Here is a 126,948-nt window from a genome sequence, read left to right on the forward strand (position 1 = left end):
CTCTTTATTTTCAGACATGTGCACAAACTTCGAGAGCTGCACGGCCTGGAGATCCTGCACTCCTGTGTGAAGCTCATCTCGTAGATCAGTAACACTGTGTTCGCTGACGCGTTATTGTTCTCTTTTCCTCATATTATTCTCGTATTCATCTGTGTTTTGTTGCTGGCTCAGATATTTGGGCACAAAATAATCCTTGTTAAAGTAAAACATTCACAATTTTAATAAACAAGATGAATTTTGTTGTTGAACAAAGCCAATTAGTATGAGCAATTAAAGATTTATTTCTTGTGAATATGATCCTGGTTCTGATTACTTCATCTACACAAATAGGGTCATTCCCATTAGCAATGTTCTTGGCTGTCCCTGTTTTTCAACCCCCCTCGATTTATAAAGGTAATCATCATGAATAAAAACAGCTGGTAGTATAAATACAGTCAGTTTTACCTGTCCTCTCCTACCCATCAGTTTGATATTTAAACGTAAAAACATTTGACATCATGTAGATAATTCAGGTGTTTGTCCTGAATAACGTTTTTATGAAGCAAATATATCAGAAACACATATAGTGCTTAAACAATACAACCCAGTTTGAAAAGTTCACTTTTATGCAGTACTATATAAGTAATGATTTGCCAACATTAAGATTCTGATGTTATTTGAAATAAGAATGAATTAAAGCAAAGTATCAAAAGCTAGTATTCATATGTCTTGAAGGTCTTTTTCTCATTGACTGTTGAGGTGTGTGCCGGATACAAATCAAGCAGTAAAATCCACTGTGTATCTATGAGAGTCATACAATACTGAATAAGATTTGAAAAAAAGAATACGCACCACGGTGTTATTTAAGCTCTTTTTCAAGGATGAAGGACAGAACAAGTTGTTGTTGAGAGTGTAATGGGTTTTCATATCAATTATGAAACAGATGATTCATAAAAAAGCACGTGAGGTACGTGTTTTAATAATAATCCAAAAGACATATAATTTAGATTAGATTATTTGTAGTATTACAGTCTTTTTGTATTTACAGTTCTGGCACCTTTGGACCTGATGACCACATGCGACCGTAAAAAAGGAAGGGGCTACTGAGAAATCCAATCCAAGTAATAATGAAGTTTAGAGGACAATCTCTCTGCAAGTGATGACCCTGCCTGTGTATATGTGCAGGCAGCTGATACTTTGTCCTCGAGGGCATGAGGCACTAATAAGAGCACATTCTCACTGGGGTTTAAGTAATTGCATACAAGACTGAACAGAAATGAGGAGGCTTTACAAGTTCACACTTGGACTATTCCTGCTCACAGGTATGTGCTAATATTTGCATTCATTTTTGTGTTGCTTTCATTGTTCTTAAGTTTATTGTTGCAACTTTTAAAAAAAAAAATAGGATAGATTGTGGTCATTTGTTGATTAGTTATTCATACATTTTTAAAAAAGAAATTTGATATTTTTTTTTTCAGTTCTCAGTTGTAAGATAGACACCTGACAAATGTTACTTATTTTTTCTTTTCTCTCTGTACGGAGGACATTTTTCTGGTGGATTGATTTCTTTTCACAGAAAAATCACAGCAGCGAGCCATTTCAAAAAAGAAGGAAAAAGCATTTTACCTGTGGTTTGAACTTAAATTGCTTCACACGTAGTCTCACATGCGTAAACATGTCGACATTATTTCAGATTATTTTTGCTGTTATTTAATATTGCACCATAATCAGGTGTTATCGCCATCCTCATTTACATGTCTAACGTGATGAGAGTATAATTGGCTACGGAAATTGATTTAATCAGAAAACTGCCAATTAGTGTGCCATAATTTATGGTAGAATCTTCTAACTCATAGGTTTAATATCAATCACATCAAAGTGTGTCAATATCTTTACTTCTTTTTCTGATTTTATGTGCTACAGCAGGTTGAAATTATTGAAGGGATCATGTTAAGTTAAGTTAAGTTAAACCATCAGATTTTTCTTGAATTCAAAAAGCTGTCAAATAAATTTCCTTTTGTATATTCATATGCAAACTCCCAGCCCTTGAATGAAATGTTTTTAATATTTATGAAGGTACATCCCTATATTTTAAATTGCTTCCTGCATCTCTTGGAGCATTGCCTCCAGTAACATTCTCCATGTGAAAGTACTTGAAATGCCTCATACTTAGAAATTGTGAGGACTATGGAAGCTCAGTGCTCTCATGAGTGCTTATTAATTGTGTTTAGCAGAATCCCGCATTTAGAAAGGTATATGCTATGACAAATCGTTGACAGAGCAATGGTTACTGAATTTGTAGAGTTAAATCTATGAAATCATCTCTGAAATAATTCCCCAATGGAAAAATCTAGAAGCGTACGACGGTCATGAAAAGGAGTTATTAAGTGTCTGCCAGCAAACTGTGCTTGCATTATCTGATAATTCTCATTTTGTAATATTTTCTTCAAAGGCATCCTCCAGTCATTGAAAAGCGTTGGAAATGCAGCAGAGTTAGTAGTTTCATAATGTTTATAGATCTACTGATATGGTTGTTGGCCTGATTTTTTAGTTTCATCCTTGTGTTGCAGATGTATATCAGCGCGGACATTAAAATGTATGTCAGAATTGACATTATTCTCGTATCAATGCAAGCACCCTTTTTTTCTGCCTGATAGTTGTAGGAGGTACTTCCTTTGGGGGAGAATTATGACTGATTTTTTTTTTTTGCTTTGTAGTGGGGGCAAAAAAAGAAGATTTCCAAGGTAACTTGCCAGAACAAACAGAAGGCACAACTGTCACAAAAGATCTGCTTTGGAAAAAGGAATACCCGATTGGTCTCAGCACAGAGGCAATATCTACAGAGAATACATATCAACACACTACAGTAGTATTCACTGCCAAGTTTCCAAGGACGATCTTGTTTGACACCAGACCAACACAAACTTATGAGAGAATACAAATCTCAAAAGCACCAGTTATAACCGCTTTACAGAGCACAGAACAGTTTGTCACCAAAAATGTACAAAACTCCCTCACATCAACAAAAGCTAACCCATCAGCTGTTATGGTTGGCACTAAATCAGAAATCCCGTTTAAGCCTAAATATGAAAATATAGTTTTGTCCTATACACGAGCTGAACTGGAATCTGTGATGAATGACACCTCTGAGTCACAAGCCCATTTCCCTGCAGATGCAGTGAAAGCCCCTCCTTGGCTTCATGCTCTGCACGATAACAGGCATCAGAGAAACACCGAATCTGTTACTCTCACATCTGCTGATGGTGGGCTGGGAGTTCCAATCCTATCTGCATCTCGTCCTCGTGTAACGGATAACCTGGCTGTGCTGCGTATTGACAATGGTGACAAACAATCTCAAAGCAAAGGTATAACAAACCTGGGAAGAAATGCATATCTGTTTGGTACAATGCAATCCATCTTGAAAAGTGATCCGCCTGAAGATTCATTGAGAGGAAACACGATGACACACACGATGTGTGTGACCTGTCTGGAAGATAGAGGAGCAGCACCCACTGAAAAATCTGCAGCCCTGCCTGCACTGTCACCTCATGGCTCTTTAGACTCTGTTGCCACAGAGGGGCTCGCTTTAGATCTCAATCAGCTCACAACCTCATTACAGAGTTTAGATCACCAGTCAGCAGGAGAACACAGCAAAACACTGAGCAAAGAGATCAGTGATAGAAACGCTACCAAGAATTCTTATTTCACTGAGAGAGGTACACTACTTCACAATCAGACATTTCCCCTTTTGTCCATCAGTAAAACTATGAATCATAGCATTTCAAATAATTCCCAATCCGAATCTTCTTTCTCAGATACAGAAATGAAAGTGTTAGACACACAATCCAGGCACACCTATGCTCGTGAAACTTTCACTGAGAGACTAAACTCAACAACCACGGCACTTTATCTCTCATCAAAGTCACTTTATACTGGTGGGATTCCAGTAAAAAATGGAGAACAAGAGGTGTTTGGCAAAAAAGTGAGCCTTGGGGTCCCTCAGTCAAATCCTATGCATTTCACCAAGAGCAACGTAATTACTTCCAACAGTCCTATACTTTTTGCTGAAGCTCCCCACGGCAGTCACAAAAGTGCTCTCTCAAAAGGTGATATTCACAGCTCGGCATCACACCCAACTGCAAACATGAGTTTTATTGAGGATCATAGTGCAATAGCACCCTTCAGCCTTAGCAGGCCAACAGCTTCAGCAGTAAAAGATCTTGAGTCTCAATTTCTAACACTAAGAGCTGATTCTTTCATGTCTGTATTAAGGAGCCAAGTGAGACTAAGCTCTCCGAGCAGAGAACCAATATTGACTTTGTTACCAAAGGATTCTGCAATCAAGCTTGCATCTGTAACCAGTACGAGACACTTGAAAGATAAGCATGATTTTCAGACATTTAGCACTGAACACAGCACTGATAAAATGTCTTTTCGTGATACCCCAAAGCCAGTGGATAAACCCTTGATGAAAGAACAACAAACTTCAACCTTTGTCACCAGAAAAGTTGTGCCTGTGAAGTTCTTTCCCTCTGAATCAAGGCATGTTTTAGGTGATGACGTGACTGTGTTACCACTAACAACACTATCAAGCTCTGGCAAACCAACTGAGACTCAATCAAAAATCATTCAGGGGAGAACCTTTGATGCCAGCAATAACAGCCACGTGACAAAAACACATAATTCCTTCTCTAAATATAATGGTGATTTAATCACAGAGTCACAAAACATTGACAAGCTGAAACTGGGAGATAAAAATGAACAGGTATTGACTGTAGTTGCAGAAAATGAGAAGAAAGAGATAATGAAAATTGAGGTCCAGCAGAGCAAAGAAAATAAAGGGGAGATACTAAAATGGCACGATGAAGAGCAGAACATGGAGGTTGAAATGCTGGAAAACAAACGAGAGGAATTGTTAAGATTAGATGAGACGGGACGTGGAAAAGTGGAGAAAATAATTAACTTTGAAGCCGAGATAAATCAAAACACTGACAGGGAAGCAGAAAACATCACGAAGACAAACAGAGAAGAGCGTGTAACTTCGATACATAACAAAGATCCAAGACAAGGGAAAGGAGATGCTGAAAGAGAAGGCGTGACTAAAATAAATGCAGAGAATTCTAACCAAGATGTTGTTGTAAGCTACAGAGAGACTTTGGAAGAAGGAGAAACGGCTGAAAGCAAGACGCCATCAAGCAGGGATGACATGAAACATAACAAGGATATAGGGAAAGATGATATGACAAATGTTCCACTTGAACCCACAACTAATTCAAAACAACCGAACAGAGACAAAGGGCATGCTGTTACAAAAATGTCTTGCTGCCACAGTTTGATTAAAGAACTGGAAGCCCGTCTGCAGAAGGACATTAATCTGGGTGAAAAGGCTCCACAAATTACAACAAAGTCATTTTCCTATAACGGGACAAGCAATCGGCCAACACTGCACTCAAGTCTGAGATCTCCAAAACCGAAACGATCACAAACTACATCTCTTCCAAAAGGGATTAAACTGCATCTTTCTACCCACAGGGCTGTGCTTCCAAAGCATGAAGCTGCACCACCACTTAGTACAGCAAGTTCTCACAACAAGGAGATTATGTTGTCTGCAATACCCAAACTCTCTCACACTTCTGATGTCATCACTTCTACAAAATTTAGAGATCTATTCAAGACAACTCTTCCCATACACAGACGTGTAACTAAATCAGCTCGCCCTGTTCTACCCAGCCCCAGTAATATGCTGTCACTCACTGCTGGATTTCGTGGAGCTCAGCCCCACTTTACAGCAAATAGTTCTCTCAATGTATCAATTATTTACAGCATCACAGATCATAGGCATAAATTTAACACTCCAGTTTTGGGGTCCAATTCAGTTCTACATACAGTGAATGAGAAGGAGCAAGCAGAATACATTATACCATCAATGATCCCTGCTCCACACCAGCAGATGTATAATGAGTCATCTACAAAGACACACAGAGTCGCAGCCTCATCATCTGAGGCTCACATCTCCATAGGCCAGTTGCAGCCTCGCCAAGGGCAGCCTGCCACTCCGAGAAGTCAGTACTCCTCATGTTCTGATATGACTTCAGGCCAGCCATGCTTATTTAAGCTGTCAGAATGGACAGACTCTGCTTCAGACTCTTTGCATGCTCATGCTGATGATAACAAGCAGCGATTTGTGCAGACACTAACGCCATCAATGAGCCCTCAAGTGAAAAACGATCAATTTCCGCTGAGCATGCCACTGATGTTAAATCCAAGAACGTTTAAAGGTGACAGTTTACCTGTGACCTATGGCTTACCCCGGCTTATTGGATCAGCCTCAGGGGAAAAAACCCTGGGGGCGAAGTTTGAAGCAGAATATGCAAATAGTGGAAGGGGCGAGGCCTTGTTAGCGACTGCTGATGAGAGAAATCAAAGTGGAGAGAATGACAGTGTGCAAATGATGGTGACGTCAAAAGTAAAACATTCAGATGCCGTCACAAAGCTACAGGCAGAGAAAACAAACAAAAAGCACAACTCCCTTCTTAAATTACTAGTAACTGCTAAAAACACTAATGAATTCAACTCCATGTCTTTAATCCAGACTGAAAATGAGAATACCTTGAATGACCCCTCTAATGCAGACAGCAAAGATGAAGCAAGCAGTACAGTTACGCCTCTGATGCTAGATCTTCTGTCCCAGTTAGAGGGTAATACACACAAGATCGAGAAGGCTATAAATGAGGATGTTGAGCATTATACGAACGATGTTTCAACACCTTTGATTGACACAAATAATCAAATTGGAATTTCTGCATTTGTCAAGTCAGATAGTCCGCCTAGAATTCCCAAAACACAGGCAAATGGTGTGACTAAAAACACAACTTTTGTTGTGAAGCATCATGTTGTCAAAACTAAAAAGCAAGATAATTCTCCACCACAGCAGACTGTGAGTGATGATGCTCTCTCAGTATTACATATTAACATCAGTGGTGACTCGAATGTCCACACTGAATTCACACAGCAAATTGCTGACCAAAAAACTAATGTTCCCTCTAAATTTCAGACAATGCCAACTAAGATCAATGATTTTGTCTCCCTGGCACCAACTGCAAATACAGGCAGTCCTTATGTGTCCAGAAAAGATCATAAATTGACCACTACAGAGAGTTTGCCAGTGACTGAAAAGCCATTTCAGGTTGTGGTTCAGCATATGTTGCAGTCATATAGTCATACTGAGTCTTTGACACTGAGAGAACCTCTCATAATCCCCACTACTGGCAAACTCTCCCCTGCAGTGAAAAGGAAAAACCCAGCAGAAACTCAGAGGGTAGAGCTGCCTGAGCCCGGGATTTTTGTACAGGCTACTGAAGGAAGCCAGCACGCCCTGCTTGCTATGAGAGCAATTCCACGTCTTGTTAATGAACCAGAGATGGGCGTCACAGCAGGTTTTCTGAAGACAGGCCACAGAATTGGAGGGGATGATAAAGAACCAGTTGAAAGAACTGAAAAAATGAACCACTCATCATTTGAAGATACCACGTTGACTCTGCCAACAAAGAACAATGCGAGACCTCCTCTGCTTGAGAACATTTCTGGAGCACACACACGGAATATAATAGGACAACACCAGGAGCATACATTACTTGAGAAGACCTCAATAGGTCAAGCAATCATTGGAGCTGTGACTGATTCCTTACCACCTGCAGGGATTTCAGCTACAAAAATGAATAATAAAACCAAGTGTAGAACATTTACCTGTACAAAGTCAGTTGAGACTACTGAAAAAACACTGCGAGCAGATGTGATTGATCTTACACAGGAAATGTATAAAACCCATTCTGGAACCATAGGAAGAGATCATTTCATAGCAGAAAACACTCCTGGCATAAGAGCAGAGAACGGCCACCCTAGCTCTGACTGTCCTGAGCTTGGAAAGGGTACACCCCGGGCTGCCAACCTCAAAGTTGTGCTGTCACCAGTTCCCAGTAAATCTGAGCGTGATCATGCCAGTGTTGATGAGACTATGACAAGAAAGGCCAAAAATATGTCTGATAAAACAGCTAATTGGGTGAGACATCGGACACCTCAGTGGGCTGAGTTGGTGAAGAAAACAACACAAAGACGCTTTCACAGAGAGACCTCTGGAGCTCTAGAGGCTGTTACAACAGAGGTCACTCTGTCTGAACTTAAAGCAGCTCCTGTGCAGACCATTTTAACGTCCACAGAGGAGGCACTGCTTACTGGAAAAAACACCAAAACACAATTAGACAGAGGAGCAGGCAAAGGGATATCTGAAGCACAAAATGCCAGCAGGTCAATGCGTGTCCAGGCTAAAGAGGAGACTGCAGGTCCAGAGTCTGGGAGCAGGCTATTACTGTCAGAGCCAGAGTTGCCAAGGCTGAACCTAAGAAGAACATCCCCTCATCTGTATCTCTCTGGGTAATGTTATTATTTCTTCTAGCATGTATCTATCAATAGTCTGCTCACAAATAATGACCTTATAGTTAATTTTTGTGTTGTTGAGTCGATACTCCACAATCAACCTTCCTCTACATTTCTATCTGCATGTTACCAGCAAATATTTCCTAATGGTGCTATTAGCACATTCCTAAATCAAATATATGGTAGTGTGCTGCCTAGAAACATTGCAGAGTTGGGTTATGGATTTTAATGCCTGATTTCCACACAGCTCTTTGTGCGTAACCAGTGGTCTTCTTACTCCTACTGCAACCTCAGACGTGTTTAACTGTACTCTTTCCATTTTTTCCAGACTGGAATTTACCTTGATTACCAGAACATATAAGACAACATTCCCTTGTGGAAGTTTATCAGTGTTATGGTCATAATGAGCTTGGTAAACAAAGGGAATCAATTTTAATTGCTGTCATGAATCATTTTAAGAAGTGAATGTGTTAAAGACATAAAGCATGTGCATTGATTTCAGATGTTCTCACGCTGCCCCTGACAAAACAGTGATTGATGGCCAGAATATGGAAATATTCAAGTCCAACATGTTTTAGGGAATTATTTCAGCAAAGCTGACATAATGTACTGAAAAAGCTGGCAGCGTATCTTTCTTCTCAACATATTTCTAAGTTCTAGTTGACAGGACCACGATGACCAGGGCTCTCAAGTTTTCAAGTTTGCTTGGAGTGAGATTCGGGCGGGGCAGGGGCCGGGCCGTGTGCACGGGGGGTTTCTTTCGTTTTTTTTTGGTGGGGGGGGGTGGTGGTCCCTTGCAGTATCCCATCGCCATAAACTAGCTACTTAAAGAACAAAGAAATTGTTTTATTTATACCAAAATCACAAATCTTCACTTTTACACTAAATTCTGCTATATTTTAAAATAAATTGTTTTAGGTATGCAAAGTCTTAACAAACAAAAAAACAGACAAATTAAATTAAGAAAAACAAACATAACCCCAAATGGGCCCCTTGAGCAGTCCCTCTGTGTGTGTGTTTGTTTATGAGTGTTGTTGTAAGTGTTTGTGGCAGATTTTGATGCTTGATGACTGATATTGGGGGCTCCCATTTAAAGCACTGTGGTTCAATGTCAGCCATTTCCCCAGTCATGATGGATGACAGTTCCATTCAGAGCCAACGTGTTCCTGGTCTTAGTTTTATTGAGCCCCACCATGGAAAAAACCCTCTCTGCATCAGCATTTCAGTGTGGCAGAACTAATACCAGTTTGGCAATTGTAGATAGCCTTATTGGGAATCTGCTCATACCAGTCACCTTTGAAAAAAATTAACCACGGAAGCCTAATTACACTCCTACATATTTTTCATTTTTCATTAAGTTGCTCATGTCAAAGGGTGTGTGCTGAATATTTAGGTCTACTACTCCAACGAACAATTTAATCGGCAGGTATTGGTCTTTTACAAGGAGTAGGAAAACTATAGTAACTAATAAAAGATTCAAATAAATGAAGATATGACCTGCTGATGATCCTGACGGTTCTCTTCCACCTCCAGCTCGTCTACAACTTCTGTACGCATTCAGAGCATAATAGGCTGTGCATTCATGGGACGCGTGCTTGCAGCTGAAAGCTATTTCACACCCGGCAACAAGAAATTCTGTTTTCTGATTGGCTGAGAAATTCTATTTTGTGATTTGCCGATGGGTTGCTAAATCAAGACAGCTGTACCAGAGCTATAGTTCTGAGCTGTACGAGCGCACAGTAACCTGCCATTGACTCGTTTATAGTATCGGCCATTAGAATTTCTGTGCGACGAAGTTGATCATTTCTCAGCGTGAGAAATGGCATGTGTGGCGTGTGAGCGTGTGAACTTGTTGAAATGCGTGTGTCTCACGCTCATTGCGTGAGACTTGAGAGCCCTGACGATGACTATGTCATTTCAATATTTTATTGAGTCTTTGCTCACTTTCTTTTATCTGCTGGCATCCATCTCTCAAGGGCAAACACAAAAATGTACTCAATAAGTTGGCAATGTCTGCAGCGAAAGAACTGACGCTCTACAGGATTTTTACAACAACCAGTCATGAAATAATGCAGAATCCATGCTGTGAGATTGTTCCTGTACTTTACATCAAAGAGTTTCATTGTCTGTCATTTGGTACCTCTTCAGACTTTCGCTAACTAAAACTATGAGATTGAATCAGTGTTTTTTACTCCATCTTCCTCCTAAAGTTTACAAGGGAGAGCTAGTTATTTGCTTGCTTGAACTAATTTCAACCCAGTCGCATCACTAAATGTATAATATGGAAGCTACACGACAAGTTTTATTCTGAGGACGAATACAGTTTCAACACATTATTCCTTTCTTCTTTTTTGTGTCTTATCATTGTAGGCCTGTTTATGTGGCAGCGTTTCTCTGTGTTAGATGAGTACATTCCTCTGTATCAAGGGCAAATGACATCTAGGGTTTAAAGTTCCCATGGCATGGTATAGTAGCGGCGCTTTAAATGGGCTTTCGGAGGCTTCAGGATGTTATACCCCCAGCCGTTCTCAAAATTCACCCGAAAAACGCAGATTTGGCCTCTTAGAAGAAAGCAGCATTTCAGCGCTCTCTCCAGTGCCCTGTTTTCCTAATGAGAAGCAAGGAGGAGCGCGAGGGGTGTGTCATGGCTGAATGGGGGCGTGTCTAATTCTCTGTTTTGGCTCCGCGCATGTTAGCTGCCTGCTAGTAGGAAAAAAAATAGAAATGGCAGGTGAGCAAACCATCGTACCTTTCGCCTTCAACCCGGAATCGGACCCTGAAGCCGAGGCGCAGGCAGTTCAGCAACAAACTGCAGATCAGCAGCGCCTTCAGCAAAACGTCTCAGAATGGTGAGTTTGAAATGTTGTCTGGAAACGTTTATGGTTGGGTCGGTCCGAACCACTGAGGTGCGCAGATACTAGCAGTGGCTTAGCCTACGGTAGCCTAATTAGAGCAGAAATTGTAGTCACTACATCAGGACTACCTAAAATATTATTTTTGCTTACAAAACGTATAAGTTCCCAACTTATTTTGCAATGTGGGCACGTATTTGCAGTGCTAACATTAGTGAGTATGGCTGCTGGCATCTCCAGTCTCTACACCAAGTAACTTTCTCAATGTCGCCTTGCATTGTACAACAGTAACACTGCCAAAGTATTTCCCATAGTACACATTGCCAACATGCAAATGATTCTCCACCCAGTGTTGACATAAGGGGAGCGATTTATAACCAAGTTTTCTAGACAAAAAGGTTTACATGCTATAATATACAAAAAAAAAAAAAAAACATACCTCATCATATCCTGACCAGGTGCTGGATCCAAAGGGTAACTACACGAAGTGAAACTTATGCTACATATTTCTGTGTACACCTTTTTTAGTATCCTATCTTCACTGGGAACAGCCAGCTGTGCGTTGCCCATGTAGTTATACAGTAACCTATGGCATGCAAAAAACATGATAGTATTCTGACCAGCATGTAATTATTCTCATGCTCACCTGTTAACTCATTTACTTGCCACTAAAGATGTTTCATTGTTATATTTGCCGGCATTACCTGAAAACAGAATATCATTACACTGCCTTTTTTTTTTTAATAATAGGTGTCAATGTGGAATTTGCGAGATAATGCCCACAGAAAGGGAGAATAGATGCTGCATGGAGATCCCTCAGGTAACACTGTAAACATTTGGATCTACCTGTTTGGCAGTTTACGCCTGAGAAGAACCCATCGGTAAGCGTTGTAAAATAATTACTCATAGCCACATACATAGAGTTTACAGTACACCCACCCAACAGAGCCTGATAATTCAACTATGCAGACAGTATGAAGAGTGTTTGTAGATTTATTTACAAGACATTATTAAAACACAATCAAGAATAATCCATAGGAATATGTAAATATGTACAACATAGCAATAACAGAAGAACAACAACATTCTCTGCAAGTGTCATTTTTTTCTATCTGTTCTTCCAGGCGCTTCAGGTATTTGGCCTACAGGCAGTTCGTGGCGTGGTGCTGGGGCTTTTTGGGTCGCCGGATCAGAGTGGTCATTCCTGCCTGTGTGGTCCTGCGTATCCGTGCCGAGTACCCCGATGATGAAGGACACTGCACCGGGTTTAGACTGCCTCGCATGTGAAAAATTAGGTCCATCAGGACATCCACATACCCTTTCACACAGAACATTCATACACACTGTACACGCACAACATTTGTATATTTCAGTTAGTCATTTGTACATTTCAATGTTTATTTATATATTTATATTTGTTCTATATATATATTTATGTTTGTTTAGATTTCTATTTCTCACATTTTTTGTATTCCTATTTGTTGGAATTAACCTCAGTAAATTTGATAAAGGCAAAAGTAGTAGACTTGAATTCTTGAACTTTTGAGGTCTTACCAAAGGTTGGCTTAGTCTTTTGACGTTTGACTGTGCATTCTCCCTTCTTGAATTTGGGAAAGGAGATTTTGAAGAGAGGTACACCGTCTGCTGTCTGGGCCTGTGGTCGGTTTGCATTTTCATTAAAGTGGATCGCCGCCAAGTACAGTCTGAAAGTACAAGAAACAATGTGTAAACAGTGTTTCCCACAGAATTTTCATTTGTCATGGTGGTGGGGGTTAGCTGGTAGAGACACATGCATCATCATGGGAAAGCATATGAAAAGCTCTTTTCCAAAATGCTATAGAAGCTGTTCTCATTACTTTTTTTTTTAAAATCTGATTTCAAGCATCAGGAAAGTGATATCAGCTGAGATTTACATAACATGTTGAAACATTTAAATGCTGCTTTTAATGGTAGTAACAAATAAAACAATATTTTTGAAAGTAGGTATAAAACATTTTGGAAAAAGCTTTTCATATATTGTGAAGTTTCATAGGAACTGTGATCTGAAAACCCCCTAAAAGTATACATTTTTTGGTAAATCAAATATAAATTACATTCACAAGACAATCTTTTCAGGGGACCTGGTCTAGGTGTTTTGTGCCTTATAGTGCTGGAGAAACTCGGCTTAATTATGACCTTTCAGACAACAAAAACTTTCAACAACTACAAGGTAAAACATCTCACCTGCAAAGCATTCCACTATAGAGAAAGACAACATTCTTCGGTGTGGCTGCAGTCCTATTGACAATGGGGTCAGTCTGGCTTGCAGCATCCCTGGTCCGGGATGTCTGGACGTGAGCACTTGATGTGCTGGCCAGTGAAGAGTGAACCTGATGCAGACAGAGAGCACACATCTCATGGTTCGAAAGCCGAGCGTTACACTCGTGATAAACTGACGAGTCACGACAGATTTGAAGTAAAACTGTGTTCGAATTGACAGATACGTAATGGTGTATGTTCGAGGGAAGTCAGCAAACGTTTGCTAAACATCCTTCACCCAGCCACAACACCCGATCGCATATCACACACGAAAGACGCAGAAACGACTCGACGTTTAAAAAAAAAAAAAAAAAGTCACCAAACCGTAACAAATGCTTTCAAAATATAAAGTCACCAATCTAAAGAAAGGCTTACAAAATATGAATTGTTATCGTCGGGCGTCATTTTCCGTGTAACAGACGTATCTAGCCGCAGAACATAACTAGACTTGCTTACCGAAGTATTCATGCTTTATGTAGTCCCCTACACGTAAGATAGGCCTACTTGGTCAAAAGACAAATGTCTTGTTTTACAACCAATTTTCCAAATCTAACCAGTTTAACAGAGTATTGGTTTTGTAGCGCAGTGTAGGTTTCATGGATAAATACCTCCACAGCTAATGTTGGCTAGTTAGCTGTCACCCATAAAGTGCTAGCGGCTAGCAAATAATTATGACTTACTTGATCGGTGTGGGTAGCTGATGGACCGGCAAGGCTTGGCACTGATCCAGGCTTCAACTTCAGGTGTAGGGTTGTGAAAACATTCCTCTGAAATGTGTCGCGCAAACACTGACGCTCTTTGGAACATGCATGGGCACCCGTCCCTCTAAATGAAATGAGCCATTCCGTTTTCAAAGGGTCAGAGGATGGAAGCGGAAACATATTCTTCTCTTCATCTTCACATCCTGGCACAGTACATTTCGCATGGTAAAGTCGTTTGGAAGCCATTGCTGTATAGTAACTGTCTCGGTCTACTCCACATGAGTTGGGCGGGTAAGATACAGGTAGTTTACCAGCAGTGGGTGGAGACAGAGGGCGTGGCGGAGAGAGGGGGTGGGAAATTTTGATGAGCTCTATCCTGGCATGACGTCATGCCAGGAGCCTTGAGTCAACGAGACAATTCGAGGCGCTCTGTTCAAAACACGGAGGAAATGCTGTACTGCTCTGTGAATACATTTCGCAATTTCTACTCACTGGGGTGACTTAAGGAGGCTAGAGAAACTCATTTTAAGGCTCAAAAACCTCTGAAAGTGAAATTTTCATGCCATGGGACCTTTAAGAAAGTTCCTGGTTGATTTACTGACTAAATACAAAAAGTCTGCATGTTACCAAGGAAAACAAAGCTGGTTAATAAGGTAATATTACATATCATGCTAACATATTAGCATTTAGCAAATGCACCACTGTCCATATTGAGCTGACTACAGAGCTGCTAGCAGCCAGTGGCACCTTTTTTTCAGTTAACATGATGCTGTTTGGCAGCTTCCTGAATTGTTAGCAGGCTTAACAGAAAAAACAAAACAAAAACAAAGGCCTACATGCTAAGGCTTACCACAAGAGCAAAGCATTCATTGTTACAAATTACATATCCCATGCAATCTTCATCAGATTGATTTCCATGTAGCAGTAAATGAAGAAATTGCTGTCAAGAAGGTAAGAATCTATAATATTGTAGAGTTATGAGATACATGATGTAGATCAACACTCATTCCCTTTGCAAATTACAAATATATCGATTTGTTGCCAGTGTAACTGAGGTTTCAGATGACCTGTGTGGCAGCGGGAACTACACGGCAGAAATGAGTCTGAACCTTGGAGGGGTTGTAGAGCCTGGTGATGCTGTGCCAGCCCCTGGAAGCCTCAGAGTTGTTATTAACCTGAAGACAAACAACAGTCAGATAAACCTTGGTGTCACTTCCTGTTGCTTGTCCCCCAACACTCAGCCTGACCTCACCAACTCCACCTGCTGCCTTTTCTCCAGGTAATTAGGATAGTCTGAAATATGCAAGAGTTATTTTTGTTAACTGGGGTAAAGTGTGCAGTATTTTTATCTCAAGGTGAAAGACTTCAATCATGCAATTACAGGGTTACATAGTGGGAAAAGCATCTTTCATTGTAGGCTGTTTTAAATTTCATGTAATGACTTTAGAAAACATTGTGTTAATAAGAATAGAATGGAAACACATGCACAAAACAACACATTTCTAACTTCTGTGATGACCCCTAATGGAATGTTCTCAGTCTGTCACAGCTTACAAAGGTGTTTACAAAAGAAACACCTCCAGTAAAATTCATATCAGTAAAGAGAGTTGCAGTTGCACTTGCTGAATATTCTTGGTAAACATGAGAACGTTATCTCTCTGTGCCAACGTCACCCAGACAGATGGAAATTCATTGCTTTTCTGCAAACTTGGACAGGTATCTGCATAAGTGCACAGTCAGTGACACCAGTGACTCAAAATTTAAGTAAGTGTATCTTCTTTGGGTGGAATGTATATTGAACAACCACGAAAGAATTAAAGCCAAGAGCATCTTAATAAAATGATTTATCTCTTAAAGATGCTGAGTAAACTAACTAAAACATAATTTAACATCAGCATCACTAATTGTACTGATGTTAAAGCATCATAAGGTGTAAACTGATCTTCACCTAGCATGATTTGTTTGCTCTTGAGATTTCATCTTGTGAAAGACTAAAAGATTGTTATTGTTTATAATCACTTGCTGCATACATATTTATTCTATAATATAGGTTTGGCTTTTGGCAACAACAGAGTTTTCATCAGCAGGGTCTTCCAAGTTTAACTTTTCTTTCAAGAGAAATGTCTTTAAGCTCATACAATGCATTTGTGGTTGTTCCTCAGGCTAGCAGCAGAGCCAGCGGGGATCACATTGCTGCCCAGTGCCTTGTCAACCACTGCCAGTTTCACCATCAGTCTCTTCCAAATGATTAATTACTCAGTAGTGTACCTACACTGCGATCTCACTGTCTGCCCGAGGAACCGTTCTGACTGTGAAAGGGTAAGATTGCAGCAGGTTCAGTGTAGTGTAATGAATGCCTGAGAATGAAAGAGTGAGCCACTGAAAGTAATTCACATGTAGTGACTTGGGGTATGACGCTGTAAAAACACAGAGACAGGCGAGGAGTGAGCAGGCTCTTGTGAATAGAATGAGGTGGAAGGCAAGAGGAGAGGCTGGGGTGAATAATGCATAAAGTAAGAGGTAAAGGACAAATTGCAAGGATATATCAGTTAACTGAATTAAAAATGACAAAAGATGGTCTCAGAAGTATAAAATATCAGGCCGGGCTAAAGAAACTGCTATAGCTATAAAAGGTGAGGTAAGACTGACAGTCAAAAGACAGCCCACAACATCTGTCATAATATTAGAATATTTGCAGGTTACAGACAATCTTTGAAAAAGTAACAGAATAACAACTTTTATCAGCAGCAAAGGATGCCGATGCTCTGATACCAGCTTCTAAATCTTGGCGTTGTTTGCAATCATTTGACAGGTGTGTGTAAGAGGGATTTGAAGAAGAGGATAGACTCTTAAGACTTATTCAGATGTCTATTTTTGAAGAGTACTTCAAAGGTTCTCACAACAGTTATGTATTTCATAACGCTAAGTTCTCAACCATGTCGGTTTATTCAGTGCTTTGGCTAGTCATCCAACTTCTTCTCTGTGCTGACTTCTCACATATGAGTGCTTGCCCATGGTGTCACATTTTACACAGAGTACCCTTTTAGGACATTTTTTCAACTCGCACAATAATCGGTGCCGTGATCTCTCGGCAGGCCCCCAACTACAGGCGCTCCATTTCAGCTTCGGAGCACCTGTAGTTGGTGTCCTGCCAAGATACCACGGCACCGATCCTCCCGAGCAGGTCATCAAACTGGGTCCTGGTGAGCCTGAAATACCGCTGGAAGCGGCCATCATCCAGACGCAAATCCTGGAGAAGGCGGTGAAATTCTCCGAGCTGAGTGCACCTCCGCATGATGTCACTGACCCAGACACGACTCCATTTCAGCTGCGGAGCGCCTGTCCATCTGTCTCCACATCACTGTCGTCCAGAATCTCATCGCTGATAGGCTGTCGTGACGCGAATATTTCGCCAAAGTAGGATTTTCTGAACTTGCGCGAATTCGCGTCTTGTCACTCGCACCGCCTCAAAACCGTCAATCGCACCGCCGGCTCAAATTCGCGTCTATTCGAGTCTTTGCATTGACTTTGTATGTAATCATGTCGCGCGAAAGATTCCGGTCTGAACGCACCGTTATAGGACTTATTGGACTTAGTCGAGTGTGATATATGTCAAGTTAACTATTGGTTAAAAAGTGCTATGATATTTTCTAAACTAAACCTAAACCTAACCAAGGAATTTTAGTCTCTAAAACTAACCAAGCAAAGACTGAAAATGAAAAAAGGAAGAAGAAACAAAAACAAAAAAAGACAAAAGTCAACAGTAACAGTTCCTTAAAGGACATTATTATTAACAGTCTCCTGTGTTAAAATTCCACGTTTCAATCCTCCCCCATGGCTCCAACCTCCAAATGTGAACTTTGTCAGTGTTTAATATCCTTACCAAGCAGATCACCAGACATAATGAATAACAATGACAACATCCTCTTTTTGAGGGAATTAACTATTGCCACCAAAACCATTTAATCAAATCCACGGATGTCTTAAAGATATGCAAAAAAATGTCCTTTGGCAAACATCCACTCATTCATTTTCTACACCAGCTTAATGCAGTTCATAGTTACAGGTGGGGTTGGAGCCTATCCCAGCTGCCATTTGCTAGAGATGTGGTGCACACTGGACAAGTCGCAAGTCCCACACAGAGACAAATGAGACAAACAACCGTGCACTCTCACACTCTCTCTTCGGGTCAATTTAGAATCACGATTTAACCGAACATGTTTTTTTTCGGCTGGTGGAAGAATCCCGGGGTACCTGGTGAGAATCCCTGCATGCAAAGCTCACACAGAATGACTGCTGATGACCTAATTCGAACCAGGAACCTTCACTCTGTGAGGCAACAGTGAACCACCACTACTCCATCATGCAGCCCAAAAAAACCCCCAAAACTAAATAGAAAAAATAAAATGAATAACCGAAAAAGTTCATGATTTGATTAAAAATACACCATGTCATAATATTAATGGAAAACAATGAAAGGATTCTTACTGCATTGGCTTGTGTGCAAAGGCTGCTGGCAATTTGTTACACCGAGTGGGCTCAAAATTATGCTAAAGGGCTAACCAATGTGTAACAATGTGATGCCAAGTGCTCCTGACCCAGTGTCACTGTGGGATGAGTGTTTATTTGAAATGTGCAGAACTGTCAGTTTCAATTCATTACAGAGTGTTTGCACTTGCTCACTTATGTTTAAAATGCACAGCTCACACAAGGCTAGGATGTGTGAATTTTAACAATTGCCATTGTAATACAAAAATGTGTTTGTGCAGATCTATTAATTCATTCATTTTTCCTTTGTTGCATGAAATTGTGTGTTTTTCCTTAGTGGTTAGTGTCAGTCTACATTTTAAATTCATACACTTTGCATATGAATTAGCTTATGAGCAATACACGGAATCCCCCCTCTGTTTGATCAGCTTCATATCAAAATGTGTCACTTAGATTAAAAGAAATTTTGCCTTCAGGCTAAACTCTTATTTCCAGCTCTGTATTTGAAGAGGTTTCTACAACTGCCCTTTTATCCACATAAAAAATACCACAAAGGAAAACAGGTTTTTAGAAATTTTCATGGTGTATTTCAATCACTAGTATATTTCTGTGCTTTGTTCCTACTATCTTTGATGATAAGCACAAAAACCATCCTCCCTCAAGAAGTTAATTACCTGTTAGCTACTTTATCATTTTTCATACTGGTTTTTTTTTTTCCTTGTTTTTTTTTACAGCAGTGCCTTCAGCAGAGGAGCACTTTTCCTTCAGAGGGTTCAGACGCTATTGTCACCAATCTTAGAAATCGCATATCCTTTGGGCCTATGTTGAAACAAGAGAAGAATTCTACCTTCCCCGAGGAGATAGGTAATTATTAACTGGGCCTTAAAACAAAAACAATCAATCTGAGATAACAGACCACGAAAAGGAGATACTCCAGTCCAGGAAATGAAAGATGACTGTGCTGTTTATCAGTAGAGGGTGAAGAAAGGAGCCATGTTATCATGTGTCACCCTGGTGTGCAAATTCATATATGTAGCTCTTTATGCGTTTATCATAGAAAGCTATTCTATACCATGAAGAACAGCCTGACTTCATTTCAACCCAATGAAGTCAGGCTGAAGTGTATTTTCTTTCCAACATTCCACCAAAAATCATTGTGACAGCCTCATCGTGCTATTGTTCTGTTTGATTTTCAGATCAATCAGAGTTGGACCTGGTTCTGGTTATTGTCAGCCTGCTGGTCGGCTTGTCTCTTGTTACTGTGATGCTGCTGTTGGTGTGGCTAGCCTACCGTCACCGGGCAATCCGGCTGCTACCCTCAGCAGCTCCACCACAAGCCTGCTGTGGCTGTCTTCACCCAGGAGGTGACTTGATTTTACCGTGACCAAGGAGGACCTGCTGCCAATTACACTGATCAAGTCTCCACCAAAATAGCTGCAGACAATTATATTAGTCAACAGACAGTGGAGCAGTCAATCATATTAACCACAGAGCAGAAGCGACCGGTCTTATCAGCCGGTATAGGGCAGAATAGACAATGAGGAGCAATTCAATTCAAACCTCCTCTCATAGGCGACACAGCTGTTGCAGTCAAATTTCACACTTAACCATAAATAGTCTGTTACCATTTACTGAAAATAAACATTATACCCTTATAGAAAAGCTGCTCTGATCTCTTCATTTAACCTTAGTGGCAAGAAATCAATACACTTTGTATACCACTTTGAGACAGATAACTCATTAATTATAGTTTGATATCATGTGTGCATTAGTGGCTTGACACCATCATTAAGCTCCTGTGATAAATCTTTTAGGGAAAATGTCATGTGGATCGCATTCATCTTCACAAGAGAACATACAACACCTATGCAAAGTCTGTTATTGCATCAATATGTAATAAGATATCGCATTGCAAGTCATATAGATGTTCAGTGATTTTGTATCATTTAATAATGTAACAAATAAATTTGATCTCTACAGCAGTATCTATAGATACAATGTTGTTTTACTCATTTTAATATGTCTCTTAAGAGGAGTTCTTGATCAATAATACATGTCCAGGGTCTAATTCTAAATTTTAACAATCAACTTGTATCAAAAGAAGCTGTTTTTTTTCAAGCATTTATCTCTCATAGAATATTCCTTCATCCATTTTTAAGGGCATTAGGGAAGAAACATTTATCGATTACAACTAAATCAGCACATACGTTTCTTACTTCACTAAACACTCTCCCATTAAAGGTTGAAGACAGAAGCTCACCTAAGATCTTTTGTGGAAGCAGTGGTGAAACTGTGAAAAGAAGAGTTGGATGAACTCCACAAACAAGGGTTCAGCTCGAGATATTTTGAAGGTGACAAGGAACAGCCAAAATACAATTTTGAAATTCTAACACTAACACTCACTTCACGCAGTGACTGGGTGAGTCACAAAGAGTTGAGAGTATGTGAGCTATTAAACTCTTCTGATTTATTCCCATCATCTTTACAACCAAGCGCAATACTATGAAAGGCTTAAAGAAGAGAATGTAAAAATGTGCACCTTTACCTCGCTTATCTATCCCACTGGCTTATCTTCCCACGTTTAAGTGTGGCTATATAGAACCTCTACACATTGTAGCCTTCTTATTTGAAGAAAACAAAACATTTTCAAACACAACCCAACTCATCAAATTGGACATATTTTGAGCTGAATGGAACTTATCAGGAACTTGACCCATGTCTTATGTTTCACACCTATATGTAGCATATAACGTCAACTCGAGAACATGTTTCCCAGCTCTGTAATCAATTAATTTGGCATGGGCTCTTATAGAAACTTGTCAGCGTGTTCAGGGTATGGTTTACATTATCAATAATAAGAGAGAATTTTTTTTTTTATACTGGGTTTATATATCTTTTTTTAAGCATTGTTCCAGTAAAAAGACTATAAGATTGATAAGATGTCTTAACTCAAATTTGACCCAATGCAAAAGGAGGGTTAGTCAGTACTGATGTAATATTAACCAAGGGAATGAGGGACCCTTGAAGCATACTCTCCCAGAAATATCTTGTAAACTAATCATACACAAGGGAGAAGAGCAGCAGTTAATGCAACAGTAAATTAAAGGAGTTAGGTTGCAATACGACTTACATGCAACACACTTGTTGACACTAGCATGCCGGTAGAAGTAGCTTAACCCTCATAGGGTCCTCGTCTTTTTGTTACACAGGGAGTTCTGTTGGGTCTGGTGGACCCATTGCATTTTGGGGCTTTTAATTCAACATAATCAAACCTTTTTTTGTTAAAATACTCTGCAGATGTTTACTCCATTGCAAGTATTATAAACAACACATATGTTAATTTTTTTTCCCTTTCCCTTTGTTAAATTAAATTGATGAATAAAAATGCCACTCGTTTTTGTTAATTTCTTATTACAATGTAACAAAATAAGGAAATGCATCATAAAACAGTTATAACTGGAAAATAATCAACAAATGTACAAATGAAGCAAGTGTTATTTATTTGAATTTCATTAGATATTCAACCCAGTCAGGTCAGTTTACACAACATCTGTCTGAACAACACATTAGCCCCATTGAACATGGCTATTTTCATACCAGACTATACCACACATGAGTGGCAGAGTTTCACTGTGTGTGTATTGCATATGTACTTCTTGCACTGGGTGCATGTATATTGTGTTTTTCTGTTCTTTTTGGGTCCACACACTTCACAGCGCTTCTTTTTGTTGTTGTCGGCCATCTAGAATAATGAAAAGATAAGGATCTTTACTAACACTTCTCTCTCTCAGAAACATGATTTTTTTATACTGCAACAGCATCAAACACTTACCTCAGGCTCTGCAGATGGTGGTTTTGTAATTTGGGAGGATGTGGCACCATCATCTTCCCCCTGAATCCTCCTCACAATGGCTGCAGAGATTGGGGTTCTTGGAAGATGTCGTCTTCTCTCAATCTGAGGTCTCACCAACATTTTCCCCAATTCCTCAAGAAAGAGACGCCTCTTCTGCAGCTTTCCCCCATTACACTCTGGGCTCAGTGACATCCAAATGACGAAGGTGTTGTACAAGGAGATATCCAACATATCAAAGAATATCACCAGAGGCCATCGTAGGGTCTTCTGTTTGCAGCTGTAAGCAGTCACCAGCTTATCGAGGTTGTCCACCCCTCCTTTTGTGGCATTATGGTCCATGATCATTTCGGGTGATCCTCACATTCTACTTCTTCTGCATCACCATCAACACCCTCTGTCTCTTCAACTATCAACTATAAGGCAGCCTGAACAGAGAGTCGCTTTGCCATCTTGATCAGTTGTGGTATGGAACCACGCTGACAGAGCTATTTATAGTGTCAGGTCCCCAAAATTGGTTCCCGCAAGACAAGGGTGCAAGGGTGAAATGTGTGGGAATCTGGGTTCAGACAGTGTTGGGTGCTCTAATTTTGCAACAAAGTTGGTAAATTACCAACATACACACACACACCGGCCCAGAGAGGAGTAAGGGAAAATATGAGTGCACAGGACCTATGATTTCCACACTTTCACATGCCCCGGGTCCAGTGGAACCGAAGACCCTGTATGTAATATAAATGTGAAGGGGGGGTATACAGGGGGGGGTCATTGAAATTTTTTTCTGATTTGTGTTCCTCACAGAAAATGAGCCAAGGCCAATGAATCTTAGTTTGAAAAAATTATTATTTGTATCATTTTTATTAAGCTAAAAACTGAAAATGGGTCCCACAGACCCGAAGACCCTATGAGGGTTAAGGCAATGTTAGGATACTGATTCATATTTCAAATAATTTTTACAGAAATTAAATCAAATTCCCAACTGCAGTTAAGGTTTATCCAAAAATACTTTGTGCCATTCATGGTGGCAACACAAAAGAGATAATGTTCTATGTTAAAATAGGTCTCATGTTAAACAGTGCATTTGAATCAGTGCACAAAGATTAACATCTTATCATGTTATGAAATGTTCCTGAAAGGTTAAATCCTAGACTGTGCCTCCAGTGACTCTGATTCACCGTGCCGTTGCTCTGTCTCACATACATCTCACATCTATAATTCTGTGTCAAAACAAGAAAGAAAATATCTTCACACTATAAGGACTTGAGTAAAAAATGTTAAACGCTCTGGAGAGATACACAAGAGCCAATTACTGTTGCAGCCTGAATCACATTTCTTACATATTATACATATGTTTTAAATATTTAATTTCATTTTATGTTTGCAACTGTCTATGCTCAGAAAATACGGATCAGAGAGATTCGAGTTAGGCTATTAGAGCATGAGGGGCAATGGAAAAAGCCTTTAGCTCTAACCAGTCAGCTTACCTAGTGTGGTGAGGCCTGCTAATGCAATTGCCTGACCTGCAAGATGTGGCTTCCATCAATGAAGACAGACTTCTCCCCTCAGGTAGCCGATCAGAAATCTGATCACGACTGCCTGGTTTTCACTGGAACATCAATCCATGAGTCTGTCCTAAATAATAACATGAGTTAGTGAAGTATGAAACTACGGCTGTCAGTGAATGATAAATTCACCCAAACACCCAAGTTGATTTGGGTGTTTGGGGCATCACTATTTTGCAAAAAATTGGTTCTGAAATTAAGAGCATTTATAAAAACAAAAACAAAACTAAACATTTGCAGGGCAGATGTGGTGTACACCTAAGATGGTAAGGAGTTAATGTAGCTGTGTGATATTGTGGGAAAAAACAGTGCTGTAAGTCAAAGAGATCCGTCTCAATTTAATGGTGATGCTCTTTCATGTTTCAGAGATTGGTTATTTTGCTCATGCTCCCTCTTATTTCAGCTAAAACTCTCTGACAGCCCACCATAATGATCCGCAATGTGCTGACAAAGTAATTAATATGTAATCATGCAAAGCCTCATAATAATGTGTTTAAACTCTTTTTGCATTTTGGGTTTCACAAGGCTAATGACAGCACAGACCTATATAGGCCATAGACATAAACTCATCCCATGGCAATGCATTTTTTACCCTACCGCAGCCCTGCTGCAAGAACCAGCAGATTTAAAGGAAGCAGCGAGGGGAAATCCTATTGAAGTTGACTTATTAATCAGAATTTCTAACAGCGTCTGAGGAATGAAAGCCCGAACAAAGAGCCAGCTCACAGCATAGGAGACGAGGAAAAGAAATGAGTGCAGCATCCTGACCTGTAGCTGCACTCTCATGAGAAATACATCATGAACAGAAATCCTGATGAATCCCATTTAAATTTCCAGAATATGAAAGCTGGACAAAGACAAGGAGAGATGGAGAGTTGCCTGGTGTGAGTTGCACACAATCAGAGTTTGTGATGGAGATTTGCATCCTATTCTCAGCAGGAACCATAATGAATCCAAATGGTCTATGTGTTAGAAAAGAGAAAACCAGAGGGAGAAGGCCCAAATGTCTTTATGACTGCCAAAGCTAGCTGTGACCCCCAGGAAGAATTCACAAACATGTTTGTGTATAAATGTGTGTGTGTGTGAATGTGAGCTTGTCAATCTTTAACATTGCGACACCTTTTCACATTGTGAAATTCAGCTGTAAATAGGCCTGAATGGTGTTTGAATATAGCTGTGCAATAGAACAGAAGTTTGGAATAAAAGTGAACGTAAGAGAGGAGATCTTAGTTTTCTCATTTTCTAGGAAAAGGTCCCTTGTAACTTAATCCAATCGTAAAAAAAACAGGCAATTTAAGCTTTTCTCTCAAGAAACAGCTTTCTTTAATGATGCAGGGAGATTAAATCTGTGGTGTCAGATGTATGATGCCGACACAGTGAGAACTAAAGAGGGTTCACACATCAGTCCCCATAGGACAAGCCATTCAAAGTCAGCTCACAGCAAAGCTGCATTTGAATTTAATCTTTATTAATCATTAATGAATTACAGCCTGTTTCATGACAGAACAAGACAATAATTAATTTGAACTGAAAACAGCCAAATTGAACCAGGAGGCAGTAAAGATAATACAAATAAAATGATGGCTTTTTTCTTGCAATAAGCCTGGATACACGAGTTCAAATACTCCTAATCGTATTAATTTAGCTGTGTCTCACGAAGCAGGTAAAACCAGCTACGCTTACTGGAGGTTTTTAGCATATTGAAGACTTCCATGATTGTGGATATTTCATGTTCACAATAATGAATGCCTAGATTTCTTAGAGGCACAACATAACCGTATGAATATGATTTACTTGCTGTAAGATTATTGCCAGAGTGAAAACACAATTGCTCTTTAACCTGACATTGCGTGATGACAGCAAAGTAATTCTAATATGTTTAGACAGTGTTTTGTAAAGCTTTGACAGCTCCGCGTATCCCAGATAAAACAGATAGTATTCAGGTCAGTGTCAAATCTTTGCAGAGAATACATCATGTCAGAAAAGACCTGTTCTAAACAAAGCTGTTTAGCAATAATTTCAAGGACACAGTTTGGCAGATTGGGAAATCTACTTCTCGATCTACTCTTGCTGGACAAATTTGACAAGAAGAGAGAAAACACTTGCATGTCTTTGTGAAGAATTTAGTTAAAGTTATGTAAGTAAAAGCATAACCTGTAAAACAGACTTTGACAGCAGTTTACTCATATTTAAGTGTGGCATTGGTCTTACTAACTATAATCTGTATTGCTGCTATAGGAATAAATTTGATTTACTACAGTCTATATATGAAGTTATATATGCATAATTTAGTGCAGCTGTGTAGGAGCATACAGGAGACTACACACACACACACACACACACACACACACACACACACACACACACACACAGTTTCAGACGTCTAGCTCCAGCTGGTGTTAGCTAAATGGTCATGAACTCAACTTCAAATTGCCCACCACTGTGCGCTTCCACCGACGCTTTTGGGGGTTAACTACCTTGTTAAACTGCAGTTTGAAGGAAGTGGATGGTTCATTAGGTAGTTAACCTACTGTATATACAGAACAGATCACAATCTTATCAACTATCATAACTGATTCCAATGCAGGTTCTGCTGAATCTATCTGTTGCTTTGGAATTTGAGTCCACTTTAGCATTGGAGGGGAATTAAGAGTCAGTCAGTATGGAAGACTGAAACTTAGATCAACAGTCGTGACAACTAAAAACTGGTTGTGCGACATTGCAGTGCAAACAAGTTTCACCCTCAGCCCCTCCCACAGACCAAGGATAAAGCCTCGTCTTTATGTGACCCAATAACTAGCTGCCACTCATTCTGATTTGTGTTCTAAACTTTTTCTTTTCCTGCATGAGACACAAGGTCTTTTGGTGCCACTGACTGATATTGATCTGGAGGATAAACCCTGTTTATGTGGAGAATTGGAGAGTGAGTGTGACTCGAGGGTTTGTTTGAGTAAGGATCTTTGTACTCATGGATTGCCGAGCTGGATCCCCTGAGCAGTTCAGGGATTTCAAGAAGGATGAATTTGAGGCTGATTGGATTAAGGTAGCAGAATGCAGATTTGGTCAGGTGTACCAAGTCAAGATTAAGCTCTGGCGGGAACAATATGCCTTAAAAAGCTTTGACACAACCTTGTGTGCTGATAACTTTTACAGGTAAGTGTTTGATTATGATATGTATGATATGAATGATATGAATTTTGTCAGATAGAAGCAGAACTCTTGCAGGTTCTTAGCATGCTGTCACAAAGTTCTTTGATTTAATCCAGAGAGATCTCTGGTTTCTTCAGCCTCTGCACAAGTTTGCTGCAGGAAATAAAATTTCTTTTGGTCAAACTTCAAATAAGTAATGTCCCTTCACTGACCATTTTTTTTTTTCCATCACAGAAAAATAACAGACGAGTTGTCCAACATAGCCAAACTGAAATTCAAGTACATTATGTCCATCTACGGACTGTGCAGCGAAGCACAGGCTGTAGTAATGGAGTACATGAGTAATGGATCCCTGAACAATCTTCTTGCCAGTCACACTCTGATGTGGCCAAAGAAGTTTCAGATGATTCATGAGGTCTCAATGGGCATGAATTTCCTTCACAGCATGAAACCTCCACTGCTCCATCTTAACCTCAAGACATCCAATATCCTACTAGATGATCATCTTCATGTTAAGGTAACTGAAACCAAAATCTTTGTAGTATTTAAGCTCCTTAGAGACTTACAATACATACGAGACATACGATAATCCTGTACTATTCAATAATTGCAATTTATTGTCAAAAGATTTCAGACTTTGGTTTAATCCATTGGGAGGAGGGCATGAGCAAGAAAGTGTTTGTGGAGCGTCTGACAGCAAGAGGGAACATAAGCTACATTCCTCCGGAGACCTTCACTCAGAGCCCTGATTCTCCAGGAACTACCTTTGATGTTTACAGGTGACTTGCAGAGGGGACTCTTGAAAGTACACCATTAGAATAATTGCATTTCATTTCTTGATTCAGTGCACAACCCATAATTTGGTCAGTGTGACCTTGTTATTCGCTGCATATTTCTGATCCTCAACTTGTCACAAGGGCATATTTTATATATTTCATTATGATCCAACGCTCCTTTTATCCATTTTATATTCTGTGTTTTATTTGATGTCAAAAAGTAACACAACAAACTCTTCTCAATGTCTATTTTGTAAGAGGAGGAATGTCACAAAGAGTACTGAAACTCTATGAAACATGTAAAAAAAAAAAAAAAATAGCATAAGAACTGAAGTGCCTCTTTTTGTTTTGATCTCAGCTTTGGCATCGTGATGTGGGAGATCATGACTCAGCAGAAACCGTATGCAGGTAGGAATTAATACATTTAAAATGCATCACTGTCAGGTTTGGTTGGGTTGGGTAGGACACTCAAAGGTGTAAAAAGAAAAATTATTTATTTCACAAAAAAACAGGGATTAACAAAAAGCGCGGCTGAGCCGGATGACAAAAAACTTAACTGTGGAAAAACAAAACATTACTATGGCTAAGAAAAAACAAAGAACTTGACTTGACATGAAATACTTAACTTCATGGCATGAGGGATATTGACGGGTAGGATCTGGCAAAAACAATGAGGAAACCTGGAAACTAAATACTGACTGAGTGATAGGTGAGTGAGTGCAGCTGAGGGGGAAAACAGGTGAAGTGAATGAGGTGATGGCAAAGCAACAGAAACTATGGGGAAAACATGGCTAAACTAAGTACCGGACCTGGACTAGAAAACTAAGGCATGAGGGAAAACTAAAACATGGCAAAACTAAAAACTAAACATGAGCTTGAAAACTAAAGACATGACAGAAAACTAAAGGATCTAAGAACTAAACAGGAACAAAAAACATGGCAAAAACCCCATGGACATGACAATCACATCTCCATCTCAAACAGATTTATATGTGTTGCTTCAGCCAGGAGTCATGTAACACTCAACATGATAATTTAAACAGCAGAGGCATACGGGCGTTTTTCATCAGGGTTTCTTGAACAGACTTTCAATGTTTCTTTTCATGAAATGCCGGTTGAAGGAGAAATTTTACAAATCTATTCTTTTTAGAGCTCTTAATGTTTTTACTCTGGCATTGTGGATTCAAAGACATGGAAAATAATCAAAGTAACCTAAGGTTTTCTCATTTTTATGAATCAGAGCATAAGATACATGGCAAAAAAAGACCAAACCTATAAGTAGTTTAATAATGGGCATACAGTATTTAATTGTAATATAATGAAAGCAACATGGATGTGTGTGCACACATATCACCCTGTTGATCTGTTTCTTAAAATAAACTCTATAGAGAGTAAGGGAATTTTTTTCTACCCTTTTTGTTGCAGCAGAAATTAAACTTGGCAAGTGCAATTTTCTATACTGTAGCCAGGGCCAATCTTGGCGCTTTAAGGTTGCTGTCATCATAATTTGCATTTGGTCAATCAGACATGTCTTAATTTGTATCCATTCCTCTTGATAACCTTGCCATCTGCCAGAGATCTTCAGTTTCTTTCTTTCAAGTCTTAAGCTCGCCACTCATCTGCACACTTGTTTCCACTTACCTGAGCAGCCTTAGTAGAATTTAGACCTCTAGTTTCCTCCTTGTCAGCTCCTCTTTTTTTAAAAAGCAAATCCTTTTTTCAAAGGATAAAGCACAAGATTAATCACGAGATAGGGTCTCCATGTATCAGCTGGCAGGACAAAACCAAAGCCAAAGTTAGAGGCTTTCAAAAAAATGGGTTTCACCTTCTTTGTTAGCTGAGTGCTCCAAAAGGAGGGTGTTTATGTGTTATTTGCTGCTATTTATGTGTCACATGACACCTTCAAATTAAAGTGCTTTAAACTGGATGCATTGAAACATGATGATCAAGAAGTGAATTTAGTTCTGACACTGTCCCACAATGGCGTTTAAGTAACAGTCCCTCATAGTTTTGATCAAATTAAATGTGGGAAATGATTTTCCTGATATCGTGTCAGGAATGAAAGCCGATCAATTTTTCGAAAAACAGTCAATTTTCTGTGTCAAACAAACTGGTCAGACAAAACATATTTCTACTGCATCAACTTGCAAGCAGGTTTCCATGGCAACATCGCCAAAAGGCAACCGTTTGCAGTACTGTAACTGCCAACTGTAAAGTCCCAACAGGTTTGCATATATTATGTATTCCCTCAGCTAAGAATCTCTATCTGTTTTGTTGATGAGTTGTTTGTTTATTCAACAGTGAGACAATAAGGTTGATTTTTGATTTAGGTTGAAAATTCATGGTAGATCAAATTTTCAAGAGATTTAATGGTAAAAAGATGTCAACAAATCATGATTGAAAAATCAACATTTAATTAATATTATCCCAGTATCCTGCACACTATGCCTTTAGAAGATGTATTAATCAATATTGACATATTGTCAATATAGGACAAAAGTCAGACTTTTATTTATTGCCAATTACAGGCACTTACAGGCACTTTTAATTTGTTGTTAATGTCAGGCATCAACATAGATTCAATTCTTCTGCCTGACATTTAAATGTTGTTTTGATATGACGTTGTCTGTTATATTGACCACATAGGGTGGTGCTCTAGCCAAAAGTACCACCAATATGACACTGAAAAGTCAGACTCTGATCTCACTTCACAGTACACCTCGGGTCCCACAAGGTCCTTCTTGCCTTCCTGGAGTAAGTTAAAAGCTTTCAATGAAATCCATCCATCCATCCATTTTCTATACCAACCTTACCTTACTCCAATTAAGGGTCGCGGGGGTCCAGAGCACACCCTGGACAGGTCGGCCGTCCATCAGAGGGCCACACAGAGACAAACAAAACACACAACCATGCACACTCACACTCACTCCTAAGGACAATTTAGAGTAATTTTAGCAACTGACTTTTAACAACAACTACAACACAAAATAATCAATACAGTTCTGTGAAATATATTGTTTCCAACCTTTTCTTGTAAGCTCACTGAACTAAAAATCTTTGTGGTTAAGATTCGAACAGACACAAAGTACTTAATGAATCACAATTGCTGTTGAAGTGCTTGACACTTGGAATTGCAATTTACTGAACAATGACAAGTGAAAGAAAAGTACCATAATACAGGGGTAGACAGCTATTTTTTATGAGACGATAAAGCTGTGTATTGATGTTTTACCAGAGCACACATTTCCCTGCTTCTTGTGCTTCATATTTTCTCCTTATAACCTCCCTGTTATCACAAAACAATCTGGCCACATGTGCCCAAACACACAACAACACTAACACACACAGCTATCTCGACCTGCAACCAATGTAGTAGCATTTCCTAAACTAAACACACCGTCTTTAGTTGCAAAGACTTCCACAAAGAGAGGGATAAGATCAGAGTCAAAATTGGCTGGTTTTATCCATGAAAGAGAGAGCTATGAGCTGTTTGAAAGGCAACCGCTTAGGTTTTCTTATCAGTTCTCATGGTCTGAGTTCCTACCGCTCGCATTAGTTTTCTCAGTACTATATTACTCCTTTAATCCCAGACTTTGTCGGGTGACTCACTCTTTTTGCACAATTTAAACTACAAAATGTTGGTCTCCTCAATATATAAAGCCTAAGCAAGGAGATGGTCAACTTCACTTAATTCATTGAGGCAAACACATCCCAGTTGTATAATGATGCAGATGTGACTCTAAATTAACATGCTATATGTTTTGTGTTGAACCGATTTAAAACAACAAGGAATGAGAAATTCAACCTGTTTGTTGCTGACAAGATCATTTGTCCTCATAAACCAAATCAATGCGTTGGTGCCCGACAAATGTTTTAAAACTGAGCTAATACAAGAAAAAAAAACGCGTTCTGCCTAGCTGTGGTGGCTGCTCTTCGTTTACTCTGACAACTGTTTTTTTTTTTGGATGTAGGTTGCAGTGTGACAACAGTGCTCCTGCAGGTGTCACAAGCTAAGAGACCTTGTTTGGAGATGATTGCCGATCAGAGGCCCCATGAGTGTGATCAGATGATCAGCATCATGAAACAATGCTGGGACCAGAACCCCTTGATGAGGCCACAGTTCTCAGGTACAGTGGTCACATGAAAAACTGCCTCAGAAGAGTTGAATGCAGGCTGCTATTTTTCTTTCTTTTTCTTCTTTTTTTATTCATTAGAATGGTTAAATTATCATATTGCAGGTCTGCTGTTAAGATGTAGCCAAAAACAACAGTACAGCACTTTATCCTGTTTTGACCCACTTTCTCTTAAATAGACAAAACTACATCCATATTGCCACATTTTGCCCTGCATGCAAAAATCAAGTCTTTTGAAAATACATTCTAGTGCAGAGGTGGAGAGGAAATTCATACATTTAAGTGAGATTTAATCTTTTACATAATATTTTACAAGCCCTTACAATACAGTGCAAGGAGTTATGTTAGTGAATACAAATGGAGTCCTTTTTATTTATAAAAAGCAGTAAAACATTTGTTTTTAATAGATGTACTCTAAACAGTTCTTACCTGCTGTTTTGTTTTCAGATACTGTGAGGAAAACAGAAACTCTGAATGATGTCTTGAAAATCCCAGGACCAAGCCACTGTCACAAAAATGGGGACATGGGGCAGAAATCATATCCATGGCTCGTCTCTCCAGAACATAAAGTTAGCTCTACTTGATACTCTGCTTGTGCGGTGCAGTGCTGTATCCAGTCTTTAAGGGTAGCTTTAAAGACGGGAAAAGGCGATACAGTTCAAGCTAGTGCCTCATTGGTGATATTCTAGGTACAGGTAAAGTGTTGTTTAAGAGTAAAATGTTGGCAAGATGTTTGAGTGAGATTTATTCTCATCAACCCACACACAAGTTTGCGCTGGAGGGCTGCCAGTGCTGTGGGGATCTAAGGTCTGACCTTACTGGTTTCGCCTTGAACTTTGGTCTGTTAAGCCTCAAGTGAGCCTTTTCTTTCTTTGTTTCTTTGTTTCTTTGTTTGTTTCTTTCTAAAAGTGTTATTAATAGCTGTTTAAGTATGAATTGGTCAACAATTAGAATTAAGAGCCCTTGATGTTCCATGCTCACACACTGATTGATGATCAAATTTGTCCCCTCTGTCTTTTCTATTATAGATCACTTTGCCTGAGACGCCTGATCTTCCTTCAGGTAAACACAAGAATTGAGCAAGAGGGAATCATATGTCATGGGGTGTTTATTGAGTTTAAACAGCTAAAAAAAAGGGTTAAAATTGTCATTAAAGAAGCTGGATGAGTTTACCTTCCATGTGTAATTTCTAGACTTTACTTAGTTGTAAACTAAACTTTTGCTTTTACTCGCTTAGGCATAAAAACTAATTTCTTAGATCAAGTCAAATCAAATCAAATTTTTTCCATCTGCATGAAAACAGTGATTGTTGTTTTCAAGCATATCACGTGTTATACCATCAGACCAAAGGCAGAAAAAAACTATGGAGCAGAGAGAATAATAAACATATAGAATACTTTTTTACTGGAATGTCGACTTAAGCCTTGAATACATAGATCATAACACATTCTGTTTGTCCCTATATTGTCTCATAATATAAAAGTCTGGATGTATAGTCCGTTCATTTCACACCCACACCTCACTTCATACATCTGCAAATATTTTACACAATAAAATTGGCACTACCAACATTAACAAAGCCAAATTCATTACAATACATTTCCAGCATGCATACTCTGATCAGCATTTCTGTTTTTATTTCACAGATGGCCGACACAAGAACGATGGCATTCTGTCTCTCCTATTCAAAAAGGACTTTAGTAGTTTCAGGCATTCTGTAAGAAGAGAACATGCATGCACAGAGTTTTCAGGCCAAAAGAGCCTCCTTCACTACACAGTAGCCAGCCGTGATTCAGAAAGTGTCAAGCATGTCCTCAGTCTGGGTGCTGAGGTCAACTGTACAACTGCCAGAGGTCATACTCCTCTTATTATTGCTGTTCTTCAAAGGTCTGTATGACAATATTGTAAAAAGAATATATAGCCTATATTTTACAAGTGACACAGAAAAGTTGTTGTTCGAGTTGAGACCCAGAATATAAGCCCGATCAAACTCACATTTGTATATGAAAACTACAAGGGGATTTTTTCTGTTCTCCCCGGTTTTGTATTTTTCTTGCTTACTCCAAGAGAGCGAATAATTGTATTGTGAAAAGGATTTAACTCTTGGTTTAAAGTCTAATGGTTCCTGGATGAAACTTCTATTCAACAGATTTCATGACATCGTCTCTTTGTTGCTGGAACATGGAGCAGATGCAAACCAAGGAGATGAAGACCAGTGGACACCGATTCATTTTGCCGCTCAGAATGATGATGACAAGAGTGCTCGTCTCCTTTTAGACAAAGGAGCTGTGGCAGATGCCCAGGAAAAAGACGGTTGGATGCCACTCCACCTAGCGTGCCAGAATGGCCATGAAACAGTGGTGCGCCTTCTGCTCTCACGACTGTCGGAGGAAGCTGTTGTCGAGCGGGAGAAGGTGCGAGGGAGGACACCGCTCCACCTAGCCTCTTGCTACGGGCATCTGAATATTGTTAAGCTCCTCCTTGTTCATGGAGCAGATCCCAATGGCACTGACCACTCACTGTCTACTGCACTTCACTTATCAGCTGAGCAAGGCCATAACCGTGTAGTCAGACAGCTATTGAACAGTGGTGCAAACTCAGACAATCTTGACAGCAAAGGATTCACAGCACTTCACCTGGCTGCCCTGAAGGGTCATACAGGTATATGCAGGCAGCTGCTATCACACAAGGCCAACCCCAACAACCAGACCCTCCAAGGCTGGACTCCCATGCACCTGGCTGCTCTAAGAGGACATGAGGCTGTGGTGGTTCAGCTGGAGGGTCAGGGTGGCTGTGTAAATTCAAAAGGTCAGAATGGATGGACTCCTCTACACCTCGCCTGCCACCACAGCGAGCCAGAAGTAGTGGCTAAACTTCTGTCAGCCAGAGCCGACCCAAACATCACAGAGGACAGTGAGGGATGGACACCACTGCATGTTGCCTGTACCAGTGTCAGCTTCCCCTGTGTCCTCCACCTGATATCACATCATGCAGATGTCAATGCGGTAAATTCAGGAAAGAAGACACCTTTACACCTGGCTGCCCAGCATGGCTGTGTGCCCATAGTAAAGGCTCTGCTGCTGAATGGAGCTGATGGGAACCTGCAAGACTCCTCTGGACACAGAGCTCTAAATGTAGCCCAATGTTGTGAAAAATGGGAAATAGTGCAGCTCCTAGAAAATGAATGTTAGATATGACTGGATTATTGGTGAAACCAATGTGAATTGAAGGATTACAGTAAAATGGAAACATTAGTGATTCTCTTACTTTTGAGTGGGGCTTTAGCTAAGAAGCTTAAAACAGCACATTAAAGATTTTTTAAGCATCTTATAATTATCTTATAATTACTATTATATTGCAATTGTTAAATGATAAACATAATGTGATCTGAGATTTACACACTGTTTGCTCTATTAAATCTGTACGGTATACACGAGTAAGCCAATTTCTAATTGTGTGAATTATTGTACAACAGCAGGGACGAATGAGGTCGTCCCATTTATTCCAAATCAGGTAATTCAACAGGAAGTAATTACTTAAAAAGCCTGTTTAATCTGACAGGGACATTACTGGGAGAAAAGCGAGTGAGAAGGTATTGGGGTCAAAATCAGGTGAAGTTGATTATAATGACAAAACATATTGATTCTCCTCTTTGAATCAACTTGCTTGTGTGGCTCCCATCTGTGCTGCTTTTGTGAATGGAAGATGGAAAGAGGAATATAAAAGAACAGCTGTAATAACTTCCAGAGCCGTTAATTTCCTATAAAGTTTGTTTTTCATCAAATTATTTGGTAAGACCACACTGGCATGTTTAAGTGAAATCCTACAACTAGGATTAATATGTAGAAATGTATATTGCATGCTTAGCGACAAGTGAGTATAATTATCAGTCATTCCCTGCAGGCTGATGGAAGCACTGTCCTATACTCATTTACTACTCTGCCATCTTATTCAAATGAAATTAAATGCATGAATTCAGGAACAGCATTGACCTATACTTTCACAGGGTTTTGCCTGGAACCACTCGAGACTCTGATGGATGGGTGCGAGTTGCATCCAATCAAATTCCTGCGAACGAACAGAGCAGATTTAAACTGGACTCACACTGAGCTTAGATTATTAATATTTTTTTTGTTGCTAAGTGAATGCCTGTTTTGTTATTTCTAAAGGACTATTTTGTTCCAAAATGATCTATTCTTTCATCCTATAACATGTCTGGTCCTGTGTTGTTCAGGTGCTGACTGAATGCTTTGTTTTTTGCCATTTTTGATGTTTTGATGTTCCTAACAACAAATGTCAACACTCTTCCAATTCGTTTGGCATTAAAATGAAAGGAAAAAGCCCTGCTTTCTCTTTTTTTTTTACACCTTTCTACTAAAATATTGCCAAGTGAATTAAATGTACAAATACACAACTTTCCAACTATGTAACTAAAGTGTAACTACTCGTTAATAAAAGCCACACCCCAAAAAAATGGTTTGATAATGAAACCATGAAAATATTTATTTACATTAAGTATAACACTAAACTGTAGTTTTGTTATTTAGATGCAACTGTACCTGATATATTGTCGTTAATTGAATTATTTTTTTTATACATTTTGGACCACTCTAAGTAAGCAGCACAAACTTAGGTTATATTCAGATTAACAAAATATTCCTGGAGTTTTACAAAGTGGATGACTGCTCTACTCTAATTGTAATTTACCCACTTGAGTTTGAATAGCACTATCACATTATGAAAAGAAGCTCTCAGAAGAAGTCTGTGTGCTTAGAAACGTAGGAAGATTAATAGCTAAAAGTTTTCATTGTACTGCTGCCTTCAGTGTAAAAGGAAGTAGGTAGCAAACCAGTTCATGTGTTTATCTGATGTCACACATCTATGCACAGAAGTGTGATTGTGTATTCTGTCTAACAACATTTCTGTCCTTCTGATGTCCAAATGACAAAGGCCTTTGCTATAGATCATACTATTGTTTTAATGCCAGTTCTAGAAAAATTAAACTCACTTTTCCACCAACATCTAATCAGGTCTAGTTAAATCAATGACTGTATCTCAACCTTTTCACACATACAGTGACACATCGGATACCTTCTATCTCAGCCAGTAATTGGGTTTGCAGCCACCTAAACTAATTCTATTTTCCAATAGGAAGACAAGCAGGAAGAAGATAATGCCATGTAAGTTGCTCGTACCACAATCCCTGTAAACGCTGATAGATGTACGACACTGCCTTCTGCTTTGATTTCTCACCAGAAAACACTTAATATTTCAACATGCTTCTCTCAAGTGTGTTGAAATATTTCAACTGTTGCTTTGGATTTTGGAGAGAGACAGCATTGTGTGGCAAGAGCTTTGATAAATTAAGTAGTGAACGGGCTGACAAACTACTAGCTTTAGTCAAAGTGATCACTACATTTCAAGTGAGGGCTTCACAGGTATATTTAGTCAACATTAGTGCTGAATTAATGGCTGTGATGGAGAGCACGCATAGCTGATCATACATATTTAAACTTTTCACGTAAAATTACGACCTGACCAACATGTTTTAACTCAGTGTTCTGTTGTTGTAACGCCATACGCATGTTTTGTGAAACTGGATGAAGTTTATCAATCATGAAAAATAATTTTCATTTTCTTATGACTGACATCAGAGCAAATAGTCTGTAAAACAGATATAATTAGAGACGAAACACGTATAGATGTGGAAACGAGGCATTACTGTTGTACATATGACCTGACCTTCTCAGTAGATATTAAGGGACAATTTGATACACTCCTCTGGTATTCAGTCCATTTTCCGCTTCCCTTTCTTAAGAATGAATTCTCGACAGCCAACCTTACACAGAGACTCTTTCTGATGATCAGCTGCATCTCCTGTCTCCTCCTAGATTTGATCATTTTATCTTAAGGACATCACCTTCAGACGCTGTTTATTTGCTTTAATTTTTCAGGCATGCCACTTTTTCTTCTGTGCTCTATTTGTCTGGTTTCCACAAATTCTTAGGCACACAATGCTTACCGTGCTGAGAGATATAATGTTTTTGGCTAAAAGCTCTTTAGAAATAGGAATCACCATGTTGGTGCAAACGTACTGTTTTGTGACTGCCAAAATGTTATCTTTGGATTTTTTTGTAGAAGCAACAAAAGAAATGGGGACATATTATATATCTTTCCAATAGACTGCTGATAACAAAATGCCAACAGATACTCTTTCAAATCAGTTTGTTGCTAAATTGACACAACCCTGACTCACACCTGGATTTTTGTGCCTTTTTTATGCCTCAATGATTCAGAGGTCAGTGTTAAGTGGCTTACACAAAAAGGAAAAACAAAATGAACCAAAACATTCTACTGAAAATGATTAGATACACAGACAGGACTTGAAAATGAGTGAAAAAGCAGCCAATGTCCTAATAAATAGTTTGAAGACCTTCAGAAAGTCTGGAGAATTATTATTCTAAACCACCTCATAAGATTACAAGAAAGTCTGGCTCCTTGATGGGAAAATGTATATAAATAAGGGGTGGCTCAGAACATTTGCACAGTATTGTACATTTAAGATTTAGGCTTTCTTTTGTTTGTTTAATTGCATTATTTATGTTACGTAAACCCATAGTCACACGTTTGAGGGTACAGATGATGCACAGAAGGTCTCTGACATTCACAGCTCTCATCTTAATGGTTAAGGATGTAATCTGGCTACTTAGTATCTCAGAAAAGAGCCATTATGTGCTCTGCAAAGACCCTCTTAACTAGCGGGGTAAAGCTCACCATTTAGATGTGCCCTGTGGTGTTGAGCAGCTGTAATCATGACTGAAGCAGCTGTGTCTTTTAGCTTAGGTGTGTAGTCTCAACAGGCCCAAGCAGGCATCTAGGTAAGCATCTCTTGTTGCTGCTATAATTGACTGACCGTGTCTCCTGTGGGATGATTTGATGATATGGAAAACAGTTTGGTGGCCTATCATTCTGCAATATGATGGAGGAAAACACTCTGGGCCAGTCTCTCTACATCCCTGGGGCTGTTGTTGCCTGTTGTGCAAGTGGTTGCTATTTTTCACGCCACTGAACCTCCATCCAGGTTAGTTAGTAAAACGTTTTGGTAAGCCCTGTAAATCGCTTTGGTAATTACTTTCTAGTTACATTAACACTTTGAATAAGTAACACTCAGTGAGAAAATGCCCACATTAGCTATTGAACTGTTGCTGTTGAATTGTTTTCTCCAGTGTCTTATAATCCTCTCAGCTCACTCGTGCTGTCATTTAACTGTGAAATGATGTATGGGGGATCTAACTGAACAGAATAATAACTCACCAACCCTCATTTGCTTTGCACAGATTAACTATACTATACAGTTAATTTTATAGCAGCACCACCCACTATGGATGACTGTATATCCCATCTTTATCTTTATCTTGATCCATCATGCCCTTGTGTCTCCTCTGTATTTCTTCTCTCACTCAGAACACGATATCAAAATCCCTTAACATGTGCTCCGAAGGAATGGATTCGACTCAGGTTTCCCTTCCCTTCCTAAAAGTAAATCCAGGTTCAAAGAGTGTTAATTTTCTCAATTAATTAAACTGAAAACCAACCTTCATACAATACAATTAACAACCACAAAGCTCAGCAGCGTTTTGAGGGTTTGAGTGCTGGTGAAAAGCGTCATTTGTGCAAATTAGCAGAATAATTTCAATTCACGCTTTTAGTGCAGCACCATCTCTTTGCATTTTCATAATGCATGAGTTATTTGTAGTCTTTCTCAAAGGCTGTAATTTAACTCACAAATTTAATGGATTGATAAAATAAAAAGGTTACACAGAAATAAGAATGTATACCACTGTTTACATTATGTAATCTCTTTATCTTACTTTTTTAAAATCCTATTTTTATATGTTTAAAATCCTTGGGTTACTTGTTATTATTTGAGAATAATTAGCAGTTTTCCGTTCCCAAGACCCTAATGGAGTCTTAGCGAAGGTGATTATGGAGCTTATTAATTATGTAAGATTCACTAAATGCATCCACAACTCAGAAGGGTTGGATGATGGTATTGCTTTTTCAGGCCAGTGTTTATGATGTCAGAAATTGTTGTTAATATAGTTTGGCTACAGAAACGTGTGCAAAATTCACATCACACCCAAGACAGAGAGAAGTGTCTCACTGCTGTTGTGCTCAATATTTTTCTTTTTGAGATCAGAAAAAGATCTCAAATAATTTCCTTGACAATTTCCTTGACAAGCAACAAGAAGACAGCGTTGCATTGTGCCCCAGTGAAACAATCCACATAAAGCCATACTGTCCTCCTCCAGTAACCCACTGAGCTCTAACACAGTATGAGTCTTGAGAATATTCCCTTTGTCTTTTTACCTTTTTCCTGTGCTCTGCTTCTTCCATTGTTTACCTATTTGTGTGTTCCACTCTTGTTCCACCTTTTATTGTAGCTAAATTCGGCAATCACTTTCCTTGTGTGTCTTTTATATTTTGTTTCCTTTCTTTTTATTTGTATTACTGCCTTTATTGATTCAGTTTTCTTACAGTCTCTCCCCATTTAACTATGTCAAAATATCCAATGTTCTCCATTCATGTGTGTACATCCTGTATGTGAGTCCTTGTAATCCCACTTCACATAGTTTCACATCAAAATGAAACCATAATACATTTTGTAGAACAATATTGGCAAAGACCAACATAGGAGAATATGAATGTAAAATAGTCTCCCAATGGAGTCAGATGCTTGAAATGAACTCTACTCACTCAGTGCAATGAGTGCAATGACTTATTTGTTTGAGATTGGTATGGTTTCTATGTTTGAAAAAAAAACAACATTTAGTTTGTCATTGTACAAAAATATTGAAATATTGGTATTCAAATATAAACAGTCTTAAAAAAATAGTCTTCAAAAAAGAAAAAAATGCACATGCTTTGAAGGACTTCTTGTTGTAAAACAGAAGCTATGGGACTAGAGTTTTCAAAAGCTGGAAATGGACAATGTTAGATGGATTTTATTCATATATCAGCTTCAGTTTGGTTGATTAAGATTCTAACAGCACTTAATCTATATAAAATGAACGGTTAGTTTGGAGTTACATTTGCTTTTGTGGAAAAAAAGATGTGCCCTGAGCTTTCTAAGCTAATATAAGCCAGTGCTGTCTTCCCACAAAGTGAAATGACTTCTTTCTTCAGTATAGTCACGTTGTGGCTTTCCAGTCATGGTCAAGATGGACATAATAATAAAAACTGATCATTTCTATCATCGTTGCCACATTATAGACTTTTGTTGCTGTCATTAATCAATTGACAAAATAATTATATACAAAAGTCCAGAGTACTAGAATATGCGGCAGTTGACAGACACAGGCTGTATTTATCTTAATTTTTCAGTAATCTTAAACAATAATTGTACCTTTTGTCACTCAAGTTTTAATAGTAAGATTTAACACCCAATCTTACTATTTAAAGTTTACAGTAGAATTTAAAGTATATACATCCATCAAAGTGTTTTCTTTCTTTATACTTACCTTTTATCTGTTTCCAACAGCAGGCATTACTTTTTGTAGGCTTAAAAATATTGTTTCTGTCACATTAAGTCCTTGTGTTAATAGTGATATTTATTTTCATATGCTTGATTAATTTGATGTCATAAATTAATTTGATATCTTGGCAGGTTACCCTGAAGTCAAGCTTGCCGGCTCGCTTAATGCAACGTCTTCTCTCAAGTAATCTTATATTGTTAAATTGGATTTAGTAAAATCTGACACATAAATAATTGTAGCAGAACATCAGACAAATCTTTTTTCAGGAAATAAAATGAGACATCCATGCAGGTTTATGGATGTTATCTAAAATATTTATTTGTGATACAACCTCAAATACGTTGCTCTGTGTTCTCCAATTATGCACAGGGCAGTTGCTTTGGTTACGTTTTATTTATCTTCATGATAGATTAGCGAGCTGGAACACCGTGCATGCTGCAGGTAGCTCGGCAGATTGAATTTGTGGTTTTAAGAAATATAGCATTCTTTATATAAAGAATATACAAGGATGCACTGCTCATCTTTAAAACAAAGAACTGCGCAGTGCAACTGAAAACATCATTACTCTCATTTTCGCTCTCATAAGGAGAGACTTACGGCTCATTTAATCTCTGTAAACAGATCTGGATATGAATATGCATATATTTCTTGGCAAGGAACAGGATTTTTTGGCACAAGAAGCTTCTGTTTGTTGTCTCTCTGTAGTAAAGGCAGCATTGATGGATAGTGTTTAAGAGGGCTATTGTTGCATGCACTTAAATAGCAATATGGAAAGAAGATACATGAAAGTGAAAACATTGAGTAGGTATTCATTTAACAGGCTAAAAGGGCTTTTGAAACTATTTTTCATGAAAACATTTTTATCATGCAAAGTATTCTAATAAATAAAGGTTGGTTAATACACTTTTATTGTATTCATTTGTCTTTAATGATTATTTGTTTCTGCACTGATATGACAGGAAGAAAGAAAAAGGAAAAAACAATTGGTATTGCCCATTGGCTAAATTATTATTTTCAACATCAGAATCGGCCCAATCTATGCACCTCCATAAAAGATATATCAAATGCTTAAGTGTATAAATCTGTTTTAATGTGTATTATTGAATCTGGATGAGATGCGCTGTAACAAACCCTTTTTGATTGACCATTTCGGCATCTATGCAACCTAAAGAGAAATTTTTGCCCCTTGCATGCAAATAGATACCTTTTGAGTCTGCAGGATTCTTACAAGATTAATGAGATACAATCACGAGAGAAATCATCTAGTATGACTTTAACCAATGTGTTTGTGCCCAGACACCAAACTTTGCTAACATTTACAGGAGAGTTTTTGGAACTAACTTCTGGAACATCACAATACATAATAGTGGACAGTTGAGTGGTTTTAGATATGAATATATTTTGCATTCATAAAAAAAGTCTAAAGTGAATATGAATTGTATGAAAAAAAGAGTCATTTAGACTTGCTTGTTCACAAATTTCCTAATATGAAGCATTATAAATTATATTGATTATAATTATATTGATGATAAAAACACTGGATTTCATGTCACCATGACAGGGTAAAACCAAACTTTTTCAAGAGGGGCATTGGTTCCATCTACGGTTTGCAAAAGGTCATGTGGAAGAACAAGAAGGCTGTTGGAAAATATTACTGTGTACAGATGAGACCAAAGTAGAGTTTTTTTGGGGGGGTTTCATGTTGAAATAGGAGTGTTAGACAAGATGAAAGGAAGTCACATCATTCAAACATAAAAGCTATGGTTTGGGCTTGTTTTGCTTCATCTGGATCCGAATGGTTTACCATTACAGGAAGCGAGTGGTTCATGTGGAGGGAACCACCAAAAAAACACCAACATCCAAGAGCTGCTACTACTTTCACACCGGATACTGAAAGCAGAGGTTACATTTTTTTATTTCCCTTTTTTCTTTTCATGGAAACGTAATATTTCACAACTTTCCTTGTTGCAAAAAAAACAAGTACAATTTCAGTTAGAAAACATATTTGAGAATGGTGTCTTGAACTACTGAGAAGTGACTGAAAACTTTAACATGTCTATGTATATACAGTGAAGAAATAGAGGAGTGTCGATAATTTCTTTAACATCCCAAACACCTCTTCTTAGTTGGACACCTACACACAATTCCTCAGATAATTGGAGCCTCTATTTTTATCTGTCTTTTCTTTTATATCAGGATGTCACTTACGCACATAACTAGGTGACATTTATACCGTGGTAAATCACACACCCTTAATAACTGTCAAGCTGCATGATGCCTCAGCTGCAGGGACGCTGATGTGGGCTCTTGGGTCGATAGCTGACAAAAGAGCAAAGGCTCTCACACTCTGAAGAAGGGAAGTGTGCTTAAGATGCTGGGTCCTCAAGCAGCAGTCAAAAGGATTTTCAAAACCTCAAATGAGTCATTTTAAAGTGGTTTACACTAAAATTCTGCTGATTGAAATAATGGTGAACTTCCCGTGTCATAAATAGCTGGGAGACACAGCCCTGTAGATACTGAATGAAATGGGGTCATGAATCTTACCAGCCCACACCCAGTGACTATCAGTAAGTAATGGCTCAACACCAAAAAGGTCAATAAGACTATATTTTTTTGCATTGTTTGTTGCGTAATTTTCCTTCACCAGCACACAGTCTTACACAAGCAGAAGTTGATCCATTGCAGAAAAGTACTGAGGCAGAGAGTTAATTTCTTTCAGCTTTATCAGTCAACTGCAACTGTGAAAAGCAACGCAGATTCAAGCATCAGATTAATGTAGGTCTTATAAACTGACAGACTGAAAAATGACTCCACTGTTTACTACAGTGTCTATTAATATGTTCACTGCTTTGCTATTTGCTGAGCTCCTGCAGTTCTGTCGCTATTTGTTTCCAGGCAGCATCCCAACAATGCTTCACAACTCACCCAGATGTGCTCCTCGGTCTTAATCCCATAAATTGTGCGTATCTCGATTTGCTTCCATCTAAACTGTTTTGGATTTTAGCATTTCGACACAACAGATTCAAACGTCACATTGCTCAACCCGTAGCAGCCGTCACACTACAGAATAATCATCCCTAACTTATGTCACTGTCAGAAATGATTCCATGGCTTCTTTTAGTTGCAGGACTGTTGCGGCAGCGGCCTTTAAACTTCTCTCACTGTCAGATGCAGGACTACCATTTCCAGCCATAAACAAAGATATCACCATTATTTTTCATGTTTGTCATTTTTCATTTGCAATAGCAGAAAATGGTGCACAGAATATACCAGACTTTAGTTTGTAGAGATAATATCTTACTCCATACTGAGTGATAGCAACAACATTGCTGAGAACATTTGCTCAAATTTAAAGCCTTACTAACTTAAAACAGCTCTTTATTTCTGTTGGTCAGGTGCAGCACTCTAATGCTACTCTGGGGGAACTGGAGAGAGCAGAGTGTAAAAGGAGAAAGTGGAGCACATTAAACACATCTAAAGTGAATACAGAGAGAAAGGGAGAGGGCTCATCCAACCAAGAATGTAATTATGACTGCTCTGCACCAAGAGGACTCTTCAATCTCACGTTTTCACTCCAAGCACAATTAGGAACACAGCCTACCTCATGTCGTGACCTCAAGCATCTTACTTGAAGGATTGTGTTAAGATTTAGATTGATACTCTCCCAAGGCGGATAAATGATTACAAATGTCAGGGGTCCCTCTTCACAGATCTTCACCAAAGCAGAGAAGAGCCTGGTGATGTCAGATGGCTAAAAAGAAGAGGGGAAGTGACGGGTTCAAGTTGAACCTCTCTTAGAGGTTTACCTTTAACATCATGCTGTTATGCATATCCAGCCAACTTGCAGAATCAGAGAAGATAGAAAAAATTAAATGTATCCAATCAGTCATATCCGCTGTTAAATTTTTCTTGTCTTACAATTTTCTTTCTTCAGGTGCACCTTACAATGTAATATCAGAGTTTTGAGCCTTACTGTGAACGTATTTGACACTTTAAACTTTCCCACAGCATGCATCTGACTTATGGCCACAATTATGTATCTCCTGATGCCTCTGCCTCCTCCGTAATTGCATTATTACTCTTGTTACTCCTCTTTGAAATGTGGTGTGAATGCAGATGACCAGGTGAGCTATCTTATTAATATGATTAATATTATTCATTTTGTCAAATGTCTCTTATTAAGCAGGAAATGTACAGTGAAACACTTTTATTGCCGCCTATATATTTTCTAAATCTGCTTAATCCAGTTTAGAGTCACAGAGGTTTTAATTTGTCCAACACAACAATCGTGGTGGAGAGGTGGAAAGCCCAATACAGGGCTAATTCTGAAGAGATAAACAGCCATGTGCGCTCACATCTATGCCAAGTTTAGAGCCAACCTATAACATACGTCTCAGGATTTTGGAAAGAAGTCGAAGTGCTCTGAGAAAACCCACACAAGTCTCAGGAGAAGGTATTAACTCCCCATAGCAACGTCCCAGCTGATAATTTAGAACCAACTATATCATTTTCCCTTTTGTTTGTATTTTTCGTATTTAGTTGTGTGTCATCTCAAGCAAGTAATTACGTTCACTTGGAAAAGATTTGCAGTGACTTGCAGTATTTTTCAGCCTTTGAAGAAGCATAGTGTATTCGTAGTTGACTGGTTGGTTGTGGTCACAGTAAGAGTGGGCGTACCCTCAGCTGCTGCTGGCTCAGGCACAAGTCTGCATTGTTGGCATTAGATTATAAGAGGAGCTGGCTCTCTCTAGCCAAATGCTGCCAAAGCAGATTGAGCCAGACTCTTCCTTTGATTTTAGATGGTGTGCTGTGGTTGTTCTTATTAGTGATGTTACAGCGAACTGAAACGGTCGAGTTGTCTTGAAGCAACTGTATTCATGATCTTCTGTGATGTACTGGAAACACACCAGTCATGTAGGTTCAAGTTTGTGTGGAATTATAATAGCTTTATTGGTTGGTGCCAACTGGAGCGGTAAGCCATCACAGCACACCTGCTGTAGACAGAAGGATGAACAAATTCAGACGTAGACCAAGAAATAACCATATCCACACCCCATCACCTGTCACCTATTGAGCAGCAGTATTCACAGTCTGAGGCTCTACACTGTCAGTGTTTGACCTTTTGAAAATAGTATTAAAACCATTAAAGTGTCACATTTAAAGTGTTCTTTACCTGGTTACCTCCTGTTCCACCTTTTTATCCTCATAATACCTGACCTTTCATTATTCAGATAAAGGTGTCTCAAATATATGCACCCTGATAGTTATGTATATTTTGCCTAATGTTTAATACTGTTTAATAATTTATATCAGTCATGGATGTCCGACACTCCAGAGATCAAGGCTGGCGTTAAATACTAAGTATCACAGTTAGTCGCTGTCAGAAGGGGAAGACGGTGTAATACTTTTTCCAGGGTGTAATTCAAGATTAAAATAGAGTAAAACAATCGAATATTTAATCATATTATTGAGTGTGGGCTTATGCTATTGTACAGTATTGCCACCACAACCACATACTTAAATATATCACAAACAGAATTGCTCACACGAGTGCTCACAGTGTTATGAGAGTCTCTTTGGAGACGATGTGATGGGAGCATGAACCACTCTGATTCAAAGTGGCTTTTTTCAGACAGCAAATCAGCTTATTGACAGCTCACGTGATCAAATCAACTAATTACTTTACAAACATTAAAAAAGTAAATAATTCTATAACAGCCAAGTTTAATTGCTGATAAATTAATAATCAGATTCTCTAAAAAACAGTGCCAAGAGATGTTAAAAATCACAGCTCTGTAACAACTAAATAGAGACACTAACAGTGTTTGAATACATAGATTAAACCTTAAGCGTCTGTATTATAAATGTCCAAGAAGGTGGTGCATGCAGCCTTTGCAGACTGATAAGTCCGGTAAATCTCAAAACCCACCGCATACGCGACAGAAATCTTTTGCACACAAAAAACTATGTAAACTGATGTAAAAATTATTTCTGTGTGGGATTCAACTGCTGAAAAATCAATAAAACGTGATACTAACATCACATATATACAACTGTGATATTCTCTGTGTTGGCCTGGGTAATGGACTGGCAACCTGTTCAGGATGCACTCTCTCTCTTGCCTGATGGCAGCTAGGATAGGCTCCAGCCACCCTGCGACCCTGAATTGGATGAAGCGGGTATAGAAAATGGATGAATGAATGAATAACTTTATTGTGATGTAAATGTGCCTGAATTCGATAAGGTGATCATTTCCAGTTGATGCTCCTGGAATGAACACATTCAAAATATGCACTGGCACAAGTCCGTTTTTCCTATAAATAAATCTAACTTTATATTCGACAGCTGTCTTTAAAACGTGCTTGCTCACAGCTCTTTCATCCAACATAATGTAATAATGTGTGCTAACATCTGCCTGCAAAATCAGCGTTGTTGCTGTGGCTGTCAGCTAAGTTAGCTGGAAAATATAAAAAACAGGCAGAGAATGCTGGCAGTCATTAAACAAGAATGACTTTATTTCAACATGCACATTTGAAAGATATGTTCTTTTCTCCAAATAGAAGACTTTCAAGTGCTTAAACCAGCTTTTGGTCTAATGATAATATTCAAGAGCTGACATGTTTGGTTTTAGCCTCAGCGTGTGGAAATGAAGGCCCGCCCATCGGCTCTGTGAATAACCACGAAGAAGTGCCAAAGGAAGCATAAAATGATTCACATTTTAAGACTTTAATAGCTAGAAACCTGAGCTTCACACAAACAGCTGAGTCGTATTTCCATGTCCAAACAGGTAGCTGTGCAAACAGATACAGTAAATAATCTGTACATATAAAGTTTTTATTCTTACCCCAAAAAATTGTACACAGTGACACATTTCTATAAAGATAAAAAGATGAAATCTTTTTATGGAGATATTTTCTAAACATTTAAATATATTACTTTATTTGATCAAAACATTGTTAAACATTTACACATTTTGATATGCTAACATTATAATATATATACTATAATAGCTCCATACCACTGCTGTATGCAGCACTCAAGGCCCAAAATATCCCCTTCAATTCACAAAAGCCAACTTAAAAATGTCCTGCTGAAGCTCAACCAGGAAGCAAACCTACTGACAAATACTTTGGAATACAGTTGTCACTTTAGATTCCCACAAAACTGTGTATGAATCAGGGGGAACAAAATTATGGGTGCAAATTGTGTTTTCATCATGAACACAATCTATGTTATCTAAGCAATCATGTAGAGAAATGGATTTCTAGATGTCACTATGTCCAGATGAGAAGCTCACAGTTAAGTTGTGTGTTTACATTCCCTGTCTCATGTGCAGCGGTTGAACAAGAATGTTTGAAAATTGTAACTTTTGAGGATTGCAGCCCAGAAGTCATTACTGTCTGTGCCACTTTGTCTCACTGAGCACATGAAATGATGCGAGTGGTCCAACAGTCATCATTGTCATAGACTCTTGATGGTTATCTGAAAATGTAAAAAACTATGATGATGATGAGCAATATGGTGATAATACTTGATAGTCGGATGAATATGAAATTATTATTACATCTCAGCAGCTGCAGTAGCAACAACATTTTCTTTTGGAAAGAATACATTAATACAGCATCACGCCCACTAAAGACAACATTCAACTCCTTTAACAAGCATTTGATTTGGAATTAAGCTCGCTTATTCAGTGTTATAATTGACACTTTGACACTAAACAAAAAAAAATGTTTCCTTGTCCCAAAAGACCCAAGGTTGTCCCCCACAGTATTTAACACCATTACGATTAAGTTCATATTGTTTGAACATGCAGTCTTCAAAAAACCTATTTCTGAATTCTCCCTCAGTAATGCCAGTCACCACTCACTGCAAAACTACACTGTATGGTGGATATGAGGGAAATTACCGACAGGAGACTGAAGAGGAAGGAAGACAGACATAACAAAGGCTTTCCACAGAGACCCCGGGTTTCATGCTGTAGCCTTTTACTTTAAGCACAGCTGACTGTCAAGGTTTTCTGGACACTGACTTTGATATTCCTTACAGCAGTACCCGTTATATGGTGTGCGACATCATAACTCACAGGAGATAGCCACTGCTTGGCCATGTGTCATTTCGGAGGCAATATAATGATATATACAAGATAGACACGATTAGACAGGGTGTTCTGATGTCCTCTGATATATATTGTGGGTAACACCAAGTCAAAGGTAGCTTCAGTATGTCACTAATACTTGAATTGGAACCTTGGGGGCTGCGGAAGGATTGACACTGGGAACAAGCAAGCCACCAATCATACATTTGACTGGTATGATGAGAAATTTAATCAGAAACATGGAGCTGCCCTGCAGACACAATGGAAACAGAGGGACCAAAGCCAGAGCTGTTTATAGATTGACAAAGAGAAAGAACAAGAAAAGACTGTATTACAATTTCACCTCTGTTGGGTTGTGAGGAATAATCACATAAATTGTTCTGGAATTGTGACCTTGCCTGTCATATGTGTGTTACTGGACGCAAGCCTTGGAGGCACCGTGTTTACCGCTAAAAATATACGTGATATATAAGTATCCGGAATCTCCAAAAGCATCACAAAATGAAAATTGAATGCCTGAGGGCTATATGAAAGCTTCATGCATGGGATATCTGTCGAGTAGACAAGCTTTGGTATTAACAGAATACCTACTTTAAATGATAGTACTTAAAAATAAATAATCAGTACATTTACTTATTAAAATGCTTCAACAGCTGTAATAAAGGCAGAAACAGTCAGTATGTAGTATGTCTCAATCATATTTCAGTACATTCAACTGTGGTAAAACTATGTACAGTGTATAAATGAGATACAGGAGATCCAAATAAACTATAATAAAATAGACAGGGATTTGTGCTTGTCAAACAGACACACAAACATAAGAAGATTGTATAAGAAGCTTAAATTTAATGAAAATATAATTTTTTTTACACATTATATACACATTAACACTGTATAAGTGTTGTCTCAAGAGTTTCTATAGTGAATATAAATGACAAAATCATATTTCACTGGCTATTTCAATCCAAGTAACTGCTTTTTCCTTTTTCCTCTGTGTTAACCCCCCCTAACAATTGTTGCTCCCCCGTAAAAGCTTGTCCCATAAAGGGTTTCTTCCAGCAGGGCGCAGGTAAAATCCTTTGAGAAGGTAAAAGTCCATTGAAAGTTCATGTCACTAAGAACATCGCATCAGTCAGCCACTGCCTGAAGGATGTCAGTAAAACTGACAAAACACTCTTTCTGCTGGTTATGTTGTTGTACAATGACGACGCAAGGAAATCAAAAGAGATATGAAACTTTGGAGAAGCAGGAACTTGCAAAATTTTGTATTTTCTGCATGCTGTTACTGGCTTGTGTGGCGTACGTGAATAAAATACAAGTTTGGCTGAGAAAAGTTGCAAACAGAGTCTTTACCACAGCTATTCTCATCTGACACATGATTTTATTGGTTTATTAATTCTCATGACGAGATAACAAAACATCTAATTCACTATTTACCAGCACCTCTCAGGCTTTTTGAATAACAAGAAGTATTGAGGATTATAAACCTTTTCAAAACCTTTACAGATTAAACTGGATAGAATGCGTTAAAAGTTTTGACAATTAATGTTCACTTTGCAGCTACTCATTTATAATTTGTAAAGAAATTTGAGGTCTTCTGTAGGGTAACTGGGAATGGCTGCAGAAAGAGCAAGAAATGCAATTATGTCTGGATGAGATGTGATTTGTTGCCTCTTCTGATGAGCTTGCAAATGAATGACTTTATGGAAATTCAACCATACCTTTTTGTGTATTCCTGCCACAAGCGGGCAAATGGCAACCAATTATATACCATTGCTGGATAGCCTGGCTGACGCGTCCACAATCTCGATGAGATGGTGGTCTGGGAACTAGGTGTGCATTTTCTCGTATTTGAGGCGTGGTTTACGAATGCCTAGAGCCGTTTATTGGGCGCTACGAATGTCTATCAAATGACGTCAGGTTCTTCCCATGCTGCTTTGCGCGCGATTCATAGCCAATTGTATCATTTATACCAGATGACGACAGAAATTCGACGAGGAAGAAGAAAAAAAAGTAAAATAAAAGTAAACTTGCGCTCTAAGCTACTTAAATTAACAACAAAGTAGGCCTGTATGCTATATTCTACATGAATTTTTATGTTGTAGAGTTGTGAATTTATTTTAATAATGGAGAAATTGAGCAGCCTTGCTTTGTTGTCTACAGTAGTAGATCAACCCTCATCTTACTTTGAAGCTCCCAGCTCCCAGAAGTGACGTCAACGAAGCTTTAGCAGCAGAAAAGCTATCAGGCTTGTGTTGATGATAATAATAAACTCCTGGACTATGTACGAACTTCCAAATGCATCGTTTTGTGAGTACAGACCATATTTGTACTACTGTAGAAGTTTGGTGTCATGACATGTGATTTTAGTGTGGTAATTTTGGAGATACTGCCAGGGTCCGTCAGCGCTTGTACTAAGCTATTCGGGATAACTCAGTAACTCAGCTGATGTTCAGCCAATATCGGAAAAACTTCGGGTGGGCTACTTGGCTGGATGTCACGGTTCAAATGACCCTAGGGTGAATCTACTCCGAAACACTTTCTAAGGCTGCATCGAACGGTAACGTTGTGTCCGCTGTCATGTTGGATTAACACTCTACAAGCTTCGGTGTAGCGCATGGACGTCGTCATCGTCTTGCTGCCCCCCCCCGTTCTGTGATTGGTTCCCAAACTCTGGCAAAAATAAGGGCGGTGGTTTCCAGGCTGACTTTGCAGTGAGAATGAAATTGAGCGCAAAGCAGCATGGGAATTCCCAGGCTAATTGCTGGAGGTAAAAGTGCTCAATAAAGTTGGATTTCCCTGCAGATAACAGGGGTAATTTCAATATTTTAATATATTCTGGCTGCAGATAGTTAAATTATGGGAAAGAAAATGTGTCTCATGAACATGCAATAATGTTTTGTACTTAAGACTGTAAAATGTGGCCTCTATTTCTTTTTGTCTACATGCCAAGGCCAGTATACATCTGCTGCACTCACAAGTGATAAACTGCCTTGAAAAACAGGAGGTTTTCATTCAGTTTCTTTTCTTTTTTTTTTTTTTTACAAACTAAGGATTTCTCACAGCAATAAAAAAGCCTCAGTATCATGTTTTTGTTTTTGGCTCTTGCCTTTTATGTTAGTTTCCTGTGATGACTTCTTTCCCCTCCGAAAGTGATGCAATCCCAGATCGACTTTGATGTTAGTGGTCAACACAAAAGATGTTCAGCCTGAAGAAAACTATCAGTGGTGTCAGTCATACTTCAGAGTAAAGACATCATTTCACCATCTCACTCTTGTCCAAGTCATAGTTATGTCCATCCAGTGAATTATTCTTACTCCTTAAGTATACCTGCAATGTGTATATAGCAAGGAAAGTTTTGTTTTTAATGTCATGTTTCAGTTTGTCACTACAGTGCTCAGATTAAAAACAATATGCAAGACAGGTAACACCTCATAATGGCCGTTTCTCAATACCAAGAATGTAAAGAACAGACTTGTGTTCTTGAGGAGAATGTTCTTGCTAGTCAACCTCGGAAGAATGAACTCAGGAGATCACAAGTACACATGCTCCGTTTTCAGTTTTGAGACGATGCGTTCTTCGTGCCCGAGGCAGCCTGCTCTGATTAAACAGCTGGGCTTTTTCATCCAAGTGCTCTCTCTCGCTCTAATGTGTGTGTGTGTGTGTGTGTGTGTGTATGTATGTGTGTGTGTGCGTGTGTGTGTGTGTGTACAGACATGACTGCCGAAAGGAATGCTGGGATATTTGCGCTGACAAGTTTGAGGCGCAGAATTCTTCCGAACAAAATTGTAAATAGCTGGTATTAAGACAAATTAACGATAAAATCGGGATCTAAAGGGCTACTTTCTCGCCTCAAAATGTTTTAAACGTGGATAAAGTCATATATTTAAAGAGTTTAGAGCTAAAATGAAATCAGCTTCAGCCTGTTGATTTCGGCTCGGGTAGGAGCGCAGTGCATTGTGGGATATTTGCACTGACAAGTTAGCACAAGTTAGCTACCGATGCATCCTCGGTAAAATGGGCGTGTCGAGAACACATCCGGGAACTTTCACCGTTCTCGGCGAAATGCGAACTTGTGTATTGGGACAGTACTTGGGCTGCGACTGATGACGTTTCACAAGAACACAAGTACGGACAAGAACGTATATTGAGAAACGGCCAATGTCACTTGTTGCCATTGGTGAGCAATTACCCATTAGCTTGATTGTTTTGTGTCGTGTTTGTTTTGCTTGGCTCTGTCAGCAAAGTTGTCGATGTGTGGGTTTATTAAAGTATTATGAGAATTTGCGCAGCATTTTCCGGAGTGCTTTAAATATCTAGAGATTGTGTTGGTAAACTTGACACGTAGATTGCAGACTCCAGACTTGGACTGGAGTTTTGTTATCTTTACTAAATTTACTACACTAATATATGATTTGGGCCGCATGGTGGTGTGGTGATTAGCACTGTCATCTCACAGTAAGAAGGTTCCTGGTTTGAATTCTGTGTGGAGTTTGTGTACAAGTGGAAGTTCTCTCTGGCTTCTTCCCACCATCCAAAAAACATGCATGTGAGGTTGATTAGTCATTCTACATTGACTGTAGGAGTGAATGGGAGCGTGCATGGTTGTTTGTATCGTCTGACAGGTCCTGTGATGGACTAGTGACCTGCCTAGGGTGCCTATCTCCTGATGAACGCTGGGATAGGCTCCAGCCCCGTCACAACCTTAAATTGGATTATGAGGGTATAGAAAATGGATGTTCATAATTCATATGTGATATGTGACATGACAATTCATTCATTCTAAACAAACTACTTGTTTTTGTGAGTAGCATTAAAGGTGGAGTTTGAGATGTTTTCTGGAGCATTTTTTATCATATTGTCTGAAAACCTCCTCACGACCCCATTGCACCCACTAAAATAGAACGTTTGGAAAAAATATATATTTTAGTCCATGGTAGAGGGTGTAGCAAGAGGAAATGTCTGACCAATAGAAGTAATGATGAGAGTTACTTCTATTGGATTCTGACACGCCAATAAACCGTCAGCCCCCCTCACCCCTTCCCCTGCGGATTCACAGACTCGTGACTCGTTCATGTGTTTTGAAGGCGTGGTTTCGAGGGGTGGGCTGAAGGGAGAGGCAAGGTTGTGTATTTTCAAAAATATAGCTTGCAGGAACCGTTTTTCCAAGATCTCATACCCCACTTTTAAGCGCACTGAAAGAAATGCATGCTAAATTTTTACATACAACCTCTGGTTGCACAATAATTTAATTCATTTTGAATCTTTAATGTTGAATTAACCTATAACAAGCTAAACAACATAAAATGATGTTTTACGGCCATTGCTATTTTAGTTTGGGAAAGTTTACCTCAGTCTACTCAGTGAATGTGCAAGGGAACAGCCTAATGGCTTGCACACATTTGAATGACTACACTTAGAAGCTGAAAATTTCACAAACATGTCATCAGTTTACCAGGCCACAGCTCCACTGCAAGAATATATTACTTTCAGCCAACAACACTACCCAAACTGCAGACAATGAATTTCGTAAGTTAAGAGTGTATATGTGTGATTATATTTACAAAGCGAACAATGATACTCATGTGGCAGTTAATGTATCGTAACTTCATTTATTGGAGATCTTTTGCTATTTTTTATTGACATACATTTCATGAAAAGTCAAGTCGAGGAGCAATGTAGCATGCATCACATTTCCATTGCAGGCATATAATCACAGTTATGTATTAAGAAAAACTATGTACAATACAGCAAATAATGATAATATCCATGATCGATTGATTAATTTATAAAATTGCAAAAATGCAGATATTGCCATTGCCACTTTATACAGCAAGTAAATCTTCTCTTTGACAAACATTCCAATTAGTGATAGATTATAAGATTTAGAGCTGACTCATCAGTTTTAACACTGCAATAAACACTGATGTGATATCTTTAAGATTCATCATTAAAACATAAAGCACACACAATAAATAGCAGTTTGTAACTTGCATGTGTGTGATATACACAGATGGCTTCTTACATAACAAGCACAATGATTTCAGAGAACAATGTTGTTGTTGTTTTTTCTCTCTCCACAAAAAGGGCATTGTTACAGACTTTTCTTGTTTTACATTCAGTGATTTGGAGAACAAGTTTCCACTAACAATTCACATACAGAGCCAACATGCCTTTCAAGAAGACATTGCCAGTTTTTCAGTCCCTTTTCCATGACTTCGAAAAGAAGATTGCAGTTTCCCCATGTGATGCATTTTCCTTAACAGGATGAGGTATTTACCAGAACAGGTGGCCTAACCCTTTCATCACCTCTCCTTCAGTCCGATTAGTAAGGGTTGTTGGATCTTAGCAGTGCAAGATCTTAATGAATGCCTTCCTGAACTCCACATTGAAGGTGGTGTATATGATGGGATTTACAGCACTATTCACGTAGCCCAGCCATGTGAAAGCGTTATACATCTCGGCAGGTACCTTGCATTTGGTGCAGTGGGTGTTCAAAATATGCGTGATGAAAAATGGCAGCCAACATATGATGAATACACCTGAGGAGACAAAAAAGGAGAAAATAAACAGTATATTAGGGTAAGAAATACTGAGAGAAGTGGAGGAAAAGGAAGAACTTGCTGTGTGTGTTAGTCCCAAATGTGGGTGACAAATGAATGAGCTGGCCTTTAAGTCTGAGAATAATTTCTGTTTCTTACATCACTGTCTGGTTTTTGTTTTTAGTACCTCCCAAAAATATTTTAGATAGAGATTTAGAAAAAAAAAAGAAAATATCCGAAGACATCCATTTACCTTATAAGAGCTTTTCCAAATAGCAAAAAGAAAAGAAAAGAACACATGCCCTGTGGTTAATTGAAAGAGAAATAAATATTTGGTCTTAATGAGTTGGAGCAGAGTTCCCTCATGGTTTAATGCTGTGATCACTACATGGTGTTGTTTATGCTCAAAGGCCATTAAAGAACATACTGTAGTAATTTGGCTCCAGTCACTTCTACTTCAATGTGCATATTCAAATAAATTAGCTTTGGTTTGACTTCAAATCAATTAACTATTAATCATTCACACAAAATTAGAAATTAAAAAAAGAAAGTCTTAGTAATAATATCCAACATACCAAGGACAATTGCCAACATCTGAGTAGCTTTCTTCTCCTTCTGCTGGGAGATCTTCCTCTTGCTCATTGTTTTTACTGAAGTCTGAGTCTTGCCATTAGGTAAGGCCTGTGTCTGGAAGGCTTTGGCTACAATGGGTGCTCGGTCAGCCAGGACTTCCTTGGGATCCCCATTTTTTTCTGCTTTTTGACCATCCTCAGGTGGTGTGGGAGGTGTGGAGGTCGGGCTAGCATTGGCCTTGTTGGTCATCAGTTGCTGATGGCTGGTGGCCGGAGTGTCTCCGAGAACACCCTGTGTCTGCTGCTTCTGCTTCTGGCTGCTGCCACTGTTGTTCAGCTCATCCAGCTCCAGATCTTCCCCCAAATTGGTTGCATCTTTGATGAAAATCTGAACAAGGTCAAGATAAGCAGCAAAACAGGGACACGGATGGTTATTTCTCATCTGGATTAAAAGATCACACTAAGAAACAAAGATGCAATAAAAATATTGCAAATTATCAGAAAAGAAGGGAAAAGAGAGGGGAAAAAAATGATTAAACAAAAGACCAAAAAAAGAACACACACCACTTTCTTCTTGTTGACAGGAAAACTCCCATTAGATTTAACAATCATGGTGCACAACCTCACATCCTCTGGATGAGTGCACTTATCCTGAAATGGAAACAGCTGTGTCAGGCAAGAAGAGGGTACAATGTCAAATCAACTGACAAAGGGGCTGTCTAAGCACAGAATCACAGGTCCCACTGCCCAAAGGGTCAGATGAGATGACACAGAGCTCAGGAACAGAAAAGTAATTTAGCAACAGTTCTGACCAGTAATGTTTAGCTGACAATGTTATAATCAACAAAGATTATTTCACCAATGTAAAGCAAGCTCGTCTGACAAATAAGAGTGAAACTTTAATTAGGTTCTCTCCATATAGATTTGGTTTCAGTCACTAAATGGAAGCATTTGACAGAGCTGTACCAAAGTGTAAAGGGATGTGCATGACTTATGTCTCAAATTTGATCAAGGGTTTTATTTGGACTTCCATTCAAAAGTCAGTAAAGAGTAAAAATCCAGGTAATTTGAGGGCCATTATAATAGATTTTGCATGATGACCCCCTTCCACTGAAATATAGTAAAGTTAGATTACAGATTATTTCATGAACATGTTGTCAAAATAACTGTCAAAATAACTTTGGTGTGACGAATTGCCCCCAATTGTATCGTAGTCACTGTGTTTTAAAAAAAAATAAATCCTCTTGTTGTCTGCCTTGTTGATTTTACGGTGTGTTGTGATGCAATACATTACCTGCCGTAAAACCATAAAGTGTAACCGGGTTAAACAAATTATTGATTGCAGGAGCGAGTCAGTTCGGAGGGCAAGGAATTTCTATGTTTGGATCATTACTTTTACAACAACCTAACAAAATATTAAAAAACAAAAAACAAAAGACAGAAAAAAAAGAGCTCCTGTACAACAAAGGGATTAATCATTTCCAGGCTCAGAATGAAGCCATAAAATTGCCAGCTGTAAACAGGAGCCACATTACAGCTGCTCACCTTCAGTGAAGTGGCTGCGTCAGGGTCAACGGGCTGACAGACACGCTGCTTTGGTTTGGTGTTGACACGTTTTCTGCGCTTCCTCAGAACCACATAGATTTGCACATAAACCAGCAGAGTAATGATGAAGGGCACATAGAAGGACACGATGGAGGAGTATACCACAAAGGCTGGATTGGCGATCACACAGAGAGACTCATCACGAGTAGCTGTGGAGATAAGCACCGGGTGAATGAAAACTTCTGACAGCACGCTCTGTCATAACCTAAAGAAGAGCCTTTTGTTTGGCTTGAATCAGTATTGGATTTTGATCATCTGAAATGCATCCAAAGATGTAATCATTTTTTGCACTCCCCTCTACACCCATTCACAAAGGTTTTCCACACCTTCACCCTTTGTTGAGATCCCAAATTGAAGCTGTTTTATGACTGCCTTATCGCTAACTCAGAAAGCTGCCATATGGTTTCTATCTGGTGCCAAATGTGGTGCTGATATCAACTTAATTCAGGCTCTCTGTACTTCACCTGGACCTGGGTATTCTATTATTTTGAGATTTGTTTGTTGGGTAGATAATCAGTTTTCAATTTTGGGAATTAGTCATTGATTTTTTTAGAATAATGTGAATATGTACCTTCTCAGCTTTCAGCTTGACATCCCTGTCACTCACAGAAGTGAACAAAATGCTTCGGTTAACCTCAAAAAGCAACTTTGTCAGTACATTTAAGGACTTTTGAGACCCCTTTGATCACTTTTGCTTTTTTTAACAAGCACCTTAAGACAAATTTGGCAACTTTTTGGGCAAACACGAACGTGTTTCTGCCTCATCTCTGTGCAATCAGAGGGAGAGAGTGGTGATCTGATGATGCCTGTAAAGTATTCTTTTTGTGGTCACTCACAACATCTTAATATTCATTCTTACCTATCATTTGTGTTCACAACTAAACCATGTTGAGGTCGGCTAGCCAAACATGCCCAAAGGTTTCTACTTTGCATACGAGAGCACATACTGACGTGACTAGTTTTGGACGGAGTCGTCTCCTTTGTCCAGACAAAGGTGACGTGTACTTTAATCCTTAACAACATTCTTAGATTAGGCATCAGTTGTTGCCACAGAGTCACAAAAACTGCGTCATTATGGATCTTTTGTTGATGTCACAGTCATATGGTTTTTCATTTGAACTCTTGGCTCATGCTTAAGCTTGACTGTAGCTTAAGTGTGAGTCCGGGTTTGCTCTAGTTTGCTGCTGAAAGCACAGCACACTCTCTTCAATTATGGCATCTTCCTTTATGGCTTAATATCAGGGGCCTGTAGCACCTTTTGTTTTCTCCTTAAGTGTGACAGGTAAGCTTTAATCTCCTCTTAACTCAGAGATTCCCTACAAGGTGATACACAAAATCTCACAAAATGTGTCACAATATGTGCTATATTATAGGAGTTTCTATGGTGATAAAATTTTACAGTATTTGTGGAGACTGCTTATAATTTTTTAAGAGGGCTTGGCATGATTGTTAACACACCAGCTTATCTTATAGTTACGCAACATATAGTTTGAAACAAAATGTAGGAAAAATTTAAAAAGAAAACCCAAATTAGTTGATTTGTTTGAAACTGTGCGTTGACTAAATGTTAATTCTTTCTGCTCGTGAATTCATCTTCATCTGCTTCATATTCTTGAATCCTGACGCTTGCTGTCAGTCACCTTGCACCCTGCTGGGAACTTATTCAAATTTTTGAATCCTTAACTCGGAATATAAAGAACATCTTAGATCTGCCTCATGCAAGTGGCCCTAAAATGGTAGTGGCTTCGCCACTGTATTTCTGCCTTCAAAACCACCACACTTCATGGACATTACATAATGAACTCCTGGAGAAGTCTTTGAATAAAAATTCTCTATCCTTATCTTGTATCACTGAACATATCACCGGACCCTAACTCAGATGATTTGACCATTAATGCTGTTCCCATTTACAAACACATGCACCAAAACTCAGGATCATGACTGCTGTGCTGTTTTTTTTTTTTCTAATTCAAATTTCCAACGTGCTCCTGTTAATTAAAAATAATATTTCTTACATTTATTCTATATTTGTTGTTCCCACTACTACAGGGTCAAAGGATACTATTCTTTTCATGTTTCCTGTATATCACACTTGGAGCATCTTCAGTCACAGGATGTTTTGGAGGGTCTGAGTCCTGACTGAATCAACGTTACGTCAACGCTCTCAAAGGGATGAGTGGAGATTAAAGGGACAGGATGCGAACCACAGGAGCTGACAAGAAACAAGTTGGCATCTTCCAAAAAGCCCTTAATCAGAGCTGCTTCAACAGTAATCTTTCACTAAAGCTACTGCTCTTTGGCGTGAGCAACCTGTAAGCCTATGGGTGAGGTGGGTGCAAACAAGTAAGCAACAGTTTTCTGGCACTGAGCAGCCTTCACAAATTAAGGTAAAACAATTCTAAATAGTTGTCATAAATATACATGCTATACAGGTTTGTAGTTTGATCTAGATTATTGCATTTACAGTACCAACAAATACAGTACAACACAAAACAGCACTGCTGTTGCCCTAAAATCACAGTCCCACATCTAAAAAGCATGAATGACAGTAGATGTGTTGTAAACTATCTCTTACCTGTGTTATTTAGGCCAAACAACAGAGGACATGATATGGCAAAAGAAAGAACCCACACCACAGAGATCATTACTGTGACCCGCCTCTTGGAACTGTAGCGTGTGTTGTACAGCATTGGCATTGCAACTGCTGTGTATCTGTAAGAATGTAAAGAAAATATAGCTGCCACAGTTAGAACATATATGTCACGTATCTAAAAGACAAAAGCAAAAGAAATAGACTTTCAACAAAATGTTTGGATAAACTTTTATCCTTTGGAATTAATCATTTAAAAAAAACAAAAAAAAAAGGATTTATGGTGTACACCCATCTGTTACCTGTTCCCTTTTTTCAATCAATAAAAAAGGGGTAGCCTAAAGCACAGCTGAGAATTTGCAGCCAGCAAGTGGGTTAAACCAGAAATGCTTCCTGTCATCTGTGATCATATCCTTTTTTATGTTGGACTGGCCCTTTGGAAACAGACATGCACTGTAGGCTTCAGTTCACATCATAATGAAAGGCTGCGGGGGAGGTTGCTTTATCCCTTTTTCTCTTTCACGACAGACCTTATCATTTAACCTTGCTACATTTGTTGACCTTAGTTGTGAGCTTGCTGTAAATACCAGGCAATGCATAGCTTTTTACATTGTGTCGTTCATTGATTTCTATGTTGTTATGCTTAAAGGCCTTTGACATAAAAGTCAAGTGGGTTTGGCTTTTAAGAGACTATTCTGAATGGGTTTCTTTCCTTGGACAAACAGAAAGGAAATGTGGATATACTCTTGTTATGGTAATGTTGTTACTCTGTGTTGTCATAGACTGTGTCATACATTTCCATTGCAACTATGAAAAAAAATTGCTCGCACAAGAAAAAAATACTTTTTGTGCTTGTGAGAAGATATAAGCATTTTCAGAAGGTAGGAGCAGCACAAATGGGTCAGTTATTTCAAATCTGGCAGCCCATGTGAGTTCTTGTGGATTAAGCCAATTTGGTGATTTAATCCACAAGAAATAACTTAACACTTTGCGCAGATGTATTGCAATGATAGATTGGTGTTTACATTGTAAATAAACCACCTTTCACCAACCAGTAGAAGAGTGTAAATTGTAATAGAAAACAAATAACACAGATTGTGGTTTGTGCAGGAGTATATCAGTCAACATGAGTTATTGCCAATTATTGCCGGCAGGTGTTGTCTGATTCCACTCAAATAACTAAATATTTGGAAGTTTTTCTCAAATTATATGTGGGATGTGTATATTTACATAAGCTCCTACGTGAAGGCAGTTTTGTTGTCGGCCCATTGGTCATCTGTTTCTAAAGAGGAAATGAGAAGCTGCTTTGATTGGCCATTGCTAGAGAGTACCAACTCCATCTTGTAATTGTGTAATCATCCTTTAACATGAACGTTTGCTTGTATTCGCACACATTCATAAAAATAGATTCTATAAGTTGATCACCTGGCAGTTAGCTCCTTATTAGTAAATAAGAACAAAGTTAGCACAGCATGAAACAATCCTTTGATGCATAAAATATGACGCACCTAAGGGGCTGCTGAACCGATAAAAGGAAACACATCTATCTGTGACTGAGCACGGCACTTCAGCCACATATGGGTGGACACTGAAATGTTGTAAATCTTGGTGAAAGCATTTATATATTCCAACACACTCATCCTCTTTGGGATTAGTATGCACAAGTATGCAGCAAGCTGTCACAAGTCAGATGAATAACATCTAAATGGAAATGTGGATGCCATTTCTCTCCAGCATGCTCGGAACATTCTTTATCGATACACACAAACAGTAACTCGCCATTCAATTATTCAGATTAATAAGATTTTTTAGGAATGTAAAAGTCATCTGTGTTCTAATTCAGTTACTTTGACGAGAGAATTGTGCAGTTGTGTCCATGGTGGACATCTATTTTGCGTTTGGATGCAGAATGAAAACGCAGCCCAGCCAAAAATTGTGTTAAATTAAATGTGACAGAATTCTAAAAACTGTAATTATGGAAAATGTCATTTTCTTGGTATTGTTATACATATTCTAGAAGTCAGTATTACATAATGATTTCCTACAGATTCAATATTGAAAGTTCGAGCCTCAAACTTCCCGCTGTAACTGCTTCCTGCAGCTTGGATTTGTTTTTCATTGATTAATCACTGACTCATCATTTGAATTTCACTGATGAAAAAGTGACTTCTTCCTAGCATTAATGAATCAACTTCAGGAGTTCATATAACAAGATATAAGATGCTGTTCTTGCTGATTTTTTTTTGGAAGATTGCACAGGTTAATTTCTGTATTGATTTTAAGGCTGTTTGTATTGATCAGCGTTTTTAATGGTAATGACTGTGGGTGTGGGAGGGATACCTTGTAGTGTCAACCCATATAACATTATTACCTGTTTCTCACATTGTGGTTGTCAATGGCTAAACTCTAAAATATATAATATGCATCAAAAGGAAGACAATCTTTGTTTCCATTGCCTTTAAGTTGCTTAAACACAATTATTTGCAGATATAGACTAATCTTATTTTCCTCAGAACTAATTGCTCTGGTTTAGGTAAAACAATCTACTGGCTAGGTTTAGGAAAAGGTGCATGGTTTGGTTCACAAAACATTGTCTTGGAAAATGAATCCAGTGTAGTAAATAGTGATGGCATAATACTAGATAATGCTGCTAGATCAGAATATATTACACTGTTTGTAACTTTAAGAGGTCTTAACAAAATGGCAGCATGTGACGCTACATACAAACAGATGGTGTGTCACAAGCCAGAAACACGATACTGATTAATATACGTAAACTGCTGAAAAGGACATTATGTCACCACATTCAATGTTTAATATAAAATCTCCTTCATTGTGTGAGAAATGTGTGCTGCAAACAAGGTTCTTCCACCACAGTAGCTATTTACAATACTGTAAGTTAAGCAATTGCACTTACGACCAATTTGATCACAAGTTAAGGCTTTGAATTCTTCTGTGCATGTCCTCTTCCCTTCCAATGTTAGTTAATTCAAGCTTGTTGCGTATCATCTTACGTTTTCTACAACACGTTACGCTTCTTACTGTTAATCGACATTCAGTCTGCATCTTTAAATAGTCAGTGAAAACGTTTGTCCACAGAAAAATTCTCATTGGGACAGCGCCGCACGAAAACTTGTTTAAATAAAGCATGAGCAAAGACTAACCCCTGTAAGATGTGTCCACGTGTATATCATACTGACATACAAGCAGAAAGAAATGGTTAGGTATTGAAAAAAAGTGGATATTGTGTTATTATATGCTTTTACAAAATCCTCAGATAAGAAAAATAAACTAATTTCAGACACACTGCTTTTTATGAGAAACCCAACCTTGATTGCATCCAGGGCTTGAAAACGAAATTATTTTTCAATCGTTCCATTCCGAACGGTTCAGGCATGTTTAACGTTTTCGTTCTTGCGTTCCGCCACCAACATATCGTTCCTGAACCGGTTCGGAACGTAAAATATTGTTCGTTCTTATCGTTCCGGCAGTGTTTGGCGGGCCTATCAAGTCTACGTGTGTGGACTTTACCTTAGAATAGACGTACTCATCAGTATTTGCCCTTGATTTACACCTTAGCTCTATGCCCAAAAATAATAAATCACCGGCAGCATCCAAAAACATTCAGATGGGCTAAAGCTGCGTCAACGTCACTTCCTTGATCTGGGAGCTTCAATGTAAGATGAGGGTTGATCTACTACTGTAGACAACAAAGTATATGCTATATTCTACATGAATTTTTATGTTGTAGAGTTGTGAATTTATTTTATCAATGGAGAAATTGAGCAGCCTTGCTTTGTTGTCTACAGTAGTAGATCAACCCTCATCTTACTTTGAAGCTCCCTGATCAAGGAAGTGACGTCGACGCAGCTTTAGCAGCAGAGAAGCTATTAGGCTTGTGTTGATAATAATAAACTCCTGGACTATGTACAAACTTCCAAATGCATCGTTTTGTGAGTACAGACCATATTTGTACTACTGTAGAAGTTTGGTGTCATGGCATGTGATTTTAGTGTGGTCATTTTGGAGATACTGCCAGGGTCCGTTAGCGCTTGTACTAAGCTATTCGGGATAACTCAGTAACTCGGCTGATGTTCGGCCAAGATCGGAAAAACTTCGGGTGGGCTACTTGGCTGGATGTCACGGTTCAAATGACCCTAGGGTGAATCTACTCCGAACCATCACTTAACTAGTGGATAACTAGACTAAGTAGTGGATAAAGGAAGTGATTCGTGACAGCTGCCTGCATTGAGCCTAGCGGGCAGCGAAGTGAACGCACAACCGGAAGTAGTCTTTTCTTTCCCCCTGACAAAGGCTACGCTTTTGTGAAATTTTATAAAATATATAGAGAACGAAAAAAACTGTTATTAACCGGTTTTGTGAATTTCAGAATAACGTTTCTGTTCCGGAACAGTTGAAGACCATTTCGTTTTCGTTTCCGTTTCCGTTCCTCGTAAAATTCCGTTCGTTTTCGGTTTTCGTTTTCGTTCCTTGAACCGGTTCGGAGCCCTGATTGCATCCAGACATTTTATACCTACTGGCAGACACTTGTAACCAGTCTAAAGGCTCATGGTGCCATTAGCCTGTGGAAGCATGTTAATGTTAATGTTCCCATTTGTTTAGACTATTTTTGTACATTCTTGTATTTTACAGTTGTTGTTTGTATGTATTTCATTTGTATCCCATACCTTGTAACATACAATCAATAGAAATTGTGATGGTCTGAATTGGGCAGAAAAGCACAGTATGATAGAACTAGATTTTGATAGTCTTCTTTTGCTCGATGATTGAAACTCAAAGCTTGACAACAGTGAAGACAGTGCTGGGAATTAGTAATTAGATAAGTGTGCATATGTGCATTTAATAGAGTTGATGCAGCTTTTATGAACAGACTGAGATGCTTTGCACAGTTTTTTCAGATTTGTCAAGGTTCTTCAGGCAAAATATTTGACAAGTATGAATAGTTTGAATTCAACCAGTGTGACAAAACCTATGAATACAAATTGCGTCAGGTTGATAAAAGTCTGCATCTGTATGATTAGCAAGATATTTTATCATTCTGCAATGGCATTGCACTTCTTAAAGATATAGTCCTCTGCAAAAATAACAGTTGACTACAGCTGGGATTCAAACACAGGATCTCCAGTTACTACACAAGCACTTTAATAAGCCAAGGCACAGTGCCTCCAGGCTCAATTGTTCTCGTCGTCCCAATAACTTCTCGCATGGGTTGTTTCAGAATGTTTCAGAATTGTGGTCAGAATCAGAGAATTACTTTTTGGCTTTTATGCTCAAATATTTTTCACAGGTACACGTCGTTCTGACTTAGATTGGTGGAAAGATCAGCATGCATTCTCATTTGTTTTTCTGAAAATAAAGTCCACATAATCCCTTTATTATCACGTTATATTTTAAAACTGAGCGGAAATACGCCACCCGACATTGGAAACATGTTTATCATATTACGCAGCTTCGACGCGAAAGTCAGCTAGGAAATGGAAGCAAGATGAAGAAATCTACTAAACAAATTAAACTCAGCTTTGGAAAGCCAACTGGCCAGGGGAAAAGAAAGAGAGAAGGAGGTGAGTTCATTTCGCCAATCGCCAGTGAGAATGAGTGACAGTTCATAATGTTCATATCAAAGCGCGGCTAGGAATAGGAGGATGCTAGATCATTGTCCTCAGCATTTCAAGCAACAGTCACAAAGCCCCTTGGTTAGGATTTCGTTTTCCAGTCGGCACAAACACACTGCACACAAATTTCTCTCTCAATTCGATTTTCCAAAAAAAAAAGTCACGATCTGTAATGAAATTATTGGGAATCGTGACACAGCTTGAGGCTGTTTTTTTTTTTTTTTTTTTTTAAATCAGGGCTTGACAGTTTTGTGCCAACTGTGGCTAGTGGTCATTCAGCCTCACTAGCTACAGTTTTGTTCAGTGCTATATGGCTTCCTACATGTAAATAAAGCAGACTAATAGAAACTGGGTCAGAAACTTGTATTTTTCTTTTACTTAAAACAATTGATGATGCAAATGGGGCAAAATAACAGAATGAAATACCTCGTGTACTCTCTCATATGACACAATCTTGAGGTTAGTTGTGCTGCTCATGGTGCATTATGAAGCCAAGTTTTACCAGCATTTAGCTAGTTGTCAGGCCCAGCATGATACCTATGTCTTCTCTGTGTTGAGTGAATGGATTGAATTGAGACTATACATCTAAAATACAGCCAACATGTTGTGGTCTGTTTGGCACATTCTACGATGTTAATTTAGTGGGTAGATTCAACCAGTTACTTAGGTAAAATGATTGCATTTTTCCTAATGAAACATTTGGATTTTATTGCAAATGGTGTCTAAAATTTTGCACATCGGTTAGACCAATAACCCAACTCATTCATTTGACCTTTTAGTGGGTCATGCACATGCATGGTGATGATGGTGACAATAGTAATAGTAGTAATAATAATAATGTAATATTAATAACAATAATACTACTAATAATAACAATAATATTAATGGTGATGATGATGATGCTGATATTTTAAAACAGATGACACAGGAGAGGATGAGAATCAGGGAGTCGAAGAGAGAGAGTCAGTAGAGGAAGAAAGGGGAAGAACTGAGTCAGGAGAGGAAGAAATAACAGAATCAGGAGATAAAGATAGGGAAATGACAGGTGAAGATGAAGAACGTCCAAGTACAAGTTTTTCCATCCATGATCCGGCAAGCTATAAATACAAAAATTCCTACACAGATGAGGAGAAAAGGAACATTCTACAGGGTAGATGGACTCACTCACTCACTCACTCACTCACTCACTCACTCACTCAAATACTCTACTTTTGTGATCACAAATTGTTATAATAAACTTGTTCACCTACATATTCACCTCCTTGATGGACTTGTGATTTACCTCTGTTTATTCACGTTTCCAAACTGTATTTTAAAAAGTCACCATATTAGGATGTTTTTTTTGTCAAATAAGATTTATCGCAATATCTGACCTCGGTATTTGAAAAATCCTGGTTACGGCCCTGGGTACACGTGAAACATCTTGTCTCTTTCCAACAGGAAATACCTTTTGCACTTTTCATGTTCTTTAACCGCAAAACTTTTCCCTAATTTCCTCAGCTCTGTTATTGCTAAATTTTTGTAGCTTTTTCTTCTTGTCTTTTCCCACCTTTATTATCTCATAGAATTCAACTGCATTCTGTCCATCACAAGTAGTTTTCTTTTCTTTACTGAAAGCATCTGTTTTCGAACTCATTAACGTTAAAATATTCAAGGGGCTTCTGTGATCTGCCTCCATTTGTGATTAGTTGTCAAAGTGTGAAGCTTAAAGCAATACAATGTAACTTCTCAAAAAGCCCATTATGGAGCTCCCCCTACAGGCTTGGAGGTAATGTACGGTTACACTGTCGTAAATACAACACCCTTTCGCTTTCACGTTTCACGTTTGTTGACGAACCGGCGAGGAGTCAGAAGGTGCAAGCTATGTCGACCGAGAAGGTAAGAGTAACAAATGTACGGGAGCGTGAGAGGGGTCTATTTGTTTTTGCAGTAGGTGTGCCAGAAAGCAAGTCGAAGTACTTCCGCTCAGCTCCCGGGCCGCTCCAGCAAAGTTACATAGCGCAGTTTTTCCAACTCAGACCCCCGAAGGGCATAGGAGACAGGCCAATCGTAATATTAAAACTCATTCTAGCCGCACAATTTTTTTCAAGCTGTTATTTTAAGGTAGAAATGTTACATAGTATTACTTTAAGACACTGGTTCACTGTGCTGATCGTTTTGTATGTTTGCAACTGCAATTTGGCTGCTTCTAAAATTGTTGATGACAAAGTCCTAAAATACAGCATTTTTGTCTTTTATGTATCCGTCTTACAGGTTTTCATTAAGTTGTTCACACATTTCAGTTTTGAGACAGTTTTATGGAGGTGTTCATCTTTATAAACCTGGAACATCTGGGAACCACTAATTAGGACATGTGTTCCACTCCCAGATTGCAGGCGACATAAAATCCATGTCTGAAAAAGCCATTTAGTCTGTAAATAGACAGGTGGGCCTTGATGGTCATGCACTGAAAAGATGCCAATTCTCTTCTGTTATTCAGAAGCTAAAGATTTCCATTGATTTCCATGCTGAAACCGCGATTGACCAGACTAAACAAATCAGTGCAATGACAAACTCACCGATCGATGCTGATGGCACAAAGATTGAGGATGCTGGCTGTACACATCATCACATCAAGAGTGACAAAGATGTCACAGTGGATCTTGCTAAAGCGCCACTCTCCCACAACCTAAAGGAGAAAAAACATTAACAAATTGTGGTTTACAGCAACAGTCAACAAAACAAAATGTCTAAACAAGGCAGCTCATTAGCAGATATAATACAACTCCCACTGCCACAGAAAGCAATACTAGATGCAGCATTCACGTAAGATTTAGTCATATCATCTGGTAACGTAAGGAGAAGACCAAAACGCAGCAAGAGATTAAATTCAATGTCATGAAATGCAGGTGATAATCCCCTGCCATATGCACATATTTTATGATAAACAAAGTGGCATAAACTGACTAATCTTTTCACTGTGTTTTTTAAAAACTGATGTTGCACTACAGGGTTAGTGAACCATAAATGAGGTTTTATATTTCTGCAAAACTGCGATGTAAAAATAATTTTTTTCACAAATGTCATAATAGTAGACAAAGATAATCTAATTACACTAATGAGGCACATCCTTCCTCATCATTTTTTAATAAATGACAAAAATACAATTTTACATATATGTGAGTGGCAAAAATGTGCAAACATCAACTATCTGGTGTGACCCCTTTGTGCTGCAGTAACTTCAAACAAACATTCCAGGTAACTGTCCAGAAATCTGAACATCAGCTTGGTGGAATTTTAGCCCAATATCTGTACAGAACAGCTTCGACTCTGGATGCTGATAGGTTTCCAGATGAATGATTCACTTCAGTTCCTTCCACATTTCTGTTGGATTAAGGTCAGGACTTTTCTTGGCCATTCAAAAACATGAACTTCTATAAACATTGTTTGGCAGTGCTCAGGATCACTGTGTTTTTATTTGACTTTACTTGTGAATCATTTCAAAGACAGATGTTCTGACGTTTTCAAATTTACGGTTATAATTCATTTTTAAAAAGATATTTGTTAGTTAATACCTTAAATCTGGAAAATTCCAAATTTTTAAGGATAAACATCTTGTTGAAACTGTAAACTACTACAAGCATCATTAGTGACAGTGATAATTACTTTTGAACATCAATTCCTGTCTTTAGCCGCTAGATGGTCTTCATCCAGCGACATGATCATTACTTATTTATGTTCATACCACAGTTTGTTTCTGTGGCTTGGTCAAACCCCATGATGAGACCAGCATCATCACTGACGCTTTGACACGTCTGATTACACCCGCTTTAGTTGACACCAAGTCATACCTGCCTCTTCCTGCAGCTGTGTAAAGGGTAAGGAAGATGTGTGTCAAGGAGCAGCTCTTCCTCACTGTAGCTGATTAAACTTTGCCACAGGCTATGTCGTCATAAAATTAAGCTCCATCATTTAAGAGCTGTGTTTTCTGGCTGGTGTCTTTAATACTACAGTGACTGCAGAATGATCTGACTGAGATCAGATTGCTTTCCTCCCTCCCACAACCTCTCTTTTCTCCACTGCAATTTTACGACCTTTTGAGCGTGACATTTGCTTCTCGCTGTGTCAAGACAGCCATATTGTTCTCCACCTTCATTTTGTATGTTTGTTTCCTTTTTTGCCATCATCAGGTTTCTTGCTCTTGATCTATTTGTCAGTACTGGCAACACTACACTCCTGTTAAAACTCCTCAAACACACCTGTTTAATCTCATTAGTGCTGCGGCCCAAACCAGCTTTGAAATTTAAGAAGCCATTACAGGTATTCATGGGTACACAGTTATAGAAAGGTGAGTGCAGATAGTGCAGTCTTCAGCAGTGAAATCAAAAACAACTTTAAGCAACAGAAGAAAAAATGCTGCAAAAAGGGCAAATCCTTGATAGGTTGACGGTGGGATATAAACATTGTTTCCAGTAGAAACTGTGGGTCATAGTATGTAAACATGCATATAATATAGTGGCTCCCCCAGTTCTTTAATCTAAAACAACCCAGCTTTCTTTCTTTCATTTTAATGTAAACATTTTTTAAAAAGTCAGTATTTATCCATCAACGTAATAAAAAGTTAAATGTATTTAAGTCAGCCAAAAGGCACATTTTTATTGCTATTTCCCTTTGCCAGTGGTAAGCAGGCATCAACAATTAAAATGAAAAAAAAGACAGAAGACCCTACACCCTATATCATGTATCATCTATGATAAACAGTCAAAATAGCAAAGTAATGAATACATCAGACTAACCTATTTGATGATGACATTGATGAAAAAGGCATTACTTCACTTTGTGCTGATGATAATGCACAATTTTTGAATAAGAATGGGGCAGTCATGCTGAAACACACAAGTTAAACAGATAAAAACAACTAAAAAGCCATAAATAAAAGCACAATGCACACAGTGATTTCCCATATGAGATGTCAGCACCATTTAAAATGACATATTCCATCTAGCTATTGCAGGATGTTTTTCATAACTGTTGAGAGGGAATAATTATGTAGCGGCATACAGCTGCAAACCCGACATTACTCATACCCGTATATTTCCTTTCAGCTTTTTGTGAGCTCAATGAGACCACTGTATTAGCATAATACATTTATGAATGCTATGTTTCAAATGCTTTCATAAACAGAATCTTTTGAATAGAAATATTGATGAATCTCTGCACGTTATTTGAGATATACAATTAGGTAGTCTTGAGAAGCAAGTCGTGAGGCCTCTCAAATGGACAAAGAATCAGTCAATCAGTCCAACTTAAGTCATATTTAGTTTTCACTCTACAGCCAAAACAATGTTTTTTTTAAAACCCTATTTATTTATTTGTTTTCATTACTAAAAGAAAGAAGAATTATTATTCGTCGAAATACCCCCTTTTTTTTTTATCTCAGCAGCTCAGAGGTACTTCACTCTCCACATTTGTCTGACAGCACTTTAAGGCCTCAGCCTCAACAGTAAATGGATCAAAGTTACATTAGCAACTAAGTTTCCTAACTAGCTATCTAGAATGCAAACTGACATGAGAATGCACTTTTCCTCTGTTAATGGTTGCTTTACTGCTTGTTCAGCAAGCCAGTTTGCCGGAAGAGACATGTTAATGAGACTTCAAAAGGAAATCCATTCAAAGTCGCCAGGGCTTGTGTTGTACTGCAACCTCCTGTCTGGTATTTAGACACTATAGTGCTCTTACTGTGTGTGAATATTGATGCCACAACCTGATGTCAATATGGTTTCAAATTTTACAAAATTTGCTGAAGTTGTCTGCATCTGAATGGATGGTTTTCTCCATTTGGTTAGACTCAGTTTAATGAAAATTGCCTGCCAGTCTTATTGCATAACTTCACACAGAATTACTTTTCTTGGCTTGATATAACAAATATCACATTTTCCTCTATCCAATATACAAAATAGACATGTTTGCAGTAGGAGGTACTGACAGTATAACTGTGGTCGACAGGGAAAATGTTTTTTGGTCTGCAGCAAATGTTTTTCTTTGGTCTCTAAAATAACACGATAAGCCACTGTTCTTGTTCCAGCTAAGCCACAAATGTATCTCCCATTTATCAACTACTGATGTTAAGCTGAGGAACATCAATACATTTCTACAACTTTGTGATAGATTACACGCTGTACTGGAGACTGTCCTACCAAAAACAACACAATTGTCTGTTCAAGCAGGTGTTATTACCTATTTTAGTATTTAAAAATATTCATATAAGCTCAGACCATGAACCGTGAACAATATGTTATGATGAGTAAATGTAAAAAAGGAGCAAAAAGTTAATTAGGATTTCTAACTCCCCAGTATCTCCCTTACAAGAACCTTGTTTTTTGTCTATAAGTAAAGACTTTATAATGACGTCCTGCTGCCTTGAAAGATAACACTGGAGACACTCCAGTGTTATACAAGTGGAACAAGTGCGAATATAAACAATTCACAGTATATGGTTGCTTATTAGAGGATGCGATGTACTGCTGCTTAAAGGTAGGTCTGCAACAACCAGTGTGCGTATTTGCGTGTTTTCACAATCAAGCAAATATGTTATGATTTTATTCAACATGTGCAAATCGGATTTTTACAACCACACAACCCAGTGCAGTGAAAGTCTCCAGCATCCCCTCTGATCTTTGGCTGGTTTAGAGAACAGCAGTAAGTCGTGTTTATCAGTAAGAACAAATGCCTACATGGTTACATGGGATGGAGGACTTGTTGGTATGTAAACATTATTCAGTGAGTACCTCTAGAGATAGAGAGAAACTACTTTTGTGTCCCCCCCAAAAAAAATCAACAGACAAAGAGGTTTTCAAAGAAGATGTGTTACATAAATAAAAAAGAAAGTATTGGTGACGACTGTGATGTAAGAACACAGAGACCTTACAGAACTGTTTTTCCTCTGGAATAATCATAATAACAGTGAAATACGTGTTCCAGCCAGAGCTTTCCATCTGCTTCGTCAACGGTCTCTTCTTCCCAAACTGAAACTTTATCTGCTTATCAGTCACACAGGCTGACAAGCACAGATATTCCTGAAATATCTTAAAACACACAGTGAGGGTGTAAGCTGTCTTGCCTTAGAATGGGTGTTTTTTCTTGCAATTTTGTGCAATAAGCTTATAAGCAATTAATGACCAAGAGCAAAGTGAATGCCGTGTTCAATCTCCGTGACTAAACTGTTTCCGGGGTCGATGCCGAAATAATATTAACCTCATTCACGGGCACGGTCAGTGACACCGGAATTTCAAAAAACAATATTACTGCACATAGATAAAGAAAAACTGAAACAGAAGAAAAAGGTCTGTTTAGGGTCCAGTAAAGATGATATAAATCCTATCTCCTTACCTCTTAACACTAAACTGCAGTGTTTTTACCCCATAGTTGTATCTGAAAACAGCTGGATGTTATACAACAAAAATAATACCAATCAAGTGAAACCATTTTCCCTTCTACCAGATAATTTCAGATTTACATGCATGTATACCCCTCCAACTGCCCTCATCACAGTTTATTCCACTTCATGTGAGGAAGAGAACTGAAGGTCTATGAGGAACACGCTAAACTAAAATGAGCAACCCACTCTAAACAAATGCTGGGTTTTCCAGTTTGACTTAGGGAAATAGCCTATACTTAAATCAGAGAACATCATTTTCAAGAAGACACTCAGTAGATTATTGTAAGTAGGGTGTTTGGATAAAACTGGAGTAGGTTCATAGTTTTCTTTTGCATAAAACTGCTTCAATATGCTGTTTTCCATAAATCTATTTCAGAGTTAAACCAAAAGCACAGGCAGAAATGAAAGTGGTTGACGATTACACTAGAATAGCATTTGGAGGGAAGGGAAACTGCTCTTGATGTGATATGTTGATATGTATCATCCCTCCGACGTCCTTGATAAAACAACCCACAGTGGGCAAATGCAACTGAATTATCTTTGCCTCCCTAAAACATGGCCCAAGTTTATTTTGAAAAGTCACAAACACTTCTGCTTCACCTTGATGAAACATCATAAGGTCAATGAGAAGGAGAATTAATAAGAAAAAGAAAAACAATGGAGCAAAGAGGATATAAATGGAGTTGCTCTCGGGTCTATTGTGGAAAAATTATGTCAGTGTATCTTGAGCTAAAGGAAATTTGAAAGAGAGTACAGAGGCTCCTTTGCATTTAGAGAGTTTGATGAGGTAGCAGGTTCAGGCAGGTAATTTAAACATGGGCACGTTTCCTTGAACAAGCTATAGTAAATCCTTAGTCTTAGTGTGTAAACCTTCTGTGTGCTACAGAGAGGCAGAACTTATTCAGAACAAGTCCTGTAAGTGCCACTACCTGGCTGTAAGCTACACCAACACAAAGAGGTGGATTTACACTGTATCCTGGTGGCTACGGTGGACCAAATTTGTTTCTGTCAAGCATGACTTTCAGAGATAATTAGGCTAGTTTACTATTTTTAACTGGACGATGGACATCAGCGCCAAGCAGCAGGACCGAAAGTGAGCTGCCAGCTGTCTTGCAGACAGGTCATATCGATTAATCTTTTCTGTTTTTGTTCACGAGTTTTTGCTGTTGCCAGTTGCTGCTGTCAGTTTCAGAGCCTCCATTTGAAACTTTTACGGTGAGCAAACTACATAGCTTCTTTAAAGAAAAATTGAGCCCCGACTGCAACATCCTCATTGAAAATTATCACGTGCACCTGGACTTTTTTGTGAGAAATTTTGTTTTTTTTCTTTGATTTCTTTTTTTTACCTGTATAAAAAAGGCTTAAGATAGTAGAGTTGTTTTTACTCAGTCAGGATCTCTCTTAAACAAAAAAAAGACTATTTGACCAATGCCATGAGCTAAAGCTGATAGGTCATAGCATTCCTAAGATTTGAGTTTACTTCCTGTTTGGCCACTTCAGCTCTTAATCTAATTGGCTGTGTTAGATTAACTCTTTCAAAGAACATTTTAACAAACTTTGGTGACAATTTTTTTTTCATCTTATTCAACATCGTATAAAACCCATTGTGTTGGAAATTGTAATTTCACAAATTACATTCAGAAAGGACACCTCCAAACATTGGTCCTCTGGGAACACGGCAGTGATTGAGGCAAAGAGAAGGCAGAGGCTTCTCTCTTTCCAAATGCCCCCCCTCTTCATAAAGTTTCTTAAAAATTGGTATTATACTTTTTTTGCTCAGTCTTGCTGGTAGACAGACAATTTGAAGGACATCAAAGAAAACAGGCACTCTGGTGATGCAATGCTGTGTTTGTGTGGAGACAATTAAAAAACAACTCAAAAATAAAGAAAACACATTTGTCAAACTTATGTCCAAAACTATGTTTTGAGTTATAGGGATGAACGTTTCATATTTGTTTAGAATCTTACAACAATCTACAAGTGTCATACTTAAGCAAACACAGTTAGTTTCACATACCGGTGCAATTAAATCACTTCAAATCAAAGACTTTTTGGCTATACCATCAAATTCAATATTTCACTTTCGATTTCAGTGTTATATGCTGTTATTCAAGGGTTTGATATGAGTCAGATTTACAATTCAGCTTCCACTTGTACAATCAGCTTTGATGTGGTCCCATTCTCTGCTGCACACAACAACAGAGGAAGTGGGTAAAACCCTGATAAAAACAAACAGTGTGAGGGTTGCATACTACAAAGACAAACTTCAGTCCGATTGTGCCAAAGATTACAATTTTTTTTTCCACAGAAAACCGTAAAACTGATAAGACTCTTCAGGTAGACAAAAGGGGGATCAATGGAGAGTAAGAAGGGTGATCTTTATTTTGATCATGGACAAACACATTTACAGGCAGACCTAGAGGATAACTTTCTATGGATGTATTGTAATCTGATCAGTGTGATAATCATCATGACTCACTGAGAGACACTGGAGGATTAGAGTCTCTGTCTTAAATTGCCTCTTACATCAGACCGTGTGGCCTACGGCCTAATGGTTAGAAATAACCACGGGACAGAGAAGACAGATACAAGAGATGAGCAATGATAAAGAGATATATTTTTCAGCAAGATAACCCACATCCTTCTTGCTATTGATTTGGTGAATTACAGATGATTTTATGCTCGTTGCAAGCCTGTGTGCTCTTTTTGGTTGCAGCTCTGATGTATGAACGACTGATGTATCTTAGGACAACGAAAAGAAAAAAAGCAAACTGCATTGTGCTACGTTTGGATTGAATGTAAAATGATGGATCTATCTCAGAATTAGGAGGAGTGAGTCTTAAATATCTGACCTCTGATAAAACAGATCTGTCTAACATTTTGTTCTTGCTACATACATGCTACATTGGAAGCCCTTAACCACAGCAAGACAGCTTTTTACTAGACTGATGTGAGTATGTAAGCCCTCACCCTTGTTTCATCTTAAGACTGTGACCTGCAGATGCAGTAACTGTGGGCATTTTCTCTTGACTCAAACCCTTTCTACGAGTTTACTGGCACCAGATTTCACATAAATGCATTAAAAATGCACAAAGTGCTTTGCCGTGTTTTAAGCTTTTGGTGTCAAACAGACACCAAAAGCGCTGTTTTTTAAGTAAATCATTTTCTTACGTTCTTTCAAAGCCTCTCCTGCTATGTAAATCCTATGCACGTTTATGATTTTCAGTTTAGATAAGAATAGTTGTTGCAGTGTTGTTGTTATACTTCAAGTGTGCAGATCATATCAATCATCTTTTTATCTTTTTTTCCACAGCTGTGATGCATAGAGAGAAAACAGCTATGAAAACACAGAGATATTGAGAGCATATTTGTCTTTTTTTTATATGTCTTTTCACATCTAAAGACATGTGAGTGAAATAGCTTTTGTATGTGTCCACTTCTACTATCTTACCTCTAAATAAACGACCCATGGCATAACCAACGTGGCAACCAGAAGGTCAGCGACAGCCAGGCTCACTATCAAGTAGTTTGTGGTCGTCTGCAGAGCCTTTTCTCTGGACACAGCCATACACACCAGCACGTTGCCAAACACGATGACGAAGATGAGCAGAGTAAGAAGCATGGCGTAGTAGTTGTAAGGGTGCCTCTGCTCCGGTTTTGTTTCGTTGAAGCTCCATGTTCCATTATCGTAGAAGCTGTCATTGTAGGCATACTGGGTAAAGACATCCATTAGCTGTGAGTGACGTAGGCCAAGAGTGGTCCCTGCAAGACAGGCAAGAGAGAAGGCAGCATTTCAATGATGTTGTATTAAACTAAATGTTTGCAAACAGAAAAAAAAAGAATGTAACAGGATATTGCATTGAGATAATCTGTAATCCTGCAGTAATTGCTGACCAGAAGCAGCTTGTCTGTTGATCTCTTATACCCTGCTGCTCCCAATAATGGGCTTCCTTTATAGTAGACACACATAAGAACAATGAACCTTTATAACTTAAAGGAAATAGAATAACATGAAGAGATGGATTTAGGGAAATGATAAGAATTAAAATGCATGGTGTTGCTGCAGGCATGTCACCTCATTGATAAAAGTTTGTATTCACTACAACATATTGTGACCAGTGGAACAAAGCTTTCCAGTTGTGCTATCCATGTGTTACATGTATGTATGTATTACATCTTCACGTGCAAGCTAGCAGACACAAAACAACAGCAATTACTGAAACAGTCGTTTCCCATGTTCAGTGTTCAGTTATGTATCGCCAAAAAAACAGCTATCTGAGCTCCCAGGGAGCTTGAGCTTATCCCAGCGCTCATTTAAAAGGTGAGAGGAGGGGGACACCTTGGATGGGTCACCAGTCCATCACAGAGACAAACGAGACAAACAACCATGAACACTCACACTTACTTCTCGGGTCAATTTAGAATCATTCATCAATGTGATGTGCATGTTTTTGGCTGATGCATGTACAGGGAGATAATACAAACTCCTGAAAGGCCCCACTCGAACCAGGAACCTTCTAGTTGTTAGGTAACAGAGCTATCCACTGTGCAGCCCTGATCCTACAAACGTGTACTGTAAAATGTTTTAGACACAAAAAGCTTTTATTTGTTACACTGCATCCAAGTTCTGTAATATAAGAATATTCATAAATCAAGTCAACAATTGGTGAGACCACCGTTTGCCTTTTAATCAGCAGGCTTTGTGAAAAGTTTTTTGAGGTGTTTGGCACATTTACACTGTCTTAGATCTGTCTCGTCATGTAATATGAGACTGACTTTGTGGGGGCCATTGACTTTTTTTTGCAGGACCCATTGCTGTTGTGCAACTGCATCAGTCTGGGACTGATGAGATGCCACCTTAACATGGTAATGAGGTGGACCTCTTATCTTGTTCCTCAAGGCTTTTTTGTGATGAAGCAGGGCAGGGTTGGGGTTAGTACATTATTTTGGTGGTTGGTACCTGTCAAAGCAACCTCTTCCTGAATGCCAACACGCAAGGACGTCATCAATATATTTCACTTCCCCTGTCAGCAGACTTAAGATTGAGACTGATCACTGTGTATTGAGTTACTACTCATATCAAATTAGCGTCTGTCTGAAGACTGTTTTTCCCGAATCAGCCATGTACAAAGATAGACAGCCAGTTATTAGTAAATGTGACACACTCTAAATAAATTAACAATCAAGAATTAGTAGTCAATTCTCTCTCACTAAACAAAGAATATCAGAAAGCATTGATCTCTGCCAGTTTTACCACATAAATGGATTAAGCAATAAAATAAGTCAGAGCGAGGTTAGCTAGAAATTAAGGAATAAAATCAATAGGAGTGTAAACCATACTGTCAGTGTCATGTGTAAAGGTAGTGGGGGAAGTAAACAGCAGAACTGTTCTCTCTTGACAGGCAGATCAAATTAGGAATGCCTGATAGAAAAAGCCAACCTGTTAGACGACATGTCTTTTGTCAAAATGATGAGCGCAGCCACGCATTTAACGTTTCATACTAAGCTGAGAAGAGTAAAAATAAATTACTTTGCAAAGGATGTTTTCGAGCTCAGGAATTGTGTCAGGAACCAGCCACAATTCATCATGTGTCATCAAAGAAAACCCTACGATAACTCCATGACAGTCATTCCACACAGTTTCCTTATTTCATATCTCCCAGCAACAGCTTTTCTGAGCTTTTGAACAAAACTGTATTAAGACCTTAACATGCCATATGAGACATATATGTACCAGAAGATTCTGGGTTATAGTAATAAATAAATGGACCTGTAATTTTTTTTAAGCTTTTCTAGTCTAGTTAACGACTGAGAGTGCTTTTTACACCACCACCAATTCACACACACACAAATGTACTGAGCACCTCTCAGTCCTTACAAGCTACGTATTGCTTTATTGCTCTGTTTTCAGACTTGCTCTACTCATGTAATGAATCCTGCCGCTGCGGATGTAATAGTGCTGTATTACATCTTTTAAGGATAAAAAAATTATATATATATACACAGACACACAAGCATTTCCCCTCATACTTGTCAAGAATAATGTGGCTCATCCTGACGGTAACTCTCTCCAAGTCCCTGTCCTCACCCAGCTAATTTTACCTCGGCACCTTACTTAATCTATATAAAATCCAACAATTATCTTTTAAATCTAAAAGTGTCCCTGCTGTTGGTGTGTGTTTGCACAGACAATTATGTGTTGACTTTGATGTCTTGATTTAGCAAGACACAGATTCACAGAGTAAAAATTTTAATTCATAATCTATTTGGGGAACTAACCAAGCACATTTATTCAGCTTTATTGTATTTAAGTAGAAATGTGAAATAGGCGGGTATATCTTTTGTGCATTCTTCTAAATGATAGCAAGACGTGCCTTTCTTTCAGCTTGATTATTTGATGGATATAGTTACTTGTTACTATGAAAATAAATGCCAAGGGTCCTTCCACATAAAGTGTTAGTCTAAATCATGTATGTTTTATACAAACCTTTATAAGTGAACCAAAAACAAAAAGGAAAATCCATGTTAAACTATGTTTTTTTTCTTCCAACTGTACCATTAGAAAAACAAATTTATCAGATTCACAAAAACCTTCAGGTATTTTTTTTCTAGGGTTGCTTTTGTGCCCTTTGCAGACTAATATAAGCATCTGGTATTTTTATTTAGAGGTCCTTGAAAATCACTGCTCATCGGGGCATTGCCAAGGACAGGCAGGGAATTTTTAATGGGGCCTGATACGTCTAACCCACAGTACGTTTGAATGTCACCGCACTGATGAGATTACTCATACTTTAAAGACGTTCGCACACTTCATCTGGCCCTGACTACAAATGATAGGACTTGTCGATGTGAAACCATATGGTGTCTACCTTGTGAGTATACAAATGAATGAAACCAACATTTTTTTCCCTTTTTTGTTTTTAGCCTCAATTAAAAAGAAAAGTTACCAGTAGAAGCCTGGAACGCCTCAGTGAAAGAGGAAAAAGAAGGAGGATCAAGTGAGAAGGAGGGACAGAAAAAGGAAAGGAAATCAGAGTGAGAGACTCATGTTCCCCTTCGGATGTGTAAGCATCACTCTGGGGCACCAGTCTGTGTGTGTGCCCTGCAGATGCCCTGTGCTGTCTAATCCAATTTATTTGCCCACTCCACTTCCTTAGTTACAATATTTGAGATAGTTCTCTCTGCTGACCAGAAAGCTACTGTTTGCTTTCAAACAAAAATCTCTGCTTTCTATTAATTACCTTCAATATCTCAGATTCTTTAAATTTCTTTCTTATGTGACCTATGTGACCTGTGTCTGGTGAGAATTGACAGATGTCCATTTGACAGGTAAATCAGAGGGCAAGGTCAGTAACCGTAAACAGAGTCAGTTTCTTGAACTAAAGCAATTTTCATCAAACTTAGTGCGTGCAAAATGCATTCCCCAGTATTTATTGCTGTGACACCATGGCAGTCCTATAGTTCCAGCATTTGTAATGTTCCCACTATGGTATTAGGCATTTCTGGTGAGCTGAAGAAACTTTGCACCTTTTCTGAAACTCAAAGCAGTGTGCTAAGATTTCTTTCATCTCGCAGGAATGTGCTCACAGTTTCCCACCCACAACTCGGTCTGATTTGGCCTTTTTTCAAGGCAATTTGCCCAATCCTTTTCTAGTTTTACTTTGAGCAAGACATTTGCTTGCACAGATTCTTTGTTCTCTTATCATGAGAAATACTAGTTAAGGAGTGAGGTAGAGGAAAGATTATCTGACAGCAGGGTTCTGCTCGCCTGAATCAAGACCTCGGAATTAGTTTAGACAGTTCAAATGATAAATGAACTGCGTTTATATAGTGCTTTTCTATTCCAATGGAAGTCATACTCACTCATTCAGATGCCTTCATGCAGTGCTTTTTAGTCTATGAATGCAGTTCTTTTCTTTATCACACAGGTTTCACAACAGTCAGTCAGGTTCTTGAAACTAAGACTCAGAATCATAGCAAACAATCTGAGGGCCGGAACTATCATCAGCTAAATAAAAGGCTCCTAAACTGGTGAATTAAGATAAAATACCAAAGAGAAGTGAACATTTGATTGCAAAAGAAAACAGTTCACTTTTGTCCCTAAAGATGTTTGGAGTAGATTTAAAAAATTCCCTGTGCCCTCTGTGTTACTTATGCAAATACAGTGAGGGACTTCAGTGTTTATCGCTGTTTATACTTTGATTGCCTTGAAACACGATTTAGGAAAAGAAACTCGTAGGCCACATGGCTTATTGGCTAAAAAGCCACACAGCAAGTTGTTGCATGGTTTAACTAATTGGAATCTTATGAACAAAAACATGTTACTAGATTCCTCTGGGCAATCACTAAGGTAAGCTCCAAAAGTGATAACTCAGGTACAATTTACAGGGAATTGTAAATTGTAAAGCATCCGGACGCCTGGACTTTAGTGCTGTGCTGCAAAATATAAATTGTACTGATTTATAGAGCATTTCACTGATTAAAAAGCATCTTCTTATTCTTAAAAGTATTCATCCCGATAGAAATTGTGGCTTATTTTGTATATTGTGGTATTTCTTTCCATTGCTATGCTGATGACAGCCAAATCTATGTACCCCTAAAGAAGAAGGATGCTTTCTCTCTTGAACCACTTCTGTTATGTCTTGAAAACATTAAAAGCCTGGATGACCATAAACTTTTTAAAATTCAACGAGAATAAGACAGAAGTGATGGTGTTTGGTCCCAGTGGCTCTTGCAAATCCCCTCCTGTTGACTTGGGCCCCTTGGTGAAATACAGGAAGCCAACAGTCACAAACTTGGGTTTTAAGTTGGACAGTGATTTTAAATTGGACCGGCAAATTTGTGCAGTAGTGAAGTCCAGCTTTTTTTATCTTAGGCAGCTGGCAAAGGTGAAGCCCTTCCTCCCACACACAAACTTTGAAACAGTAATACACGTCTTCATCACATCTCGGCTGGATTACTGCAATGCTCTATGTCTTGGAGTCAGCCAGTCCTACCTCGCACGTCTCCAGTTAGTCCAAAATGCTACCGCTCACCTCCTAACTGGAACACGTAAGAGGGAGCACATTACTCCCATTTTAGCCTCCCTCCACTGGCTGCCTGATTCTTTTATTTGTTTTTAAATCTTTAAATGGACTCGCCCCGCCTTACCTCTCTGAGCTGCTCCATCCTTATGCTCCTGCCCGGTGCCTCAGGTCAGCTGATCAGCTGCTCCTGGAGGTACCGAAGGCCAAACAGAAGCTCAGAGGAGACAGAGCCTTTTCCGCTGCCGGTCCTAAACTGTGGAACGACCTCCCATTTCAAATAAGACGAGCCCCTTCACTGTCCATTTTTAAAACTCGTCTTAAAACCCATTTTTATTCCCTGGCTTTTAACCCAGCATGAGACTCTGTTTCTATTATTGTTTTTATTGTTTTTATTATTATATTGTTATTGTTTAATATTGTTTTTACATTGTTCTTAAGTTTTATGCCTTATATTACGTGTTGTTACTCATGTACAGCACTTTGTTTCAGCCACGGCTGTTTTAAAGGGCTTTATAAATAAAGTTGAGTTGAGTGAGTGAGTTATTTTCACTCTATACAGAAGACAACTACTGCTTATACTATATCACTTAAAACCACTTTCATCATTATTTATACCGATTGTTGCCGTCAGTTGTCTGAGATCAGATGAGAGTTTGAGAGGCAAAATTAATTAAATCATAACTACTATTAATACAGCATTCAAATCAAAACAATACTGTCATAGTTACAATAAATAGAAGGTCTTCTTTCCCAAAGAAAAGATTGGCCACTCCATATCTACAAGGGCTTTATTGTGTTACAGATCAATACAAGTTCCTCTGTAATTATTTTTGCATGAAAACGATTTCCTGCTTTCAAAACACACCTTTAGCCTTTGCTGTCTATTATTCAGCAATTATAATCGCTTTGTGATTCTCGAACAAAGAAAAAGTGGGGCTGGAAGAAAATCTGTGTCCCAAAACGTGTTATTTTCGTCATCCATTACAGGGTTTAATCTTTTGAGGTGCGGCGGCAATTACTGTCTTTGCACTCCTTCTTGTTTGACTCTTAAATGTGTGTCTTCTCTTTTAATCCTGTCTATTTGAGGGCACAACAAGCAGCATGAGATCCCCATCAGAGGTACTGCAATCCTCAGTATTATTATCCTCTTAGCTCACACGCTTCTGTGTGTCCCGTGGAGGGTAAATAACAACAGCAGTTAATAAGCTGTTGGTAAGAAAAGTCGCACACATGAACTCAGATACCCAAAGTGGCCAGGGTGCTACTAGCATCTTTTACTTCAGAGATAGAGACTGTGGTGGGAACCACATGACAGCTACAAAAATAAACAAAATGTAAGAGCAAGAATACAAATGGAGTCAAGTTGCTGATGAAATTATATGAAAAGTGTTGCACCAGTTGCATGGCTTATTACCATTAAAAGTATAAAGTGTGATTTCACTTCAGCTGTAGGACATTTCTGGCATTGCGTGTTTGTGAACTGGATATCAATGCTGGCAGTACAAGTAAACCGAAAAGCAAAATGAAACGTTCAGCCTGAGATGCGCCTTTCCTCTTTAAATAATTGTTTACCTGTACGTACATCAGCATACACACAAATATAATGGTCCAAACAAGTCCTCACAAAATACATCTACATGCACTGATTGAATATAGAAAAATCAATTTTGCGACTGTCAAACAGTAACATACATAAACTATTTCAAAGCCCAATCTAAATCAAAATGCCACTTTTTTATTGGCTTTTGTTTTGGTCTAGCTGACAGAATGATGGAAAGGTTGTAAAGATCTGTCTGGTTTTCTGCTTTTGTTCTTTTGTACATGTGGAAGCAAAAAATAACTCCACACAGTCTCATAATATTTGATGAAGCCTTTGTGAGATGAGTAACATCAGCTGAAAAACAAAACAATCCATGTTTGGAAGGCAGAGGTTTTTTTTTTTTGTGAGATTAAACACATGTCTGCCAACCAGAATCCTCATGTTTGTTCATTGTCCAATCCAGTGCTTCCTATACTTACTTAGCCTAAAACTTCCCTTTTCTTTTTAATCACTGTGGTGGTTAGGTCTTGGCGTTATAGTTGCCATATGGTGAACACAAGTTGAACATAAGTTGTCACCATGAGTCATACCTTACTACTGTCATGGGAAGAAAACTTATTTTAGCCATCTAAAAAGCAATCCCTTAGAAAATATTCAAACCAAGTGATGCTATTGCTCTCCCAGCCACCTGACGGTCTATTGCGGTCTTGGTTGCTTGACTGTTTGAGTTGCTGTGTTCCTCTGGTGTTTGAATACATCAGTTGAAGTGTCCATTAAAGCCCCAAAGTCACACTTTAGAAAAAACATAAACTGACCAATGTTGTGGCATTAGTAACTCCCACGCAAGATTAGTGGTGATGACATAATTTGAAAATATTCCATTCATGCCATGTTGATAGGCTGCTGTGTTTTCATGTCGCCTGTTGTGCTTCTGTGCAACAAAAGCTTAGCTGGCTTTTTGTCTGCCCTCTACATCTACTTGCTACAGTGCTCACAAATGCCTTCGTTCAGCCGAATTTAATGGCGAAAAAAGCCTATTGGAACTACTCCTCACCACTTAATTTACAAACGAGTCATTTTCCAAGCTACTGCTCTGCAACAATAAAAAAAATACTGATTTCAGAACAGTGACATTTTTTTTACCAAAACACAAATACATTCAAAAGGATTGTGCTGAAGATGTGGACAATGCAAACCGATAACTCAGAATTCAAAGTGGACAAATTCTTAGACATGTCTTTGTCAACTCCTCTTCTCTGTCCATCACTTAACTTATCCTGAGAGGGGCGTGACTGGTAGAGGCTTCATTAGAATATAGAGCTATATATACTGAAACAGCCTTTGTAGACAGGTTTGACAGCCTGAACCATCTGCGTGGTATTTTTTTAGCTTACAATGTGTGACATATTCATGGAACATCAGAAATATACAATCATTTGCAAAAAGCAGCATGATATGGGAACACCTGCCCCATGTATGCTAAGGAGAAGGGGCTAAATCAGTTTACTTGAATGAAGGTGAAGATCTTTCAGTTTACTTTGTTAAGTTACTTCATACAAACTGGCCTTACATTGATATTGAATTGCATTAAGCTGTATAGGACCGAGTTTGACTGAATTACATTGTATTGATTTGGGATGACTGGGATTGTATTTGAGTGGATTTGTATCAAACTCATTTTCTTTCTTTGCAAAGTACCTTGAGATGACCTCTATTGTAAATTGGTGTAAAAACTAATTAAACCAATCTGAATTTAATTGACCAATTAGTATTTCATCTGCTTTTTCTGGCTTACTGGGTGACAGCTCCTGCCCCCTCTACAAAAGACAAAAATCATGGTGTGATCTCACAACTGTGACATCAGGTTTTCTACCAAGGAGAATAAAACTGCCGTGTCGGCATATGGATAAGGTCCGGATCATTTTGGCTCGACACCATATCAAAACATCTAATTTTTTCTATTTAATAAGATACAAAATAATTTTCTAAGTGAGACGTGTCTGTGCACAGACACGGAAATAACAGGAAATAACTTTAATACAAAAAATATTTCCATTTCAATAAAGTTTGACCTCTTATGAAGATAAGATATGAAGACAGTCAAATCATAAGCATTTTCGATACACCTTTTGAAATAGATTGTTTGACACTACAGAAACATACCCTGCCTCAGTTCTAATGTGAGTTGGAATAAAGATTAAATACAAACAAGCGTATAAGATTGAGGTTTTTAACATCCTAGGCTATATGATGTTTTTGAGCAGGTGAGTTCTCTCAGTGTTATGTGCAGATTAGCTCAAATACGACTCATCTCCCGTCATTAAAAGAAGACTTGCTTTACGGTCTTATTCCACTGTCTAATTGAATTGTGTGTTTTGTTATTTTCTAAATGAAGAAAACTGTTGATTTATACCTCTCGTTCCCGCTTGCATGCTCATCTCTTTACTATTCATATCGACAGACAAGTCCATTTCAGTCCAAATGGCAAACTCAAATTTCAATCACCTCTGAGGCACATGTGGGCTCCTGCACAGATCAATGAATGTTGAAAAAACACACAGCTGCCCAAAAAGCCATTCGGTTGCCAAGTGCTGCAGCACTTTTGAATCCTTGTCATTTAGGCACAATGTGTTGAAAGGGCTCCATCACCCACACAGTTAAACCTCTTCAGATTAAAGCTGAGGATTGACACTTTAATGTGGCATTCATTATTATCGAATTGAGCTTGCTGCGGCATAAAGTCTGGGAAAGAAATGTGTTACTGTGCATTAAGACAGAGTCTGAATTATGGATGCGGGATTAACAGTTAAAGCCAGCTCGTGGCTGATGACAGAAACAAGGTGATGCTCTAAGATAAATTATTTCGACAGAATGGCTGGGTCAAATTCAATTGAATTTGTGTCCTTTACTGTCCACAGAAACCCACAAAAGATTCAGTATTACAGACAAATTAAGAGCTGTATTTGTAAGAAGGTACTCCATACTACATGGTTTTGAATGAAACTACAATATTTAAACAATATGTAAGATATGGAGGTTTACCATTATCAAAAAGCTGGATCAGCAGGACGGAGTGTATTAACTTTTCATCATTAAATAGATTAAATGGCACTATAGCCAACCACATGACCCTGAATTGTGAGCAGTTGACCGTTTCACTATGTAATCCTTAAATAGCCAGACCTCTCTTTCTACTCACAATCCGTCTCACATCTTACCACATCTTATTCCCCATCGACCCCAGCACTGATCTATGAGAGCAGGAGGCATTATCAGGCTGTGCTGGATTTCCACAGTAATGACAAGGCTTTTCTCTGTAGACCGGTGAGCTACCTGCCGAGCTAAAACAAAAAAAAAAAAAGGAAAAAAGAAAGAAAGAAAGAAAGAAAGAAAGAAAGAAAGAAAGAAAGAAAGAAAGAAAAAACTGACAGGCACAAATGGCGATGCTTGTCTCATACCCAGTTATGGCATGTCTTCCATGTTAAGTGTGGCTGTTTTCTTTCTTTCATCAGATAAAGTCTACAATTTCATTCCAAAAAAAGTTTCATTCCAAAAACTCTAAATAATACAGATAAGAATGAATAGACTAAAACTCCAAATCATCGTATCAAATCATCAGTCATATGAATATAAGAGCATCATTTGCTATAGCTCCCGTGTTATCATTTGAGATTGCTGCCTGCATAGTAGTCCATAATAATGGGGCACTTGTAAAATAATCACAAGATGTAATTATTCAATTACAGAGAAGCAAAACAGGTTTTTACCCTAAGTAATCATTTTATAATTTCCTCATAAATACGTAATCACCTGTTTTGTTTTTCCTGTAGACATATCAATGCACCTAATATTTGTTGTCATTACAAAATAATACACCCATCAGCATTTCTAGGCAGCAGTCTTCATGCTCTTTATTCAAATAAATACTTCTCTGATTGCGATTATGCACTAGATTTTTAGTGGCTTGTGAACAGGCACCAGGCAGAACAAACCTAATGAGTTTCCTCGATGCAGCTGAATACTAACTTCATCCAATCATCTGCTAACAGTTTGTCAAACCATGCAGTAAACTGCACTGATGATCTTACAATAAGGCCCCTTCAATCAGCAATTTGGTCTTTTGTCATTTGGGGATTGTTTGAAATGATCTCTATAAATCTTTTTCAAATAGTGATATTCCAACAGAAACCAACTGACACTGTGTATAAATAATGGATCATAAATCTAATTCGTGGATGATTTATCTGGAAAACTGTCTTTACTGAAGTCATTTTGTGAAATATCCATTCATATTTTTCTCATAGAATTGTTTACTGGCAGTTTTGGGTATACAAGACATCTATAGTTTTGCAAGTCCTCAGCATCATTAAATCTTTTTCTGATATATATCAGCCTTTACAAAGCGGAAGCTTAACCTCAAACTGCTATCAAGGTGTCAATACTGTGTTTGATTTCACCCTGAGATAGCCTTCATCCTAATTAGTTTTCTATCAGCCACAACCCTCTTAGTTGCCAGGTCAGAATGACTGATGCTGGCAAAGTCGATGACTATCTTGTGAATTCCATCGTTTGAAAATAGCTCCCTTTTCTTGGTGAACGGGTGAGGATGCAAGTCGTCGAAAATGTGAATCCACTGTCTATGGGCTGTGTAGGTGGTGCTTGCTATGACTTTTGCTGCGCTCAGAATAAACCTGCTCATTCAGAGCAGCAATTACTATGTCATTATCTTGCCATTGCAATTATGCAGCCTTTCTCTCTGCACTTATAATGATGGAGGTTTTTCTTGCAACATCCATAAAGGTGCTTTAGTTTAATGTGGCATATCTGACATAGGACCAATACATAGTCAACATAGAAAAGGGAAGACAGAACTCTATCAATGAGAATAATCTGTAACTGTAACCATGCTGAGTAACTAATAAGTTAACCACATTTACCATCATTAGAAGGCTAAACAAAAACAGTGTAAATGTCAGGCCTGCAATGAGAAAGCTGTTCTTCTAAAAGAACACATTACTTAGGAATGTTTTGTCGATAACAAAACTAAATTTGAAATTTTGATTTCAGTTTCATATTTTTGGAGAAAGAGTTCTCTCCGGGTACTCCGGCTTCCTCCCACTGTTCTAAAAACATGAATGTTAGGTTAATTGGTGTCTCTAAAATTGTCCCTAGGAGTGAGTGTGAGCGTGTGTTTGGTTGTTCGTCTCGTTTGTCTCTGTGTGGCCCTCTAATGGACTGGCGACTCGTCCAGGGTGTACCCCTCGCCCGATGACGATAGGCCCCGCTGGGATAGGCTCCACCCCCCCCGCAACCCAACCAACGGATTAAGTGCGTATAGAAAATGGATGGATGGATTTTTGGAGAAAGGAAAATGCAAACCTTTCCGCATCTGTTCAACATGAGCGTCAGGCCAGATGTTCACTTTCATATTTTAATTCAGTTGAAGAGACAGAAACTATAGGTTAAATGGGATGGGGGAGGGGGTGGGTGTTGTTATTGTGTGTGGGTGTGTGTGTACATGAGTGCATGTGAGCGAGAGATTAGGATGATCGGGGGTGCTTTTTAACATTTGTTAAAGGGACACTGTGTAATTTCTTCCCCCATCTAGTGGTGCAATTTTATTTTGCAAAGTCGAATGAATTTGCTCTCTAACGCCTCGCGTTTTCAAATGTGCGTTTTAACTTGTTGAACTACGGCAGGCGATATGTGTCAAGATTCTCTTTTTCGCTTTTATGGCGAAGAGGATCCCTTCTCCTGTGGCGTGGCATAACTATGGTCTTCCATTGCGAACAAAAGTGCAGGCGGTTCAGGCAGGTTTATACCAGAGAATGTCTAATGGCGTAGACTGGCTCTGTTTTTACCTGCGTGCAAACGTGACATCAAAATGACATAATTTCCGCTTGCAGGTCTGACGTTGGGGAAAACGCGATTCGAAGTGCTTTATGTCCCTCTCGGCACTTCGTTGTTTTTCATAGATCAGAAGGACATGGCAGCCTCCATAGAGCTTGCCCGCTCTATGTAGATACAGATAAGTGATTCTTCGCTCAGGAGGATAAGTGAGATTGTTGACAGAGATAATTTTACACCAATGAGGACTAATTTATAAATGAATATGTTGATTTGAGCTAATAAATGACTTAATATATTACACAGTGTCCCTTTAAGTCAATTATTTGAGTGTGTAAAGACCTGTGTTTTTAATCTGTTCAAATTGTTTTTATGTAAAGCACGTCATGTTACAATTTATATGACTGGTGCTTAAATAAATTAATTGAACTGAAATGAATTGTTAACCATGGTGGTGGTAGTATCGTGGTTTAGGTTTATTTTGCTCTATATGGGCAGGAGGTCTTGTAATCATCAATGGCATAATGAATTCTAAATAATACAAGTGAATTCTAAAGGAATGTGTTTTGATATCTGAAGAAAAAGTGGGTTACACAACTAATCTAAGCATTCAATTCCCTTCATAAACTCATGGTTAAAGAAGAATGAAATGAAAGTTTTTGGAATGGCCCAGTCAAAGACTTAAGCTTATTCCTATAGAAATGTTGTGGAAAGGCCCAAATTGATCACCTCATGAGAATAAACCCAACTACTGTACACTGCAGATTTTGGACTTAGTAACTCCAAGCCCATATGTAGCATTCATTAACAGTTAACAGAAGTTAAAGCATGTTGCTGCATGTGAGCATAACACAACTTAAAGAAATAATTTTAATATTTGTACCACTTATTTATTTTCATTTTCCTTCAGAAATACATTACCAAGTATAATATTCCAGCCCTGTCTGTTTAAGTGGGTTTCCTTTATCTACATATTTCCCCACAAATGTAAAAAGCCTTCATACAATTTAAAACATTATTGTAAATAATGTATAAAGAAACTTATAATTGAGGTCAATTTTGGTCATTTGAAAAATATCTAGAACGATCTCAGTAACAGGAAATGTCATTATATGTATTATATTTAACACTGACAGGGGGGATCTCACTTTGGAGATACTGTTTGAATACAATAAAAAAATATGTTATAGATTAAAACCCATCAAGGAAGGATCAAGACAATTGGCACTGAATGACGGAAAGAGAGCTATAAGGGATTAGATAAAGGGCACTGATGATTCAATCCCAGTCAAAAGACTTAAGGGTGTTAACTTCCACTATGCATCAATATAGGTTATACATTAGGACATAAAGGTTATTTTAACAGTGATTTAAGCCATTACTAACTCAAATCATGCCAAAAGGGTCAAAATGGTAGGGCATCCACCCACTGGAAGAAGAGGACAGGGAGGCTGGCAACAAGCCTCCATCGACCTCATTAGGTTGTGAAGATGTTCCGACCTAACAACTGGTTTTGTCTCTTGTGAGGGTGCATCGTGCACATACACACACATACACTCTCACACATATACACATAAATAAATCCCTTGTCATCTTTCCATTGCACACCATGAAACACAAAGAAAAACAGGCTGCAAAGGATGCAGCTGTGTGAACAAGTGAATCTACGCACACTGTTGCTCTGTTACCTTATGATGCACCTTGTCTGCTCAGCAGAGGCTCTTAAACCTCTACTAAATTAAGTACTACTATAGGCCTTGCTGGGTCTGTCTGCAACAACTGTGTAAGCTCAATTCACAGTCATCTCAGGCAGTTTATAATCCTGCCTGTATTCCAACAGTAACCTGATGGTGCTGGTTATCATGGAACCAGAGGTGTAGTCAAGCGAGTATGCTGTTTGCATAAGCAATTATAAGCTCAAAATCAAAAGTACAGAAACTGAGATACCTCTTCTTGTAATTCTCCATCATAGCTGTAGTAGCAATATATATATATAAATATATATATATATATAAACACATCCTTTAGCACAGAAATACAGCCTGTTTAGGTCATTTGATGGTAAACTTTGACCAAACCAAGAGGTTCATCTGTCACATCACTAAACCTTCAGTACCCATTCCTCACAATGATGAAAATTCCGATGACTTTTCTTGTTCCTTAATTAAACTGCAGCCGACTGTGGCATTTGTAGCAAAGCTGTCCGCTTTCATCAATATTGTGGACTATGGAGGATTAAGTGGCAAACCTCAGTATAATCAAAACAAATGTCAAAGATAAGTAAGTTAATATTAGAGGCAGCCTGAGTCTGTAATATCAGCCGATGTCTAAACCATGGAGATGTTTCAAATATTCGATACATCTTAAAAATTAAATGGTTTACTGTCTCTGTCAATATCGCTGTTTACAAATGGTGGTGCCTGTGAAAAAAAAAACGTAAATAGTAATAGTAACGTTTAGTTATAAAAAATTAAAGATGGTTGTCCTCTACTGGATTTTTTTCTGAACTGGCCACAGTGTAAGCAGTCTTAGTAAAATCAGATTTTAAACAACATTTTTACTGTTGATCGGTGGGACTTGAACTGCAACAAACACGAGTTGACATAGAGGACATGACAGAATCTCCTATCTCCTAACATAACAGCACAAGAGCAGGCCCTTAGCACCAAATCATAGAGGTGGGGGTCCACCACAGCAGATACTGCCCAAGGTTCAGCCTGTGAAAAGATGCCCCTGAGGCAATTCCAGCACATAGCAGCAGGGTGTAAGATGAAAGCTGGGACAGAGTACACTGAGAGGCATAACCAAGTGACTTGGATAGTATGTAGGTATACGTGTGCCAAGTACCAGCTTGAAGCCCACAAGTCCCAACAGGACAAAACACAAATTGGCTGAAAACAACAGAGGTAAAATCCTGTGGGACCGTTTCAGACTGACGAGTAGTTGCTGGCTAACCAACCAGATATAGTGGTGGATGACAAATAGCAGAAGAAGACAGTTGTAATTGAAGTGGCAATCCAAGCTGACTCTGACAATAGAAAGAAAGAATATGAGAGAATCAAGAAGTAGTCAAAAAGGGGCTGAAGGAACAATGGGGAAACTCAAAATGCTCCCAGTGGTAAAAGGAACATTGGGGGTTGTAACCTCAAACTGGGCTGCAAAACCTTTCGCAGTTTACACTTTCAAAAACAGGACATGGCAGGGAAAGGGGTCGTGTTGGTCCAGTAGCTGGAAGCAGCAGACTTGAGGGATGGATCTTTACATGATACTTTTGTCTTGTTTTAAGTTTGGGTTTCAATTGATGATTACATCAACTTTCACGCATAGTTAATTTAGATTTAGGAATAAATAAGAATCAAAATAAAGCAAAACTAAGAAAATGGTTAGGGTTAAACCTCACTTTTCCCACTCTGTTTACCCAGTGTAAGAGAGTTTATTTCCAGCTCCGTCTCACAAAAGTAATAAATATGTAACCTTAACCATGCATTCTTATGCCTTTCATACCCTAACCAAGACTGACAGGGAAATCAGAAAGGGAAAATTGGACCAAATTGGGTCAGACATGACTAAAATTTGGTTCTCTGTTGTGATAATCCACAGTATAATGTAAATATCCAACCTGTCCTATTTCCTGATAAGCATTTTTATTCTAGTTGGGCAACATCACATTTGTCTCAGTTTCTTGTTGTGTAGGGTGTAAGCACGATTAGCAAAGGAAAACAAAGGCATCTTATTTCTTTGGAGCCTTGAAAATAGTAGTGATTTTAAGATTTTACACCTGCTAAAGATAAACAGAACTTTTGTTTGTAATAACTGGTGGTACAAACAATCTGAGGTGTCTTCTCTGGGGCAGACAATCTCACACTAAAATTGTAGTTCTACACATTAACAGAGATAACATCCACCCAGCCATTTTTTATACCTGCTTAATCCAATTTAGGGTCACAGGGGGGCTGGAGCCCACCCCAGCCATCAATGGGCGAAAGCCAGGGCACACCAGGTCGCCAGTCCGTGACGGGACATAGAGAAAACAGTCAAAATAACATAATGTTTCTAGTGATGTAAGCACAGTATCAACAGTATTTTTATGTTTCGTGTGAATATTTCTTATAAGTGCTGCAATAAGTTTGTGAATAAAAGATCAAGACTCTTAATACTGGATCACCTTCTTTGGCAGCCAGCTGTTACCCTGTTTTTTTCTGCTCTTTCATGCTGGGTGGGAGGCTAATCTGGCAAGCAACCAAGAAATCTATACCACAGAGAAAAGGCAATGAGTTTCATTTGTGGCAAACATGAAACCTTAAGTTTGGTTATTCTGAAAGAGACTGCAACTACCTACGTAACCAAGTATGATCAATGAACTCAAATGTTTTGAAGATGTTTCTCCTTTATTGTGATTCATGTTGTTTTAAAGGCCTTGCTATATTTAGACATACATGTTGACAAGAAAGCATCTAATCGGACAATAATTTATTAAAGCTAAGGCCAAAGGGTTATACAGACTTTTGCTGTATTTTTCAAACAAAACATTCACAGGCTGTTGGGGAAAATGTCGAGGAAGCTGCTACTGGAACGACTGTGTTTTTATAACTTTGCACCAAACAAAAAAGAAAAGAAAAATAGTTCAAAGTGATGGATGAGTCGTGTCATGACGGTCTGAAATCTGACACGTCACACCACATCATCTCACTTTAACCTTTTAATATTTGGCCTTTTAGAGGCTAAAACACAGTCAGAGAGGAGCTTTTGAGCAGATCGTGTCAATAATTTTTCTTTAAACATCATCTTGAGGGACTGTGTGTGTCAGGCACCATCTGCTGGAGTTGGAATGATCTGGAACTAGTGCTATTAAATTAAAGTCCACAGAGAGATACCCCGGAGTGAATCGTGTATTCCTGTTTCAGGGTATTCAGAGCAAACAAACCACACAGCAAGATAACTGGGAAGAAATTTCTTGTCTCCTGGGAAACTCTGCTCTTTCTTCTTACCTTTGCTATTAATCCTTATTTCTTTGCCTCTGCTTAATAGTCATCCTGTCAATTGCTACAGCGTATCTTCTCCTATTGGACCACGTTGTTCACTGAATGAATTCCCCAGAGGTGGAAAAAGTTTTTGAGGCATCTACCTCTGATCTAACCCTAAAGAAGCTACAGCCAATTAGGACTTTCTCTGTCCAGTGATGTTCATTGCGTGTTTGTGTTCAGTGCACATGTTGTTTTAGAAGTGCATGCCCGATATCTACTGAAAGTGCATCCTAACTGTAGCACTTTCAAACCTCTCAGGGGAATATTGGGTGTATGAGTGTTTACGCCAGCAGTGGATCAGTGAGCTATAAAGTCAAGTTATTACTTTTTATGCACCTCGAGTTTTAACTGCCTTCATGCTTCAAAAAAACCAAGACCAATGGGTTGTTTTTAAAATTAGAAAGGTGTGAATATGCATTTTTCTTCAGCAGTGTCACGCCCATGGGATTATGTTTTTAGTTATCATGTTTTAAGTCACGTTTTGGTTTTTAGTCTGTCATGTGTTTTGCCATTGTTTTTCCCCTCACTTCCCTCACTCAGTTAATTAGTTCATTCCCCTCACCTGTTCATTCCCCACCAGCTGCACCCAATCACTCACTCCCTATTTAGTTTCCTGTTTCCCTTGTCTTGTCGCTGGATCTTTGCCCTGTTTGTCTAGCCAAGCCTTGTCTTCGTTACCTGCTATTCATGTTCTTTGTGACCAAGCTAAGTATTTATTTTTCCCATGCCATGCCAAGTCCTTTTGTTTATTTTTCTCAGCTACGTTTTTGAATCCGGCTTTTTGTTGTACTTTGTTTTTCTGTGAATAAATCCAGTTTTCTCTTTGAAGTCCGCATCCGTGTCCTACCTTCACCATCCCAACCCCAAAACTTGACAAGCAGAGCTTTGGGTCTGTATAAGTAATTGTTATATTCTAATGGCAAGGCAGTAACTTTAGCAGGTGTGTGTATTTGTAACTTTCCAACTACTGTGGGCAATAAATATATATACATATATGTATGTGTGTTTGCAAATATGCAAAATAAGGGTTAAAAAATTCTATATATTTGATAAAGGATAAAAACAGACAACAGAGTTGCTCAGTGTAAGAAAACACTATACCCAAACACTCATAATGCACTATATTGTTTGTATATACTAACAGGATCAATATGAAATATTCCATGAACAGAGCAACCAGGTGACATCATTTTCTCAGCATATGACTGCAACCTGGAGCATAACTAGCTCATAATAGATCGCCTACTGTCTTCAGGACCTAATTGGCTCTTCCATCCTGATCCATGATGGTCCCTAGAGTGCTGATGTATTTGGCATGCTGGAGAACAGGCTTCGGGAGACAGAGTGTGTAGCCCAGTTAGATACATTCACAGAATCCAATAAAATAAATGCTGTACTTGTCATAACATGGTAGGGCCACATAACCATCATGTTATGCTATAAGGCCTAAAAAAAAGAAGGAAAAAAAAGGCAGCTGCGCTGAAGATGGTAGGTGTCACATTAGCCTCATGCGAAACCACTGAGATACAGAATTCCACTGTTAGTGTTCACAGCATTCTATCTACACTTTGAAATCCATTCTTAACATCCATTAAACTGGATGAAAATTGAGACAATCTATGTTTCAATTTTACTAATGCATGTTTTAGGCAGAACCACATGCAAAGGTAACTAAAAATAACTCCTGAACACTGCTTTTTAATTCATTTTAAATCTGACCATTTTTGTTTCTTTTGGGTTGCATTGACACAACACAACTACTGCTTTGTAGTAGTTTCATAGTTTCATATATGTTTTAACATTCTGGACTGATCATTAGAAAGGGCTTCTGAACATTGAAATTAACACGATTGAAATGTTGTGAAGGCATGACTATAGCACATCATTTTCTCATTATCAAAACACCTTTTTAACAGCATCAGCGTGTGTGACACTTGATTAATAATTATTAATAACATAATTCTCCAGTTTATTTATTTTCCAAAATGTGCAGTGTTCTAGGACTAAAGCATGTTCACACCTCTGAGTTAAATATTGGATATATGTCTAAAATAGATCTAATATGTACTAGTTCACAGAGAATGAAATAAAACTGCTTTATTTATTGTACAGCAACCTGTTCTCATTCCCAGTGAGTCACAGATTGTTGTTTTGTCAAAGTCCATGTTGTCTCTGAGATATGCACAATGTGTCCTTTGCCATCAGTGCCAAGTTATCTTTTCACTTTGTTCAAGGAATACACAAGGGTTAAAAAAGGGCCAGGTTTTGAGTTGTGACTTCCCACTTGAGACCTACACTGAAAGCAGCTTTTGACACAGACGTAAAACCCAGCAAACATCATTCCGGTGTAATAACTTAATGTATGAGCAAACGTTGAGGACCAAAGGTGACTGAGTGAGAGAAGGTGAAAAATCACAGCATTGAGAGCCAAGTTCAGGACTGCTTTGAGAAAATCATTTTATGACTCTCTTGCTCTTCTCATTTTCTCGGAGTGAACTAGTTTTGGAACCAAGTTTACTTGGTCAGGTTTAGTGAAAAATGAAAGGTCAGAGTTTGGTTTAATACGCTGCCTCACACCCTCCACCATGTTTAGTAACGACATAAAAGATGCTGTTTATGCTGGCACATTGTAGTGAAAGCTGATGCCATACAGCTCTCAAAGTGATCACATCAAAATAACAGTATATCACACCTTTGGAGAGAAAATAGGCTATTGTATCCTATTCAGCTTTCTGTTTGTTTGATAAACAGACAAATCTGAGAGTAAATGTTCAATTCGCTTTGGCAGAAAGCATCTGGTCCTCATTCAGTTCAAGCAGACTTCCCTTTGTGCTGGCCAGGCAATCACAGCGGTTTACCTAACACTGGGGGTGGGGGTGGTGTGATAACACTGGACATAGGAGCACTCATGAGGCATATTATTCAGCACTGTGTTACTCTGATTTGTTGCAAGTCTATCAAATCGTGTCCACAAGCATTTTGTTCTGCACCCGATGATAACGTCACCTAGAAATTGAAAATGAAAACTAAGGTTCCGGACTAAATTTTGTCTAGACGCCAGGTCAGCTTTATAAGAATTTTATCTGCTAAAATGGTGTTTTAGAAAATTGGCAGGACACATTTAATTAAAAGTCATACTGTATTGTTTATGTTTACACTTGTACAATCCTGACCACAGGAGATGTGATATGTCTCTGGTGACACCTTCTGAATGCATCTGTTTTAATAATGAGGTTGAGATATCACAGAGTGCTTCAAGCAGTAGAACTTCCTAAACAAATAATTTTGTTTGGGTTTGTTATTGAAGTCAGTATGTACAAACTGCGACAGTCTTTTTCTGTTGATTCTGTATAATTCTCATAGGAGCAGTGTGTTGAATTTGAATGTTTGTATTGACCGACCAGCGGCATCAAGTGGTTTGGCTCTAACCCCCTCAGCAACTGTGCAAATAATTTATCTTATCCCTAGTCTGTGTGCGACCTTTATGTAAATATCCTCCTGTCTGACACCTTCACTCAGTATGAAGCAGTAGCAGAGCTTGAGCTTTGTGTGAGGTAATTCAACTCCCTGTTTATTTATCGTTTTCCATAACAAATCAAATAATCATTGTTAGGAACATTTATTATCTTTTCTACTTCCCTTTCTTTTTTTTTTTTTGTATGGACAGTTCCTCAAGGCATTCGAGTCCTGACAAGCACTGCACCAGGGAGCTCTGGTGCTACTGATCAGAGAAACGAGGTGTAGAATTCAAAATGTGTCCGGACACTGTGTCCTGATAGATGCAGTATCTAGTTTCAACTGATCCCCAGGTATTTAACTCAAAATGCTTTTACAAGAGATTAGCAGATCAATTCCTTTTATTAAGAAAGGTAATTCTGTCCAAGCACGGCTGACCAAATTATCTTGTGAAAAAAAGTCTGACAACGTTGTTTTTACTGAATAAGTTTGTCAGGCAGGTGTTATTGCCTACTGACCTTTCTGACTCCATATTGCTGCAGCTTAAAGACAAGCTGCTGACCAAGTGTCAAAGTGGTTTCTGGTTATAAGTGGGTTCGTTGATATTTTCTGTATTTTCTATCCCTTTCTCCTTATTTGTACTGGCTTGGAAAATTATTTTTGGGAAATATCAGCAAATCAATATTCTCTGTCGTCTATTATTTAGGAAATAGTTGGCACATAGTAAGCACGATGTTGCATAAAGATCCTTTAAAAAGACATGTAAATCTTGAGTAAAGTGAGGACATGCTGAATAAATGATGAGGACTATGGTATAAGCTGCTGCAGCATCGTATTTTCAGGAAAATAAAAAGTAATGAATGATGAAAAGGTCTCCATAAACTGTTATTGTGTTGGAAAACACACAGGTTAATCAGCGGAGCTGCGCTAAATTATACCATTTTTCATTCGCATTTATTTGCCTGCTCTTTTTAAGTTGTTACAAAAGCCCTGGCTCAGCCAGTGTTAGGGAAGGCTGTGAAGCTGGATCAGCACGAAGCACTGGGTTGAGGACTCGCTGCCTCCGGAGAGTCAAGCAGTGATTGCCAGTTGGAAAGCACAAACACATCTGAAATTGGGTGGGGAAGGTCGTATCCTCACACGCTCAGAGTACTCTACCTGAGCCGGATTACGACGAAGAGTTGCCTAAATGTTTGCTTCCAGCTGTTTTGAATCACATCCAAGGATCAATAATGGAACCGGTGCTAACATACAAACAAATCCCTCCTTTAAGCTCGAGCACGCACAGCTCTTGTGCGCTCAGTCGCGCAAAGACTCTCACAGAAACGAGCATCTCACTCATATAGTCCATACAAAGCTTTGAGGAACAGCATATTTTGTCAGCTGCAAACTGATTGAAGTTAAAAGGATAGATCATTTTGTTTTTTTGTCAAGTTAGGAACATTACACTAAAAGAAAAAAATAACTCTTACCTTCACGCCATAAGTTTGACTGAATCTTTTTTTTTTTACAGTCACCAACTATTAAATCCAAGACCATCCACAGTTAGCTCCCACTATATCCTTTATTTGCTTTGCACATTGTTTACTTTTTATGAAATAACCGCGTCGGTGCGACAGCTCGGGTCCGAGGCATTTGTTCAAGCTGGTACGAAAAACGCACGACTGGGAGCCAATATATATATATATAAAAAATACTCGTAAAACAATTCAGTCTTTTTCGGTTTTCTTAAGAAAAATAAAATTGAGGACTATTTTCTTCTGTTTCGAGCAGTAAAGACGTAAAGCAGAAGCTGAAACTGTATCTTGTCCAGAAGCTTTACGCACGTAGCGGAGTTACCTTCGGTACTGATGGAGGCAGGAGACGCGGCGACTGTAAAGAACTGTGGAAATTCAAGGCGGGGTTACATCTGTTTTTTCCATTGCATGGAGTTTTGCTTCCTTTAATGTCACAAGCATGGGAGACCCCTTATGTTTAAATGATTCCTGTTGCACTTTCAACTTTGTGCCTCTCAACATGAAAAATGATTTTTTTTTTTCTCAAGTTCCGAAGATAAGAGTCATGATATATGAAATAGTGTACTAAATTTACTAATACTCTGGGAACAGATTCATACCAAGGTCTTGGATAGATTTTGTGGACAAATGCAAGATGTGAAAAACGAAATTAAATAACGAGGTGGATTGCATTGCAAGTGGACCCCAATAATCCCCAAAATACCCTCCATGCTTTACCAAAAGAAAATTATAATAATAAAAAGAAAGCGTTTACTTACAGAATTTTTGATCATTGATGCAATAGAATTAGCAGTCATGTACACATTCTTTGTGAATATGAATGCATTATCTGTAATGACAAATACCGTCAGTATTGTGTGACATAACAAGCAATGAAACACATTGAAGAGGGTTTTGTAATCACACTACTACATTTAACCTGCAGTCATAACAAATTAAAAACAGACCTCCAACCAAAGTCAGTGCTGATGTTACAATGATGTATTCCCCGTTTCCCAACCCAGCACTGACGCTGCTTTGTTTTCACTCTACCTTTGATTTTCAATTAACAGTCCTTAATCACAGACTAGTTCTAAATGCAGAACAGTATTCTCCACCTCCACTGCTGACCGACTATCCTGCTGCTGAGATCTTAAATGGCTCCCCTTTACTCATGCTGAGTCCTTTAATGAGTGAATTAGCGTGACAATAGACTCCGATTCCAGATTCATTTTCAGCATCTGCATCAGAAATTAAAACCCAAACTATGCATGTGTGGAACTGAAGGATGTGTGTGTTTCTCCAGATGTGAAATCACTGTGAAGTCTGTTCTGGAATATGGAGATATTCTGTAATGTATTGCTGCCTCATGATCACTCCAACAGATGAACCTTCCATATATAGGGCTTATGCTTTATCACAAATAACAAATTCTACACTCATCTGTTCTCTATATTAAATAGTTGGATGAACTTCCTTAAGAAGAAATAGATCTAATGTTGCTGCAGCTTCCAAACCATCTCACATCGCTTCTTATGCTGCAGCACACAATCCAGCAGATACCTAACGTCACATGTTGGCTAACAACATGTTAGATTTGAATATCTGATATTTTATTATTCTAATAACTGTTTATATTAATTGCTTATTGTAGTCTCTGTTTCCTACTTGTGTTCATGTGTTCTATTCTTTTGTTTATTTTGGTCAGAGCAATAGTCTTAATACATAGAAGTAGTGTGAGTATACACAAACTAGGATCCTTTATATTCTTGCCCCTGTTAAATGCAAAACACTGGGCCACCAAAAAGCACCCTGGATACTGAATCCAACAATTAAACTACTAAAGCAAGAATGCAGGAGGGCTGAAAGACGGTGGCGTAAATCCAAACTTGAAGTCCACTATCAAAACTATAAACACATGCTATCCAAATACAACCTAGAAACTTCTAAAGCTAGACAGTCTTTTTTCTCTGACGTTATTAATAGAAATATTAATAATGCACGTGTCCTATTTGGCACTGTTGAAAAACTAACAAATCCCCCACTCCAAGTGCCCTCCGAGTTCCTCTCAGTCAGAAAGTGCAATGAATTTGCATCCTTTTTTAAAGAAAAGATTGATAACATACGAACAAACATACTTACACAAGTGCAACCGGCCCAGAATCTGGACCAATTTGCTACAGTCAAGTCAAATCTCAACCCAATGACAACTTTTCATTTAGTTGATTTAGACATTCTTAACAGAACTGTACTAAGTCTCAGTTCCTCCACATCTGACTTAGATATTCTGCCAACAGCCTTTCTCAAATCCATTTTACACCTGATATCACACGATGTACTCCAGATCATCAATACCTCACTACAAACCGGCACATTTCCTGCTTGTTTGAAAGAAGCAATTGTAAAACCCCTATTGAAAAAGAAAAACCTGGATGCACTGGTACTGAACCACTACAGGCCCATATCGAATTTACCATTCATGGGTAAAATAATAGAGAAAATTGTTTTTAACCAATTAACTTCCTTTTTAACATCAAACAGCTATTTCGATAAGTTTCAGTCTGGTTTCCGTGTCAATCATAGCACCGAAACAGCTCTCACCAAGGTGATGAATGACATACGTCTGAACTCTGACGCCGGCAAAGCATTAGTCCTGGTCCTATTAGACTTAAGTGCAGCATTTGACACAGTTGATCACACTATACTGCTGCATAGACTGGAACACTGGGTTGGTCTTTCTGGCATGGTGATAAACTGGTTAAAATCATACCTCCAACAAAGAAGTTTAGTTGTTGCCATTGGAAGCCATACCTCATCACCAATATCACAAAACTGCGGGGTCCCCCAGGGCTCTATCCTGGGACCGCTACTGTTTAACCTCTACATGTTGCCACTAGGACAAATTATCAGCAATAACTCAATAAATTACCATAGTTATGCTGACGACACCCAACTCTATTTATCTATATCCCCCAATGACCACGCCCCTCTGAACTCACTATATCACTGCATTGACCAAATAAACAACTGGATGTCACACAACTTCCTCCAGCTGAACAAGAATAAAACTGAAGTAATTATATTTGGAAAAAGGGAGGAGAGACTAAAGATCGCTACTGTCCTTGAAACAAAGGGGCTGAAGGCTAAGGACTCAGTTAAAAACCTCGGTGTCATTATTGACAGTGACCTGAACTTTAATAATCATATGAAGGCCAATACTAAGTCTGCATTCTACCATCTAAAAAACATCACTCAGCTCAGAGGCCTCATGTCATATCATGATCTGGAGAAGCTAATCCATGCCTTTATTACTAGTAGGATCGATTACTGTAATAGCCTTTTTACAGGTCTCTCCAAAAAGACCATAAAGCTGCTTCAATTAATCCAAAATGCTGCAGCAAGGGTTCTTACGAGAACAAAGAAGTTTGACCACATAACACCAGTTTTGAGATCGCTGCACTGGCTCCCAGTGAGATACAGAATTGATTTTAAGGCATTGCTCATTTTTTAAAAATCTTTAAATGGCAGGGGTCCCAGCTATCTACTCGATATGTTTCAGAGATATACACCAACCAGGACACTAAGATCAGTAGAGAAGAATCTGCTGGTAATTCCAAAAGTTAACACGAAGTGTGGAGAGGCAGCTCTTAGTCACTATGCTGCTAAGCGCTGGAACCAGCTCCCAGAAATTGTCAAAAATGCACCCACCATTAACATTTTTAAATCAAGACTAAAGACAGAGCTGTTCTCCGAGGCCTTCACATAACAGCATTTAATCCCTTTTCTTTAAAAGCAAATGATCTGTTTTAATGTCTTATCTTAAGGTTTTTTCTTTTGTGATTCATGTTGATAAGTTTTAATCTTTCTTATTCTAATTATTTAATGTTTTTACCTTGGTGTTTTAAGTTTTTTAATTCTCTTTTGTTACGTTTATTCTTCTTATTCTTTTTCCTTTTTTAATGTGAAGCACATTGAATTGCACTTGTGTCTGAAATATAAATAAACTTGACTTGACTTTATAGACTTTCATTATGATGGTCCTTTATGAGAAAGACATTAAGCATATTTTACGAGTGTGTCAGAAATAACAAAGGACTTTGTGGAAACAATTATAAAGTCAAACCGTATTACTTACTGAAGTTGCAAACTCATTAAACTTCTCCAATATTTAAATTTTTTTTGCCAGCAAGTTACATGTATACACACGTGACACAATATTGAGGCTTTTGTTGAGTCTCACAATCATGTTCATATGATTAACTGGAGATTGAAATGAAAAGTTTATTGCAGACTGTGCTACATTAACTAAAAGTACGTAAATGAAGTTGAACCATGATTAAAGTAGCGTCACATTAACTGTTAAAATACTATTTGAATAAATTAATCATGATGTGTACTTTTACTCGACAGCTCTAAGTACAAGTACATCTTACATATTTTTTAATGTAGGACTTCTCTTTTTGAAGGTGCATGTTTAGATTAAGGCATTGCTAAATTTCTGAAACTTGCTCTATTTAAAGGGTGTGTTTTTCTCTGCATTTTTCACACAAAGAAAAGATGGATGTAGTCTACATGACATCACTCACTTGTGGTTTTTAACTGAGCCATATCCATCTTGGGTATTTAGGAGAGAAGCACAAGTAATGAATCTGACTGGGAACCTGTCTTAACCTACTTAAAATGGCTACAGCCTCAATAAAGCATAACTTTAAAGTGTGAAACATCTACAGAAATGTTATGTAATACACAACACATATGCTGATGCATAGATCTGTTTTTTAAAGGGTCTTTTTTAGTTCCTATTTTAAAATAAGATTTTTCCTAATTTGAAAGGAACAAAGGATATCTGTGATTGGATGAAATGTTCTTACATGATTGGTAACAAATTACTTGTAAACACGAATAAAAAGATTTCTATAAAAACAAAACAAGGAGGAATGAACCAACAGGGAAGCCTAGAGTTTATTGAACCTATTTCTGACAGAGCAATTACAACATGACTTTTGATTATCTTCCACGAAATGGTTGGCAGTTCAGTCACCTCAGCATTCTAATCTGCATTGGGAACCACAACAAAAGCCCATGAAAAAGCTTTAGAGCCCTGAGAACTGCAAGACCATGATGCAGTTTTGATATTAATAAGCAATACATGACACCATGTAAAGATAATGCAGGTCCCCTAGAAAGGATGTTTGATCGTAAAACCATTTTTATGGTTTGCACACATAATCAAGTGTCACGTGTGGGTGGTGGCGAGGAAGGAGGACCCGGGTGAAGACACTGATCGACAGCCAGGAGGCAGAATGAAAAGTAACTATTTATTTAAAACAAAGACGCAGCAAAACTGTACATCCATAAAACTAAAAGCAGGGAAAATAAAATCAAAAATGCAGCATAAACTTGATTGGACTAGACTGACCTGAATATTAACAAGACACAAGGACTAGCACATGGAATAGTAACAGTGAGGATCTGGCAAAGAGTGACTGAAACCAGGAGTTTAAATACAGAGGAGGGTGATTGGTGAGTGAAGACAGCTGAGGGAAAAAACACAGGTGAAGGGAGTGGATCTGATGACTGGACTGAAGAGAGACTGAGGAAGCAAGTGAGGAAGTGACAGAACCCTAACAAGAAACAGAATGGAAAAACAAACACCAAAACATACCAAAACGCAGATCATGACATCGAGAAACCCTCTAGAAAAGTCTTTTAAGGAGGCAGAAACGGTTTGCACCCACTAATATGTTCGGACCATCAGACATGCTTGAATATGTAGGAAACAAGTAATATAAGTATGAGTAAAGTACACAGGCTAAGGGACAAAGAATGAGGATAGAGTCTCAAAAATCAACACTCAAAATCTACTGAAGAAATATCACAGATTAGTGACACAATCAGAACACTGAAAATTGCCTCTGTTGGAGGCATCCCTCACAAGGATCAGCTTTTCTCACTCCTGTGGGTAAATCCAGGCTGAAAGCCAAATCACAGTTTTGAGTTATGGCTGATTCACACATAAACATACACACACTTAGATGCATACACTCATACAGCACCCACACTAACCAGGCTTGTTGTAGGACGCACAAACACATCTAATTGCTAACTGTTTCTAAAGTAGCATTGCATCCTGGTGCTGCTTGATTTGAACTTGTCTGAGACCATAATGGTGATTTCTAAAGAAATCACAGCTACTTCGTTAACACTAAGTTCATGCTGTTTGACAAGCCAGTTTCAGCCTCAAGTGATACGAATGAAACAATTTGTAAACCACCTAATTCTGTCCAGATGAGGTCACTTCAGGATCTGGCATCTACATGTAGCCTTATGTATGAACAGGGCTCAGAGACACAGATAATAGTTGTAAGCCTGGCCAAAGCACAGAGCTGCCACCAGTGTGCCAATGCCGGCTCGAGGTGCTCTGCAGAAAACACAGACTTGGCTTGACGGAGGACCCTACTGTGACATAAGAGGATGTCATTCCTTCTTTTACTCACATGAACACTAACAGCACACACATACTCCATCCACTGGTCCTGGAAGGGAATCATATTTCACACCCCAGCAGCCAATGCTTTAAAGTCTGCCTCATCCTATAAAGAATTTATGAAATCAACAATAGTTAGGACCAAATAAGCATGTGCAACATCTGGAGCTTCACACTTATGCTTGTTCCAGGCTAGCGCTAGCATTTTATGGGCCTATAGGCATATCCAGGCGGAGATCCCATAGCCCCCCACAAACAGATGTCTACTTGTTGTAACTTTTCCCTACCACATGGAGCATGGCTGAAAATATGTGAAACAACTTGCTATGTAGGTCTCTATTACTTGTGTTTTTCCTTTGTTGGTACTTGCCCTGACAAGGGAAAGAGCTCATTGTGAATAGAAAATGTATATAATAACCAAGTGCTTAGAAATACGGATAAACACCAGGTAACTTTGTCAGAGGAATTTTTTTTTTACTTTAGCAATCGGAAATGAAGCTGATCAAAGCAAAACTTGGGTCTCTCCTTCTATTCTTATTGCTTCCTTGTTGGACGCTTCTTTCATTTGATTGAAACCTCTGGTGATACCTTTTCCCTCACACCAACATTCAAACCAATCTGCATTCGACCACCGCAAAGCATCATCGAAAGGAGCTCTGCAACGTTAGCTTTTTGGAGGACTGCATGCAAGTCCGTCTGCTTTGGTTAAATACGCGCATCTTTCACTCTGCAGGGGCTGACATCAACACAGATGGATACCTTCAAGCGACCATAAAGCAGTCATAACCCAAAAAGCAGTTCTGTGTGCGGTGGGGAGACAGAGGTGAAAAGACAGAGAGTGTTGGTCTGACCGTGTGTGGAGGACAGCTGTTACAGCACCTGCACCATGGAAAGAAGATATGGAAGGTGTGCTCTCAGCCCTTTCCCTGAGAGACGGATTGTTTGAGAGGTAGAGCAGTCAATGTGTTAAATTTCAACTGTGAATAGAACCAAGAGCAACAACAAACTGAACTTCTCTCCTGTCCACACATTATTTAAACACATCACTGAACTTTATCCTTGCTTTGTGGTCAGCTGTGGCTCAGGTGCTAGAGCAGGTTGTCTGCTACTTCATTGGTTGGGGCTTTATTCCGTTGACTTATCTACATAATCAAGTGCCTTTTTGTAAAATGTTGAAAAATTGGTTCCTGATTGCAGGCCAGCACTTTGCATAGTTGCCCTGTCAACAAAAGTGCTTTGTAACAACTTGGTGAATCAAATTTAGCACAACTGCTATTTATTGTGAGATATAATCCTCCATGATTTGGGAGAAATATCAGTTCTATTGAAAACATACAATAAGACCAGCCTAATCCATTAATGCCACCATGGTGTAAAACAGCAACCAAGTAAACTGCTCAGCTATACTCACTTCCTTGTAGGATAATGTTATGCTGTAGCTGCATAACTCACAGCTATCTCTTTTCAGCTGAAGTAGCTGAAGAGAGAAGAAAACAAATAAAATAACTTGCTGAAATATTGTATGTATTGCTTATGGAGAATAAGAAAAATGAGAAAATAAATAATTTCAACTAAATTGGGATCACTGTGCTTTCGGGACATTAAAGATAAAATGTGAATGCATCCATGGGAAAAGTACAGCAAAGCAGAGACAATTAAGCGTGTTGCCTTTTTATTAGCAAGAGTATTTGACATACTTTACACAATGTTTGGTTTAAAAGAGAGAAAAACACGAGGGGGCAGGGCCTAAATAGGGAAATTTGAATGATTTATTGAATAAAGATGGTGAAGGGAATTTACATTTAAAACATCTCAATTAACTAGAATGCAAGCTGCTGAGCTCCTTAACTTTGCCCTTTTTTACTGATTCAGCTTATCTGCATCTCTAGTTGTGCATGCATGAGAATATTATGGGGAAAGATATATGTGGACAGTACAAGCATAAAAAGAAGATAATTGCAGGCAGAATTTATGTTTATTTGTGTCACAGTCCAGTTCAATAATACCAGTCCCTGTCCAATGTGTAATTGAACTTTATTATCTTTAAGTAAAGCTTTGCAGCAATCTTGGCAACACTCCATCTTGTTTCATTTCAACATTTTTTTCAAATGCCACTGCACAGCAGGTGTTGGGAATTAGGGAGGTGAGAGAAAGAGATGCCCTGAATGTAATGTAAGTGAATGAGAAGAAGATGCAAGACAAAACAAATTAGGATGGAAATGGAGAAATCTCATCAACCCTAGTTTCTCTGCATTGTGATGACCATGCTCTGCATCTTAGAGCACAAAGAGAATGATGAAAATTGTGCGTCTGCCAGAACATTGAAACAGAGGCTAGATAGAACAGAAGGAATAAAAAATATCTTAAAATTTCAGCTCAAGGTCATCCGTTGTTCTACCTGCCAAGCCAAATAGCATGTGGACAGTATGATGGGGTAAACTGGTTTTGCCTTTTCATTCAAAGACAAGCTTGTTACTCTTCTGGTCATCCATGACTGAGTACAGAGACGTGACTGTTTGCCTGAAATGCTTTCATGTATCCTGTTCCATCTGCTTGGAACTGATTGCCGACGGATTTAAAATTGAAAAGGCTTTTCCCTCGATAAGTTTGGAGTGATTATGCACAACTCAGAGGCCGGGTGGAGAGGTAACAGATTAAAGCTTGATTGAATCCAATTCACATTTTATCTTTGTTTGCACTTGCCTGTCTGCCCCTACGGAGTGAGGGTTGTTCGACAGAGTAGCCTTTGATCCCCACTGTTTGTTTATTCTTTAAAGAATGAGATTGTTGAGACATATACAGATCTTCCAGGTCGACAGACAAAAAAAGATGGAGAAGATCCTAGTCTACAGATAAACAACAGATGAAAACCACAAAAAAGCTGTAGAGAAAAGAAAAACAGTCCAACCAATGTGTACCATATTGCCATTAATTGCAACAACCCTGTGGCATGTGACTGGCTTTATTGGCTGTCTTTTGCTACAAATTTGTGCAACAATTTCTCCAGTGGCTTGAATTGTTGTTTAATGAGCTCCATGTTGGCATATTACTGAACTTATAGTTTTGGCTTTCTCAACGCTGTCGTTAATAGCTTTTGGATAGAAAGGAAGAAAATAAAATATTCCTGATTTAACAGAAAAATGTAAGTAAATAATCATTTTATACATTTACCTGAAAATGTCCTGCATTACATTCTAAGGTGAAAAATGCATATTCTAATGAATTAATCCTTCCACCGCCCAAAAACATGCATGTCAGCTTAACTGGTGACTAAATTGACTTCGAAGTTAGTGTGAGTGTGTATGGTTGTGTGTGTCTTGTTTGTCTCCATTTGGTCCAGTGATGGACAAGTGACCTGTCCTGGGTGTACCCTGCCTCTCGCCCAATGACAGCTGGGATAGGATCCAGCCCCAACATGACCCTGTGTGGGATTAAGCGGGTATAGAAAATGGATGAATGGATGGATAATAAATTAGTTTAACTCCATGCTATCTAAAAACTGGAAAAAAGGGATGAGTAACTGGGTTTATCCTTTCAAAAGTGAAGAAAAATCCATACTTCAGCACTAGTTGATTATTCAAAACGTTCTATCAATTTTGTTTAATCCAAAGCATGAGTTAGGCTGTGTCAGACATGCATGTTTGTTTGTCTCGTTTGTCTCTGTGTTGGGCTCGTGTTGGACTGGCGACCAGTCCAGAGTGTACCTCACCTGTCGTCTATACTGGGATAGACTTCAGCCACCTCAAAACTCTGCAGCCCTGAACTGGATTTTGTGGGGATCAAAATGGATGAATAGGCTGTGTCAATATCAAAACAAAATCAACAACAGCCAGAAAACAGGAACAGTACTACTCAGGAAAACATTCTAGGTTGAAAATCTTGCATTTGTTCCAACATCCATCATTACCACTTGTGTGTTGGGTGTTGATACTTCCTCAATCAAGCAGTTTTAATAGACACTGTGACGCCGCCACATAATGTGCTGTCAGTATGTTCAATCCATGTATTTCTTTGAGATCAGGCTGGCTCTTGATGTTTTTCTTAACATAGAGCGGTATTTTATATAAGGAAAAACACCAATCATGCAGTAAAGTTTTGCAAGTAAAACACAGCACATCAAGGAATGACCCCACTTCCACGTATGATCGGTATGTTATTCTTCTGGCTATACGAGCCTTGCCCTTCTTACATCATACTTATTGCTGATCCATGAGTCCAAATGGTTCCGTTTCAGTCTCAGTTAAATAATGATACATCTACAGTAAATGATGAACTTTTTGAGCTTAATCGTTGCTTCCTTTTGTGGTATTTTGTCAAGTTATTAGTGGGATAAGTTTTCCAGGTATGTAGGTCTTGTCTGTTCCGATCTCATGTCATATATCTTTAGCATACTTTTATTTCCGTTATAATTCCTGGAGCCGATAGAGGAGTGTGTTATTTTTTAGGCACGTGTTGACAGGACTTATAATACTGAGGACATGAAGAGCTGCTTGCACAATTATTTTTATTTGTGAGCTGTTCACATAAGATATAAAGATTTTAATACGGTCAAACCGAAATACATCTATAGTACATAACATACATTACACCTGTTACACCTGTAATTGTTCACAACAATTAACAAAAATATATGTATAAGTCCAAAAAAAGGGGGAAAGAGCAGAGGCACTCTGAGATTTTTGTAATATAAAAAAGCCTTTAATATAGCATGGCAAGTTGGTTAAAAACACAAGGGCCTACGCGTTGCGGCCATATTGGCCTTCATCAGAGCATAGACAAAGAAAGTAAATCAAAGCTTAAAATGGCACCCATAGGTGTCAAAGTGGGTGGAGTCTTCCTATCTCATCACACCATGTGACAAGTGAACACTTGCAGTAATTGGCTGTATAAATAATAACAATTACTGATGAGAGAGAGTGAGAAGACAATACATTTCAAAAAGGGGAAAAGGGAAAAAAACAAACAAAAAAACAATAAACTAGAAAGAGACAACAAAACACAAGTCAAATGCATACAGTATTTCAAAGGAAAGGGGAAAAGTCACATTCCTCATTTAGGCCTGGTAAAGAGGTTGCCTTCAGCTTACTGATCCAAAAGGTTTCTCTCTGGAGGAGGCTTCTCAGATGGTCTAAAATATATGTATATTGGAATTTTTTTTATACAAACACACTGAAAAAGTTAGTCCTTTCTGAGCCTTTGTTTAATCAATACTTATGGTTGAGATTATGTTTTTCACCCTTTGTACCCACAGCTGCTTTTACATCTGCCTCTACCCATTTTCAGAGAAATTCCCATGACACAGCATCTGTTGTCTCGGTTTCTCTTGAGATTAAAAAAAGAAAAATAACAATTATGTTTAGAGCCACAGATATTGGTCCTTGGGCTTAACAACAATGATACACATACACATATAGAGAGTACATGATGCCTTTTGCAGTGCTAAGCAGAGAATGAAAAGTAGACACAATCTTTACAGAAGAAGATATACCTTTGGACTTTGTATAATTGTAGAAGTACTGATTCAATGTTTTTACTTTAAAGGATGTTTCTTTTTTCCTTTTTTTAAAAAAGTGGGATGATGTCAAGTACTAAATAAAGTGTTTGTGTCTTATCTGCCGTAGACAGCAATCAAAGCATGGTCAGTTTGCAGCACCCATGGAAGAATTCTGCTCTGGGAACAAAGCTAAAAGCTACTCACAAAGGGGTCAGAGAACTAAACTGCTTCAGTGAACACATTATCTGGTGAATTTTACACCATTTTGCATCAGACAGTTGTTTACTACATCACTACGTTTTTCAAAAGAAGAATGCTGTGTGGTTTATAACATCACAGCATCTATGATGGCTTTCTAACGTAACTTGCCGCTGATCAGATGTGACTGGAATTATGATTTTTAGTCACATCTTTTTGGTGTAATCCAAAAATACCAGCTACGGGGCAGTAAAAAAAAAAAAAAAAAAAGTTAAAAGGCTGAAAAAGGACAAACACGACAACCTTTTAAATCATTGCAAAATAATAGTCCTGATGGACTCAACTGATCAGCCGCCGATAGTTGTATGCTGATTTTCTCTTTTAATAACTGCCCCATCCGAATAAATTGAAACTGATTTCGATGTTGGGTCACAAAATGATGCAAAATTAAAAACAATTATCAATTTTGTTAAGTACGTCAATACCAAATTAGTCTATTTTTGAATATGCTACTTTGTGCTGAAATCTATAACTATGTGTTATTTATTCTTATGATTGTCTGTTGCTTTAACTATGGAAAAATCTTCTGTGTGTGTGCAGTGTGTGAATCTAGCACACATTTCCCCACAAGGGCAATAAACTGGGCACTGAGTATAAAGTACAGATATTTGTGTTACAGCATAGCAGGTAAAACAACAAAGTGATTCATAAAAACTCAAAATTGCAGTCATGAAGTATTTCATTGCTTAAAATTGATGGAGAAAGAGAACAAGAAAGTAAAGAGACAGAATGGGGATGAGCAAAGATTAGGGAAATATTTTCATAAAGTACACTTTATAATTAATTTCTCACTAAAATCAAGTGAAATCTAATTTAGTATTTTTAAGTGCATCACCTTTAAAATCTCAAGTCTACTGTCTTTACTGCTGAAGTCTCTTCTTGATTCATAATCTGATTGTGAGTCTCATTAAGTCCAAACAAAAGGATAAATAAAGTTTAAAAATACATGTGTGACATTTCCCCAAGTATTTAATTTGTCTAAATCCCAGTAGTGTTCTATTTGAAACTGCACTCTGTCTCCCAGCTAAAGCCCAGATTGGCTCATTATTTTCAAAGTTTGTCAGACAGAGACTCATCTTCTTTTAGTAGCAGGAACTGAGAAGAAATACAGAAAGTTCAAACACTGTAACACACTTTAATTTACAGTCTCTGGCAGCAATGTGCAAACCTTTAAAGTACTTAATTAACTCTGGGACATTCCTAATTCTTCAGATTTTCTCAGCTCCCATCTGTAGCAATTCACAATTTCAGCAGATCGCTATATCCTATCCCGTTTAATGAACCATCTCTCTTCTCAGTAAACAACCTTTTTCTCTTCAGCATGGTTATTTCCACAGTAGTTAACTACACAGCCATGAGTCAGTCAGTCATTGTTATTGCCTTTGCCTCCTTTGATTTAAAGGGCAAAGTTTGGGTAAAGATGTCTCTAGCTCTCAAAAAAAAGATTGATTTCAATTAAAAAAGGAGGAGACTAACAAAGAGCAAGACATCAAAGGAAGAATCTAAAAAAAAAAAGAATGGTAGATGGAAGAGAGACTGGTAGGATGGAAAAGACCAATGAGACACAAACACACAAACATGGAGCTTTTGGTAATGAAGGCAGCAATAGCTGCAGTGCCCTGAGTAGCAGGGGAATAAGGATCTTTATTTTAAAGAAGCCAACTCTTGACTATAATTGGAAGCCAGTGAGTGTTGAGAATTGAGTCTATGATGTGATCATTAACCCAAGTGCTGAGGCTTCCTCTTCAGTGGGTAGGGGGATAGAAAAAGGAAAGGACAAAGCACAGACAACGCAATGCAAATAAAGCTCCCTGTAGATCCCCCAAAATGTTACACACTGGTACTTCAAAGGCAACAGTCTGTACGTACATCTAGAAGATCTATCACAATGCCATTTTACTTTCCTTTGAAAAAAAATTACTTGATTAGGATTGTGGACAAAAAAATCTCCCCAAAAAATAAAATATGTTTTGATGTAAAATATGCTGGGTTCTCCTCGCTGAGAGAAGTTGAGACTGAAAAATATCCATGGTTTCCAGAGATGCAAAAAGACAATGTTTTACTCTAGTATCTCGACTGCTGGATGGAAAGCTAGAATTGGAAAGAAGCTAACAGTCAGACCTAACAGAGGTGGAAAATACCTGAGAACAATCTGACTCATCTAGGACACCCTCTGCCACTCCATCCACAAAGCTGTGAGGTCTAGAGGAGGAGTAAAACAATGCATCTCTGTCAGAAAAAGCAATGGGGAGCAGCTGGTGCTGCTTGTACTGGATTGTATGGGAAAAAGAGAAATGGGGCAATTGGAGCTCCGTTGGCATACCTCAAATCAGTTTTGGTGACGGCAGATCCTGGAGACTGTTTGAGAGATGGATGCGTAAGTGCAGATCGAATGTTTTTATTTTCATGGTCTGTCGGTTTCATTTGTAGAATGGGTGGTATCAGCTTTAACACCACAACAAAACCACTGCAAATCACATTAAATGTCTCATTATGGCTTGTTATGTTAAATGCCTTTTTTGCTTTAGGAATAGACATGCAGTATGGCAGAATCAGGCCAGACTGGTGACTGGAAACAATCATATTAGTGCTTAGCCTCAAGACCGGGTGGCAGAATTGTGGTCCAGATAGTGAATACCAAGATTGCTACTGTGGCTGCTGCAATATCTTATCCCAAGATCACTTGATTTGTTAGGAATTTTGTTCATTTATATTCTTGAATTTGTCATATTGGGACACAGGCATCCCATAATATCATTACAAAGGCACCTGTAGTTCATTTTCAACTTTAATTATTGCCTTTTTATCTTCACGGTGAATGGCCTTTGCCCTTTAATGCTGGACCACTACAGCATCCTTCTGTAATTAACGACAATGGATCCACAGCTCCAGCTAAATTTTTTATTTGGTAGTGAAGGTCACGTTGAAAAAGAAAAAAAAAACTTTAATTAATGCATGCAATTATCAAAGCCAGGCAGTGTGACCAAAACAGACATCATTCAGCATTGCTCAAAGAAAAATAATGAAGAGTCCTGAGGAACAAAGACCTATGTGGACATGAAAAATGGACAAATAAACCACAACTCAAATGAGTTATTGCAGTGACCCAGCACATTCAAGTGAACAATCCAATTCTCGGGTCACCAGTGGTGACTCGTCCATGAAGCAGTGCTTAATAAAACTAAGCTGCAAACCATGAAAAACAACATATGGATTCAAAATGTATGTGTCTCAATAGGTTTCAATTGGAGTGATCTGTTTTATTTGGCTGTTCATCTAATCTTTTGTACGAGGTTTTGAAGAACTGCTTTACCATTAAGAGATCTAATGTTGACAGACCAGTTTTTGGACCAGCAATGCTCTTCAAAACTGTCGCTGGTCCCCAATGTTTTAGATTTCTGCTGATTTATTCCAGGCATTCAAATGAGAGATTGCATCAAAACAGAAATGAATGCTTATGTGAAAGAAAAGATCTTTGAATCATTACATCATCTGAGCTAAAATGTAGTGGAGAGGATACTCAACATTACATAGAGTGTATGTTAGTATCAGTCAGCAGACAGTGAAGGCTTTCAGCATTGCTAATCAGTCAGGTGTTATATTACTTATTTATTTATTGAGGTGAAGTTTGTATAAAGTATTTATACGAAATCAGTAGCTGTTTTTTTATGTCCATTGATTATTCCATCCCCTAATTTATTTTTATAAAATTTGTATCACAAAAGGTGAGTAGAAAATGTAAATGAGCAAATTAAATTAAATTTTATCTATATAGTGCCAAATCACAACAATGCCATCTCAAGGCACTTCAAGGATCCAATTGATGCCAGTTAGAATCTAATTCATTCTAACACAATCATAATCCAATGAAATTAATTAATTGAAAAAAATTAATTAATTGGTCCAATTCATACAGAGCCAATTAAAAATTGACAAAGGATTTAAACACTTGCTTCGCTCATTTTTCTCTCTCCAAGATCTAATTTCTGTTTAGAAGAACTTTTACTTCTACTGTGATAGTGGCGGGGAACATAGTCTATTCTGCTAACCTCTATCAACGCTACGTAGTCTATTTAAGTCACATCATACCAGTCATGTGAAAGCGTATGTCATTCACTTTTTTTTATTTCAGCTGATCAGCTGCAAAAAACGAAACGGTGTAAAATTCACTACATGTAGCATTTGCTGGAATTGTTATAAAAAAAATTGGGCTTTGAGTTTTTCACATGGAGAAAATTCACTCTTCTGTGGTCCCACTGTGAGAAGCTGTTAGCTGAGCTCCCCATCAGAATTCCTTCTGAATTCTCCAAAGTGACAGTGCTGTGGTTGCTGACTACTGCAGATAAGACACTGATGGCTCATGAATACTTCATACAACCACACTTGAATCCATTGAGTGCAAATTTTTCTTTTGTTTACTTAAACAAAAGTACTAAAATTATGAGGGGCCGTTTAGGACTTAACTATTGAGACACTCTCACACTCACTATTGAGACACTCTCACACATACTAATGAAACACTCTTACATTCACTATTGAAACACTCTCACACTCATTATTGAAACACTCACACATACATACATACTCTGTAAACCTATGCACGCTCATATATAAAACATTATACACACTCGTCTGAAACACTTACACATACATATGAGAAACACACACGCATACATATATACTTCCGTGTCATATACACATACATATGAAATGCTTGCATGCATACAAGTGAAACATTTAGATGTATCTATCTGAAACACTCATGCATTCACATATGAAAATGTTATATATACATATATTGTTGAACACTTATACCTTCATAAGTGAATCTCTTGCATATGATTACAAAGATGTAAAAAGTTTAGATACATGTGCAAGTGTTTCACATATATTTGTATAAATGTTTCAAATGTGTATGTATACGTTTTTCAATTATAAGTGTGTATGCTCTTACATGAGGATGTGCAAGCGTTTCACATATTCATACAAGTAATTTCAGTAGTGACCGTGAGAGCGTTTCAATAGTGTATGTAAGAGCGTTTCAGTAGTATGTATGAATGAAATCTCACTAGCATACGGAAGGCGGAAGTAAAGAGTGCAGAATTTGAACAGCGACAAACTTAGCGCCAGTTCGGTAAAGTTGGAAAGATATTGGCAGATTCGGACTTCCGGGATCAATAACTCAGAAGTGAGACGTTGTTAAAACACAAAACACGCATATTTTCAACCGTAGTAAGACAGACAAGGAGCTACAACCTAACTTTCATCAAAACGAGCCATCAAACATTAGTGTTTATGTGCAGCCGGCTGTGAGAGCAACGATCAGGGACCGTCTACAAAGTGCAACCGAAGAGAGACATTGTGGTGTGATCTATGTGTGAACATATGATCACACCACAGACATTATAAAAAATAATCAATAAATATTCAATAACTTCACTAGGATACAGTGTAGTGTCACCAAACTCACTATACATGTCACTGGTCTCCTAAAGATTAAACAACAACTCTGTTGTTGAAATTCCCAGAAATTCTGAAAAATGAATTTCTTTCAAACCAAGAGTTGTTGTTTAATCTTTAGGAGACCAGTGAAGTGTGTAGTGAGTTTGGTGACACTACACTGTATCCTAGTGAAGTTATTGAATATTTATTGATTATTTTTTATAATGTCTGTGGTGTGATCATATGTTCACACATAGATCACACCACAATGTCTCTCTTCGGTTGCACTTTGTAGACGGTCCCTGATCGTTGCTCTCACAGCCGGCTGCACATAAACACTAATGTTTGATGGCTCGTTTTGATGAAAGTTAGGTTGTAGCTCCTTGTCTGTCTTACTACGGTTGAAAATATGCGTGTTTTGTGTTTTAACAACGTCTCACTTCTGAGTTATTGATCCCGGAAGTCCGAATCTGCCAACATCTTTCCAACTTTACCGAACTGGCGCTAAGTTTGTCGCTGTTCAAATTCTGCACTCTTTACTTCCGCCTTCCGTATGCTAGTGAGACTTCATTCATACATACTACTGAAACGCTCTTACATACACTATTGAAACGCTCTCACGGTCACTACTGAAATTACTTGTATGAATACATGTGAAACGCTTGCACATCCTCATGTAAGAGCATACACACTTATAATTGAAAAACGTATACATACACATTTGAAACATTTATACAAATATATGTGAAACACTTGCACATGTATCTAAACTTTTTGTATCTTTGTAATCATATGCAAGAGATTCACTTATGAAGGTATAAGTGTTCAACAATATATGTATATATAACATTTTCATATGTGAATGCATGAGTGTTTCAGATAGATACGTATAAATGTTTCACTTGTATGCATGCAAGCATTTCATATGTATGTGTATATGACACGGAAGTATATATGTATGCGTGTGTGTTTCTCATATGTATGTGTAAGTGTTTCAGACGAGTGTGTATAATGTTTTATATATGAGCGTGCATAGGTTTACAGAGTATGTATGTATGTGTGAGTGTTTCAATAGTGAATGTAAGAGTGTTTCATTAGTATGTGTGAGAGTGTCTCAATAGTTAAGTCCTAAACGGCCCCTCATATAAAATAAGCCATAGGTATGCAATAAGTACTCCACAAGTTCAGTGAAAACTGTTGCATTATACTTGTACATTATCACATTAGTATCATTACATGGTATAATGGTAAAGAAAAATCATTTCACTTTTATTAGTGGTGGAGGTGGAGGTCCATGTGTCCAAGTTATTAATATTGCTGACAATTTTGTCAGTTGATCGATTCAATATCTCAGAAATAATCCCTGAGCCCAGAAAGACCCTATCACGGTGTTTGCTTTTCTTCAGACCTCTTGTGAACCAAATGTAAAAATGGCAGCAAATTTGAAAAGGTGCAACTGAGAAATTTTGGTATTTTATGCAAACAATTATTAAAGTTTCCAATTAGGTCAAATATAACCAGACATTTCACCCTTACTTCTATGTTAGGTTTAAACAACAAAACCTTACATAATGTTCAACAAGCTCTATGCATTTTGTATGTCACCATTTATTTGAAAAGAAAAAGTAAGTGAAGCTCTCACAGCTACAGTACAGTAAAAGGGTGTAAAGCAGATTGACATCACCTCTCTAGTTTTGTGCTATACGTAATTGGGAACATTTTGTTACTGGAATCTGTCAATTAGTTTATTTCAAAATGATCAAAAAGTTCCATTTAAGGACTTATTCTTTAGCATTTTATTCCTGAGTTAGCATAACCTCAGACACCTCTAGTTTAGTTATGTTCACAGTTTGAAGCTTCATCATACTTCATTTGAAGCTTCAGACATATATACTCACATTAAGACATAGATCTATCCGGCTTCACTCTTTTCATGCCCAAACGGGGATCATGTTATTTGTCAACTCACAGCAGAAAGATTTAACTGTGGACACACTTCCCTCATCTGCATTTCTGGGATTATTCATCACCCTAAAAAACCTAGGGGTGAAGCTGTGATCTGTATTTACATAAGGAGTCTGGACTAGGCAAGAGATCTCCTTGCCCAAAAGTGTGCTGGTGGTCTCAAGTGCTGAGTCCTCTGACACTAGACATTCATCCTCAGGCAACCCATGTACAGCTTGTGTTCATCCATAGAGCCTGTCAACTTCAAAACTGTCATGCCGTCTCTCTCTGAGGCGCACAATCTTTTCTCCTATCTCCCTCTCATTTCAACATGTGCTACGTCCACTTTCTGTCACCATTATTTTCCTCCACAGTCATCTTTTTGGGTCTTGACTCTTGCATTTTCCCTTTTTCTCACATTCTATGGTACACTGAGTTTGGTAAATTTGTTTGAACAACTCCGAGTGGGGTCCACCAAGAGCCATTTGGCTTGTCATTTGCCTGTGTGTCTCAGAGGTTCCTTTTCACTATTAAGCTACAGTGTGTATGTGGCTACAGCTTGGGCATTAATAATCCCTTTGTGTAATTTTTGATCAGACCCAGTAGCTGTTACGCTGCCATATGAATGCTGTGAGGCAGGAGAAGGTGGGGAAATTATGCAAAGAGGGGTGTCAGAGAATCAGGAGGGTATGTAAAAGCAAAAGATAAAAAGATGGGATGGGATGGGATGGGCAAGAGGCCAATAGGAGCTGGAGGGAGCCCATAAATAATACGAAATGACACCAAACAAAAAAAGATCTTAAGTACCCCGCTGTCTCAAAAGCCACATGGATTGCGGACTAAAAAATATTAAACATGAATTTTTAATTCAGGCATTTATTCTGTTGTAATCAAGCACCGGGACAATCCACAGGGATTCTTTACTGTAAGCACTGAAGCCCCTAACACCCCTGTGTACGCCTGTAAAAAAAAACTTTGTGCTTTGTAGTTTTTGTAGCTCGGTCACAGAGTGTTCTGGGGAAAAGGCACCTTTGAAATATTTAGAATTGAAGCCTTTTAAGAGAGATGTACAGTACTTCAGCCTCAATGGTCTGCAGGGAACGACATGATTTGGAGTGTTTGTGGCATTGCCTGTTCACACTGTCCCTCTGTGAAAGTGCTATTCGACTGGCGTGTGTCTGTGTGTGTGTGTGTGTGTGTGGGTGGGGGTGGGGTGGGGGGGTGGGGGTCGAGACTACTACGTACGTATTAGGTGGCATGACTGCTGACAGAAGTCCTCACTACATAATTTTTTATTGACTGTCACTCAGTAGGACCTTCACAGCCATCACAACCAATTAATGTCTTATCATATAGCCAAGAAGTGGGTAGAAATGTCTCTATGTGGGTTGATTTCAAGGGCAACATATATATGAGCAGAGTAATCTAGCAATACAGCTCATTATGTTGACTGACCAAAACACTGATGTAATAAGAGACACATTAACCGGAGTTAAATTAGATGTCGACAAAAGAGTATTCTATTCCACACACAATAAAAGGCAGCGAGGATGTAAATGCTGTTGTATGTCATGTGGGTATTCACCTTCCCTAATCACTGCACATTAGTGTTCATCTTCCTCTCCTCATAAAGTAGTGCATAACACAGGTTTGATAAATAATGACTTCCACTGTTATGGATGTATTGTGAGTTAAAAGTTCAACTCAGACTAAATTATTCCATACTGGTGTTACACACTGCATTCAGAATTTATGGTCAAATCGAACTCCTCACAATTAATGTTGTTGTTGAAAAAACTCAACATTCAGTGAATCTTCAATATTGCTTTAAATCTGAATGTTTAACAAAAGAAAATTAATCATTTGGGGAAGTCTGGACTGTACAATAGTTGAGAATGAAATAAGTTTTTTGTTACTTTAATTCATTCTTAGCTTTTAGAGTAAGTGAAACAACACAGTGACCACTATAGAAACACTTCTATTCAGTAATTGCCATGGACTCAGTCCAGTTACCAGATCTGGTTAAGAATTTTAACTTTCGCTGAAGCAGCAACCACAGCCTCCTAATTGCTGCTTAAAGAGGTATATTGTCTTTCTTAAGGTCAAGATTTGCAAATCTTTTAGGCCTTTGCAGGCTTAGCCAAACAGTGGAGTACTGAGATAGATGTGATGGAACATTTTCCTGCAAAAAATTCATGGCCTCACCAAATGCTGCAGACCTCTCCTCACATCACTGCTTGAGGAAAGTATCTTCAGGATAATGGCATAAGGTCCCTGAATTGATTTTCAGTCTATCTTCACCCTGAAAAGGTCCAAGTACTTCATCACTAAAGATAAAAGTCCATACCAGTAGCACTCCTCCATCCTGCTGGGGCCCAACTCAAATCGGTGTCCTGTGTTCATTAGTAATCCAACATTAGCCCATCCATCTGCTCCATCAAGAGTCACTCTCTTTCCATCTGGCCATAAAAACTTTTTAAAAACTGCCTTCTGTCTGTCTTGACCCAGTTTTGTACTTATAGACAGACTAACTGTATAGTTCTCTCAACACTGAAGGATAATGGGTTCCTTAAGTTTCACATTCCCAATCTTTTGCAGTTAATTTTTGTCTTTTCAGTCCATGTCCTGTTTTTCCAACCTTGTTGAAGAGTTGCAAGAAAATGTTTTCTTGTTTGGTACTCATGTTAAGATCGATATCTAATGAGTTTTTCACCTGTCTAAAATATATCTTCGTATGTTTTCCTGTATCAGTTAAACCAGTTTTTTACTCGTTTTTACTGAGGTCATAAAGCTGCCTGTTGCTCGCTAATCATACACACCTAATCATGAAGGGGTCATCACTTTACACCACATCCTCCACATTACACAAAAACATTTTACCTGAAAATGATTGAACCCATTATCTTTTCAGCATTATGTAGCTTGAAGCTGGAAAATGAGCATCGAGAAAGAATATATGGTTAAGAATATATTCTCACTCGTCTAATAATGGTGCACACAGTGCATGTTTCTTTCAGCTAGACATTCATTTTAAAAAAGCAGTGTAAGGACTTTGATGTGGTTTGAATAAAGAGCTGTGCTTTTTGCTTTTTGATGTGGGTTGCTTTGTTGAAAATACAACATTCTGTAGATTATTGCAGACTAAGAAATAGTTTTTGAGGGACCACTCAATTTTCTGTGTTATTTAAAACACAAACTTTACTCGTTAACTTTTGTCTCATTTAATCCCGAACTTTATAGGATGAAATGATCTATTTTTGGTATAAGTGATGCCACTTGTTTTGCACTGGTAGAGAATATGCACCTCCAACATCAAACATTATTCATTTTGTCTATTCAAGTTATCAATGTGAAAGAAAACAGTTTTAAAGAATACTTTTTCCTTAAGACCTTATGAGGTTTGACAGCATTTATGGTGCATTTAATAATGCAGATCGTGCACTAAAGTACACAAAGTTCAGTCTGACAAAAGTTTGTCCGTCTGTGATGTGAAATGGGGTAACTTTGGTATCACAGATGATAGTCATACATTGTACAGCAAGACAAGTCTGACAATGGCTGATCAAAAGCTTCGGTTTCTGCAGACAGTGTCAGTGTGACTGCTGTTTCAACCCAAATGTATCGGAGGAATGCATAAATGATGCAGAATATGCTGGGGAGACAGCATATTGTTAAGAATCTTATTTACCTCAGTCACTCAAGCAAAGTCAGCATGTCATGTTGTCCTCTTTTGCATAGCTGTGACTGACTGGTTAGTACAAAGGGTCAGTGTAATGATGTGATAGTTTTATAGTGTGTTTTTGATTACATAGTGGGCCATCAATTCATCTGAAATAACACAATCATGACCCATGAATCTGTTATGATTCAAAAGTTCGATTAAAAAAACAGGTTCAGAATGCAGTAAAGACTTTATTGGATTCATCTCTCACATGCAATAAATTCCTAATAACCCTTTTTCATTTGTGTACTCTAGTCGAGAGCAACATCTTGTTTTCTTTTCCAAGAGACACGTGTAAGATTATTATAACTGCAGACTCTGTTGCTGACATAAGAGAAGTGATGTTTTATTTCCCTTAATTAATCCCGTGAGAGCGTAAGTCCATCTGGACTCTTCAAGAAACTACAATAGCCGGCTAGTTAATAAATCTTTTGTATAGGGCTGTAGCAGCTCGGAGAGGTAGGATGGTGCGAGACCATTGAGGGATTTAAAAGTAAATAAAATAATTTTAAAACTGATCCTAAAATGTATGGGCAGCCAGTGAAGTGAGGCTAAAATGGGGGAAATATGCTCGTATTTACGTGTGCCAGTTAAAAGACGTGCGGCAGTATTTTGCCCCATCTGAAGACGGGCGATGGAGGACCCACTAACCCCCACATAAAGAGCATTACCGTAATCCAGCCTAGTGGTTACAAAGGCGTGAATTACTGTTTCAAAGTGGTTTTACTGTCAAAAAAAGGTTTTATTTTTGCAAGCTGCCTCAAGTGGAAGAAACTTGATTTAACAACCAAATTTACCTGACAGTCGAGCTTGAGATCAGTATCCACTTTCACCCCAAGGTTAGTGACAGTTGGCTTAATGAACTGGGACAAGGAGCCCAGATCTACAAAGGGGGCCCCAGTAGTGCCACCAAAAACCATCACCTCTGTCTTTTTATCATTAAAATTTAAAAAGTTTACAAGAACAAGAAAAGGTAAGAAAATAATCACATGGCAAACAAACTTCACCGCTGGAGATATACTCTATATTGGATGCATTGCTCATTGGCACATTGGCATTTGTTGCTTGGCGACAGGAGAATGACAAGAATCTCCTTACCCCCTCCTCACTGATTCTGCTCCAGCATCAGTGATTTTGTACTCATGCACAGCCACACTGCTGCTCTGCTTTGCCCTCCAGCAATAAGCCTTTCAACCAACCCCCACTGTTGATCCCGCAGAGCTGTTTGCAATCAGGTAGATCTATTAAGAACATGGCCCACCAGCTTTGCAGTTTCTCACCATGCCGTACATGCTTTATTTCCAGCCATTTCTGTTTGCAAATCTCAAGACTTCAAGGGTATAGCTGTAAATCCTCTTTAGGTATAAGATCTGACATTTATCTATTTACTTCAAGCTCCATACAAGTTCAGCAATCATCCAAACTGTTTTCAATTTCTGTGTGTATTTGCAGAAAATTTTAGAAGATGAATATCTATGACGGCAATTCATTTTCCAAGCCAGTGATATTAGTGCATCATGAATAAATGAAATGTTTAGGAAATCTAGGCAAGTCACTGAAAAACGAGTCACAACAAGAGCTTTCAAAGGGCAAAAGCTTTGAAAGTGGCTTTAAAAACAACAGCCGTCCCGGGTAAACAATCACTGTGTGAACCTAAAGAGCAGTAAAATGGATGGTAGAAGCAGTAATATACGAGCACATATACAAGTAGTGGAAAGAGACTGTCGCACCGGTGGCAGACTATTTTGTCACAGTGACACAAATAATTTTGAAATATGTACCTTGTCCTCTAACTTTCTCACAAGAGATAGAGAGGTACTCCATATTTGACACTCACACTACCATGCACACACACACACACACGCACACATATATATTCATACACACAATCTGCCTTTTTTTAATTAAGATGACAAGATTGAAACAAGAAAAAGGCTGGCATGTCTTTGTTTTGTCCTGCTGGAAACTGATTTATAACATGGACAAATGCATGTCATGCAGTGCTTGTGTGCGTGTTCTGTCGGCATCCTTCCATGATACTCAATCAAGGAAATCTTTACAGAGGAAATGTTTTTGTTTGAAGAAAAATGAAGCAGATACCAGTGATACACTTACCCTTACTAACAATATCCAGGGCACACGATTTTTTAAGTCACAAAGAGACTTATCCGTACCATTATGGATCTTAAGAAAATCATCTTATGATATCCAAAAACACATCTAATTTCTGTTATGATTTTTCCCTTTCTTTAAGGTCCCGCGCAGCAAGCATTAATTAATTACAAATGTATTTGTACCATTGAATAGACCTAAAATAGAAGTAAAACTGTCTTTCTTGTCTGCCATTGATCATCATGTCAGAGATAAGGCAGAGTCCTGCATACCTTCTTGACATTTTGAATTATTAAGACAGACTATCATAGTGTTTGCGCTTGTTTCTGTAGCAATATTGAACAGGAAAATCAGTAAAAAAGCTTTCTTCTCTGGGTTCACAGCAGGTTAACTTACAAACATTTTTTATCATTTGAGCAAAAGAAAGTCTGTTGAAAGTCATTTGACTCATGATAGAATAGAAAAAAACTCTCATTTTATCCATTTTTTAAGATATTTTATTTGCTTTTTGTATCTAATAAGTCAAAAGGAGTAATGCAACCCAAAATTGTAGCGACTATGTGTCCTTGTAGTCTTGATTTAAAGTCTATCTAATCTAAGAATTAACATGTGGTTATGTATTACATAGAATGCATTTGCAATTCTGAGAAGATCTGAGAAGAAGACTTATTTCTATTAGTATTTTTCTCATTTAGAACTCATAGGTTCACACAATTTTGTCACGATTCCATGTATTTTTTGTGTGTTTTTCTGGTTAGCCTGTTCAGTCTCCTATTAGTTTAGGCTTGCCATTTCCTCACCTTTCCTCAGTTCCCTCCTGCCAGTCGTCAGCTCCACTCCCTTCACCTGTATTAATTATCCTCAGCTGTACCCACTCACTAATCAC

The 126,948-nt window shown here is 38.4% G+C and overlaps 3 protein-coding genes and 1 long non-coding RNA gene across 7 annotated transcripts in view; 3 read left to right on the top strand and 1 right to left on the bottom strand.

Moving 5' to 3' along the window:
* ttc12 (tetratricopeptide repeat domain 12) overlaps positions 1-175 on the top strand; it is a 19,217-nt gene extending 19,042 nt beyond the window's left edge. The window contains exon 21 of the mRNA XM_075474410.1: positions 15-175. Coding sequence (XP_075330525.1) covers positions 15-84 — 70 coding nt within the window. The 3' untranslated portion in view covers positions 85-175. The remainder of the gene's footprint in view (positions 1-14) is intronic.
* A 10,967-nt stretch (positions 176-11,142) lies between these two features.
* Positions 11,143-12,836, top strand: LOC142388844 (uncharacterized). The gene is made up of 3 exons (XR_012770330.1): positions 11,143-11,261; positions 12,015-12,145; positions 12,389-12,836. It is a non-coding gene; the product is annotated as an uncharacterized LOC142388844 (long non-coding RNA).
* A 14,115-nt stretch (positions 12,837-26,951) lies between these two features.
* On the top strand, positions 26,952-36,665 carry ankk1 (ankyrin repeat and kinase domain containing 1). Of its 2 annotated transcripts, none has more exons than XM_075473458.1 (9): positions 26,952-27,316; positions 27,548-27,830; positions 27,941-28,092; positions 28,448-28,497; positions 32,061-32,216; positions 32,670-32,791; positions 33,251-33,284; positions 33,869-34,109; positions 34,372-36,665. In XM_075473458.1, exons 1-9 carry the CDS (start codon positions 27,132-27,134, stop codon positions 35,411-35,413), a joined length of 2,265 nt encoding a protein of 754 aa, XP_075329573.1. In that variant the 5' UTR covers positions 26,952-27,131; the 3' UTR covers positions 35,414-36,665. The 2 variants fall into 2 exon arrangements, with proteins under 2 accessions (XP_075329573.1, XP_075329574.1); XM_075473459.1 differs by having other exon boundaries at positions 27,758-27,830.
* An 18,796-nt stretch (positions 36,666-55,461) lies between these two features.
* Positions 55,462-100,968, bottom strand: drd2a (dopamine receptor D2a). 3 transcript variants are annotated; one of them, XM_075473461.1, is made up of 8 exons: positions 100,581-100,968; positions 77,667-77,977; positions 69,357-69,466; positions 61,151-61,287; positions 58,516-58,724; positions 57,535-57,621; positions 56,974-57,358; positions 55,462-56,398 (listed from the first exon to the last, which is right to left on the bottom strand). In XM_075473461.1, the coding sequence occupies exons 1-8, from the start codon at positions 100,645-100,647 to the stop codon at positions 56,202-56,204; spliced, it is 1,503 nt and encodes a 500-aa protein (XP_075329576.1). In that variant the 5' UTR covers positions 100,648-100,968; the 3' UTR covers positions 55,462-56,201. The 3 variants fall into 3 exon arrangements, with proteins under 3 accessions (XP_075329576.1, XP_075329575.1, XP_075329577.1); XM_075473460.1 differs by having other exon boundaries at positions 57,535-57,636; XM_075473462.1 differs by lacking the exon at positions 100,581-100,968 and adding an exon at positions 94,551-94,640 and having other exon boundaries at positions 57,535-57,636.
* Positions 100,969-126,948: the final 25,980 nt, after the last annotated feature.

The sequence above is a fragment of the Odontesthes bonariensis genome, chromosome 9 (genome assembly GCF_027942865.1).
Source record: "Odontesthes bonariensis isolate fOdoBon6 chromosome 9, fOdoBon6.hap1, whole genome shotgun sequence".
Lineage (NCBI taxonomy): Eukaryota > Metazoa > Chordata > Actinopteri > Atheriniformes > Atherinopsidae > Odontesthes > Odontesthes bonariensis.

What these genes read in the sequence shown, in the direction of transcription:
- ankk1 (XM_075473458.1), top strand. Translation starts at nt 27,132, where the DNA reads ATGGATTGCCGAGCTGGATCCCCTGAGCAGTTCAGGGATTTCAAGAAG. An exon ending in GATGAGGCCACAGTTCTCAG is followed by an intron (nt 32,217 to 32,669) that starts GTACAGTGGTCA and finishes TTTTGTTTTCAG; the next exon opens with ATACTGTGAGGAAAACAGAA. An exon ending in ATTATTGCTGTTCTTCAAAG is followed by an intron (nt 34,110 to 34,371) that starts GTCTGTATGACA and finishes TCTATTCAACAG; the next exon opens with ATTTCATGACATCGTCTCTT.
- drd2a (XM_075473460.1), bottom strand. Translation starts at nt 100,647, where the DNA reads ATGGTCTTGGATTTAATAGTTGGTGACTGTAAAAAAAAAAAGATTCAG. An exon ending in GTCAAACTTATGGCGTGAAG is followed by an intron (nt 77,978 to 100,580) that starts GTAAGAGTTATT and finishes CCTGTCTTGCAG; the next exon opens with GGACCACTCTTGGCCTACGT. An exon ending in GATGTTGGCAATTGTCCTTG is followed by an intron (nt 56,399 to 56,973) that starts GTATGTTGGATA and finishes TTGTCTCCTCAG; the next exon opens with GTGTATTCATCATATGTTGG.